This window comes from Pseudochaenichthys georgianus, chromosome 8 (genome assembly GCF_902827115.2).
Source record: "Pseudochaenichthys georgianus chromosome 8, fPseGeo1.2, whole genome shotgun sequence".
NCBI lineage: Eukaryota > Metazoa > Chordata > Actinopteri > Perciformes > Channichthyidae > Pseudochaenichthys > Pseudochaenichthys georgianus.
The window spans coordinates 29519977-29641305 of NC_047510.2; the positions used below are offsets into that span (position 1 = coordinate 29519977).

A 121329-nucleotide genomic window follows, 5' to 3' on the forward strand; every position below is an offset into this window, starting at 1 on the left:
GGCCAGCAGCGGCTCTGTCCAGCCACTTTCACACCAAGTACTTTGCCGTACTTAGTTACCAGTACTTAGTCCCGCCGAACTCTTTAGTCCCGGAACTGTCATAGTAAATCGCGTTCGCACACTACACACTTCGTTCACCGGAATAAGTCCCTGAGGGAGGATTACGCAAATGAAGCCACTGACGTCACTTCTTCTTCTGCTTTGGGTTTACTGGCAGGCCGCAGACAACTTCACGGCGTATACTGCCTCCCGAAGTCCCGGGTAGATCGCCAGAAGCGCCGACACCTCCTCATCACTCCACCGCTACCACGTTTTATGTTGTGTTGCCATAAGTTAGTCTCTCTCCGTTGGTGCGCTGGGCTAATGGTATTAATGCTAATGCGAGCAAATAAAATGGCGGCTTCACAAAACCTTTCTGAGTTTTACGGGGCGTGGTTTGCAATTCGCCCAGCCAATCATAAATTGGAACCTTTTCCTCCCCAGGAAAGTACCACCTCTCTAGCAGGGACTGAAAAGGGGGGAAAAGGTTCCCAAGAACTAAGTTCTAGTTCCAGATCTTTTTGGTGTGAACGCAAAATCCCAGGAACTATCGGAAATATTCCTGGGAAAAATACTCCGGTGTGAAAGCGCCTATTGTATCATGGTCCTGCAGAGACACCAAACTGTGCGTCACGGAGTCTGGCACACCGGCTACTCCTCACTTTTAAAATATCCATCCTCGATGAATAATATTATTTGCATGTCAAAATATATATGTTATACTTCTTTCATATAGGCCAAATTTGAGCTTTCCTTGTCTTTGAAAGATAAACTAGAAGTTAAACAGAACACCTACAATTCAAAATTAATGAAAGGGGGAAAATTACAGCGATTAACAAATTGGAAGAAAGCACCCAAGCGCTGAACGCTTCAAACACGACTTTGTTTTGAGTTTAGCAGCTACAATTATTAGTTTATATGAAAAGTAAACTCAGAAAAGTAGCAAAATTGAAAGGAAGACCTACATCAGCTGTTCTGTAGATCTTTATTGTCAATCACTTGATTATTACTTTTAAATATTTATTTGTATTTAAACAAGACTCAGAGTTAAGCCATGCTATAAGCTCTGTGATGCGTTGAGTACAATGCTTACAACAGCGAACGAGCTAACATTGACAAAGCTAATATCGTCATGCTAAAACGCTAACAATGACAAAGCTAATATCATCATGCTAACATGCTTACAATTAAAATGCTAATACCATGCTAACATCCTGGTAAGATTTAATTATGTGTTCCATATTAGGTTAGGTTAATCAGTGTGTGAACATACATTACATTTACTAACCAGCATTAAACATATATCTATCACTGACTGTCATTAGCTCTAATGTTATTTGATCATTGACCAAAATCCCAAATGTTGACCGTTTAACGTTTTAAGACTTCATCGCTCACATGAAAAGTAAAAATGTTAAGTAGTGCTGACTAAACATAGATGGAATTAATCATACATTTTACCATGGAGTTTCTTTGCTCATGATAAATCAGATGATAGCAGTACTGAACCTCTTCTGATATAGCTCCGCTGTGGTGTGACTTCACTTCAGAAAGAAACTACTTTCCTCCGGACTTCCTTGTTTACTCTGCAAGGCAGGAGTTTGGTCTCCAGCTTTCCGAGTGATACGCCAACTCTATGTGCAAAAGGCTTCATCTATTCTAAGATAAACGTGGCAGTTTTGAGGCACACCTTTTTGTTTCCAGAGAAAAGAGTGTGAATAATTGAGTCACTTTTTACAGCCAGCTATGAGCTGTAGAGCTGCCAAGAGCCAGGTCATATCTCCAAAGAAGCCAGATTATCAGTGAATTTAAAGAGAATGACAGCATTTTCAGTCTCTCCCTATTCATTTCTTTCCAAAGTAACAACAAACTCAATGTGATGTTGTGTGTTTCTCTGATTTCAATGATACTGTGGAGCCAGAGATGCTGAGAATGAATGCTTGTGATAAGAGCCCCATCTGCTTCTGCAGTTTCATCAAACTGCAGAAGCCCCCTTTTGCTTGATCATTTTCCGGGTCAGGTTGATCTGCTCTTGCAAGTAAAGCAAGACATCTGCGCCATGTTCGGAGGACTTTTAGATTAATTGACTAATACGGGCAGCAATGGTTTGCATTGCACACCAATTCCAATGGGATATCTTATTTGTAAAAGGTTCAAATGACTAAACAAAATAGGAAAAAGTCCCTTTGTATCAATAATGAGTTGAATCAAGTCAAGCAAAAGCATGTATTGGAAATTAAGTAAACTTGTAATAAGTAAGAAGGTAAAAAGTATCCCTGAAAGGGATCATATGGTCCACCGTTTGTAGGACTGTCCTTGATAATATAAAGCCAAAAGGACGTTTTTTTGTACCTCATCTCTCCCCCTATATCTACCTCCACGTCCTACATATACATGCACTTCATTGAATGAACAATAAAAGGGTGTCCGGCCTGTCTTTGCCACTTTCATGGACTGACTCTATGTATGTGATATGTGTTTTTGTGATTGAATATGTAACACTGTGTGTGTGTGTGTGTGTGTGTGTGTGTGTGTGTGTGTGTGTGTGTGTGTGTGTGTGTGTGTGTGTGTGTGTGTGTGTGTGTGTGTGTGTGTGTGTGTGTGTGTGTGTGTGTGTGTGTGTGTGTGTGTGTGTGTGTGTGTGTGTGTGTGTGTGTGTGTGTGTGTGTGTGTGTGTGTGTGGCCTAGCATTACACACCTCCCTTATGGTGACAAAATGGAGGGGGAATCATTAATTTTAGGGTGAAGACTTGGTTACAGTGGGGCAAAAAAGTATTTAGTCAGTCACCAATTGTGCAAGTTCTCCCACTTAAAAAGATGAGAGAGGCCTGTAATTTTCATCCTAGGTACACTTCAACTATGAGAGACAGAATGGGGGGAAAGACTCCAGGAAATCACATTGTAGGATTTTTAATGAATGAATTGGTAAATTCCTCTGTAAAATAAGTATTTGGTCACCTACAAACAAACACGATATCTGGCTCTCACAGACCTGTAACTTCTTCTTTAAGAGCCTCCTCTGTCCTCCACTTGTTACCTGTATTAATGGCACCTGTTTGAACTCGTTATCCGTATAAAGACACCTGGCCACAACCTCAAACAGTCACACTTCAAACTCCACGCAAGATCTCACCCTGTGGGGTCAAAATGATCACAAGAACGGTGAGCAAAAATCCCAGAACCACACGGGGGGACCTAGTCAATGACCTGCAGAGGGCTGGGACCAAAGTAACAAAGGCTACCATCAGTAACACACTACGCCGCCAGGGACTCAAATCCTGCAGTGCCAGACGCAGGGGCGGTTCTAGGGGGGGCCAGTGCCCCCCTAACACTGTCCTCTGACCCCCCTAACAATGAAAGGTTTTTTATTTTTTTTTAATGTATATTTTCTGGTACTCGGTTTGCCAAAAACCGCAGGATTTTGTTGCTGTAATGTGAGATTGTGCAGACACCCTTATGTAAAGTAGAGATGTAACTGTTCATTGCCTTTATTTTTATATAAATATGGTGTTAGTGCAAACATTGCACTATAACTTAAGCTGAAGCTAACAGTAATAACTATAAGATCTATCTGAAATAAATAAGTGTACTGAAACAAATACCAATAACTGTATTGCATTGTTTTCTTATGCGCAATTACTTCATACTGTCTAGTTCTCTTTTTCGTCCTGCATTTATTGTGCCCCCCTCAGAAAATAACTGGCCCCCCAGTGGCCCCCCCAGTCAAATTGGTCTAGAACCGCCACTGGCCAGACGTGTCCCCCTGCTTAAGCCAGTACATGTCCAGGCCCGTCTGAAGTTTGCTAGAGAGCATTTAGATGATCCAGAAGAGGATTGGGAGAATGTCATATGGTCAGATGAAACCAAAATAGAACTTTTTGGTAAAAACTCAACTAGACGTGTTTGGAGGATAAAGAATGCTGAGTTGCATCCAAAGAACACCATACCTACTGTGAAACATGGGGGTGGAAACATCATGCTTTGGGGCTGTTTTCTGCAAAGGGACCAGGACGACTGATCCGTGTAAAGGAAAGAATTAATGGGGCCATGTATTGTGAGATTTTGAGTGACAACCTCCTTCCATCAGCAAGGGCATTGAAGATGAAACGTGCCTGGGTCTTTCAGCATGACAATGATCCCAAACACACCGCCCGGGCAACGAAGGAGTGGCTTCGTAAGAAGCATTTCAAGGTCCTGGAGTGGCCTAGCCAGTCTCCAGATCTCAACCCCATAGAAAATCTTTGGAGGGATTTGAAAGTCTGTGTTGCCCAGCGACAGCCCCAAAACATCACTGCTCTAGAGGAGATCTGCATGGAGGAATGGGCCAAAATACCAGCAACAGTGTGTGAAAACCTTGTGAAGACTTACAGAAAACGTTTGACCTCTGTCATTGCCAACAAAGGGTATATAACAAAGTATTGAGATTAACTTTTGTTATTGACCAAATACTTATTTTCCACCATAATTTGCAAATAAATACCTAGGATGAGAATTACAGGGCTCTCTCCTTTTTAAGTGGGAGAACTTGCACAATTGGTGGCTGACTAAATACTTTTTTGCCCCACTATAGGTTTAGGGTAAGGGTTAGGATTAGGGTAAGGGTTAGGCATATGTTGGTTATGGTTAAGGTTAGGATAAGTCTCCAGGAAATGCATGTAAGTCAATGTAATGTCCCCTGAAGTGATGTATACATGGTATGTGTGTTTGTTTGTATCAATGCATGTATGTTTGTCTTTCAGCCCAAGTGTCACCTTTCTCTGTAAAATGTAAAATACGTCCCCCACAGATGAATGACGATATAACCGGCCAATCACTGCATCCTGTGACCGACCGATCTGCATGAGTTCCTGTGGTAATAGAAGAGCAAGGCCAGCATTGGATCAGTGATATGAATATAAATGAAGGTGGATTTAAATAAAGGGGTACATTTGAATATGTTATACGCTCACCCACTACACTTATCAGGACTATCTGCATATTTAAGACCTTGTGATGGATCACAGGGACAGAAATGGAAAGATCGTAGGGAAATTACATTATAGTACCTGTTTGTGTTTCAGAAAAACATGTGTTTGTTATGTGCTCGTTAGACAAAGTCTGCTAGGGTAAATGAAAGTCATCTATGTGTAAGAAAAAGGAATCCAAAGGAAAACAGTTGATGGATTAGGTTGATATTAGTCGTGTTGTGTATGAATGCACTGAAAGCTGAACGAAATGATGAACGTCCAGGTAATTGGTCGAGGCCAGCTATCAATTTAGACACAACAAATCAATTTTCAAGTTGTTACCTTATCAGAGAAAGAGGTAATGAGGAGAAGAAGAAAAAGAGACATGTAAAAGACAGAGCTGCATAGATTTTATGCGCAGTCAACTGAAGTGGCAAATACATAATTTTAACACTTAAAAGTTGTACTTTATGATATCTAAAACAAAATGGAATAATTATGTTTATTTCAGTCAACAAGCAATCACTGACCCATCCAAACTTGAAACTGTAGGTTCTTTACTGGGGTATTAGTGGTTTTAATAGATGATGACAATGTATTACTTTGAGCAAATGCAAATTAACGACGGATGAATTTCATTTGACAAGCTCAAAGGAAACACTGATGAAGAAAGAGAAATAAATAGAGAAGAATATTTAGAGACAGACAGCTCATGAGTTGATGTGTGTGTGTTCCCAGTGGCTGCTATTGTGTGATCGTGAGGAAGGAGGGGTGAGGCAGGCAGAATATAATGAGGTTGGAGAGGGAGAACATGAGAAATGAAGGGGATTTGGTTGATAAGTGTGGACTGGATGGGGGAGGCAGTTTGAAAGAGTTTGATGAATGATTTGGATCACACTCAAAAGAACAGTGAACAAAGGGAAAGGAACAGGCAAACAGTTTACAAGAATATAAATATACAAAAAAGAACAATAGGAATATTTCAAATTACAACATTAAAATGCGCACTGTTTCGGAATTTAAAGGGGCCCTATTATGCTCTTTCTCAGGTTTTGTAATCCTATTTTGTGCGTCTCCTGTGACATTTTAACATTGTTTAATATTCTAAAATATCTTTATTTTTCTCATACTGCTGCAGCACCTCTTTTCCCCCTCTTTGTGAAACCAGAGCCCAGTCTGCTCTGATTGGTTAGCTATAGCTATCTGTCGTAATTGGTCAACCTCTTAGAGATGTCCCGGCCCTTAGCCTATCACGTACAATGTGTTGGAGTGAAGCCAATAGGAGCACGTAGTGATGTCAATATGTTACCGAAGTACACATAGGAGTCGTTTCATAAAGGGGTTGAGTGTAGGAGAGAAACTCCCTCTGGAGGGAACTTTAGCTTTTACAGACCATTTACATGAACATAAAACGATATACCACACTACAGGAAAGGCAAACCCCCAAAAAGCATAATAGGGCCCCTTTAAAGTGGAAGAGCAGTTCAGTTTCATAATAGGAAGCATAAAACAGAAACATGCAAAAATATTCAGAGGAATGTGCATCGTTTACAGCATGGAGTGTGAGGAATTTCTCCCATGATGGGTGTTAATGTAACGCCTAGTGTCTATTGGAGTGGTTAAAGAGCCTGTTTCAGTGGGGGGTCCCAGACTCGTTACACAGTTTTCACACTGAAAAAATGTCCTTCTGATGGGTGCAGTGTCAGTCAGTTTAGGCTGGCAGCGTGCACACACACACACACACACACACACACACACACACACACACACACACACACACACACACACACACACACACACACACACACACACACACACACACACACACACACACACACACACACACACACACACACACACACACACACACACACACACACCGCAGCACCATGAACACTGCAGCTTAGTAGTGTGCGTGTGCAGTCCAAGCCTATTACTACTTGACATGCAAATCTCTTTTCTGACCTGTCTGTCAGTCTGTCTGTCCTCGTCTCGCTCTCGCAACCCCTCCAAATAATTTCTCTGCCTCTCTCCTCACTAACTAACTGTTCCCTTCTCCTGCCTGCTCACTTTCCCTTTTACTCTAGTACATTCACATTTCATTCAGATTTTCTATGCCCCTTTCTCTCTCTCCAGTACAATGATCTTCCCATTTTTACACGCTTCCTAGCTCCTGCAGCTGCAACTGTGTCGTGTGTGTGTGTTTTGCACGTTTGAGTGTGTAACTGTGGTTGAGCCAAACCCACTAAACAAGCAAAAAGAGGGACATTAAAACATAACATCCCAAAAAAAGTTGTGTGTGCCTTCATGAATGTATTGAGGCGGTTGTGGAAAGTGTTTACACAAATACGCAATTGTATAATTTTAGCACAGCCACTGCTCAGTCATTAAATAGGGACACATGTGTACCTGTATGCATTTGTTTTCCCAAGTAACCAGCGTCCATTTCCTTCATTTGAACTTTTGTGTCTGAATGGTCTAACCATGGCCTGTTTGTGTTTACACTGCTCTGACTAACAAGGTGACTGACTATAAGATTTTGACTTGCTCTTCTCCCAGTAAATCATGTTTACACTTAGCTTGGTTTCATAATTGTTGATTCATCATTCATTTGACAAGCAGCCAAACCGTTATCTGCCCTTTCGAAAACACAAACATCTCGGTTACTATCGGGTATGGGTTTCTAGGCCCATTTAAGAAAAAGGAGCAGAAGCTGAAAATATCGTTTTTGGACTCTTTATGTTACTTAAAGGTCATATATTATGCAAAATCCACTTCATGTCTCTTCTACATCAACATGTGTCCCCTCTGTGTAAAGACATTCTGAAAGTTTCAGGAAAAAAGATTCTCTCTCTTTTTGTCCTGATCCATTTATATAAAAACTTGTCTGAAAATGAGCTGATCAGATTTTGGCCACTTTGTGATGTCATAACGTTTTTTTGGCTTGTGTAACCATTAGCCAATCAGCAACCAAGGTAACCCCCCCCCCACCTTATCACCTCAATCTCCTCCTAGAGCACCATTGTGTTTATTTTTTTATCCAAATATCTCTCATACCACATTCACACCAACGCAACTCCGGTTCAAGCGCCGTGCTAGAGCTTTTCAGGTTCAGAACCGGTTCTTCGGTTTAGCTCCGGCTCTTTTCACACCGCCCAGAGTCCGACTGGTGCTGCGTCATTGCGTCATCATTTGCGTCATGACGTAACCGTTTGCGTGCCTGCTTCATAAAGCCAAACCGCGTGGAAACCCCTCACAGCTCACACCGACATGAACAACAATGGACGATTGTGTTGAAGCGCAACTCGTTTTGGTTTTGCTCTGTCGAAACGAAATGGAAGAAATGGGTCGACTTTACTACCAACCTTACAGTCGTTACATGCTACATTCAAAACTGCTTAACAATCGTAATCATCAACTTCAACGGCGATTCCGATTCCCCCTGCCCCCGCCTCGACGTAAGTGTGACGTATGCGGTGCTTTTGCTCTAGCCGGTCAATTTTTTGGTGCTTGAAACGAACCGGATTCCGGAGCTAAGAGGCGGCTCCGCTGCGGTGTGAACAGGAAAACCTGGTGCTTTTCAAGCTCCAGCTCCGAATCGGCCCTGAAACACCGTTGGTGTGAATGAGGTATCTGAGAGATGTGGGGAGGGGCTCCTTATTTTCATCTAAAGTAACAGACAGAGAATCAGCACTTTTGAAACAGGGCTGAAACAGAGGGGATTATGGGTAATGCTACAATACATGATCTGTTTGCTATTTCTAGCCAAACCCTTCAGAGACATGTTTTGTATCTGAGACCTATAATATATTGATGAAAACCAGTATAATAGGGGACCTTTAACATGTACAAACTCACATTGTTTTACTGGTGCTGGTGACCTCATTCTGTAGCAGAGCTGTTTTGCTCTATTCTGTTCCGTTCTATTCTTCTCGGTCTTGCTTTGTGCAGGTTTTTACGCTGGCTGTCTCTGGACTTTTCTGTTTTGTTACGCTCGACCAGCCTAATCTAACGCTAGTTTGCCTCCGTATTTTGTGATGCATGAGTGGACACTCACTGAGCGAGCCAGGCAAACTCCTGGGTCTTTTGTATACTGTAGTTGACCTAACCATTAACCTCAGCCAACTTTGAGTTGAAGCTCTTGCACAACTTGACCCACTGGCAAAGTGCATGATGCAGGGAGAGAATCCTGGACTTAAATAAATGTGTCTCAATACAACAGATGTCGTGTCCATGTTGGACACGACATGGACCCTGAAGTTTGTTTGTATTTGTATGTGTCAGAGTGCCCCAAACTATCGGCTTGCATGTCAGTGTGTCCTGTAGTGTTGCATGCTTTCCTTGCAATCTAGCTTTACAGTTGAATTATGGGATCTTCAGTGAGAGATACAGAATATTCTATATTGTTACAAGTGAACACTGACATGATAATTTGTATAAATTGTACATAAAATCAACGTACATGTGAGTGAGTTTAGATCCGGCAATTCAAATGTAAATTGGATAACATTTTTAAATGTTGGACGTACAAATCGAAGGTACAATCAATTCAATATTTATCCATTTTAACGTCAAGTATATCTTAAGAATGTAGTATTATATTGTGAAATCCACATTTGAGTAGCATTTGGATACAATCCCTCAGGACTGAGGTAACCGACTTGTTTTCATGCTTTAAAATCTAATCTCCTTGATACCGGCTAAAATCATTACTTGGCAGTAGATGAACTCTACCTCTCTTTCCCTCACAGTCAAATATACACAGATAAGAGAGGTAATTTCTGCACAAGGAAGGAGGTTGTTTTTTCCATTGGTGGGCCAATGGTCACTGCTTTGAATGCACGTATTGCCGGTCTCTTCTGTAAGCAGCAACCGCCTTTGTCTCGTTGGTGAAACGTTGCAGTTGGCAGATTCCCCACTGTATTTGTTTCTCTGCTGTTTGGGAATCTCTCCTCTCTTTTCTCTGTCTGTCGCTTTTATAAAAATGCTATTGAAAGTTGTTTTACCTAAAGTGTTATGGGAGATAGTACTTGTGTCAGTGGTTGTCCCCCTTCTGTTATGATATACATTACAAACCTTACATTTTAATGACAAAAACCATAAAAATGATTGTGATTTTGTAAGAAACAAAACATGCTAGCTATCAAAAATGTAGCACGTGATCCATTTAAAGTTAAAATAAAATGTGTGTGTGATAGTATATGATCAAGTTATGTGAGTTTTTATATGAAATGACATTTCTTAAGTAGACCATTTTATCCACTAACAATGATTGCAATTAACCATGAAGATACAAATTCAGAGAAACCGGCAAGTGCATTGGCTTCAAATAAGCCACACCATTGTAAAGGCAAAAGTGCATTCATCTCAATTGACCTGCATTTTTTAAGAAGTAAAACTTCTTTTTGTAAATTAGGGTTAACAGCCACGGTGCATGTTTTATTCATTTGCATCAATTTATCATTGTTGAATTGGTGAACATAATTGCAGTTTTTGTCATGTTTAGGAAAATTCCTAATGTCAAAGCAGAGCATTCCTACTAAAAGCATACATTTCCAGGTGTTTTCCCCCATGTGTTGGCAACGCTGCCCAATGAATGATTAAGTTAGAGCCCTCGTGCTTTTCACAACCGGCACACTACAATGAGATTCATTATAAAACTGCCTAGGACGTTTTTATTTTACTTGATTCCTCCTCAGGGAGATCAGAGGTCAGATATATCACAGACCAACACTAGTTATCCATTGTTGTGCTCAAGGACACTTCAGCAGCTAATGTATGTTGAAGTGGGGGTTGGACTTTGAACCCTCGGACAGAAAGCCTGTGTACCAGGACAAAAATAATGAAAGCTATGCTCTGGATTTACCCATGATAAATATAGTTCTTCTTCATATAGTTTATATTTGTTGAATATCTGACAGTCTTTTTTTTACACTCCTAGGAATGCTTAAATGTTTTGTTACAAGTTATTTATGTCTGTTAAGAGGAGAAAAACGTAATATTCATGGCGCTTTTTTTCTGGTAAACATATACAAAATAGGATAATAAATCATGTTAAACACTGCAAACCTAGAAACATGATTTAAAATATGTCCAATACGACCACATCATCACCATACTATTTTGTTTAGGCCATTGGCTATGACATCAGCTAAATGTTTCTCAAATGACTCACTGTGGGACTTTTTACTGTACAACTAAATGAACTGCCACATGACAATAATCACAGAGTAAAAATAAAATTGAGTCAGTCAACAACGTAGACATCCCAAGAAGACAGAACCAACAGCTGGTCATTTGTACAAAGCTTTTTTAAACTTAATGATAAGATATATGGCAACTTAACTGGCTTTATAATAGGCCAGTGTTAGAAACTTTAATATTGTAATATGAATTCTTGTTTTTTTAAATCATGCAACGTAACACACATTTTGATGTTTAAGTAACATTGCTATATCATTTTTGAGTTTATCCTAGAATAATTTTTGAAACAAAAGTACATTGCAATGGTTTCACTTCAGATCATTATTTTTAATATCGACTATACACTAGGTCTGTATCTAATTAAACAATTAACTGTGGGTAATCCAGTATTTCAGACTCAATATGTTTACATTTAACTACTTTAAAATGAATCAAATAATACATTTACCAGTCTCCTCATTGTATTCATGGCAGTTTAAAATCAGGTTATGAATTAATATGTACAACAAGTATAATAAACAATTGTTGGAATCATTTAGGACATTTTGTACTTTTTGATTAGTTTCTTGATATGAGGGTTTTAGGGCCCTACTTTTATAAAAAGCTCTGACTATGGCCTTGGAAGAGTATATCTAAAATGTGCCAGTCAGATACCTATCCTGTATAAGCCTAATGGAAGATGATTTATGGTTATCATATTTTGTTCACATAGCTTATCCCTTGTTTAAAAAAAAATCTGTTGGAATACTTCAATGTTAAATTGAAAATAATAACATAAATAAAATACGTTTAAGTGTTTATGGTTTTAGGTGTGATGCATATATGATAACATTTATAATTGGTTAATCAATTCGAAGGGACTTAACTGCTTACCTTAAACATTGCTGACATGCTTGGCTTTACACACTTTTACTCTTCTGTCGATACCATTTACCTACCTTCTGCTGTGTTTGGTTTTCTCAGTCAGAGGAAGTGGTGAGTGTGTTTCCTGCTCCCCCCTCCAGAATCAGTCAGAGAGAGAGAGAAGAGAGAGAGGAGGGGAAAGCAGAGCTCAATCGAAAGAAGGTTAGCCAGCAGCGAGTTAAGAAAATGGCGATCATGCAGGACGAATACCTACCCTCGTAGATGCTGCAAAAAGCGTTGAAATTCTTTTAGCCTTACAGCCGGCTTTCCTTTCCACTCGGTTGCACTTTATACTTCAATGAGGTAAGGTTCTTTTGACGGTGTTTTCTTGACCAGACGACCTCATTTTTCTTTGTGGCGAGCAAATGTACGCAGAGTGCCCTGAGCAGGGAGACCGGGGACTGGTGGTTGATCTGCCGCTGTTGTTTGGTTAGCCATGACTGGGCTAAGCTACGTAGCTAGCCTCCTGTGCAGTTAGCATAGCTGGCCTCCTGTTCGGGTTGCATTGCAGCTTGGAAACTTAAATGGTAGGCACATCCGCTGATACGCCAGGATAAGTGTTTGTTTGCCTGTCGTCTGGGACAAACAGACCGTTGTATTTGTGGGCAGGTTAGCTTCATGCTAACGCTAACTAGTACGAACGTTGGTTAACCTTAGCTCGCCGGTTGTGCGCACATATCTGTCAAAGAGAGAACATATGTATTTCGTTCGACACTAACGTGTCTACAAATGGGTTCATAAGTAACCTAATATTGTTTATGGATTTAATGTAACATTGCGTTTATTAGAATATCATAATTGCGCTACATTGGGGGGGAAAGGGTACGTTAACTAGCCGCTTCGTAACGTTAGCTCTTGTAGCTAGCATTAGCAGTCATGCTAATTTGACGACGCAGGTTGCCCGTTGGTGAAAGTGACGGATTTAACCGCTGTTTGGTGACTTGCATACGAGGCACCGTCACTCAAATATCACAATACATTTAACAGTTGGCGGTAAATGATAACATTAAATACAATTTATGATACAATTGTAAAGCTGCAGAGTTGTGTTTCGTGTTTAACACCCTCTATCGGCAGAAACACAGAGCAGCTGGTTAGTCAACACCAGACCTCCGCTCTGCTAGTTTTGCAGTCACCTAACTTTTTACACCAGCTTGACGACGTTGCAAAAACAACTAAAGCACTTAATAATTTAATTGCATCGACTGTAATTAGATGCCATGTTGATGCATTGTTGGTCTTGGCTGCGCTGGAAAAACACCAGCTCGAGAGAAGCCATGTTGGTTAAGCTGCAAATCAGGCAACAGCTGAGATAATGGCCGATCAGCACCCGAGCTGCTAACTCTGACCCACAAACACTCACTTTATCTGTAATTTTCATCAGAGGTCGAAGAAGTACTCAGATTATGAAGTAAAAGTAGCAATGCTGCAGTGTGAAAAGGCTCGGGTACAAGTAAAAGTCCTGCATTCAAAATTGTACTGAAGTAAAAGTATTAGCATAAAAATACTTTAAAGTAAAAGTATGCGTTATGCAAAATGGCCATTTCAAGCACCATATCATTTACATTATATTGTTCTATTTGAATTACTTTATACGCTACTGGGTAGCTTAACCTATAATAACAATAATGTATTGATTTTTTGTTTTTATCGATAACCTAGTAAATATGTAAAATAAATGTAGTGGCGTAACAGGTACAACATTTGCCTAGAAAATGTAGTGAAGTAAAAAGCAGCATAATGTAAAAACACTCAAAGTACAAGTGCATACATTTTTTTACTTAAGTACAGTATTTGCATAAATGTACGTTGTTACATTTCACCACTGAAATACCTACACACACAATATTCACCTTGTGGAGCCTGAGCTAAAGGGGACTTTGGTTGTGCATTACTCTGTTATGCAGTTCAGTCTGCATTTCCACATCAACAAGTTGATACTGACGGGTCTCTGTTTGTGTATACTTGTCCTTCCATATACTTTGTGTGTGAGGTGCATGCCTTTTGACTGGTGCCCCATCAATAATTAATCTGTGACATTTTAATAGTCCAGTTTACTATGCCAGGTTTAGCATCTGTTTGGGTAAACGCCTACAATGATATGTAGTAGTTTTTATTTTTTTACAACGTGTTGTTTAATCACAGTACACCAATACAAGTGTGAGGTGCCCACATGCAAACTATCTTTTATTTGTTAAAGTGTGTGTGTGTGTTCAGGTAAATCTTGATTCATAGCTGAAAGATTAACCTTCAAATCTTTGTCTTTCAGAGATTCGGAATTGAAAGCTGTTGCCACCAAAGAAGCTAAAGCATCGTTACAGGTGAGTGTCAATCTTCACATTGATGTTCATTTATTTATATCACCTTTTGGAGCAGCTTTGCATTATATGATAGCATGCTCTCTGTGTGTTGGGATACTAAAGGTGTGTGTGTGTGTGTGTGTGTGTGTGTGTGTGTGTGTGTGTGTGTGTGTGTGTGTGTGTGTGTGTGTGTGTGTGTGTGTGTGTGTGTGTGTGTGTGTGTGTGTGTGTGTGGGTGTTTGTGTTTGTGTGTGTGTGTGTGTGTGTGTGTGTGTGTGTGTGTGTGTGTGTGTGTGTGTGTGTGTGTGTGTGTGTGTGTGTGGTGTGGTGTGTGTGTGTGTGTGTGTGTGTGTGTGTGTGTGTGTGTGTGTGTGTGTGTGTGTGTGTGTGTGTGTGTGTGTGTGTGGGTGGGTGTGGGTGTGTGTGTGTGTGTGTGTGTGTGTGTGTGTGTGTGTGTGTGTGTGTGTGTGTGTGTGTGTGTGTGTGTGTGTGTGTGTGTGTGTGTGTGTGTGTGTGTGTGTGGGGGACAGGGGATGGGCAGCTTATGCAAGCACATGCAGTTCCGTTTGAATTGAATTGGAGGGTCTAGGTTGGTCTAGGCCGCATTGTGCTGAGTAAGCTTTGCTGTTTTAAAATTGCTAAATGAGAAGCCGGAGTCCTGATGTTTTGTGTGCGGAGAGGTGTTTGTGCAGCTCATTGTGTCCATACAGTTGCAGGCACACAATAGAGCCTGGACCACAACTAGTTCAGCAACCCGCTTCAGGGGCTGCGTCTAATCTGTTTTTAGATCCTGAATCTGTTTATATTCTATAGAGTTTTTACATTTGTGTACCTAAGAGCAAGTGCAACAACTCACCTTCTTTACCTCTCCAAAGTGTATGTTGTTGCCTGCATTCAGGATGTTGTCCAAAGGAGAAAGGTTCAATGTAAACGGTTTTGTTTTTAATGTTGGTTTAGTCCAGTTCCTGGTACGTCATCTGCAATGTATTTGTTGTGGTTCAAGGTGTTGGAATTGCATTGTAAGGTTTTTTAGTAGGCTCATTTTTTCGGATGTGGTTTTTGTTCACAATTCAAGTTTAATATGCAGTTCTATTGCATTTTCTGACAGACAGTGGTACATTATTTAACGTTTAATAAATCATTTATAAAACAAAATCACTTTCCACTCTAACATTTCTGAGTTTCCCGCAATCAAACACTTTTTACAATAGCGGTTTATTATACACCCCAAATCTCAACAGAAACTCAGTTTTGTTCCATAAATAACCGGCTGCAGTTTCAATTTGTAGCTTTTGGAAAGTGGTTTCACTTTCATGTTTGAAAGTCGTCCTGTTCCAAAGTTTACAAATATAATTAGCTGGATGCTTTATAAAAGCAAACCACAGTATCTTAAAGTAGCATTTGTTGCAGCAGTGGGGATTACATACCTCGTGGCAAAAACTGAATAACTGTTTGACGTATTCAGAAGCCCTAAAGGTATACATAAGCAAAGCTCATCTGTGAGTCAGTTTCGTGACACAGACTCACCATCTCGCTTGCTCACAGATACTCGCAGATCCAGTTTATTGCTTGAGGTCAATTAGTAATCATAACAATGACAAAGTTATGTAATTTGTTTGAGACCACTGTTATTTCCTTTCTAGTTTGAGAGCGATGTGCTGCGAGGCTTCACTTTTCACTTTGGCTCTCCAAATTACCGCCTGCTCACCATGTTTTCATTCTTGTCTATAAATATCACAACTGGTTTATGTCACGCTGAAAGCTACAGCAATGTATAAAATGACTTTCTGCTGAAATAGCCGACTTGAGATGGTCGTGTTTGGAATTTAATACTGCAGTGCTATAGATTCCTGAGGCGTTGCAACATTGCTACTTTGGTTGAAGATCAGGTAGTTGACCTTTGCCCCTCGGATCAGTAAAGCCACACCTGCAGAGGGTCATGAGACAGTAACAGGCGGAAGAACAGGAGTGCTTGTAACTGTTGACTTTTGCAGGCTCAGACAAGATTTTTTACTGATGATGATGGTAAATGGTGGGTTTGGCTTTGGGGATTGAATCTATCAGATTCAGGAACAGCCAACTTTATTTATTCAGGGGCAAATTGCGTTCAAGACGGTCACACCATTTAAGAATAAAATAAGAGAATACAAATTCTTTTTTTTAAGTAAGAAGTTTTAATAAGACTGTTAATATATTTATATAAACATAACTTGACTTAAATTAAAATTTTATAATTTTGTATTTAAAGGTGGGGTCGGTATTTTAGGAGAAACCAGCTAGAATTGGAAAATACACAACTGGAGAAAATCTGCCACTTCCTTACAGAGCCCCTCCTCCAACACACACGAACGCGCACATGACCAATGAGGGCACGAGATAAGTTTGTGCACAGATAGAAGGCTGACAGGCAGGTAGGCCATCCAGTTACTTTAGCCGGGCCGGCTCAGATGATTGGTCGTACTTTTTACAGTACTACGGCTTCCACAGATGACATTTTTTTTAATGGATTTTTTGTCAAAGCACTTAAGATATTCATTGCTATCGGGATGTTAAGAGCATTCCATGGAATATAACAAAAAGTGTATCTCGTGCCGGTTTCTCAAACTTACCTACCCCACCTTTAAGGTCTAAAATATTCTGAACAGTTTGTTATTATAGTATATACACTTTATGCAGTCACCTACTTTAAAATTAACTTTATATTTTCCTCCATTATAAACTGCCTGCTTACTAGAGATGTCCCGATCACGTGATCGGGGATCGGAGCCGATCACGTGATTTTCAAAAAATCGGGGATCGGGAGAAAGAAAAAAATCGGGGATCGGGATTTGTTTTTTTTTATTATAATTTTTTATTTTTTTATTTAATGTTACAAAACAAATATGACCATGTTCACATCTTAAAGGCATCCTGAGGACTTAGTTTTGGTTTAAAATTACACAACATCATGTATGTGTTGCTTCTTTTGGGCTTGTTTTCATAGACCTGGTTGCTTATTTCTCTGAATTCTGGCAACAGAGTGGGCGCAGTGTCTAATAGTAGCAGTAAGCTAACGAGAGGCTACGTTCAGCTGGTGACTCAGGAGTCGGGACAGAGAAAATGTCAGGAGTTTGGAAGTATTATAAAATTGAAAGCGTAGGCAGTGTAACAGTCAGATGCAATGTTTGCAAGGCAGAGGTTCCGCGTGGTGGAAAGAACAGAGCTACGTTCAACACGACCAATATAATACGCCACCTGAGAAACAAACACCAACAACAACACAGCGAGTACACAGCGGCCACTCAGGTAACGGCGCTGAAACAACCGACACTTTCAGAGACTTTTAAAAGGAAAGAGAAACTGCCCCAGAACAGTGAAAAGGCCAACACAATAACAGCCAAGATAGCTGAATTCATCGCGTTGGATGACCAGCCGTTATCTGTTACCTTTTTTTTCTCTTAATGCATTGCATAAAGATCGGATCGGGAAAAATCGGTATCGGCAGATTGTCAAAATCAAATGATCGGAAATCGGATCGGGAGCAAAAAAAAGTGATCGGGACATCCCTACTGCTTACATTTCTAAAATTCTTTTTATACAATTTTCAATTGAAGTTTTATTTTCTTATATGTATTCTTTTCACAACTTGCCTTGCCTAACCGTCCTTTGCTAGCAGCCAAGTTAAAAGCCAGTAATATCATTTTCCTTTCTGGAGTTACCATGATTTGTGAGTATGAATGCAGCCAGGCTGGACATGTCACATCTTGCAACGTGAGCCCTGCAAAGCCCTCGCTGTTGTGCTGTTTAAGATGTGAGAGACTTATTGTCATTCACTAATTGACTGATGGTTTTCCTGAACCGAGCCTCTGGAGTTCAGCCTCCGTGAGAACATTCTCATTCAAATGAATGCTAATGATGTGGTGATATAAATGTAAATTAGCCACGCGTCTACCCTCTGGCTTTTGTTTTGCCGGAACAGACGAACTCCAGTGAGTGTTTTTGTGGATGCACATGTCAATCTGTGTGTGTTTATGTCTGGGGTGTCTGAAAACGACTGCCTCCAAAAGGCTACGAATGCAATCAATACACCGTCTCTTGCATGACTCACTTCAGGGAGTTCAAAACACTCCCACAGGGTCTCAGCATGCAGGAGTATAAAGCCTCAGATTGTTGATCTCTACCTCTTCACAAACCCAAATATAGTTTTATTTATTTTTTTAGTCTTTCAGCTTTATCTGACGGCCCTTGGGAAAAAATGTTCACAGGAGAGGCAAGTGGGTGGCATCAAAATCTGTGCTACACTGAATCTCATAAGACATTGGAAAGAAGTAGCTTTTACTGAATGTAGCCGACACTCTAAAGCTAATCGACAAAGAGAGAAATGCTCTATTTAAACTATTTTCCCTGACCTTTCATCCGTCTGCTGCTTTTTATCCCTCTCAGTCTGCCTCTCTGCTTTAGATAGAAAACCCAAAAGTAGTTTCTTAATGGTGGAATCAGGTCTCCACGTTGTTGTTTTATCTACTGTAAATTAGGGCTGCTCAATTAATCCTATTTTTTAATCGCAATTACGATTTTGGCTTGCAACGATTATGAAAACATCGAAATAAAACGATTATCTTTTTATTGGTTTTTCAGTTGAATTATACTTAAAGTTCTGTGTAATCAACTGTTAACATACTGTTCACATTTTATTTTCAATAAATGAATGTTTTCAAAGTAAAGTATTTTTAATAATCGTGATATTGGCCAAAAATAATCGAGTTTATGATTTTTGCCGTAATCGAGCAGCCCTACTTTAAACACAACAAAGACCATATTTAGAGATATGATATTTTTGGAAAGCAACCTTATCATCAGTCTGGTGATTTTGTACGTAGTGTTAAAAATGGCTGCCGTATTCCATGTTAAATTAGGTCAACACAATAAAAGTTACCTTTTTAAAGATGGATTAATTTTGTCTATTGGTCAACAGTACAGTACCATTCAAGGCAGCTACTAACACATATTTTTGTTTTTATAAAATGCATCTTAATCAATTATAATGTTAAATAAAAAAGTTAAACATTGACATTTACATTTTCCCGCAGTTTTGATGCTGAAACTGACTGAATAATGTTTGTCTAACTATTTCAGAATCAGAAATCCTTTATTTGTCCAGCCACGAGGACAAATACGGCATTACAACAGCAAAAGTACAGTACAATGAGTAGACGTGCATATTTTATACAGTCTGGCTGCTGTAGGAAGGAAGGACCTGGCCATTCAGTTAAACAGGGAAGGAAGTTGCATTACAGGCGAGATTTACTGTCGTTTTTCATTAGCAAATATAAAAGTTTAACAACAGAAAACACATGGTTACCCCCAGTGTGAGAAAAAGTTTTTACAGAGTACTTGTCCATGGACAAGTGAGTTTGGCAATTTACTTGTCCGAATACATTTTTCACTTGTCCAGAATGGACAAAAATGTGGGGCCACTGGAATCTTCTTCTTCGCCATCGTATTTTACATTTTCCCACGGTTTTTACGACACCGCTAACGTAAGTGAGCGGTAAGCTTTTAATGCATCACACATAGGGTTGGGTATCGTTTGGATTTTAACGATTCCGGTTCTGCTTTTCGATTCCGGTTATTTTTGTTTCTCGATTCCGGTTCTTTGAGAGGGTAAAAATAAGTCCCATGACAAACTGGGAGAAAAATATATTTATGAAAACATTAAGTAAAATCTGTATTCCTATTTACAAATCACTTCATACTGTTTAATTTCTTTCGGTTATTGAATACAATTATATAAAAATAATCTCTGCATTGTTTAGTTAGTTCTAAGTGGTGCAGTTTGAGAATGTACAGTTGGCCCAGTCTCCTCTGATGTTACACTGCAACCTGCCTGTGAGACAGAGTCCAACCACACATGTCCAACACATAGGACATATAATAATAATAATAATAATGACACATTAGATGTATAGCCTAGAGGCCTAGCGCTTTTCTACAACTCAAAGACGCTTGCACGCTTACACATGTCCTGCAATCAGGGCCGCTATTATTAATAGAAGTTGTTTATTTGCATTAATTATATTTTAATCTTTTTGAGAATAGTATTTGGCAGGAAATGCAGACGTATTCACCTGTAAACGCATACTGAACGACATACATGCACAACCATTTACCTCACTGCATAAAAAAGTGTTGATAATAATAATAATAAACAGGAATTATATTTATATTATTATATTAGCCTACTTTGTTTCGAAGAAAAAAAAAAAGTTAACTCCTGTCGGTTGGGGGGGGGCCTCATCTCACAATGTCACTTGGGGCCCCAAGTTGGCCAGGGGCGGCCCTGCCTGCAATACACATGCTGCAGCTGCTCACTGTTTGTAAAAGTAAATAAATAGTATTTTCATTTCAATAATGTACTTTCTATACCCTGCTTCATAAACAATACTGACATCCCTGTGCTCCTCCGAGTCTGGGGGTCCGGGAATGTGAGGACAGGGCGAGGACACAGACAGGGAGGCTACTTCATAAAGGAAATGGCGGGCAATATTAACAACATAGGAGTTAAAACGCTTAATAACCTTCATTATGTGTTAGAGAAAGAACATAAGAAAGTTTGACAAAGATTAGGCTGTTAAACGGGCAGAAAGAGTGTAGAAAGAGAGAGAAAGACGCTGAGCTGCACCGCGCAGCGATCAGCTGATACGGAGCATAGAGAGAGAGAGCTGCGGTCCGCGGGGCTCGGCCTCGCCTCCTGTCCTCACAACTCTTATTAATCCCGGTACCGGACAATTGTTATTTGTTCCCACCCCGCTCCGCCCCGCCCCCGTCTAACTGTACAGAAAGCGGCGAGATGCATTTCCTTAGGAATCGACAAGCAGAACCGAAACTAACATTTCTAAACGAACAATGGCGGGCACGTACAATTTGCGAATGAGTTCTGCCTTTTGTAAACTGAATGTATCAATAATTTCAGTCAATTGAAGGATCTACTTGTCCGATATTGTAAATAACACGTCCCGGACGGTGGGACGTGTACTTTTTCGCACACTGACCCCCTTTATCATATCTCAGGTGACCGAGGTCAGGTTAAACAACTGAGTTTTATATTCCTCTTCCTTTTAGATGACCTAAAACGCTTACATAAAAAAGTATTTGGTTATATAATTCTGCTTTTATTGGCTAATATGCAATTACTGTTAGATGTTGGATAAGCCCTTGGGCATTCTTCTTTTTGTTTTTGTTTCTTGTACCACCTGTCAATAGAAGAAAAAAACAAACATCAAACACGCAATTACCTCTTCTCTCTCTTTCTTTCCCTCCCCCTGTTCTCACTGCCTTGATCTTCTTTATCCCTTCTTTTGCTTTTCGGTGACTCTTGGTGCCCCCCCCCCCACCTCAGTCAGCTGTAGCTGTCGGGGGATGGGCAATTGTCGGACCATTCATAAACAGATGCTTTCGTAGAGTGTGTATGTGTGCACTCCAGGAGGGCCCCCACCATGCTCTGCTGTTGTTGTTGAACCAGAACCATCTGCTGGAGCACTTGATGGTTAGAGAAAGGAGAGAGGGGGTGGGGGGTGGAAGTGTGGGAACTGAGGGGGGAGGGTGGTGGGAAAAGTAAGGATGCAACTGGATTTGCATCTATAGTTGGATCATAACGAATGAGGCAGACTGGTAAATTAACTTGTTGACCAGATCGAGTGGTCCAGAGATGCTGTAAGGCGGACTCTGAAGTTTGCACCGCAAGAGCCGCGTTCACACGAAGTACTTTGCAGTACTTAGTTCCCAGCACTTAGTTCCCCTATGGAACTAAGTGAAAAGTACTCATTGTGAATGCGGCTAAGGACTCCCAATGGGATTTTGGAATATAGCAAAAAATAAGATCTTTGACAAACACTTGTTTATGTTACTCTCAGGTTTTGTTCAGCAGGATAATCTCCACATATTGACACCATTTATATGATTTTTGAAGCATAACTGCAATCGCCAGGAGTAAAAAGCTGACACTAGGCTATAAACTAACTACATTACAGTCCAGTCACCACGCTAAGCTAAAGGGGGCAAATATTCTCAGGTGATGACATTTAGCTGTGTCATTTAGTCACTTGTCAACAACCTCCCTTTTTACAATTACAAATGATTTCTTATTTCAGGAATCCAAGCAAAAACGCGTACAAAATGTTCAGTATGAGACGATGGAAATGGAAAGGCTGGTCTCCTGGTTTTAGGACTCATTCTTCCGCTTATTAGCTTTGGGAATTGTAAGCCCCGATGTGTAGTTGTTTCTTTTTATTTGACTTATGCGCCTTTGACAGCAACCGCATACCCTTTTTCTTTTTCAGACACCTTAGTCCTCAGCTTATCAGTGTCCCCAACTGGTTCCCAAACACTAGGCAAACCTCCATCATGTAGTAAACACATTCACGTAGGGGTGGGCGATATTGAAAAATATATTAAGATATTTTTCAAGCAGTATCACGATAGACGATATATATTACGATATTTTTTCATGTCGGTTATTATGGTTATTTTTCAAGTTACTTAAAGGAATGGTATGCTCATGACACTCATTTTTAAATAATTATCATCCGATAAAACAGACCAGTCTCTGCCAGTCTTTTTTTTTTTTTTTTTATTTGATGACATTATCAGTGATTTTAAACTGATTATATACCGAAATAACATCAACACTGTGGGCGCCGCCATTTTCCGGACGTGACGTAAACCATGCGTTTGGTTTTCGAAGACACGTTGATCTCCATGTTATTTACTGTAGTTTCTCTCTTCAAATATGCCTCACAGTATCGCGAAATATTGCCACAATCCACGGAATGCTCGGTTCCATCTGTTGCCAAAAGGTAAGCGTAAGAAGTACATTCGGAGGCAGTGGCTAGCGAAATGTGGCCGGCCCGAACCGAAAGATTCACAGGCTCATGTATGCAGCGAACATTTCAAATTTCCGGACGACTACTCTGAGAGTATGATAAAACATAACATGGGATTTATGGAACAACCATTACTTAAGGGAGATGCAGTACCATCGGTCTTTCTGGTGTCATCACCGACCAGGACACCAGTTCGGCCAGTTGAGAAATCGCCCTCTGCAAGTGTGAAGCGACGGAGGAGCAGAAGTAGTGCTCGGAGTAAGAATAAGGTATGTTATAGCGCATTTCCATTGCAGCGGCTAGCCCCGTTTTAACGTCCTTTAGCGTCCAGGCCAGGACAGTTTTTGGTGGCCTTTCCATATAGCGTAGTACCGGCTAGTGTGTATTTTCCCCCAGTTTTTCCGGCCCCATAAAAATCGTGATTCTATGGCCAGGGACAACGAAGCTGAGTATGCTAAACTAGAGAGGGAATCACTAGCAAGGGTGGTACTACATGCATACATATAGTATCTTATATCATCTTCCTATTATACACACATGCATTTCCAAACATTTGGACTACCTATGTTGCAAATGTATTATCTTTTCAATTTACACACGGCATCTATTGCACGTCTGTCCGTCCTGGGAGAGGGATCCCTCCTCTGTTGCTCTCCCTGAGGTTTCTCCCATGTTCCCTTTAAACTGTGGGTTTTCTTCGGAAGTTTTTCCTTGTACGATGTGAGGGTCTAAGGACAGAGGGTGTCGTATTGTCATACTGATATGTATGGCTGAATTCCCCCATCCAATCTCTTCACATTGGTCAAAACTTCTTCCTCTGCTGACGAGTCCGAACTCAAATACTCCGCCATGTTTCCGTGTGTTGACAAAGTGAACGCATGGATGACGTCACGACCATCACGTGACTACTGAAAATGGCAAAAATGGCGGCGGCCAGACGGAATATACAGGTTTTGATAAAAAAGAGCTATAAAATCATTATTTACCGGGGAATATCGCTGATTTCTTCAGGGTATGGTTTAAACATAATGTTTCACTAAATACTGACATTTTGATTAATTATCTAATGAGTGGACCATTCCTTTAACAGTACAAGCACCTACAAGGTAACAGAAACTAAAACAAAAAGGAGTAACAGATCAAAATAGCATTTCAAGCTGGTTTCATTTCTGAAATGAATCCCTGAGTGAACAATTCAACATTTTGATATGGCTTCAGGCACAGTTTCTCAGTATAAAAATGAACTTTCTGAGGTAGCACTAGCAGTGAACATCAATAAACATGAAAAGGAGGGTAAAACATAAAACATCAATGAGGAAAAGTCAGTGCCAAACAATTAAAATGTAAACTTTAGACTTGAAGTGCAATAAAATACTTTAGCATAACTGAAGGGAAAGGTTTATTTTTTTAATAGTTTTCCCTCCAATTTTTTTTTTTTTTTTTTTTTTTTTTTTATCACGATAGATACGATATCTCTGAAAAAGCATATCGTGGAGACCTAATATCGTCACGACGATATATATCGTCATATCGCCCACCCCTACGTTCACGGTCTTTTGGTTACACATGGCTTTAGCATCAGCTCTGATCACGGCTGCGCTCAGCTGTGCTGTTTGTAAGATGTATGGATTTTTTCCTAGGATTATGCATTTAGATCCACATCACTGACTGTAAGTGTCCTGTTAAGTGATTTCCAATCGTTTTTCCCCTGGCTTTATGATACATTTGCCATTAGATTTAACTGATGGTAATGAGTTGATGCATTCTACAGGGGATGCCTGCCATTTTCACATTTCCCTTTTTAAAAGGATAGGAAACATCTTTGCTATTGAAGATAATACTTGGAACATTTAAACCTTTCATTTTTAAAGCAGAATCATATATCAAGATCTTGTTGTTGGCTGCTATAGCAACACTGTTTCAATATTGAATATGAGCCACTGTGCAATTATATAACTGAACTAGATGACTACATATTTAATGGTGCAGCCGTGGTGTCTGTGTGAGCCGGTTCAGCGTCTCCGTACATCTCTCTGTTTATAGTTTAGGTAAGTGTGGTGCTGTAATCCCATTATCGGATTAGCCTGCAGCTTTCTCCTGCAGGCTAAATGGCACACCCGCTGCGACTGGTGCAGATACACTTTACACCCGCCGAGGGAGAAGCCACAGTCTGATAGCAAACTAATACCACACTAAATGGAGGTAATTTTTTATGGGAGCCAAAAGTAAAGTACAATATTTTATATATTGAGGCTTGGTGTTTTGTCACCAGGCCTTATATCAGCAAAAAGTGATGCAACAAACATGCTCTTTTCTCTGCATGATACGGCTCACTATTCCTATTCCTTTTCCCCCTATTCTATTGGCTGTCGTGACGCTGCTTGAAATTGTGTCACATTGGCAACCAAACAGGAAGTGTATGGCCAAGTTTGTAGTAAAATGCAATGCTTTTGACGTTTCTTTTCTATTTAAAAGTGCAATCAATGTGTGCAAGTTACCATGCTCATCGACTCATCAGTGGTCAGCAGTGTTTTAACGTTTGCTCTTAGTGTTGGCTCAGCTCCCTTTGAACCTGAGTTCAAATGGTATTCCAAAATAAAGTACCAGGTAGTATTAAGAGAATAGGGAGTTAGGGAGAGCTTTGTCGAAACACCAGAGACTGGAAATATAAATAGATGATTTAAGGGATTTAACCAATGTTTGTTTTTATTAGATTAGTTGTTAAATATATTTTGTAGGGCTGTCAAACGATTACAATTTTTAATCAGATTAATCACAGCTTAAAAATTAATTAATCATGATTAATCACCATTCGAACTATGTCCAAAATATGCCATTTATTTATGTATATTGTTGTGGGAATGGAAAGATAAATGAAAGAAGGCGGATATATCAATTTAACATACAGTATCTATGTTTATTATAAAAAATGTCTGCATGTCAAAATGAAAGACAACCCACACACCTATCAATCATGAAACCGTGGGGTCTTAATTCATTACGTGTTGATTTCTATCAACGGGGGAGTACTTCAGGAAAGTCGACAGGGGGGGGGGGCTAGTGGAGTACTTCGTGACCACAGAGTGTGAACGTTGTGATCAGCTGTTTTAGCGCAGTTCTCCAGTGAAGGGGGGAGTCTCCCTCCGCAGCCGGTTGGCGTAGTTTTGGCACAGTTCCGTTGTACAGACCGACGTTAACAGCAGCCCTGTCTGTGCACACAGAGACCGACTCTGTCGTCCGGTGATCTAACCGCCTTCTGGAAAAGCTTCACAAGTACGTCGGTACGCAAATGCGCTTTGTGACACAAGTGACGGTACGCATTTCAGATTACGCACATAACCTGCGTACCAGTTATGTGCACCCCTGTACCAGAGCCATATTATTACTATTATATGGCTCTGCCCTGTAATACAGCAAGAGTATTCTCCGTCGGGACTTCCTGCAACAACACCACGCTGTTATCAAAGATGTTCTATTGAGGAGACGATCACTACGTGACAAAAGTTTTCAAAACCGTGGCTACTGAAATCAGTCTTACTAACTGCTGTCTGTGCAATTTACTCCGCGAGTTGGCAGACTTTATTTTGCTTACCTTAACATCATTTTTCATGGTGGGGCTAAGCCATTTCTTGGTATGGGTGTAGCCTACCCCAGCCATACCCTGGCGCTGCCACTGGTGGCACGTATGGGGCGGGCCATTCTGCACATGCGTTAAATGCGTTAAATATTTTAACGCAATTAATTCAAAAAATTAATTACCGCCGTTAACGCGATAATTTTGACAGCACTAATATTTTGGTTTAATCCGATATGATTTAATAATAAAAAAATCCGCTAATCCGGGAAATTCCAAGCTGAATTCAAGTTGAAGTGATCAATGTTTTTGTGCTTCATAAACGACAAATGCCTCTGTTTTTATAAATAAACAAATAAATACCTAGATCGGTCATTCATGGTATTTCTTACCTGTTCACAGGGAACATACCCATAGAGGGAAGAACAGTGGATGGAAGAGAGAGAGAGAGACGGAGATTGTGACGAGGACGGAGGATAAGAAGATCAAGGACTGGTCAAAAGGTGAGAGTTCAGGGCTTCTCCGGCGCTGTGGGACAGTTTTAATGCGTGAAAGTAGATCATGTAGTTATTGTCTGGGAGGATTCGTAGTCTTATAATCCGCTCTTTTCAGGGCGGCAACTTCCTTTCAACTTGGTATCTAAATTGAGCAATCTGCTTCTAAAACTCAAAAGTCTGGTACTCGGTTTTCATTGGGCCCTTTTCTCTAAACACCACATGCAAGTTTGCCCATGAAGTAAGGAGGGTATTAATATTGCACGTCTTCAGAACTTTCTCTTTGTGAAGATATTTTCACAACCGTCCGAGCTGCAGTTTTCTGTGGAGACACATTTCTGGCAACACATGATACAATTTGGCTCAGTATAAAATAGCTCAACTCCCAAAAGACTTCCAAAAACTGCTTGGCTCAAGACTTAAACTCGTATTTTATTTATTTTGACTGCTTATTCATTGCAGCCAAGAGACCTTGACATGTTTCAAAAATATTTAAATGTTTATTTTTCCAATACTTTTTCTTCCTTGCATGTTCCTCTTGTTGTTTCTCCCTGAAGTGCCGTGTGCTTTTCTCTTACGATGCTGCCGGTGTGCTTTGCCATGTGACCTAATGGTGTTTTCCATTCGATTTGTAGTTTCCATTGAGTCCGGTTTGTACAAGACTACTAATGTTACAGCTGCAAGTACTAGGGGAGTGTAGGTAGGTAGTCTGATGGCATCTATCTCTGACCTTGAACGTGTCTTTATGTTGCTCTCTCTCTCGCTTTTGTTTTTGTTTTCACTCCTCCGCCCTCGTCCTGCTGTGTCTATAGTCTCACCCTCGTACTGTATTGTTGGATTACAAACAGAGAAGTAGTTCAGAGTTTAAGTCGCGGTAGTACCAAACTGTGAACTGGCACAGACATTTATCATATATTGGTTGCACAAGTGTTATCATTGTAACTCTGAAAGACTCAGTGTCTGTACTCAACAGTGTCTTTACTATAGCTGCAGTCTATGCTGATTTGCTCCCAGTTGTCAGCAGCTCTTTAGCATACATACGTTTGATTGTCTTTCTATTGTAGCTTTTAGAATGTGAGGTTTTTCTTTGGCTAATTATATTTGACTGAATTTGAGACTGTGAAATGAGTTGCAATATTGGAGAGGATGATGACTTTATTAAACATTATTCACATTAACATATACCATAACAAAAACAATTATATTCGTTTTTTTGTTGTACAAAGTGTACCGTTTGTAGGCAAGGAGCCCAATAGTTTATTCAGATATTTTTCAATGACCAAATATTACTGCGATTTGGGAATGGCACTAGTCCATACATTACAATACATTTTCAAAGAAATTCATTGTGCAGCCCTATTATTAAACAAAGCATGCTCTACTCCTACAAAATGCCATCCACTCATTGCTACACCAGCAACTAGAAAGGCACCAACCTACACTCCTATTGATAATTGATTTCAAACCTTGCCTGCCTGGTGGCAACCTGGGTGTGGGCGGGCATGTGACTGTAAAGTCAAATGGATGACTGAATAATGGAGAAACCAGTGAATGAGTCACACGCAACACCCGAAGCTTGTGCCTTTTGCGTACATGGCTCTTGGTTTGTGTGTGGTTGCCCCTCTAAAACCCCTCCCAAAGAATCCTGGAAGAGGCTGTGTGACAAGTGCGCTTATCTGCAGCCACACACAAATTCAAATTTGATAAAAGTTTCTCACATGCTGGGATTGTAATCTCGTTGACTACATGTTTTGAAAATGATGCGATAATGTACGTTTAAATCCTTATTGATCGAAGTTGAAGCAGGAAACTGTTTGCTTCCAAGTTCCCTTTACGCTTCACTATTGATTCAAAAGAGGGTTTTGCATATTGCAGAGAGACACTTGGCATGTGCTTCTGTGGCTGATGTCATCCTGCTCGGACAAGCCCGGTGGAATTGGGAGTGTTTAGGAATGTTGTCATAACAACAGGGTATTCCCTTAAGAGAGCGCTTTCACTGGTTCAGTGCAGCTCACACTGTATATTCTGGATGGGTTACCACAACAACTCCAACAGACTGTTTATCTTTAATATTGCACTGTTTATTGATATGATGGTGTTTCCAGGACAAAGGCAGCAACCCTGAAACTTAAACATGTAGGAGGAATGTTTGACAATGTGCTTTTGTCAGAGCAAGAGCAGATATTTAAACACAGTGCTATGGAGGTGGAGGAAGACAAATCACTTTTATGCCAACACTCGCTGTAAAGCCAATCTGTATCATGACCTCTGTATGTGTGAGTTTTTTATACTCTGATACAGCCCACTCTTTCATTTCGTTTGTTGCTGAGAGCCGGATGTGTTTTAGCAGCATGCAAATGGTGTTAAAAATACGTCATCTTTTGGCAACAAAGCACCATGCTTCAAATAGATTTTGCAGTTGCATGGCAACAGAAGCACACGGGGAAAATGCCGTCAGCTTAAAGCAATGTTCAGTAGACGGGAGGGTGTTTTTTGGATGTCAGGTCAAACGGCTTTTTTTGGCATGCATTGTTTGTCCATTAGCTCGCCCTCACTGTGTATGTAGGTAAGTGTTTGGCGTCACTTTCTAAACGATACAGATCAGGCAAAACAAGCTACCTATGAACTCAAAACACATCTTGATTTGAATCCAACATAAAACAGTTTGTACCTTTTTGAATTTTCTTAGTCAACCTGCTTTTTAGTGTTTTTTTTTAGATCCACCTCTGTTATACTCCTACTCTCTCGGTCAGTTTATGTAACCGGTGAGGTGGAAAACAAGGCCAAAGACGTTTATCGGTTCATTCTATGGATCATTTCCGCTCTCCGGCTCATAGGCCACTTTGCATCTTCAGTTTCTGCCGGTTACACGGAGCACACATTCTACTGGGTGCATGTGCTGCTGACTGCAGGAAGTTGACCTCTTTCCTTTTTATACATGTTAGAAGCTGCAGCTGCATTCCTCACATCAACCTCAGCGACAGGCTCTTTCTTTCCTCGTCCCTCCTTTTTCCACATTCCTCTCTTCTCTCCTCACATTTACATTTGTTGCTTTTTTTGCCATTCGCTTATTCACATTTCCTCTTTCTCTCTCCCCCGTTAGACACACTCTCTGTTTGTGTCATGTCCCCGTATTCCCTCTCCTCCCCCCTCCCCTCTCTCAACCCGCTCTGTCTGTAAGATGATAGCAGCAGTCGGGCCGCTGCCAACTCCAGGGGCCCTCACGAAAGCTGTTCTCAGATGGGAACACGGGGGGGGGAGAGGAACAAACTGTACTCTGTACCGAGCAAAGAACACGCCTATACTCAGTCGGGTTAAGCCGCATTTGCACACATTAATAATGGTGTTGTAATCAAGGTTCATCGGTCATTTTGCACCACATATGCGTAAAAATGCAAGCTAGCTCTTGTAAACAATACTTTGTAGATGTAGGCTTGTATTTTGATTAATGGAAATGTTTGATTGCAGTCTGAAAAGTGACTATTTTTACCACCGTTAAGTGCATGATGAGTAATGCGTCTCGTGAAGTGTCTTTCTACTTTATTTTGTTTTACACTGCCTTGTAAGGACAGGCGGTACTTCTCTGTGTAGCCTCGTTGAATGTAATGCTTTGGGCTTGACAGAAGTCTTTCCATGTAGGAAGGTTGAGTCAAGATCTGTGTATGTAAACAGCTCCGTAAGCTGGAATGGGCTTGCCCTTTTCAGCGCTGCCGGAGGCTTCAGGTCAAATCTCCTTCTTCTCCTTCCTGGCGCTGGTTTGCGTTTTGGATGCGGCTTCTGCTGTGAAATACTTTTGAGACAGTTTCTTTGGGAAGCAAGTTTTGTAATGATGATCATATCATTGTCCCGTCTGTTTTTTGATTGGGTCCAGAGGGTAGCTCAGCAGCTTCTGGCAGGCCTCATGTTGAGATGCTGGCGCTGTGCCCGGGATAGCTAGGGAGCTGTGAGTTAACAAAGGTGGAGTTTGGCCTCTTCGTCGTGCGTCCGTAGGGTTTTATAGCTTTAGTTGCTGGTTTGTGCGTCTCAAAGTAACCTTTGCTTGAATTGCAATATTTGGCAGATTTTGTGTTGTTGCTATACGGTTACTACAATAAACAAACCATGCAGTGTTAGAATCAATAAAGTCTGACACACACGCTCAAACCTGTAACAGATGCAAGCTTCATTGCATCTGCAAACTTGTCTACTGGCCACACACTGGTTTGTTTGTTCTCTTATCATATTGGCTAGTGACCCGAGTGGTTGCTATTTGAACTGGAGGCTTATAAATAGACCTGTGTACTGCTGCAGCAGGCAGAGAGAGCCAGCACACTTGTTAACCTTCTCTAGGAAAAGGTCGGGAGACACGTACACACAAACGCACACTTCTCGCTGTCAAATGCACTGGTCCACTTTTACTGAAGGATGTTGAGGTGTGCCGTTTTCCTCTTCCTCCTCTTAATGTTTTAACCGCCCTCTTGTGCTTTCCAGTCCAATCCAACTTTATTTATATAGCACTTTAAAACCTCCAGACCAAAGTGCTGTACAGAGAGATATATAAAATCACACTACTCGGCTCACAAAACATACAAATAAGTATAAAATCACGTAAAAGATACGAACACAAAACAAACCAGAATAGACGGGATTTAAAAACAGACAGTGTGGGAGCCCGTCTGATTAGCAAGGGCAGTTCGTTCCAGGTCGTTTCCTCGCCTCTTTTCTTTCTCTGCATCAGGATAAGAGATGTTGCTTGCCAGTTTTAAGCCTGTTGTATAACTCTAATCTAGTTGAACCAATACACTTGCATCCCCTTTAAGAAGGTGTGCAGGGTGGTCTGTCTACTTCCCACTCGTTTTTCATGCTGCTTTTCTGACTCACTTGGGAGTACTTTTCTTAATCTCATGGCAACAGAGAGATTCATGTAATGACTCTTAACAAACAAACAAACACATAATGAAAGGATTAAGCTGTTTATACCCTGGGTCAAAACATTTCCTAATGTATCTCCCAAACATTATTGGCAAAATGGAAGAAGCTGCCAACACTTGTCGTGACAGTTGGAGTTCACCTGCATCTCGGTTTTAATGAAGCTGTGCATCAAGGCTAAGGAGATGCCAAGTGGAAATTAAAAGAAAAGTGATCAGCTTTGTTCGCTTTTTGAAAGGTGGGGGTTAGAGGTGTTGATAGTCGATACAATTAATAACTGTATTTTTGTATCACCTTTCATATAAGGATGCATTACAAAGTGCTTAACAGAACAACCAGAACCAAATACTGATAGAAATACAAATAAAACAAAGAGTTCGATAACGATACAATAAAACATGTACACTGATACCAGTAAAATGTCCTGAATTAAAAGCCAGTGAGGACGACATCAAGCAAGCCAACTGCCCTTTTCAGTAATGATAGACACAATTTCACTGCAAACGTCCTTGTGGCGATCCTTACACTGTCACAGTCAACAGAAGGCCAATTCTCCATAGCTAGACAAGTGAAACTTTCCCATTGTTGGTGACTGCATGATGGTTTGATTATGTTCTGTTCATGCTGTGAATTAGAATAAAAGTATGAGCCATGAGGTCATCCTGGTGTCTGAAATGATCTGGAAACCCTTGCTGTTGGTGATGAATGTCCTGATTTTAAAACGGTTGTTTTTGAAGTTATTAATAATTCATAGGTTCAAAATGTTAACCTTACCATCTCTCTCTTTTCTCTTTCTGTCTCTCTCCGCAGTGCCAGAGCATACCAAGTCAAGACAGAGTCCTAAATCTAAACAACTTCCCCCCCTTCCCCCTCCCCACAAATACACATACACACACAATCGTACACACATACAGTCCTCAGCAATGCCAAGGGGGCACGATCAGCCTGCTGCCCGCTCTGACAAGCCCTGCCTCTTCACCTCAGGCGCTTGAGGGCTGTGCCCTGTGAGCTTTGTCCTTTTGACCTCCCATTGGTCCACCTTAGAACCGGAGGTCACTCGTTCTCCACTCGACCCGGGGCCACGAGCCGCACTCACAGGTAAACTACAAAAAAAAGAACAAACCAAATGCAAGAAAACTGTTTCACACTCGATTAGATCCGACATTCTCAAACACGTACACAGACACAAGACTACAAAAACAATCTGTCTGCCAATAACACATTCTTGGATAGGCAGGAAGATAGTTGTTCATTTACATGACAATCAAGGTGGGTGTGTTCTGGCACATGTCTTCTGATGAGTTTCTACTTGTCCCTATATTCCCTATAGTTGTAAAAACAAAATAAACTTGTCAGAAAAGTAGCAGATTTCCAATTTGTGTAAGACTACAAAATAACATCCTAACGTGAAAACATAATAATGTTTAGCATTATTAACCTAAAGGTAAGGCAGCTATTAGTCTCCTGAGGTTTTTGAAAGTGATGCAAATGGTTTGGCTTTACCAATACCAAATTCAGCTCAGACGAGTCGGAGAAATACACAAACATGAAACAATTACTTGCTAAATTGAAATATTTGTTAATATTGTAATACAGATGATCAACTGTAAATACTGACCTAGTTTCAGCAGGGTCTGTACTAATACTCCTCTACTTTGCAAGTCCTTCTAATTTTCAACCCCTCTGACTTTAAACTTGTTTTTCTTACTGTTTGCTTGATTCCCATTGAATGTCCTGTTCTGTATTAACTTTCTAACATCTCCGCTGTGTGTTTTCTTATGGCTTTCTCTCGAACTCGCTTTAAGTCTGTTTGACAGTCTTTCCTCTCTCTCTGTTTCCAGGCATGGCTCCCATTCGGGATTCCGTCAGCCACTCCCCTAATCAAACAGGTGACTACACATAGCCTTCTTCTTTCCCGTTCTTTTGCGCTTCTTCATTCTTCTTCCTCCCAATGTCTTCCTTTGGCTCTCTCTGCTCTGTGATCGGCAGACTCGGTAAACCCAGACTCATTTTTCCAGGCTTATCAGAGAAACTGATAAGAGATGAAAGTGGGTGTGGAAAGGGTGCCAGAGGAGACTTGGCAAGCAAACAAGTTACGTGCAACAGAGATCGGAACAGAAACATACAGGGTGTCTGCGGGGTCTTAAAAAGTATTAAAAGATGATAAATCAATTTAGCGAAAATTAAGGCTATTAAAAAGTATTAAACGGCATTTTCCAAGGTGTTACATTTTGTAGCTTGTTTTCAATAAGTATATAAATTGTCCAAAGAGGTTGTATTCTACAGTCTGCCTGAATGTAATCATGGCGTAGGTGTGTAGTGTGATTCTGTGTAGTTTATTTATGGCATCCCGTTGGATTTGACGTCGTCTGAACAGGACATCGCACGCTCACTGCTTGATGGTGCGCAAGGTTGTTAAACATCGTTATGGAGAAATGCAAGTTTGCGTCCAAATGGTTGGAAGATAAGGAGGAAGGACAATCAATACTGTATATAGTACATTTGAGGTAAAGTGTGTAAATGTAACCGGTTAAAACTCCAAGTGGCGATGAGGTCTTAAAATGTACGGAAAGGGTCTTAAAAAAGGTCTTTAAAGGTATTGCATGTGACTTCAGGATTCCTGCAGATACCCTGAGTATTCAAATAAAATGGAGCTGAGCTGCTTTGAGCCTCGTCAGAGCCAATGCCCTGGCCTTGCTGTGGTAAGCTTGGCTCACAAACTAGCTGATTGCAAAGCTCATGTTTGTTTTCAAACCATAAAAAAAAAGACCAAAGGTCAGTTGTGTTTTTAAAACATCCTCCTTTACAAATATAGTCTCTTTATCTTAGTCTTGCACATTAATAATAATTCCTTCACATTAAACCAGTATTCTTGTAAAAATGTTCATTCATTAATTACCACAGCGAATGGGCTCCCACTGCACAAATGCAGTTTGAGTTACGAAAATGCGGCAAATAATGACGGCACAGCACAGAGGGCCCGCTGCAGCTCTGAAAATGCAGGCACTTGAGTCAGAACTGAGTGTGTTCATAATGGCCCTGAAAGCAAAATCACAAGTAGCAGATCATAAGTGTTCTCTGGAGTCTAATTTTAGAGACATGCCAAGTCTGAATGCAGATGCTCTCAGACAGTGGTTTTGTATCAGGAAAAATAGGATTAGAGTTAATTTCAGCTGGTGTCACTCCCTCCTGCTATTTCACACACAATTGCCATCTCCCCTCTCCCGCTGATGGTCGTCGGCTGCCCTCCCTGAATCCTAGTTTATAGCTTTGGCATGCTTCTGGGTCCCGCTGTGGTGACAAAATGGTGGCAGCTGTGTCCAGGCTCAGCCCTGGCACTGATCAAATCCAGAACAGTTGGGTAGCTGAAAGTTGGAGGAAATAGAAAAATGACAAAGCCACTGTGAATGAGGCGAATTTCGAACGGTTTCATTTAATAAAGTACATTTTACTATCCCAACATTTTCTTCACCGTGATGAATCTGCACCTTTGGTAATTGTTTGATTTTGATTTTAAATGTTTTTCTAACCCTATCCCCTGCCATGTCCACCCTTCCTCTCTGCAGGTCTGGAGCACCCTGGCTTGGACTCGCAGTATGAGCCTTCCCCCTGGTCCTCTGGCTCTCCCTGCAGCGGTGACGGCAACACCAACTGGGGAAAAGTCCTAGTGGACGGAAGCACCGACAAACCCAACAACCCTTCTTCAACCAACTCTTCCGTCTGGCCTCCGTCTTCTTCCTCGTTCTCTTGCTCCTCGTCTTCTTCCTCTTCTGGCTGTGGGTCAGGATCGGACCCAGAGTTGGCGTCAGAATGCATGGACGCAGATTCTAGCTCCTCGATCGGCTCGGAGAAAAACCTCGCCGCTGTGACGACAGTGATGATGATGTCAGCAAATGCTCCTTCCTCTGTGTCTTCTACAGCTTCTTCTCCCTCCTCTATGGTGACTTCCGACATGATGGTCGGCGTTTCGGTGAACGGAGACAGCAACGGCAACAGTCGTCAGATAATCGGCGGAGGGATGGGAGGCATCGGCGGTGCAAATAACGGAAATAATAACCTCACCGGGTCCTCCCACTACTCCGCGGCTGGGTCCAGCAGTATTGGCAGCAATAACATGGGCAACCACAACAAGCCCGTCAATAACAGTGGTGTCTGGGGCAGCAACATGATCTCTGGAGGAAGCACCCCCTGCATCAATGGAGGGTTGAACCCAAACACTTTAAACCCAAATGCCAACCATGGTGCCTGGCCACAGAATCCAAGCTCAGTGTCCCAGGGCCAAAGGCCTCCTCAGGCTCAGGGGATGAAACTGGGTATAGCTCCCCAGCAGGGCCCCACGCTTGGCTGGGGCGGCATGGTAGCTCCCAACAACAGCAGTACGATGGAAGACACCGAGGTGAATAATGGTACAGCAAGCAGCAAGGTGTTAGAAAGCAGCAACAGTGCAAATGGTGGCCTACAGCTGACCAATCTTAACACTGAATCCAATGGACCAAATAACACTATGATGAATACTACTACTACTACTACTAACGCCACAATGACCTCTAGTCCACCAAACTCTACAGCCTCACCCCAACTCAGCGGGGATTGTTCCTGGGGCTCTATTGGAGGAGGGAACGTGAGTCCGCTGGCAAATGGAAACTCCATATCAGCCACCCAGCACCCCAAAGGAGAGCTGGGAGGACCTGGGACCTTCGGTACGCCTTGGGGCGCAACTACCTACCCTGGTGAAAAGGGCCCCCTAAATGCAGACACTGTGAACCCACAAAACCCTGCCTTACTGCAGGCCGGGAACCCCCAAATATCCTCTACTGCTGCTTACAAGAGTAATAATAACCACAATAACACTGGGGCCCCACACTGGGACCAGGGGCCTGCCAATAACCCAAACCAGCCTCAGAGCAACTCCTGGGGTAATCAAGTCCAAGGCTCTGCAGGCCAAACGCCAGGAAATGGGAACCAAACTACGATGGGCCCTCCAGCAGGGATACCCCGGCCCTGGGGGAGCAGCGCGTCTTCTTCCTCTTCCTCATCGTCCTCTACCACATCCAACAACAAGATGCCGAATGGAGAATGGGGAACGACAGCTCCTGGTATCAACCAATCAGATGCTGGAAGCCATAAAGGAAGCTCTGCCAACAATGGCTGGAAGAGCTTGGAGGATGACGCCATGGGAGTAGGAGGAGGAGGGGGAGTAGTAGGAGGGGCAGGGGGAGTAGGAGGGGCAGGGGGAGTAGGAGGGGCAGGGGGAGTAGGAGGGGGTGTAGGAGGAAGTCACGCCTCAGGGAGCGTCACTGGAGGCTGGGGCCGCTCTGGAGGAAGTGAGGGAAGCGGAGAGAGCTCCGGAGGCCGATCCAGCGCCGACAGAGACCAGTCAAAAGGGGGAATCCACAGAACGGTTATCCCTCCTGGGCCAGTAGTATCGGTTGTGCCCCCGGTCGACGTGGACCCGAGAGTCCTTTCCAACACTGGATGGGGACAGACACCCGTTCGACAGAACACCTCCTGGGATGTCAACTCTCCCGTTAATAGACAAGTTCCTAGAGGTGACGAAAGAAAGCAAAGCAGCGGAGGCCCCGGATGGGGCACAGCAACACCGGCAGCTCCCTCCCAGACCTCCGGAGGTAGGAAAATCATGATAATTAAACTTTTTTGTGGATATATTTTAGAGATCTTAACACACATTAAAGTAAGACCACAATTACACACAAAAAAGTCGGCAAAAGATTGACTTCCCTTTTGGTTTGCTTGCAGGTTGGGGTGGTGGGCCGGGCAACTCGGGTCCAGGTCCAGGAGGCTCTGGCTGGGGCGAGCGACAAAACTCTAGTTGGGACAATAAAGCCCCAGCAAACGGAGGAGGTGGGCAGAGCAGCTGGAACGATGGATCCGGCTACAAGGGTGGCAACAACAACAGTAACACTTGGAGCAATAACACCAACAAAGACGACAGGTAATTAATGATTGGACATTTCAGAAATACTGATTTGAACAACACAGAAATATAGTTTGAAGCAAGTTTAATGTGACGCCTAATTGAGTAACTGATCTTTTTTATTTATTTGTTAGATCCAATACCTGGACTAATGCGCCCAAACCGCAGCAGCAAGGCTGGGGTTCGCAGAGTGGACATGGAAGGGAGGGCTGGGGTCACGGTGGAGATGGACCCAGAGCAGGGGGCAACAACCACTGGGAGGGGCGGGAGAGGGATAGCGACAGCAACCGCTCAGGCTCCGGATGTTGGAGCGAGCAGAGCCGAACCAACACCAGCGGCGGCGGCGGCAGCACCTGGGCGGGCGGCGGAGGATCAAATACTCCAGAACGGAGCACCCAGAACCCAGGCTCCAACTGGGGCGACTCAAACCCTCAGAAACCCAACCCTCAGGGTCACAGCCAGGGCTGGGTCGAGCCCGCAAAGAACAACCAGAACTGGGGTGAGCACAATCCAAAGCCCGCCAGCGAGTGGGGGAAAGCTCCTGAAGCCAACATGTCCCGAACCAATCCACCCCCCACCAAGCCCGCAGGTACTTATCTGGAGTATTCATCCAATCAGAATCTCTTTTTTAAATCAAGAATCCTATATTTTTGTTTATAAGCAAGTCTAAATATGCCTGTGTTTAGTTTATGTATAGTTTACGGACCTTTCAATTGATACAATGTAAGTTAATACTAAATGGACAACAACATTTTAAAAAAGACTGAAATGTTGAGATGTACATTTGAGAAATGCATACTATGTTAAAACAAATCTTTAGAAAAGGCCATAGGGCACCAAAACAGAATTCGTAAGTGGGAGGACACGCACTTGATGGCTCACTTTTTGTGTTTTCTTCCACCAGGCTGGCAAGGAGGCCCAATTCCCGCAGCAGTTCAGAAGGAGGAAACTTCATCTGGGTGGGAAGAGCCTTCTCCTGAGTCTGTTCGCAGAAGGAATGAGATCGATGATGGGACAGCAGCTTGGGGAGAACCAGGTAAACACTGAGCACACTAGGAATCCCTTCAAAAACTGCTTTGCAGAGTCTAAATCATTCAAAACTCGAACCTCTTATTGACTTGATGACTCGAACTTGATTTAACTCTCTTCCCAGCCGCTAAACACGGCGTTGGAGCTGGCAACATGTGGAGCAAGACCAGACAATCAGAGCATGAGGCTACGAGTCAGCCCCCTCAGCACCAGCCCCCTCAGCACCAGCCCCCTCAGCACCAGCCCCCTCAGCACCAGCCCCACCCGCCTCGCAGCGTCATGCATCCTCCTCCGCCCGTGCAGCCTATGGCCCAGGACAAAAGCTGTAACAGTAAGTTTAAATATGTATGCGCAGGTTTTGAAGGCACGTACAGTTCACACCTGTATGTTTGACACGGCGCAGGTAGAAGCCAGATGAAGCCAAATTAATCAGCTGTTATTTGTATCCATATGCATTATTAATCTATGCGTTACATTTAATAAAAGGTATTGAATAACCAAAACTTCAACTCCCTAGCTTCACTCGTTAACACAACTATGAAATGACAAAAAGGTGTGGTGTTACGCACAACATTTTTACACCCATTGTGTACTATTCTAAAATGGCTGAGCCAGACCTTCTCGTGTTTTTCCCCGACTAGATGTTGCAGCCAAATTATCAAATGTTTTGTCATTACACGTTTCAGTGGTTGTTAGCCTGCAGGGATACTTTCATCGCTGCACACTTGAATGACAGCCTTTCAATTGCTTCCTTAGTTTTGCACACTCTCAAATGCACACTTCAGATAACATGCACTGACTGTGGGTGGATTAGCATGCAGATTACAAATGTTTTACTTTGAGCAATATTGAGATTCATGTATAAATGCTAGGACATCAGCAAGTATCTGAAATGGTACGAGTGTCTAAATGGTGCAGCCTTGAATAGAATAAAAATCCCCAATTTCCACCCACTCTCTTTTTGGGACGGCTGGTTTTAAAAGGATTTGGACAGTACAAACAATTAAAACGTGTGGATTCAGATATGTATTCAATAGCATATACAATCTGCACAGGACATGGAAACAATCTCGTCCAGACACTCTCCCCCATCTCCCTACGGTGTTGTCTATGTTGAAGGCTCTTTGTAAAGCTGGTTGAGTCACCCCTTTGGAATGCTAAGAGCATCGATTTTTCTCTTCTCGTTTTTTCCACCTCCCTTTTTTTCTCTTTCACCCGCCAATTCGGGCTTACTGTAGGAACTGGCTTTTAGTCTTGGCTTGGTAATAGGAGTAGTTCCAGTGTACGACGGGGAATAGTAAAAAGAGTAAGACAGCCATTCTGTAGAAGTGGGTTGAGAAAGGGGGGTTGGGGTTATTTGGGGTTGCTGTCGAGTGAGCTAACTGGAGCAGCAAACTGGGAAGGGTGGGGCAGAGCAGCTAGCGACTGTAACGAGAGAAAGGACCAGGATGTAGATTTACAATTTTAAAAATTAAATGTAAAAAAATGAAGAAAAACACACTATCCTTTTAATAGAAAAATATGTAAGGGAAATTAGGATGATAACATTTTATATGTATTTACAGATGTGTTACTAGAGAAAAGAATTTAAACAAATGTAAAATTGTACTTGAACATCGATTCTTTTAGAAATAATATTTTTTAAAGTCTTTACAACTTCAGTTTAAGGTTACTGTTTATCTATTGATGTGTGTTTGCATCTGTACAAACGTGTACGTACTCCTGTTTAAAGTGTATAGCAAGTGTGCTACTGCATGTATGTTTAGCTCAGTGTGCATGTTTCTTTTTGTTGTCATGTGCGAGTACTTGTGTTGGAGCATGCCCAGTCACATGAGGGACACTGGAGCCTGAGGCAGCCCCATGATATGTCCTATTTTTAAGGGGAGGTATCCCTGGCATCTCCCGAAATGCCTTCTGGAGCACGTCTGAGTTGTCAGCTGAAATGGGAGACTTTCTAACGTGCACATTTTTAGGGTGCACAGGGGTCCGTGCACACAAAATAGTTGGTAAACAACACTTATATAAACAAGTTAACGCTGTGTTCCCCAGAGACAGGAGAAGGGCTCTGTTCTCTGATTCCAGCAGGAAACAAACAATGTCAACTTGCAGCAGCATTGTTAATGAGATGTGTGGAGTGGTCTGCAAAATAAATCCAAATGCTATGTAAGTCGCAATATGGACTAGTCCAATGTTCAAATCGCAGGAAGCACAATATTTGGCTAAACATGATTTTAAAAAAGACAATTTAATAAATTATAATGGAGCTGCAATGATATCCCAGCCTGCAGGTTCAACAAAACAAATTGGTTTTACAGATAATGTTAAGAAATAGCACCATAATCGTATATATATATTATCAGGGTTTCCGTTAGCCGGTAATTAGACCAGCCGGAGCATCCCTAATTATTACCGGACATTTTGACCGGCAGGTTTTGAATTTACCGGTTTTTAATAAATGTTACCAGCTAAAAACCGGTAAATTCAAAACCTGCCGGTCAAAATGTCTGGTAATAATTAGGGATGCTCCGATCGATTGGCCGCCGGTCATTATCGGCCGATATTCACTCTTAATAGTTTGATCGGTGCTCTCTATAAAGGCCCGATCAGGAGAGCTGCATCTGATCGATATGGACATAAACGCGAGTGAAGTATAACCAGATGCGAGAGAGAGAGATCAGCTGCTCAGTCTGACAGAGACACCCAGCTCTGCATGATCACCTGAAGCCCCGCCCACTGTTTAGGGCGTGGTGCAGTGGGTTAATGCGCTGATCTTCGAATCAGAGGATAGCAAGTTCGAGTCCCACTGCAGTCAGCATGTCTCGTGTAACATGTAATGTAGCGAGCTGCATGAGAAACTGACGGGCTGTCAGGAGAGAGGGAGAGGGAAAGGAGAAAAGAGAGGCTCCGTTTCTCCCGTGTTATTATTAAAAGTTTATGTAAACTTTTGAATAATGTACTTTATCTACTATAAGTAGTTTGTTTGAATGTAATAATTATGTTGTTGAAGCACATCATTTATTGAAAAATTAATCAGAACTTTTCGATCAGTTACGATTATAAACTGAAGCAATATAAAAATAAGCCCCATTAACTGAGTTTTAAACATCAGCTGGTCATAGTCCATTAATTACCTGCTAACGGAAACTCTGCTACACAGTTCTTGTTATTCTTGAGCGGTACGTTTCAAATTTGTCCGGTAAAATAAATTATTTCCGGACATTTGACCGGCAAGAAAAAATCCTAGCGGAAACCCTGATATGTGGCATTTTTTCAATAATGACAAGTTTTATAAAAAAATATTATCAAAACGTTTTTTGCTTTTATTTTGGTTGTTATTTTTGCTTTGCTACCTTCTGGTTTAAGTCTTCAACAATGATAAAACATTTAAATGAAAACCACACAGAGTGTATCGTCCTTCTAACGGGTACTGCCCTCTTCTCCACCAGGTTGGGGTGAGCCGTACGCCAAGAAGAAGGAGTCCTCGACGTGGGAGCCACCCACTCCTCCACCTGTAAAAGTGGACAACGGGACGTCTGCCTGGGGGAAACCCATGGAGACCAACTCCACCTGGGAGGAGCCCGGCCGAGATAAGAGAGACTCCGCTGCGCCTGGATGGAGCGGACAGCACAAGCCTGGTAGGAGCACACATCATTTATTTGGAGTCATGAAGTATTTCCATTACAGTCGCCAGTTATCCATCTTTTTAGTTTTCCAACAGCAACGTTTACAATCTCTCGTTGGTGTTCACTTTCTTCCTCTGTCCTTTCCTTCTTAGTAGCTCCAGGTCCCAAGCCCATGGAGACGTGGGGAGGGGGGGAGGGCAACAGCTGGGACCAGGAAGAGGAGGTGGAGATCGGCATGTGGAGCAACAGCCAACAGGACAACAGATCCCACGACCAAAACACCTGGAGCTACAAGCATAAAGTGTCCAGCAAGGTACGTGGACAACGAATTAGCGCGTTTGTAGCATGAAAACATAGATCCTTACTCTCACAGAACACCGGATATTAAATAGCAAAGCACATCATTTGTAAAGTAATTGTAGCCGTCGTCTTTATTTTGCAGAATGGATTTTATTTTGTTTCTGAAATTATCATATATTTTTCCCCTTGGGAAACACTTGAAGACACTGGAAGCATTAGCAGCCAGTTTAACCATTGGTCTTTTGTCGTACTACGTTTCAGATGAACAAACCAGTCAGCAAACAGGATGAGCCCTGGATGAGGCCGTTCGTCAACCAGTTCAACAGCATGAACTTCTCTGTAAGTCCTGTTTCTAATGATTCTTCTGTTGTCTCTCATTTACTTTTACATTCACAATATATTAATACAAATGGCTGGTAAAATATTTTTTAGGCAACGGTTGCAACCAACCTTGTTAATATGCAGCAATTTTATTCATCTTTGGTCTTTTCGAATCCATTGTCCCGTCATGCAGAGAGACTCTCCTGACGACTCCATGAAGACGGGAACAGGCATGGTGCAGGACAAGCGTATGGACATGGGCGGCATGGGAGACTACAACGGAGGGATGGGGAAGAACCCCGGGTCTCGCCACCAGCTCCACAAGGACTCTCCCATGGACCGCAGCTCTTACTATGACAAGGTATGCAGAAACATCAAAGTTACCGTGGTGTACGAATGGGGCTGGGGGTAAACATCTCAGGAACACATCAGCTGTGATTCACCAAGCTCAAATACAAAAAGGGAGGTGAATGAGTTGTAAATATGCTCTACATTAGATACATTTAGCTAACAATTGTATTCAAAGCAACTTACAATAAGTGCATTCAACCCTGAAGATACAAACTCCTTTGTATGTATTTAAACAAGGAAACAAACCTTAGTTTTAAATTAAAATGATAAACAGACACATTTATTTTAACTGCAGTCAAGAACCAAAATGTGCACACTTTTTTGCAAAATCTGGCTATTTTGAACTACTACGTTAAAGTAACTTTACCAGTTAAAGGTTAAATAATACTCTCTGCCATTGTGGTGATCTTAAGGTAGCCGAGTCTCTGCCGTCTCTCAGCCCTGTGCTGCCCCCCAGTGGGGGTTCTCACGTACCGCATTGTGGACTACAGAAAGGGATGTTAGCATGTTGTATCTCATCATTAGGATTTATTATTGAGAATATATCATTTCTAATCAATAACAGCAAATTAAATATGCTTGATTGTTATAAAAAAAGGAACTTTTACAAGTGATTTGTAATTATACAACGGAGTCATCCCCTTAAATAGCTGCCCTAGGTTTGTTTGGCTTGCTTCGCTTCTTCCTCTGATGGCGCTTTTCCACAGCAGGGCCTCGCACGGCTTAGTACGGTATGGTTAGGCCTTGGTTGGCCCGGCTCACTTTATGCTGCGTTTCCATTACAGTTTAGGAACTGGGGTAGTAACTATAGTAACGCACTGTAGGCGTGCGATTGGCTGTTCGGCTGGTGGAGCGACGCTGCGTAAAACTGCCGGGACGTCATCTTCAATGCGAACCACAAAACATCAGCAGTTAGCACTCACAGCTCCTCATATCTGTTCAGAAACTGGACAAAAGTTAAGCAAGTACAAACCACAGACTGTCTGTGTCATGGCGAATACAGTCGCTGGTCTGTAGGCCGTTGTTGTGAGTGTGGACGGAACATATACAACGTTAGCTTAGCCTGATCGATCCGATCTCCATTCAGAAAAACACGTATTTTAAAAGGTTTTTCACCTGCCGTCTGCAGACCAGTATCAGTATGTTGTTACTTCGGCATCATTTTGAAACATATGGTAAAATATGTTCATTTTGTTGTAGTTGTAGCCCCCTTGCCAGCGATTCTCTCTAACCATTCAGCAGTGGAGAGTGTTTACGTCACTAGTTTAGCATATTCAGCCCGGTTGTTGGCCTGGTAAGAACCTCGATTCTGGAAGGCCAGAAAAAAGGTGAGAAAGTAGCCCTGAGCCGGAACTACCCCTAGTGGAAAATCAAAATAAAGCTTAAACCGTGCTGCGTGCTGGAAAAGCGCCATTAGAGCTGCTTGTCTCTTATCTGTCTTTTTGGTGCCACCTCCTCATTATTCTTTTCCCACTGTCATCCCTTCCTCCTTCCTTCTCTCTCTTTTTCTTCTGCAAAATTAATTCTCTTCCTCCTTTTCTCCTTCCCTCTCTGCACTTCTCTGGCTGCTGACCTGCTTCCTGTCCCTCTGTGCTTGCTGTCCATCTGCTGTGCGCCTGGGCTTGCTTCTGCAGCTGTCCGTTTCCCCCTCTGCTTACAATAACGCGGCTCCTGACGAGCTCTCCTCCAATCAAAGCATGAGCTTTTCCTCTTCCAATTCTGCTCAGCCTTTCACCTGCCTCGAATCTGGGCCATCTCCCGCCCACTTGAGTCCTGGTGGCGCTCGGCAGGTGAGTGTGGCAGGAGGAACAGGGTGTTGGTTTTATGGGTCAACCTCAGACTCCACAATGATATTCTAGCGGGTTCACACATTTATCTGACAATTCATATTTAATTTCTTGGAAACTAGGGGTGCAACAACTAATCGACTTAATCGATTAAAATCGATTACCAAATTAGTTGCCAACTAATTCAGTCGTCGATTCGTTGGTGACGTCATCACGTGCGTTTTACGCGCCGTTAAGCTACAACGTTATCGGTACTGGGGACATTTAAAAAATATATGTCGTGTATTATTGATACAAAAACATTATATCACAGTCTTAGTGTGGCCAGCTCGTTTCTAATATGCAAAAAGACAAACAAATGCGTCTATGATGTATTTTCGATCAGACGAGATCTCTCTCCCTGGTCTGTGTGGGAGGGGGCGGGGCCGTTTACACACACGCGGCTGCTACATGCAGCAACACACACACGGAGGAGATGGCGGAGAGAACGCCGCTCCGAGGTGTTGTTAAACTTTACCCGTCTCGATGCTCGTTGCCAAAAGTGCAATAAGAGTTTAGCATGTAAGGGCGGTAACACGAGCAATTTATCAGACGGAGAAATGCACCGGGTTCGACTGTCTTTCTAGCAGCTCTGTAGCCCCGTCCACGAGTAACGTTTTCACATCAGGTGTTATGTATGCTAGCAGCAACACACGGAGTTAACTCCATTATACAAACATGGGTTAATGATTAGAGGTAACCGAGTTATTTAGTTTGTTAAAGTTTCAGCTATTCTGTTTACAATTCTGTTATCACATTATTTATTATTTGCTAAAACACTGTTGTTTCTTTTGATGTGAAATATTATTTATTTAATTTAAATGAAAAGCAATGTTCATTTTGTAAACAATTTGTTTAGTTAATTTAATAATATGTATTTTTTAATCAAGTATTCATCTTTATTGTCTTCATTGTTAGTTTCCACATGCCTAAAACAACCTCAAGCTAAATCTAAAAGTTGATGGCTAAATAAGAGCGCTTGAGAAATTGTGCAAGGCGTAACGGCCCGTCTACACTACAGCGTCGACAGCGTCGAAAGCTCCAAGCTGCTCCAAGCTGCCCATTCACTTTCAATGGGGTGACGTCACGTAGCCGCGCTTTTTCGCCGAACTGAATTGTGGGTAGCAGAGCGAGGCGTCTCGGGCGTCCCAGGTGACCAGAAGTTGAACATTGTTCAACTTCTGGTCGCCTGGACGCCGGAGTAGCCAGCGCCAGCCAATCAAATCCCGTTTCCCCAAATCTGACAGCTGAAGCGCTAGCCAATCAAACCGCGTCTAAGCTGGGAGAGATATCCCGCCGTTCATTTCTATATTTCAAAAAAAGTCAGAGGAGAAACTAACTATCGCCGTAGCGAATCACCCGGTTTTGTATGACCAGACCCTCTTCACCTCCCGGGATACAAACCGGAGGAACCAGGCATGGAGGGAGGTGGCAGAGACAGTGGGGGAAACTGGTAGGTTTTCGCCTGTTTGGGGAGTTTATATATATATTGCTCGCATAAAATCCCCGGGGGTTTTTGCTTTGTATGTCGGGGGCGGGAGATTCATGTGATTGGTTGTTGGCCGTGTTGCTTGAATAAAATCCCCAAGCTCCAGACACGCCCAGCTCCAAGCTATTTTTGGAGCTGTAGTGTGGACGCTCCGTAATAGTCCAAATAGTCAATCAATCAATCAATCAATCAATCAATGTTTATTTATATAGCCCAATATCACAAATGTTACATTTGTCTCAGTGGTCTTCACAGTGTGTACAGAATATCAGTATGACAATACGACACCCTCTGTCCTTAGACCCTCTGTCCTTAGACCCTCACATCGTACAAGGAAAAACTTCCAAAGAAAACCCAGTTTAAAGGGAACATGGGAGAAACCTCAGGGAGAGCAACAGAGGAGGGATCCCTCTCCCAGGACGGACAGACGTGCAATAGATGCCGTGTGTAAATTGAAAAGATAATACATTTGCAACATAGGTAGTCCAAATGTTTGGAAATGCATGTGTGTATAATAGGAAGATGAATCCACGAGGATGTCCATCCAGGACCTATGATCCAGGACCACAGCCACGTCTCAAGATCCAGGACACAGGACCGCAGGATCATCCATGACTGCGGATCCCAGCGTATATAGACACCAAAAAGAAAGACATTTGGGGAAGCTGGGTTAATCGGAACATGAGTGTACACGGGTATAGACAGAGAGAAGGAAGAAGTAAGATGTCCCCCGACAAACTAAGCCTATATCAGCAAAACTAGGGGCTGAATCTAATCAGCCCTAACTATAAGCTTTATCAAAAAGGAAGGTCTTAAGCGCACTCTTAAAAACGGATAGGGTGTCTGCCGCCCGAACACAAACTGGAAGCTGATTCCACAAATGTGGAGCTTGATAAGAAAAGGCTCTGGCTCCCATTGTACTTTTAGAGATTCTAGGAACAACCAACAACCCTGCATTCTTGGAACGCAATGCCCTAGTAGGACAGTAGGGTATAATGAGTTCTTTAAGGTAAGATGGCGTCTGCCCATTAAGGGCTTTGTAGGCGAGAAGAAGAATTTTAAATTCTATCCTGTGTTCTATAGGGAGCCAGTGTAAGGCAGCCAGATTAATCGTTTCATTAATCGATAGATTAATCGACTATCAAATTAGTCGTTTGTTGCAGCCCTATTGGAAACCTTTGTTCACAAAGACACAAAACAACAAAGTATTCTGATTCTGGTTTTTCAGTGTTTGCAAGTTGTTTGACCTTCTGCTTGTGTGTGTTGTCTCCCTTCTCAGAATGTAAACCCTATGATGGGTGGCAGCAGCGTAGCACAGGGCCGAGGCGGCCCCCAGTCGCAGATCCCCCCCCAACCCAACCTCCGCAACCAAGTGCCTCCACCCATCCTGCCCCCTCAGGTAAAACACCATACCTGCTTTCTCTAAGATAGCATTGCATCTACTGCTCATTAGTTCAAATGTTGTCCATGGTTTGATTTGTGTTTTATCCAAAAATGTGTATATATATATATATATATATATATATAAATGTATATATATACATTTAAATGGTCATTAAAAACCTGGAAAAGTCATGAAAATTCTAAATGCTAATTCCAGGTCCTGGAAAAGTTATGGAAAACAATATTTTTCCGAAGTTTGGGAAAATTCATGGAAATGTAACTAAAGTTGCATCAACTATAATTTATATTTTATCTAATCGCTGAAATAGTAATACTATAATGATAATAAATATCGTATAGTAATGAAAAGTAAAATGGCGTTTAACTGACGAGGTATTTTGCTGGTGAGAGATTTGAGTTGCTTCAGCCTGTAGAAGCTAGTAAGCCTACTATTTGATTTGTTGTAGAGAGGCACGACATGTTTCATATGCAGACCTTATTTTCCTGTTCCATGTTCAAATAAACCATTTTCAGTGGTACCGCTGAGAAAGAGTTATTTTTTTGGTCATGGAAGATGAGGTAAAGGTCCTGGAGAAGACATTGAAAAGTCATTGGTGAAAAAGTGTATGAACAAATATGTTGTTTTGTGCTCAGGTGCCTCCATCCCTGTTGAAGTACCCGGGAGGTAATGGCGGTCTGAACCCTCTGTTCGGCCCTCAGCAGGTCGCTGTGCTCAACCAACTATCCCAGCTCAACCAGCTGTCACAGCTCAGCCAGATCAACCAGTTACAGGTAGAGCCACACAAACATGTTGTATCTGCACTCAAATACACACAGCAGTGAGCCTTGTGAAATGTTGCCTCGCAGTATAGAGTGACTCAGAAAGGAGTCCAAAAACACCGAAATGTGTTAAAACTTCAACAATTAAAATTGGTGTTGATATAGATATGGATATTATCTTGCTGAACAAAACATACTTAAACCAAACCAGAGCAACATCAGCAAACTGCTTGTATTAACATGTTCCTTTTTCGTTGGTCTGCAGCGTCTTCTCCTCCAGCAGCAGCAGCAGCAGCAGCAGCAGCAGCAGCAGCAACAACAGCAGCAGCAGCAGAAAGCTCAGAGCCATAGACCCATGCCTGTGGGACGACCCAGTGAACAGGTGTGTGTTTGTTTAGAAATGCTGCTTCATTAAAACCAACATTTAATCATTTGTATTTCATGAACCAGAAGTGTCTCAATGTTTTCTTTTGTATTGGTTTTGTCTGACTTCCTTACTTCCTGTCCTTAGACTCGTCCTATTGGTTCGTCTCCGTCGATGATGCAGCCGCCTCGCCACCTGGACCCCTCCATGATGAAACCGCCTCCACCACACAAACCCTACATGGATAACTACATGTCCCACAATGCCCCTGACATGCAGAAGGATGCTTCTTCTCTTGGATCCTTCAGCAACTTCCCTTTAAGTACGTTAGCTGATAATAAGTGCAACATTTTAAATCGGTATATATCCCCTGATTGAGCAGTCGATATTTGTCTTGATTTACCTTTATTTTGTACTCTTTATGTTTTAAATATGGAGAGACTGAATTTCTTGTCTCCTTTCTGTTTTCAGGCTTGAACTCTAACATGAATGTACCCCTGGACATGGGTGTTGGTGGAGGTAGTGGCGGCGGAGCTGTGTGCTACAAAGAGCCGCCCCAGTCCAGAATGAAGAAACTTTGGTCTACTGACCCTCTGGAGCAGGACAGCAAATCTGGTACAGAAAAAACTTTGTGTTTTGTTATTGAAAGTGCAATTAGAGTTCTTTTTATGGGGGGCTGGTCTATCTATGAGAGGGGATCTTAAACTTCTGGGGTAGAACTGCCCGACAAACTCGAGGTGCAATTTGGCAAAAAGGTGTTTGGATTCAAAGCATTAAACACTAAAATACATTTCAGTCAAATATTAGTTATGCTTAATGTAAACTGTCATAAAAACATTTTCCCCCTGGGATATAAAGATTTCTGATATGAATAACCAAACCAATGAGTTTTAGTGTCTGTCTGTCTGTATCCTGATCTATGTCTTTGTTTCTGCCCTCAGGTGCTATGTCGTCTGGGCTGCGTCTGGAGGACTCTCCCTTCTACAACTTCCTGTCTCCTGGCCCGTCTCCCCTGAGTCCTCCCGGCCAATCAATGGGCTCGGTGGGAGATGGCTGGCCACCCCGTGCCAACTCCCCCCTGCCCCCTGGAAACACTGTCACCTGGCCCCCAGGTACAACACACAGACTTTTCTAGGACCAAACAAATAAAACAAAGTGTTCCCGTTGACATGTTCTAATCCCCGTCTGTGTTTTTGTTGTTGCAGAGTTCCGACCCGGGGAGCCCTGGAAAGGTTACCCCAACATTGACCCTGAGACCGACCCCTATGTGACCCCCGGCAGTGTCATCAACAACCTCTCCATCAACACCGTCCGCGACACAGACCACCTCAGGGACAGGAACAACGGTAGGTCACACGCAACAGAAAGACGGATATGAACACAAAGTAGGGTTAAGTTTCAATTAGGACTGCACGATATGTCGTGTCGTGACGATAATCGCGTTATGCGCATACGCAATATTCACATCGCAGGACATGCGATTTAAAGTAGGCAAATTAACTCAAACACGTCATACAATTATTTTGCTACTTGCTACAAAAGGAAAACTCGCGCGCCTCTCATGTCAGGGGTACTTGAGTGAGTGACATGCAGCTTTTATCCAAAGCGACTTCCATTAAGTGCATTCGACCAAGAAGATACAAACTTGAAGAAAACAGAATCATATAAGTACATCAGGTTTCATTGAGACAAAACATTTGAAGTGCTACTCAACTAGCTTTAGATAAGCCAGCCCTTTGTTAGTATCTAAGTCCTTTGTTAGTATCTAAGTCCTTTGTTGGTATCTAAGTCCTTTGTTGGTATCTAAGTCCTTTGTTGGTATCTAAGTCCTTTGTTAGTATCTAAGTCCTTTGTTAGTATCTAAGTGCTTTTTATTTTGTTTTTCATTTTATTGCATTTCACCAATCACAACCATTCTTGATCAGATCACAGCAGGATAACCTAGCGAGCTCAGCTTGTTGCTCTGATAACTTAAGATCCAGAAGTCCGTGACTAAAATCCTTCATCCGGTTAAATATCGTTAAAAAAATACCAATTGTATAGCACTAAAGTTCAAGAAAGGATGGTTTGTGGACAATTCCTGTATTTTTTCATATCGCAATATATATTGCGGGGGGGGAAATATCGCAATGTCAGTTTTTTCCAATATCGTGCAGCCCTAGTTTCAATACAGAATACCAATTTAATATCTCTTATTTCATCTTTTATCTACTTGCTCTCTCCTTTCATTAGCATTAAACAATGTCCGAAACGTTAAGAAAGCTTCTTTCACGCTAACAGTCTGTTTTGCTGTTTGAGATAACAGCGTTCACCTGCAGATTGTATTTAAGCCAGATCCAAGATTGTGTCCACTCTGTACCATTTCCGAGGGCCTTATTTGCCTGACTTGAAAAAAATGTGATTTTAAAAAGATAATGAAATTGTAAAGAGTTTATAAAACATACATGTTGTTGTTGTTGTTGTTATGTCTTCAGAGGTGCTAACTTTCCCCTCTCTGTCTCGCAGGGCCATCCTCATCACTGAACACCACGATGCCTTCTAACAGTGCCTGGTCATCCATTCGTGCCTCCAGCCACAGCGGTTCCCTCACCAGTACAGCACAAAGCACTTCAGGTATGCTTCACCTCTTGTCATACAGCTTTTTCCATTGTCTCCACCCGCCCCCAAGCAAAATAATCATTAGGAAGGGGGAAAGATCCCGTCAAATCAAAAATGGCAGGGATCGTTTGAAATTTGGAGATTCAATGGTTTTATTGTCATATGCACAAAGCTACAGTGTAGAAATGGCAATGCAATTCTTCTGACCTGAGCTCCTCCAATAATCCAACATATATTAAAATACAAAATAAAAAGTAGTGCAAAAAGTCTATATACATGTAAATATGATATGTAGAGATTCAACTGTATTTCACTTTTTATGAGTGCGTCTATCTGACCTTTGGCAGTCCTTCACAACGTTTCTCTATCGTTTGAAGGCAAAAATGTAACATTAAAAAAAAAACTGCTGCAAACCTATGAAAATGGCTCAATATGTTGGAAAATATTTATGGACTTAAAATTGGAACTGAGGTAAATATTAAAAAAAGAACTAACAGAGCTCAAATGTATGCCATTTGCATTAACACAGGAAAAGTGATTGGAAAACACTAAAATATCCCAAGTGAGTCACAAAGGATACGAGTCCCTTCACCTTGACACTGTAGCCATGTTAGACTCATTTAAAGGTCACCTATTATACAAAATCCACTTTTCCATGTCTCTTCTACATCAACACGTGTCCCCTCTTCTTCTTGTCTCTTCTACATCAACATGTGTCCCCTCTTCTTCATGTCTCTTCTACATCAACAAGTGTCCCCTCTTCTTCATGTCTCTTCTACATCAACACGTGTCCCCTCTTCTTCATGTCTCTTCTACATCAACATGTGTCCCCTCTTCTTCATGTCTCTTCTACATCAACATGTGTCCCCTCTTCTTCATGTCTCTTCTACATCAACAAGTGTCCCCTCTTCTTCATGTCTCTTCTACATCAACACGTGTCCCCTCTTCTTCATGTCTCTTCTACATCAACATGTGTCCCCTCTTCTTCATGTCTCTTCTACATCAACAAGTGTCCCCTCTCTTCATGTCTATTCTACATCAACATGTGTCCCCTCTTCTTCATGTCTCTTCTACATCAACATGTGTCCCCTCTTCTTCATGTCTCTTCTACATCAGTGTTTCTCAAACTTTTTCATACCAAGGACCACTTAACCAATAAAAAAAAAAAACTCGCGGACCACCTAACTCCACAAATATCCAAAAACACATCGTTTTTTACAAATCGCCTGAAAATGGTACAAACAAGTGGCCACATGTGTGGTGAAGGTGTTGCACTGGGCTATATCATGCAATTGAAAGTGAAACTTAAGCTCGCTCCATTGCGGAGATATTCCCGCGAGAGTGCGGAAAACTTAAATTGATTTATTTATTTCAAATGGGACATTTTACCAATATACTCACGGACCACTAGGGGGCGCTCACGGACCACCAGTGGTCCGCGGACCACACTTTGAGAAGCACTGTTCTACATCAACATGTGTCCCCTCTGTGCAAAGAGACTCTGAACGTTTCAGGAAAAAGTTTTTTTTTGTCCTGATATGGATCAGCACTTTTGAAACAGGGCTGAAACAGAGGGGATTATGGGTAATGCTGCAATGATCTGTTTGGTGTTTGGAGCCAAACACTTCAGAGACATGTTTTGTATCTATCTGAGACCTGTAACATAATGAGGAAAAACAGAATAATAGGGGACCTTTTTAAAAAGAAAGATGTTTTGTGAAACTGATCCCCTTTGGCCCTCTCTCCCTACAGCCAGACCCAGTGAGTCGAAGTGGTCTCCCGGCGGCGGTTCTGTGTCCAACTCCTCCCTGGCCCACGAGCTGTGGAAGGTCCCCCTGCCCCCCAAGGCGCTGGCTGTGGCGGCTCCTTCCAGACCTCCACCCGGCCTCACCAGCCAGAAGCCCAGCTCCGCCTCCTCCGGCTGGGACAGCTCTTCCCTGAGGCTCGGGGGGTGGGGCTCCACAGAGTCCAGATACACACCTGGTGAGAGCTCATGCACACTTCCAGGGGTCAATAACTAAGTACATTTAATCAGGTAGAAACCATCAATGGCAGAACATTTAAAAAGAAATGCGTCAACGTTTTTGCATTGCTTTTGTGAATCAGAATACCTTTACTAGTTTCACAGAGGGGACATTTACAGTGTTACAGCAGAAAATAGCCAAAGACAGCTTAATGTCTAACAAGTTAGATTGCACATAGTTGGTTGGTATTTACCAACAAGGGGTGTTATAGTCGAATAGCTATAACTGCTATAGAAGTAGTTGAGTAGCACTTGAAATGTTTTAGCTCTATGAAACCTGATGTACTTATATGATTCTGTTTTCTTCAAGTTCGTGTTTTGTTGGTCAAACGCACTTATTGTAAGTCGCTTTGGATACAAGCGTCAGCTAAATAGGCCTGCAACAAACGACTAATTTGATAATCGATGAATCTATCGATTTATGAAACTATTAATCGACTATTCGGACTATTATGCCTTGCATAATTTCTCTTATTTAGCCATCAACTTTAGATTTAGCTTGAGGTTGTTTTAGGCATGTGGAAACTAACAATGAAGACAATAAAGATTAATACTTGATTCAAAAATACATATATTATTAAATTAACTAAACACATTTTGAACAAAATTTAACATTGCTTTTTATTTAAATTAAATAAATAATATTTCACATCAAAAGAAACATCAATGTTTTAACAAATTGTAAACAGAATAGCTGAAACTTTAACAAAATAAATAACTCTAACTCTAATCATTAACCCATGCTTGTATCATTGTGTTAACTCCGTGTGTTGCTGACGTGGAAAAGTTACTCGTGGATGGGGGGGCTACAGAGCTGCTAGAAAGACAGTCGAACCCGGTGCATTCCTCCGAGCACCTTTGCTAAATGTTTAGACAAATTGCTCGTGTTACCGCCCTTAGCTAAACACTCTAGGCAACGAGCGTTGTCCACATCGAGACGGGTAACATTTAACCACACCTTGGAGCGCTTCTCTCCGCCATCTCCTCCGTGTGTGTGTTGCTGCATGTAGCAGCCGCGTGTGTGTAAACTGCCCCGCCCCCTCACACACAGACGGGAGAGAGAGATCTCGCCTGGATTGGAAAGATCGAAAATACCCCGATCATAGACGCATTTTGTTGTCTTTTTGCCTGTTAGAAAGGAGTTGGCGACACTAAGACTGCGAGATAATGTTTATGTAGCAATAATACATATGACATATTTTTTAAACGTTTCCAGTACCGATAAAAAGACCGATAACGTTGGAGCTTAACGGCGCGTAAAACACACGTGATGACGTCACCAACGAATCGACAGCTGAATTAGTTGGCAACTAATTTGGTCCTCGATTTTAATCGATTAAGTCGATTAGTTGTTGCACCCCTACAGCTAAATGCAATGTAATAGTCTGTGTTGTTGTGCGTAAGCCAAACTCTTCTGTTCAATACCTCTCTAACCATACATAAGAACACTTTACATCTGCTAGGTGATGCAGGGTGTACCGCCCCTCTTAGTATGGCACATGGTCATTTCCTCCATGTTTTACGTCTACACCTTTAACACGTCCCTTTCTTCTCCTATCTGCAGGTTCCAGTTGGGGCGATAGCAGCAGCAGCTCAGGGAGATCCCAATGGCTCGTTCTGAAAAATCTCACACCTCAGGTACACACAAGTACATAAATGCATCAGCTAATCTGTGTTACTTTTTAATTAAATTCTACCTCATAGTTTGTATGTACACGGGCAAACATGTGTGGCACAGTTCTGTTAGTATTTTTCACTGATGATAGGACTAGGGCGACTCGTAAAAGATTGGCAACTGTGAGCCATGGTACATTGTCTAAAAGAAAAACAAATGGTCCTTTCACATCCAGAGGCGCCCAAAATGGCTGTGTTCCGATCATTCAACAAACCGACCTAATGGAGGAAATGTTTGTGAATTATATTTGTCAGCAGTTCATGAACATCTGTCCCCTTCTGTTTGTTTGTGTTTCGTTCAGATTGACGGCTCTACCCTGAGGACTTTGTGCATGCAGCACGGCCCTCTGATCACATTCCACCTCAACCTGCCACACGGTAACGCTGTGGTCTGCTACAGCTCCAAGGATGAGGCCGCTAAGGCCCAGAAGAGCCTGCACATGTAAGGACTCACACACACTCCACTTTTCCATTTCTGTGCCTGTATTAGACCCAGGACTAGTGAGAACTAAGTCAACCTAAACAGGAAAGTAGAGAATACAAACCTTCTGTTTGAGATGATCAGCTGATTATCAGGATTTGAACAATAATTACAATTTGAAAACTAACAAGACCTTTTTTTTTTTCAATCTCTTCAAAGCCAATCACTAACAGTTGTTTGAGAGACTGAATAGATAACTAATAAAAATAAGTATGGATACGCATTGACAGTAGACGTCTTAGTTTTTAAGCCTGCGATCTTGTGTGCATGGGACGTTGAACGACACACTAAACAAAAACTTCTATAACCTAATTTTCTACGCTCTCCATTGTTTAAAAAAAACTGCATTAACGCACTGATTTAGTCAGGAAAATAGTTTGAATATGGAGTCCAGCCACAGGACGTTTTGGATCAGCAGACCCTCTCACTGACCCTCTCTGTCTCTGCAGGTGTGTTTTGGGGAACACTACCATTCTGGCCGAGTTTGCCAGCGAGGAGGAAATCAACCGTTTCTTTGCACAAGGGCAGTCACTGGCCACTCCCTCCTCCAGCTGGCAGGCCATCGGCTCCTCTCAGAGCAGAATGGATCAGTCTCACCCGTTCCCCAGCCGCGCTCCTGAGCCCACCCAGTGGAACAGCAGCGACCTCCACAGCTCCTCCCTCTGGGGCGGGCCCAACTATTCCAGTAGCCTGTGGGGGAATCCCAGCGGCACCGAGGGGGGGAGGATCAGCAGCCCTTCTCCAATCAGCTCCTTCCTCCCAGTGGATCACCTGTCAGGGGGAGGGGACTCCATGTGAACCGCCTGCCAATCAAAACAGGCTGTGGGAAGGGTCAGTAGAGAATAATCAATAATCAGCAGAAGAAAAAAAAAAAAAAAGTAGTTTAAAAAAAAAGCAATGGCACTAGTCGGACTCTTTTTCACTTACAAGAAATACAACAAAGCGGGGTCTCCCCTGTGGAAAACAAGTTACGTTTCTCTCTCTGCACATATGTCCACTTTGTTTTAGCCCAAAAACATATCAGTCGGAATACTTGAATCATGCAGGCCAATTCTATAATGTGAACGGATGGATATTTGCTTCCAGGTAGTGCTCTTTCAGACCGAAAAAAGCTTCAATCGAGCTCATTATTATATATTTTTTTTTTTGTTTCATTCGTCATGTTTATTTGAATTCCAATTATTTTCATTTTTAACGTTTTCTTTTTTTTGTTTGCTGACAATGTTGGAGTATGAGCTTTTTAACTTTGCACTGAATGTGGTTTTTTCTCAGTATATATAATCTGCAATATAGAGGGAGCAGCCCGTTTTTCCAGTGTAGCTGTTTACTCATTGAGGTCCTTACCGTATGCACGTGCACATATGTGCGCGGAAGTACTTTGTGTGTGTGTGTGTGCGAATGAGTATGTGTGCGCTCCTCTCTGCCTTGGCACGCCTACCTTACTGCGTTGTCGTGGAGTTCAAGATCAACAGATAGTTAAAGAAGAATAAAAGCTGATTTAGGAGGATTATCTGGTGATAGTAAAAGTGACATTAAAAAGTATTGCACCAATTTTGTTTTAAAACTAAAGAACGTTGAGCTCTGCAGTGCAAAGGACTGTAGCCGCAGCTGGGACTAGCAAGCCCCGCCCACCCAGTGTAAGGGGGCGGGGCCTATCTAGCAAGCCCTCCCACTAGCCCCCTAGTGGGCAGGGGGGAAAACAGCACTTTCAGAATAGGCTTTCAATGTTTTGGAGGTGCCACACTGCAACCTCTTGTTTACAAGACTTAGGAGGCGGAACGTGTGTTCATTCTTCATTTTAAAGAGAAGATGGAAAAATAGAAAATAGTGAGAGAAAAAAATAAGAAAAGAAAAAAGCTACAAAAAAAAGTAAAAACTCTTGTTGAGGATGAAGACGATGCTTTGTAACTCTGGGAATTCGGATCAGTGTTTTTGGCCATGGCGTTGGTTATTTGAACTATTCCTCTTTGTCTGCTAAATAACCAGCAATGGTTCTCAGGAAATCAAGCCAGTTTTCCCCCCCTTGTAGGTGAATTTAAAAAAAAAAAAAGAAACTACTACTCCTTGTAGGAAAGGAAAATCCAACTTCTAGCACTGAAACTGTATAGGTCTGTACGTTTTATTTTCTCTGCCAAATAACTGCTTTAAGCTGGAGAAGCTCAACACACTGCTTTCAATATGCTGTCTTGAGGGACGGGGGGTCCTGATGTGGGGGGGGGTGGAGGACGGGCTGTAGACATCCCAATGCTCCCTCTCTCCTCCACTCGTCCACTGATGTTAAAAATCAAAAGTGGGGCGTGTTTATTGTGTGAGTGTGTGACTGTCAGTGGAAAATGCTCGGTCTTGTCAGACTTCTAAACCAAGAGAAAGGCGAATCTGTATCTATGCATACTGTAGCCTCTCACACGGCCTACTGAGAGGCGTTTTTTGTTGTTTTTTTCTCACAAAATGTTTTAAATGTTTCATTAAGTACAACAAAAATGCAAACTATATCTTGCTTTTTTGTTTTTTTAATCGCTCTCATTGCCACAAATGGTGTTTTTGAAAAAAGGAAAGAAGAAAAAGCTTAAAAAAAATCATTTTGTTTGGTTGAAGATAATATTTTAACAGTGCAAAAGTCGTCCACATTTCATTGCCTTGATCCTAATTGTGTCCGAAGATGCAACAACAAGTCAAGTGGCTTCTACCTGTTTACAAATAGAATATGATTGTATTGTTGTACTGTTTTGTTTTTTTCTTCCTTTGGGGTTGGGGAGGGGGGGGGGGGGGGGTACTCATCTGAAGTTCCTGAATTGTGTGTGTGTGTGAATGTGTGTGTGTTACAAGGCTCTGAACCGGCAGATGTAAGTCCTATCGGAGGGTCGTGTTGCGAGAGCGGCGTGAATGTAAATCCACCAGTGGTGTTTGTCGACTAAATACACGTGTGAATAATAGATTTACCTATCTACCAGTGATTGTTTAGTAACTATGATGCACAATTATCGGGGGAAATCAAAAAGCTTCAGAGTGCGCGAAAGAAGTCAGCATTAGCGAAGCCATGGACCTTAATTTCTTCATCGTGTAATTGCTCTGTGTTAAAGCCTGTGTGCGCGTGTCCCCTCTAAAGGTTTTTATTTCAGAAGTACTAGTAAACGTTGGCTTAAGTTGTGTTTTTTTAAGTTAAGTCGTGAATCTTTAACAACTTCAAAGCTTGCGTAGTGAGACAGAACCTCGAGTATTAGCCAGATGTGACCGTGGTGTGTGCCAGTATTGAACTGCTCTCTACCAAATAATTCAATCATACAAAAGATTAGTTTACTTATTCCAGAATCTCTTTGCTTAAACTATACATATATATCTTTGTGTTTGTCTGTCAAGTGGAACATCTGAACCATATTTGTTATTCTTTGAGTTAACTTAATTTGACAAATTGAACTGAGGAGCCTTGGATTTTGCACTTGGGTGGATTAGAGGAAAAGGCCGAGCGAGCGGAGAGCAAAGCCGAGATGGGGGCGTATTTGTTGATTATCAGGTCTGTCTGAGGGCGAAGATGCATCTGAGTATTGTGACAGGGGTGTGTGTGTGTGTGTGTGTGTGTGTGTGTGTGTGTGTGTGTGTGTGTGTGTGTGTGTGTGTGTGTGACTAGAGAAGATGGTGCTTTGTTGGCCCCCAGTGAGGGAGCAAGAGAGGGTCTTGGTCGTCCTCTCCAGGTTTACCTCTCACTGTTCGCCGGGCTGGCTCGCCACGCCGCCTGAACCGAGCCTGAATGTAGCTGAAAACGGTTTTGAAAAAAATAAAATGTACTTTGCCGAGACTCGATCTGCCTTCCCCGGTACCTGATCAGCCTCAAACATGAAAAAATAAGTAAATCAAGCTTTGCTTTTTGTTTATGTATCTAAATCAGTATTTGGCAACTGTTCTTGACCACGCCCCATGTTGTTACGACAACCGTTGCCGTGGAGACACTCTTTTCTCGAGCTTGACTGAATCGAGGGTTCTTATTGGCCCGTAGCAACTTGGGAACAGGAATGAGACTTCTGAATGGCTGGTTCATCCTGGCTTTGTTGTTTTTATCAGGGACACGGGGTTATACTTGCCTTTTCACTGGCTGACCCAGGATCAGCTCTTCCTCTCCGACTCCTAAGCTTAACTACAGGAGAGGAAATGCAAAACGAGAACTGACAGGAAGTCCGGGGGCAAGTGAACTCCAAGCAGTCTATTTATTTACTTTCCGCATATATTTTACACTTCGTTCATTCTGATTTTTGGCAATGCTATTTCTCCTAGCGCTGATACCGGGAGTAGTTCTGTCCCTCGTCAGTATCCTTACCTTAACCAATAATGGGACTTAAACTGACCTCGGATCAGGAGCAGGAGGCCGCATCGCTCTGCTGTTAGAGAAGGGACAAGCAACGTCTGTAAAACGCCTCATTAATGTTACTGTTTTGGTCTCCGGCTTAATCTCGCTCTGTTTCCGTCTCGTCGAATCTACTGTTAGTGTGAGTGTGTGGGGAGATGCAAAAACCCAGTCAAGTACAGAAACTGTGTATGTTCGAACACATTATCATGCCAAATCGAGGAGGGAGGGTGAGGGGGAAGGAAAGGGATTGATTTGATTTATTCTCTCTTTTTTTTGCGTGTTGTATAAGAAGTGTGTGTTTGTGTATTTAAAAAAAAAAAAAAAGCTGGACAATGTTAAATGCTTGAAGAAATCATTTGCAAAAGGATGATGTGAGGAAAACCACCACGAGCAATGTACAATCCCCAGGGCTGCCAAGCAGCTTTCAGACCAGACGAAGGGAGGGAAGAAGGAAAGGAAGGAGGGAGGGTGTAGGAAAGGAGGGAAGCTGGCTGGTGATACTATACTACTTTTTAATGTTTAAGAAAAAATAATGTGACTCTGTTTTTCTCTTGACTTAACTATCCTGTGAGCAAATGCTATATTATATATTATAACACACCCAACGGCTCCTACTGTCGATCAAAAGGCTATTTTTGTTGACGCAAAAAAAAAACAGGAAAAAAAAACAAACTGTGAGAATCTGCTGTTCGTCATTTTACATTTAGACACAAACAAAAACCCTGAAAAGCTTTAGTCTAACCAGCACAAAGATGTGGGGTGGGAGGGTTGGGGGGGGGAGTTATCGGGGGGGGGGGAGGGTCACCATACAGAGGAGGGGGGCGCTCAGAGAGACTATGCAGTGGAGTGTTGAACCCAGGCTTCCATGTCCACCTTGGGTTTTTTGCTTTCTTTAAAAATAAAAAAACGTACAAAAAAAATCCCACAACTTTTTTAAAAACACAGTTCAGAAGGGATTCCCAATAATATTCCTCAAACATGTCGTGCCATCGTTGAATCGTACTACTACTAATAATAATAAAACTGAAAAAACCTTTATTACCTAGCAAACCGTCGGGCCAGTTGTAGCAGGAGAGGAGGACCGGTTTAAGATTTGCAAAAGTCCATTTCTTTATTTTCACAGCTTGTCTCCTCGATAAGCCGAGGGGGCAGAGGCCGGTGAAAAACTGCAAATTTTACACAACTACAATGTTTTTTATAGAGATTCTATCAATTCACAGTGTGTAGATGGATCACCTGTAAAACCTATTATGCACATTGCTTTGGGAGACTGTTGAAACTATATATAATATATATATATATATGAGAATATAAACGTACAGTGTCTATAATCAACGAGGGGACGTCTTCCTCTCTTTACAAACAAAAACAGGAAGTACCTTTTTATTTTCAAATGTCTTCCTCGGGTCATCAAAAAGATTTTATCTTAAACTTCGGGGGAAACTGCACTTTTTGAAGGACAATCTTTATTTGTATGGGTATAAAATTGACAAAACGAAGTCGCCTGATATTACAAGGTATAGAAAACCAACTCCAGTGTGCTCTAATAATGAATGTCTCCTCTGATGCTGTCTTTGTTTGGTTTCATTTAATCTTTTTATTCTCCTTCCTTTGTTGCTTGGTTTGTTCTGTATTATTTTCTCATTTTTTTTCTGGATTTTAGTGCTCTTAAGAGAATCTGTACTAAGGTGTAGAGTAGTGAGTAGTAGGTCTTCTGTTGGCTGTACTCATATACTGATTACTGTTTGTAACCCTCTGGCTCCTGCAGCCGTCATACAAAGCTGTAAAACTTGGGTACAACCCTCAATAAAAGACTAACAATGACTCAGCACTTTTCTCCTGGACTCGTCATTTCTCCTCGTCTGCATCCATTCAAATGTTTTATCACTTAATGCTTCTGAGATATTCCTCACATGGTTTTTTGCGTAGCTGTCAATTATGGGATGTCTTTACTTAATTTAGAGAACCCAAGTTTGCAGTTTTTATTCACTGACAAGTGTTTTTTTACAATTAATATAAAAAAAAATGAAAACTCTCAATTAGACAAATGTAATGGGTAAACATGTTTCAGTTGCAATATTTATTATAAGTCATATACTATTTACGAATGACATTTTATTGGGTAATATGCTGACGGATGTTTAAAACTGAGTATTTATTCTAATTTTATGGCTGGAAGTTTGTGTAAAAACAGCATTTTGAACTAATATTGCATCATAGATCATTTTTTTTTCTGAAACTTAAAATGTATTTTTCCAATTATACCTAATTGGCACCTTAAAATCGTAACCACCGTATGACATGGTTCAATTTACCTAATCGGTCATTTTTATCCAATGGTTCCCAAAAACTACGGCTTGAATAATAAACACTGATTAATACTTGACGAGTTGTCTTATGGTACCTCATTTTATTAACAAATCAAAATACTGATGTCTCAAGCATTTTAAAATGTAAACGTCTAAGGTGGCAAATGTTGAAAGGAATAAATTATACGTTGAGATATTGTGACCTTCAAACTCAGTTTATCTTAAAGTGGCCATTTCTACTGATCATAATTCCATTGTTGAGGTCTACTAGAATAGATTTAAATTGTGCAATTTTCTGAACTCGCATTGGTTTCTCAAACAGCATCTCTGTATGGTGTTAGCAACCTGAGAATGCTGCATGGGGTCTGCGAGACATGGCGAATGGACGCGGGAAGGGGGTGCTGAGGGGGCTTCAGCACCCCAATCTGCGAGGCTCTTTGCAGACCGTTTACATTCATAGAAACCTTCATAATAGTAATAACCGGAAAAGCATGGCATGGGACCTGTAAAGTATACCACACGGCATTTCACCATTTTGATATTAACTCATGCTTCTGAAATATGTGAATGAATATGACAGCAGAGACGTGCAGATCTATACATCAGGTGTATTTATTGAACTATTCAAGAGAAATTATACACCACATTATGGAGCTGGAAGAGGAAGAAAAAAATCAAAACTGATATAACCCTTTTGTAATTTTGTTTATCTCCAAGCTTCGAAAGTACATGTTTATTTAAATACAGTAAAACACGAGACACGGCAGCTGACGTCGACGCTGCCGCAACGGACAGAAGAGCGAGAGGAAATGGACTTCCTGTGGGGGGAGGGGGGGTCTTGCTAGGGTCAACCTGTGTGGAAGAAAACAGCAAAGAGTGAGTACACAATGACGCCAGAATGAATATATGGTGAAGAGACAGGAAACGTACCTCTGCAGTGAACTAGAGAACAGATTATTCGTAAATGTCCTTCTTGTCTGCGATGTACTGTACAATCTCGTCAGGAGTCATCAGCTTCTCTGCTTCTCCGTCAGGGATCTCAAAGCCTGCAGGAAAACAACGGAAACAAATTAAAATGTGTTTTTCTGTTCAAAGATGAGGCTAAATACATCAGCCAGCTAGCTGTTGACACGCAGTATGAAGACGGCTAAGCTAAAGGCGGCTAATGTTCCGCGTGATGCCGTTTATTAATCGAGTATTTAGTAGAAGCTTCGGACATTAAATGAGTGGGGTATTTACTGTCGTAGAACAAAATGTAATCTCTTCAATATACTAATTTATATAAATAGTTAACACCGCAATAAACCGCATTTAATTTACTTAATTTCATATTCTGTTCTTGTACATATTCCATTGACATGTAAATAGACTTTTTGCACTATTTTTCTTTTTGTATTGCCATTTCTACACTGTAGCTTTGTACATATGACAATAAAACCTTTGAATCTGGAATTGAATTTGAATCTTCAGCTTGTGTTAACGAGGGTTAGTTGTAGTTTTGTGTGATTTCACGGCACGCTGACTCACCGAACTCGTCCTCCATGGCCATGATGATCTCCACCTGGTCCAAACTGTCTAGCCCCAGGTCTTTCATGAAGTGGGAGGTGGCCTGCAGCTGAGGAGCCGACGGACATTAAAGTCTCACAATCGCTTTGTTTCTCAACAAAATCTCAAGCCATGTTCAGTTTACGGTCTGGATATGAATCATGGATATTTAAAATAAAATAGCTGGATTATCACTACGCCATTTTTGACAATGTTTTCAGACTTGATGTTTTGTCCCTTACCTTCTCGGGGCTTGATCTTGTCGTAGAGCTTCAGGACGTACAGGACGCGTTCTTCAATGCTTTCTAGGGTGAGGGGGGGCAGTTGACCATACTGTCGACACAACACGTCCAATGAGGGGAACTGAGGAGGAAGAAGAGGCGTCAGGAGCAGAGACGATAGGTTGGATGAAGGTCATGGAAATGGACAGAGGACAAAGAAACAAGCTACTGAATTAGTTTACAGCTGTTTATGCTCACTTACAATCTGTGTCTAAATGTTACTGGCACAAAATGATAGCAGGCTCTAGCCAAAAAGCGCTTGTTAAATAGACACAGCACTATTAAGGTAACAGGTGGGTGGTTATTTTTTATTTGTATCCCTTTTCTTTATGTACAACACTCAATAGTGCACACGTGCCAAACTATAATTAAGAGACTCAAATTAGCATATCATTTAATATGCTTAGAGAATAATTACTGAAGAGATGCTGTAGGAGGGATGTGAAATGTATGTGTTAGCATCACATTTTTATAAGAAATCGAATGCTTTGTTACAGGCTAAATGATTTGAGGGGATATGCTTTAGTGCCAACTACTAATCAAAGCTGAGACATGAGCATAACTGTCTCAATATGACTAATGTATATTCTCTGTAGGCCATTAACTCATATCATGCATTTACATTTCAAATGAATCCTATATTATGTGTAGTATTTGATATGTTATCCCCGACTGTTATAAAGGTTGATAGACTGAATGAATGACATGTGCTAGACGAACACAACTGTCTTAGTTGTGGACAACGCACATTAAAGTATCATAAAATAAGTCATCATGCGTCCCACACTTCAGAAAACAGTAATTGATCAAGCTAACATCACACACAGCACAAACATACAAATCTAAGCACTTAGTTTATCTGACACGCCCGAGTATCTATTAACCATATAACTACAACTAGCTGTGTAGCGTTAAAAGGCGATTATGTTTAACTGTAAGTCTCCTCATGTCTGTAAATTGAAGGTGAAACCGGGACAACAACACAAATGTGTGTCCATTAGCTAACAAGCTAGCTGCGCAACAGCAGAATATGGCTGTTGTGCAACCAAAAATAAAACGTGTTCATATTCAGTGGACTTCAGGAAGGATGTCCCACAGACATATGTTATAAGTGGTATATTAAACTACTTGCATTGCATTAAGAACTTTTAGCGCGCCGGGCTAGCCTGACATATTTGAAAGGCGTCGGTAGGTCACCGCTGTTTAGGCCCCGACGGCTCAATGTTACAGGAGACTCACCCGGTTCACACACCGCGTCCTCCGGTCGGCCGAGTAGAAGGAGAGTGCTCGGTGGAGAGGAGCTGCCGGGACCACCGCAGCTCTGAGGGCCAGGGGGCCGGAGGAGAGCCTCAGCGTGCGGACACAGTGCTGCAGGACACGGGCCGCCATGACAGAGAAACAGTGACTGAAGGATCCCAGCGTGCAACGCGATGAAGAGACGGGATCATGAGCTACCCTGTACGCATGCGCACAACTCAAACTGTGTTTAATTCTTATTTTATTATTTAGGTTATTTGATTGTGTTTGTGCGATTTATAATGCAATTAACTTAACATATCCTATAAATAGATATCTTTTAACATTGGATTTCATTAAAAAAAAGCATTGCAAAGGATTGATTTTAGGAAGGAATAATCAATAACAGAAAAACACAACAGATTAGTTGTTTCATAATTACCTTACCCCGTGACACAAATAACTATAGAGTATTTCTACATACTCAAAATTCAATAATTTATCAATCAGCACGATACAGCTAAAATATATCAAACAACAGACGAAATGCATCGATTATTTGACAATCAGCTAGTTTTTCCTCACAGCAGAGCAGCAACACAAACTGTGTCTTTATTTGGAATATTTTATTTTATTTTTGAGAGATTGTTATGTTATTTTAATAAATGTTTCCTTAAATGTAGTTAACTAAAACACCACGTTTTATTAAAATTAAATATACTAATTTGCACACGAGTTATGATTAATCTCAGGGAGGACTAATCAATAACAGAGCAACATAACGGAAAAGTAGTTTGATCATTACCTTGCCACATGACGCAAACGAGAAGAATATACACATCATACACATTCAAAATGCAATATACAGTTACAAGATACAACTCAAATAAAGCAAACACCGGTGGATAGTTTCACTTGTTTGGTTAAACGAAATGTATCGATGATTTGTCACTTGACTCGTTTCGTCTGAGAATCACAGAGTCGGCAGAAGAAGAGAGTTGACAGCAGAGCAGCAACACAAACAGAGGACTATTATCACTAAATTGTTCCCATTTTACTTAATATTTAATTACATATATACAATATTCTATTTATTCCCAGCCATGGAGTTGTCAGAAATACTGTACAACAAAGCGGAGTACATTGAGACGGTAATATGTGTGATTTTAATCCGTTGTTAGCTAGCTTGTTGCTAACCGTAGCTGATCTGGGCGTTGGGCGTTGGATAGCTGAAATCATTGTTAGACAATAAAGACAGAAACTCACTTTAATGCAGTTATTAATAATGTCTGTCGTTGTATTTCAGGCTTCTGGTAACAAAGTGAGCAGACAGTCAGTGCTGTGTGGGAGTCAAAACATCGTACTCAATGGCAAAGTAAGGAAAACAGACTGCTCGATAGTGTTATTCATGTACTTTATTAGGCTGTGACAAGTGTTTTATTGTGTGTGTTTGTATGTCCAGACTATAGTAATGAATGACTGCATCATCCGAGGGGACCTGGCTAATGTCAGGGTGGGCAGACACTGTGTGGTGAAGAGCCGCAGTGTAATCCGACCACCTTTCAAAAAGTTCAGCAAAGGGTAAAGCATATGTTTCTCTATTACATTCTAACAGATAACAGACATAATACATATGTGTGTTTTGTACCTGAATGAACACTTCTTCCTGACATCAAAGATACATATTTTTCCTCTGTTCAACTCCAAGTGAGTTGCAGTGTCAGAGATATGATAAATACCAAACTTATTTATAAGGAGAGAGAGCTAGGCTGGCACTGAGCTTGTGGAGCTAAAAGCCTCAAAAACGCACATTTCTTTTTAGAAATCTTTACGGATTCAAGATAATCCACAGGCTTGTTGTGAAAAGTTTTACGAAAAACACACTTTCTGCCAAACTACCCTAATAGATGGCCGAACGTAACGTTTACATCTTGCTTTGTCTGTCTCTGATCAGTAGATCTAGTTTTTGACCACCAAAGGCCAACTGCCATCTTCCATTGTATTTAAGGGAAAGCACTTTAATTCCACATTAAAACAGTCAACAGACAAATAACACTTCAGATATGTATTTATGCTTTGGAGGCAAACTGTCCCTATCATTTCTGTTTGCTATGACTATTCAACAAACACCTGACTGTATTGTCTTTCTGCTCCCACCCTCCATCTCTCCCTCCAGAGTGGCTTTCTTCCCGCTGCACATCGGAGACCACGTCTTCATCGAGGAGGACTGTGTGGTCAACGCAGCACAGATCGGTTCCTACGTCCACATTGGGAAGAACTGTGTCATAGTAAGTGGGATGAAAGCACACATACACACACATCTAAGCAGAACAAATGATAAGGGAGAGGGGATATAAACGAAGCAGTGTCTCCTCTAGCTTGTGGTGAAACAGTCACATGATAGTCATGTTCAGATGAACTGAGCGCAGGCAGGCACAGATCTGGGATGAAAAATAAAAGGAACACATTTAATTACATAAAAATATATTTTATTGCCAGCGAGCAGTTTTGCCGGAGCTCATTACATTTGATCACCATTGCGTTACTACATGCCATAATTGAAAAAAGAAAATTACAATTATTTTATAAACAGAGAATTATGTTAATTAAATCGAAGAAAACCGCAGAATTTTCATAAGAATATTCATGTAAATAGAAAAAGCACTACAATCCAATAAACATTTAAATAAAATAGTTGACTTCCTACTTGTCCAGTGCATTAATACAATAGAGAGGCGAAGTCCCTCCCCTTCCGGGGGAGCTCCATGGGACCTTATTTCGGAAAAATGATGTCAATGGAGAGATAAGATTATCTTTCGATTCCATTTGAATTGTGCCACAAGTTACACATATGATGTTTGTCAATTCAAAAGATAATTTTGCAAAGAAAAAAAGAAAAAAATGTGTCGTAAAAATGTGAAGTAACACTTTGTTTTGTGTGAAACCGCTCAATGAACTACAACTCCCATCTCGCACCACACACCAAGACGGCCGTCACGTTGGCACATTTCACTTCTTTCTCTCAGAACGAGGTGGAAAGTATTAAACGAGGTGAAAATCACTGCAAGTCTGGGCACGTTGAGAGCTGTGCATACACACAAGGGTAGTTAGTCAGTTCCGTAATAGCCAGCATGCGGGACCGGGATTCTGGGATTTGTAGTCTTTCTAGTTGCGTATTTTTCATAGTCTTATATTTCAACAGTTTTACGACAAACTGTGACTTTTTTGACATGGAAATTATTTGTTAAGATTGACAAACATCATATGTGTAATTCATGGCACAATTCAAACGGGATCGAAAGATAATCTTTCTCTCCTCATGGACTTCAATGCATACCTTTTCCGAAATAAGGTCCCATGGGGCGGAAGCAGATGGGCGGGACTTCGCCTCTCTATGCAGCTCTTATTTGGAGTAATGAGGTCACATGACATGGAAGCTGTTAGAAAGACTTGAGAAATGAGACCCTGGAAAAGTGCATTCTGGGATGAATTTCCCCAATATTAAAATGTGTTTATGATTCTTCTTGTCTTCATCTTTTTATAATACAAGTATGTAGCTTTTAGGTATTTTGTACACATGGATGTTATTCAATACATACATTCCAAACCCAACACATGAAAAATGGTTGAGACCAAAAACAAAACAGCAACTAAATTCCAATTCAGCCCAGTTTCCTTTTGACTATAAAGATGCTTTCCTGCATTTTTCTGAAGTGTCTCAATCCATCGTGTTAACTGGTTGTTAACTGGTTTTATGTGCAGGGTCGGCGCTGTGTGCTGAAGGACTGCTGCAAGATCTTAGACAACACCGTGCTCCCTCCTGAGACCGTGGTGCCGCCTTTCACCGTCTTCTCTGGATGTCCAGGTCAGCTCCAACACACACACATACACATACACACACACAAATACACACACACACACACACACACACATACATACATACATACATACATACCAGGGTTTCCGCTAGGATTTTTTCTTGGCAGTAATAATTTATTTTACCGGACAAATTTGAAACTTACCGCTCATGTTTCAATAAGAATAATAAGAATTGTGTAGCAGAGTTTCCGTTAGCAGGTAATTACCGGACTATGACCGGATATGCTGATGTTTAAAACTCAGTTAATGGGGCTTATTTTTATATTGCTTCAGTTTATAATCGTAACAGATCGAAAAATTCAGATACATTTCTCAATAAATGATAATGATGCCCTTCCACAAACAACAAACAACATCATTATTACATTCAAACAAACTACTTATAGTAGATAAAGTCCATTATTCAAAAGTTTACATAAACTTTGAATAATAACACGGGAGAAACGGAGCCTCTCTTTTTCATCTCTCTCTCTCTCTCCCTCTCTCTCCTGACAGCCCGTCAGTTTCTCATGCAGCTCCTGCAGCTCGCTAAACAGTGGGCGGGGCTTCAGGTGATCATGCAGAGCTGGGTGTCTCTGTCAGACTGAGCAGCTGATCTCTCTCTCTCGCGTCCGGTTATACTTCACTCGCGTTTATGTCCATATCGATCAGATGCAGCTCTCCTGATCGGCCTTTATAGAGAGCACCGATCAAACTATAAAGAGTGAATATCGGCCGATAGTGACTGGCGGCCAATCGATCGGAGCATCCCTAATTATTACCGGAGATTTTGACCGGCAGGTTTTTAATTTACCGGGTTTTAGCTGGTAACATTGATTAAAAACCGGTCAATTCAAAACGTGCCGGTCTAACAGAAACCCTGATAACGGTGATTATGGTGCTATTTCTTAGCAATATCTGTAAAACCAATTTGTTTTGTTGAACCTGCAGGCTGGGATATCATTGCAGCTCCACTATACTTTATTAAAAATTGTCTTTTTTAAATCATGTTTAGCCAAATATTGTTGTGCTTCCTGCGATTTCAACATTGTACTAGTCCATATTGCGACTTACATAGCATTTGGATTTATTTTGCAGACCCACTCCACACATCTCATTAACAATGCCGCTGCAAGTTGACATTGTTTGTTTCCTGCTGGAATCAGAGAACAGAGCCCTGCTCCTGTTTTTTTTACCGGTTTTTAATACATTTAACCAGCTAAAAAAAACGTAATTACTGGCTAACGGAAACCCTGATACACACACACACACACCAGATCCTTTCACCTTGTATCTACCATATCTACCATATCTTTACCTGTGTCCATCTTTCTCTCTCAGGTCTGTTTTCAGCAGAGCTCCCAGAGTGCACACAGGACCTGATGATTGATGTAACCAAGAGCTACTACCAGAAGTTCCTGCCTCTCAGTCAGATCTGAGTCCCGCCCCAAAAACCGTCAGCAGGATCCAGACCCTTTCCAGATGCCAGTGTCAGGTCAGGGTGGGGGTCTCTCATCACAAATGGACTCTGAGAGCTCACCTTCTATTCCTCCACCTCCCAAAAGACCCTACGTTTATCTGCTATTCACAAACACTTGGTCCTGTATAAAAACCCTTATAAGATTGTCGTGTTTGAGAATGAGAATAACATCTGATATAGCTGCAAGAGGCAGTATGCAGCTCCAACATTGAAAAGTATTTAAAAATACAGAAATTGTACAAGGCGTTGTCATTTAACTACCCACAGCAAAGCAGTATAAGATGCTTTCAAAGGGCACAAATAAAGACCCTACAGGCACTAGTCATTTCTCCGGATGAATAATGTTCATGTTTTCTGCTTAATGTGATGTGGAGAAACTCAAGGATCTCTGTGTAGCTGCAGATAATCACATTCTTCACTCCATGACAGCAGCTGTGGGTGAAGATGAGGAGGTGGAGGAGCTATGAAAGGAAGGAGGTGCCTGTATGACACCCATGGACCAAAACACTAGCAACAACAGTGATGTTTAAGGATGTTGGCTGTTCATGTGCTTTATTCATTTAAATACACACTGATATCAGCGCTTTTCGAGACTATTCGTTGTTTTACTAATTGTAGTTCTAATTTGAAGAACTTCTTTGCATTTCCTCCACTGGCCTATGTTTTGTTTTTATTTAATAATGTGTTTTATGTCTTTACTTTTGAAATGATCAACTGCAGTGTGTTCATTTTAATTTGTTGATTTGTGCAGGACAGCCCGCTGTGCTTTGCCTTTGTTGAACTCTGTGACTATACAGTAACCAACATCTAAAATAGTGCAGCAATCAAATAAATACAAATGCTTGAACGTCTGCCTCACATGGACTCAGCTCTGCCTGCTTTAAAAACTATTAACCACTTGTTTTCCTCCAGAAAATTGTTTTAATCTGTGATTCCTAATATATGCCACAGGGCTTTATATCTTGTATTCTATTGGATGTTATGACATCTTTGTAAGGTACTTGGTGGTGCAATGTTTTATTTGTAGTATGCACGCGCTTGGACACAATTGGGTTACATCGTCAATTTGGTTGTAATTCGCAACCAAGCATAACCGCATGCCAACGAAGGATAGGAAGAATTGACTAAAGTAATTACATATTTAAACTATTCAATAATGGGCTTTATGTTTCATGTTGAATGAAATGCATTCAACACGTTTTTTTAAAACCTCAAGGATACGGGGTTTAGGAAAGAAAACATGTAAACATGTTTTGTTTATATGAAAAATGCTCATTGCAACTTTAAGCTAATTAAGCTTTAAAGCAGCCTGTGGTGTTGTGTTTTAAACATTTGTCTTTACGTTCATGTTTTTTTCCCCTCACAAAAGCTGTATGATTATATGAGGTAAAACAAACGTGTGGGATATATTTCCTTCCCTTAAAATGTTTGCAAAGTTGTTAGCATCCATGTTTTATGACTAGCTTCTTCTTCCTCTTCTTCTTACGGTATTTGTTTGCACACTGCTGTGGGTTTTGGCGCGTTACTGCCACCTGTTGGGCGAGAGGCACACTGTAAAACCCAGATTCAGTTTATACAGGCTGTGGTTAAACCAAGTAGCCTACTATTTATTTCTTTAAGCATTGGCTGGACAGTTTAATGCCATAGTCACCTGTTTTTACGTTTCGCAGGAGACAAACACTCCATGGACCCCCTTGGTTTAAACATATCATATCTACTCGAGTATGAAAACTCCATAAATCAAATCAAGAGACTAAATAGTAGAAAAGATTAGGATTAGAATTCGACTCAGCAGTTTTCATTTGAATGTAAGTAATAAGTGTCACTGTTAAAGATAGTTGCTACACTATCAGAACAGGGTCACGCACACTTTGCAGGCCTGTCTGTCCCCATCACAGACCCATGGCCATGACATGTGGAAAAGTGACTTTTTCCCCAATGCTGTTCTTTGGCATCATCTTGTGGATTAAAGCAGTGCTAAAATACGTGTAATGTATGTGACCCTTCAATAACCCAGTTCAGAGAAGAAGGCACAACTAACTAAGGAACAACCACTCCCAAAAAATACATTTCTCTTGTGAAATGCAATCTATTCTATAAGTGCTTACTGCTGCTCATTTGCATGTCAGGTCTAAATGCAACCAGATCTATCCGCTCTATAGGGGGAACCTCTGGTGAAAGTTTTTGAGTTCTCAAAATATACCTGCTAAGTGTGTTAAAATGAAGAGTAAAAATAAGCTTCATTACTTGGCCTAAAACGGTTTGCTTTATGCATTTACAATACACTTTGATGACATGCCACTTAAGTTGCCCTTTATTGTCCATATGCTCAAGAGGTGCAATTGAACAAATAAAACATTTCTGTACGAACCCTTAATTAACATTATATTACAATAAATTTAGCTGACGCTTTTATCCAAAGCGACTTACAATAAGTGCAATTAAATATTAAGCAAATTAAATAAACAAAACAAAATAAAACTCCATTTACTTTTCTTTAATGAAACAGACGAACCATTTGCAACTCAATGGTTTTATTTATTTTACAATGTGAACCACATATATCATACCAACAATTAAATGTTAAGTATATAGATTAGCCATTTATTACTTTTTAAACAAATAAGTATCAAGAAACAGCTGATAATAGTGTTGGCTCCAGAGACACTGGCATGACTCAGTCTTTTGGAGAACAATGTGGATGAAGGCCGGTGATTGGCTCGGGGGAAGAAAAGAAAAACACAAAGTGCACCCCCCCCCATTATAACCCAGCTAATCAATGCAGGTTCAACAGGGGGATTAGAAAGATGGCAGCGTCCTGCCAACTCTCCTTAGTCAAGCCTTTTGAGGGGGGGGGGGGGGGGAAGAAACTGTCTGCAGCCACTTCACGTCTTCCCTTTGTTGTCATGCAACAGAAACACTGGGGATGATAACCACTCATTTGTAACATCATGCACCATTTGGTTTCAGTCGATGTGGAGTGCTAGACGCAAAAACAGTGCCCGGAGAAAGATAGCGCAACTCAAATATTCAAAATGCATTCCTCTGATTTAATTAAGAGCGTGTTGACAGGACATAGGATTTACATAATCTCCGTACACTGCCATCGGCTGTCTTTAAGGGCCGAAGTTCCTATTCAATAAACATTGATCCTTCCTATGTTACATTATTAACTAGCCTCGTGCTAGCTGAAGCTAACAAGGACATACATTTCTTGCTTTTTAGAAAGATGTAAAGCATGAATTCTCACCTTTTCTGTATCCAACTCAAAACTCCATTTGGATCTATTCGTTTTAAATCTGTCCAACTCAGTGGTTTCCTTTGTATGTAAGAATAAAGTCTTTGACAGAAGCAACACATCTCAGCCTTTTCTTTTCCACCAACAAGCCAGATATGAATGAATATAAAAGCCAACCTATAACGCAAAATAAAAATCTGTGACCAAACTGTAACAGAAGTTAAAAACTGGCATGCTTTATACAACTAAAGAAAACCCACTTTTCCAGGTGTGAAGGGGAGTGACCGAAAAGGAGGATGAGGAGAAGGAAACGGTGACGTCTCATTGGTTCAGCTACAGCGGGTATTACAGGTCAAGTTTAAGCCAACATTCACTCCATCACTAATATGGCAGGGCATCACTGGGGATATTAATGATTTAAACTTTGTTAGCATCCTATGCTAAAGGAGACCAATAGAAAAAAACAACTTGGATATACTCCAAGTATCTTTCAATATAAATCATAAAAAATGTAATTCAGTTCTTCTTACTTGAACTGTGAAAATACTCAAATTTCAGACTCATGCGGTATCAGCGTCTCCGACTCTTCACCGTTACAAAATTATGGAAGGCAACAACAATTTGAATTAAACCATCGAGGAAATTCATCATCCTACAAAAAAAGCCTCCACGTCGTATTAATGCACACGGCCCTTGTACAAAAAAGCAGACCAACACCCAAACTCCAGCCAGATAATGCAATGTGTGTTCTGATTGGCGTGTTTCGTGAGTCTATTTAGAAACGCCACCTTTGTAAACGGTTCTGTGATTTACGCTTTCTTAACAGCACCGACTACCTTCCGATAAATCATTTGTCAGGCAGGGAAAGACTCTTAATACAAGTGGAGCCCATGTGCGGAAATGTTTGAAGGGTTGTTGGACCAAAGATGTGTGTTTTTAGTCATACCGAGTTAGGGCTGCTCGATTATGGCAAAAATCATAATCTCGATTATATGGGTCAATAATTGATATCACGATTATTAAAAACGATTATCCATTTACTTTGAAAACATCAATTTATTGAAAAAAAGAATTTGAACAGTATGTTACAGTTGATTACCCTGAACTTTAAGTGCAATTGAACTGAAAAAACAATTAAAATATATATATTTTTTTAAATAGAAAAAAAAGGTTTTATCTCGATTATGTTGTTTTCATAATCGTTGCAAGCCAAAATCGTAATTGCGATTAATTGAGCAGCCCTATAGCGAGTGTTTACTTCCTCTAAGCAGTGAGTGTTGTGCTAATCTTGGCTACATCTGGGATATAATGGAAGAGCCGATTTGTTTGCATGAGTTAGGGGGAAATTAAGTGCAGTCCTTATTGCAACTCAGAATAATCACAAGATCACATAAAAGAGCAGTTGCTTTTTGTATAAGACTAGGGTAAAGGGGTGCGCTTTATGACGAGCTGTATTCACACAAAAAAAAGTTTTTTCTTTTTAATCAACAACAGAAAAAATGTGGAGAAAGAATTAACTTGGCTATCAATGCTGCCAACAACAGTGGCAACAAACCTAGAATTTTAACACTGGTGGTTTGACGAACTAATGAAAATGGCGACTGGCTTTAGTAAATAGAGCCATAGTTGAAGCAGTTAGCGGAGAGTAAAGTGACGTGCCATCGACCTGGAGAAATGTAACTGAAGCCGGATGACCCCACACCTGTCCTACTGCGATTCAGCTCCCCCACCGACGACGGAGCAACAGAAAGATCACATGTTGGTCGCAGAGGGTTGAGTCTCCAACGTTTGGCGAGCAACTCGGTTCACTGAGCGAGACGATCATGGCCCTCACTTCCTTATTAAGGTGGCGGGTGAGGATGAGTGGGGTTCAGGGAGGGAAGGGCACAAATGTGTCGAGGATCAAAGTGGCTTTTACTCATCGAAGCAGCACAGTGCGTGTTTGAGAACTGTCCGTATCCCATGATGAGTCTTCCTTCGTTGTCTCCTTTCCGGGGCGGGGGCGATGGCGTCCGGACCTCCTCGTCACACACACACACTCATTAAGTGTTCTGATTGCAGTGATTTGTAGCAAAAGTGCAGGGAAAGGAGACAAGGAATAGAGTTCATTCAACATCAGAAAAGAGCAAACGGGGACCTTCTGTCTGCGTTTTCAGACGTTCTTCTGCACAGCCAGGCAGCTGAATGTCTGTCCTTCCGTCTGTGCATCTGTCCCAGGTTCGCCCCTCAACCCCCTCCCTCCCTCTCCTAGCCTTGGCTCTGAAGGCTTCCCCCCCCTCACACACACAGGCAGGCAGCACATCAGATCATCCTGTTGCGTTTGTGCGTAGGAGAGTCTGTGATGACATCGCTGCACTGGGTGGAGTTTCTTTTCCTGGCTCCTCCCCCTCCGGCGGAGGCTGTAGAGTCCAGATGCAGCGCCATCTCTTCCGAGATGAAAGTGTTCAGGTCGACATCCTGGAGCCCGTTGCGCCGGCTGCGGCACACCGGCCCCGATCCGGAGGAAGCACCTACGCCGGCCCCGCCTCCGTTACTGCTGCTCCCGCTCACATGTGTGGGAGACCCTGGAGCACCGGAGCGGACGCTGATGCTCGCCATGGCTCCACTCAGACCTGTGGAGGAAGGAGGAAAAGACAGGATCATCAATCAAATCTGATGTATATTGTTCAATATCACTAATTACACATTTGCCTCAGGGGGATTTACAGTTGTACCTCTGTACTGTGTGAAGTAGAGATGTCCCGATCCGATCACGTGATTTTTAAAAGATCGGAATTGGGAGAAAAATATCGGGGATCTTTTATTTATTTAAAAAAAACAAAACATTTTATTTAATGTTACAAAACTAAAATGACCATGTTCACGTCTTAAAGTCATCCTGAGGCCTTAGTTTTGGTTTAAAATCACACAACATCATGTATGTGTTGCTTCTTTTGGGCTTGTTTTCAGACCTGGTTGCTTATTTCTCTCAAATCTGGCAACAGAGTGGGCGCAGTGTCTAACAGTAGCAGTAAGCTAACGAGAGGCTACGTTCAGCTGGTGACTCGGGAGTCGGGACAGAGCAAATGTCAGGCGAGTACACTAGGGCTTGTACCCGAATATTCGTTCATTGGAGTACTATTCGGGTTTCAATTTCGTTATTCGGAAATTCGTTTTGTTTGTTTCTTCATTTCCCCCCCGTTTTTTTTCCAAAATTGAATTTATTGAAATCTCCAATATCAACGTAAGAGCTTGTGCCTCTTCGGGGGGTGCCAACACTTAACCATAAACGTTATCGTTTACTTTCTCCGTCTTTATATGTAGATATTACTTTTCTCCGTTAATCTCCGTCACGTTGTTTCCATAGCAACAACAACTTCCTGTCAACAGCGCTACCTCCTTCAAAATAAAAGCATGTCCACAAATAGGAAGCCAAGCCAAATTACACTTAAGACGTATACAACTGCAACGAAAGTAACACACACAATGCAATATCCTTTTCAATTTCAAAGAACACAAATTGGGTTACATTAACAAATAACTATAAAACAACAATACTGTAGAATAACTAAATTAATGCTGTGAATAAACCGAAATACACGTGTTGAAGTGGTTCGCTGCTGATTACTATTGAATTGTGTTACTCCAGTAAGATGGAAATATAATACTTTGTGTATTCATGTTATGTTAAGCTGCTGCTGTTCATTGCATTATTACTAGACTAGTTAGTCTTAAGGCTAGAATTCTGCACTAAGCCACATTTTTATTTTATTTTATTTTATTATTTGTGACTGAATGTGAACTTGTCAAGCTACCTCTTTCCAGTAGACTTATTTTTGTTACTGCACTCTCTGCACTCAATTTGTTTACATGGTTATTTTGTGGTGGACCACTGATGAGCTTTATTTTGTTTTGATCCAATGCTGCACAACTGAACTGATCCAATGCTGCTGTGAAAAAAAGAAGCTATATCCATGTTGGATAGAATGGATAGTTGGGTACTGTCATTTAAATAAAAATAACCTTAAGGGACAACTTGAATGCTTTTTTTCTCTTAATGCATTGCATAAAGATCGGGAAAAATCGGTATCGGCAGATTGTCAAAATCAGATGATCTGGAGCAAAAAAAGGTGATCGGGACATCCCTAGTGTGAAGTAGGGATCGACCGATATGGCTTTTTCAAGGCCGATACTGATTATTAATAATCAAGGAGACCGATAACCGATATTTGGAACCGATATACATTTGCAGTAAAATCAGAAAATCTTGGTATCAAAATGTAGAATAACACAAACTCCAACACAACTTCTTTGAAATGCATTTAAGCATACATTATGTTTAATTAACTTTTAAACATCTTACAACTGGTTTCCTCTCTGTGCCCTTTTCTTTAGTGCAGTCATCTGCAATGAGTTAGAGAGAGACAAGAAGTGGGGCTGCAGGCTGACATGCTTAACTAACAATAATGCTTAATTTATTAAATCTGTCTATCTAGCATAAAATCCCAATAAGCTGCTAGCAACTACAAAACACTAGTGCCAGCTAATGTTTTGCAAACTATTAAAAGTGAGGCTATTACAGTAGACCTAACGTTAGTCTAGTAGCCTCACTTCTAATATGTTGCTAAACATTTGCTAGATACATGTTGGCTAGCTAATGAGCTTCACATATCAACCTGAAAAACTGCGAGGCTCCACTCGCAGCCCCCCCCCCCCCCCACCACAGTTACTCCGCTGCACGCACCCCCAACTCTGACTGACTTCCCGCGTCCCTATGTAACTGGGAAACTGATAGAATTGGATCATAAGATCGTGGTGTTTTTGCAACTTCAGCATAGGGGATAGGGATATTTATTGAACTTCGGTTTAACACATATATGGCTCTGCCGCTCAGCGCTGCTGCTTGCTTCAGTCTGTGTCTGGCGTTCTTTCGCACCTGCCTGTAATCTGAGAAGGTCCCGCCTCTCTGGCTGGCTCCCGCCCGGAAAATCTTCAGTAATAGCCTATCAGATAGCGCTGTGGGCGGGACATTGCTCGTGTACACAGAGTGGTGACTACAGCCAGAGAAACAGCCGCATCAGAGCCAAAGTTTTATCGGGAATTTGATAAAAAAAAGGCTGGTACCGATAATCGGTCAAATGCGGAATATCGGCAACTAGTGTGAAGACAAGGAAAAACAATAGCAACAGATGGGGAACCCTCTCTCAGGACTGACAAACGGGCAATAGATGTGTGTGTATATAGAATAAAATTAGAACATAGAAAATCTAAATGACCAAAATAATGAAAGAACACGAAAGAAAAATGCATTCTTTGGAAAATAGGACGGATGAGCAATCTTGATGGCATTAGTCTTAAAAAATATTATCTGAACATTTTAGTTGCAGCTGCAATCTGTCCCCATCTTATCTATCGACTATGCTATAATCAAGGCAAGCTACCAGTTATGATTTGAAGAAGAAAAAAAATCCATCCCGTTATGCCAGGTTTAATAATTTATTGCAATACCTTCATCGATGTGGTTTTTTGGATAGTCCAACATTTACTGACAACCAAGCAAACACATCATAGGTGAATTAACTTAGCATTTGTCTGGGGAAGTACGCTGGACACACATGACCACAAAGATGGTATCTGCAATTGTCTGAGAAAATATATTTGGGGGGAAAAAGTGTTGTATCGGCAATGCTTTACCATAACAAGCATTCATCTCAAGGGCATTACCCTTTTTCCTGAGATATAAACAGGCATATTGAAGGTTTAGAGTTAGCCTTGTGATGGGGAAGGACACAGAAAGTAAACAGCTCTGTGACGGGACTTTATTTGTCAAAGTCACTCGCTCAGGCTGTTATTTGAGTGTGCGTTTCAGTCTCCCCTTTGGATTTCATTAGAGAACGAGTCAGGTTGAAGCTTCTTCAGAATGACATTGTTAGGATGTCTGACACATTACGGCATTTAAAGCAGCTACCTCGAAACTAGAGCCAAAGAACAAAACAATTCCACAGAAGGTTCATCTCAACAGATGAGTTCTGTAGAAATAAATATGATGCATAAAGTGTCAAGTACAGTTTGTAATGTATTCATGACCCAGCATTTTAATGTAATTGATAAAAGCCTTCAACCAAGTAGTGATGTCATAAAATAGGCAAATGATTTTGTGCTTCACATTTGTTCAAAATACTAAGTTGTGTCTGTAACAACAAATTAGTGAATCCTATTGTCGCGCAATTTGTTTATACAAAACAGAAAGTATGTCTCTCCAACACACACAGAGGTGGAGAAAGCAAAAGCCATCTGATAACTGAGGAAGGAGACACATAGAAACTTCCCGACACAGAGAGACCCGTTTCTGTAACCTAAACCACTGAATGCCTAATGTCATACACCCTGACCCCAGCTACCCTTTCAAGGTGAGGACCTTCAGATAAAGTTCTGAGTACTTATCTGTACTAACAGCACACCAGAAATGCATACAAATGGTTTCATCTGCAAATTTAAACAAACAGTCATCACAAAAGTACTTCGCTTTTGTTTTAGCAAAGTGTTCCCTGTCACACAAACAGGGTCAAGAAGTCCAACACAAAATGCCACACACACACACAAAATGCCACACACACACACAAAATGCCACACAAAATGCCACACACACACACACACACACACACACACACACACACACACACACACACACACACACACACACACACACACACACATTACCTTAGAAGGGTCAATAATGAAAGGAAATTCACCTTATATAATGTCTGCATGTTCATATATTATAAAAATAAGGAGAATGTTATACCTTATACTTCTCAGTACAGTATTTAATTGTACATTCTGTTATCTTTTTTTTGTTTAAGCCTTTGAACCTAGTGCATTGTAAAACCTTATATTTATCAAGTTTGTGGAATCAGTAGGTCTCACGAACACATAGAAGAACCTAAATTAGTGAGCATGCCCTCATAGAAAGGCTGGTATTTAACATATACTGGTCTTAAAGACCAGCAGTTTTCTATGCATCAATGCATCTACCTCCTGGGTTGTAAATCACATATCTGATTAGATGGACAGAATGGCGGGCTCTTCACTCACCGTGCAGTGCTATGGCCTCCCTGAAGGGCTGCAGGTCTGCCTCCACAGATGAGCCGGTCTCTGCCGGAGAGTTAGCCCGACTCGGGGCCACCATGGCCAGCCGGGTGTTGGTCCTGCTACTCCTGTGCGGTGGTGCTTTGCCGCACAGAAAGCTGATAAGATCCTCCCTGCGGATGGTTCTCCGTCGCTTCTTCACCCAGGCCAGCATGTCCTGCAATCCAATACAAGCGCAATCCGTCCTTAGGCAAGGTTTCATTTTATGATGCAATTTATATCCCTCTTGAACACGCCTGCTGTGTACTCCTAAAATAATCTAAAAGCACTGGTTCTTACATTTCAAACAAATGTGACAGGAAGGGGTAGCATCACAATTTGCCCGGATGCAGGAGAAACAAGACCCACCTTATTACGGCGCTGGTGGCCTGTCTGGATGCCCCGATCAAAGGTTCTCTGATGGGCCTCCACACTCTCTGAGATGGTAAAAAAAACACAATATAAAAATAATTAGAATTTTTCATTATCATGTGTTGGAACGCCAAGCAGATATTGACACCTTAAATAACATACAGCTTGAAAATATGTTTGGCATAGGAACATGGAGACATCTAAGTATCACGGGTTATGGTGTACACACTTTTATTTCTATACATTTTTGGGGAAAAACATAAGAGGAGAATCACATGACAGACAGCTTTTGACAGAAACAGCAAATTACTTCTGGAAGTTGCTCACTCCCTAAAGCTAATTCTACCCTCTTCCAGGTTTTGGAAGGTAAACTGCCAAATTGGGAGTCAAGTCCAGTACAATCTCATTCTTACTACAACAAACCGCCTCCCTTTTACTGGTAATTTCTTTACATTGTTATACCATTTTTTATACCCTTTAAATAAGGTCTATTTTTCATCTATCCCTACAGTGAACATGACACACAGACATTCCAAAGACCTGCAAGCCCCATGAGAGACAGATCAATAGAGCGGATAAGAGTGTTTACCACTTGTTGGATGAGCCTGTCAATAAAACATGTCTGCATTTACAAGTACAATGATAGTCAGCAACAATCTGTATTGATCAAATTAAAGCACACAAACAACTGTAGGTGTAGTAGTTAGCAGACCGATATACCTTGCCCAATAGCACGAGTATGGAGAGATGTGGTTATATAGTTACCTTTGTAGAGGTTGGTGACTGCTGTGGCAGAGTTCTGAAATGGCACCCACAATGACAGGCCCTGCTGATGGCATACTCTGTCTGTGTCGGAAAGGGGAAATATGTTTAGTTTCTATACATAACACACATGTGAACGAAAGCAGTCTGGATAAATGTGACCTAAAAAAGGACAACAAAACATTTGAGAGGCTTGGTGATTACAGGGTTGAAGTGGAGATCATTTTCATTCGCCATTTTGTCCTGCTTCTAAAATTGCAGGGACATGGTTTGGCATAAAAATAACTGTCAGCCAGCGCTAGATGGCCAGCAGCTTATTTAGCAAGAAAGCAGACACACCAACTTAACTGCATCATCAGCAGTAAAGTTGCTATGTCAAACATTCATATCTAACACGGATTCACTTAACAAGCTCTGACATAATAGACAGGAATGTAGTATGTTTGATGGTAACTTAACGATAGCATATTGCTCACAAACCAATATTTCCACAGAATACAATCCTCGCCATTTTGTGATTATTACGCGTTGCTAAACAAACTGCTCGATCAGCAGCAAACCGAGCGTTTAAGAACAAGAGTGCATGTAAGTGCCGTTAACTCTATATACTATAATAGCATATTTCAACAGTCAGTCATGTCCGGTGGAACAGATGGTAACACTGACAGTAAACCAGAGACTGTCATCTGGGAATGTCGCGTAGCTACGATTGTTGTTACCATCGCCATTTTGTATCTAGCCCGGCTAACGTTAGCTTTCTTCTGGTGACTAAACTTCAACAAGCCGCCGAATTGTGAAATATATTCATGTTGAGATACTTTAATTATGCCAGTAAACATGATAGTTGTTTGACAATATAACCAGGTTTCGTAACTATTTGATGTCACTGGCTAACAGCTAGCTACATTTAGCCTTTGCCAAATCAGCTGTAAACGTTACCCAGTTTTGACCAGAGTTTTCTAGCAGACTAGTTAGCATTCTACGTTAGTTCACAGCAACGCGTAATTAGCTAGGATGCTAACAAACAAGCTAAATGCTAACTAGCAATGTTAGCCTAGTTGGACCAACTACAGGCAAAAAGAAAGCGCTTGTGTGCACCTTTGTATAACTGTGCCACGGCGGTGGCGGAGTTCTGGAAGAGATGCCACAGTTTATCCTGGTCGTTGTCGGCCTCCTCCTCGCTCGGTTCCCTCTGCTCCGCTTCGGCCAAACACTGCCGCTCCCATTTTGAGAACCAGTGCTCGGGTCCGTGTTCCTGTATCTCCGAGTCTCCGTCTTCCTTCTTCTCCTCCATTTAATGCACCAAAACAGGAGTTAGATGCTCCTTTTTATATATTAAACTATTAATATCGGGCCCTATATGAATAATTATTTGAGTACATTCATGAATGCTGTTTGATTTGTAATAGTTTGCCCCTACAATACAGCGTTGCTCTCTGGCCCCACTACCATCTGTGAAGATAAGCTCAGCTAACTATTTTTCCTGGTAGCCGACGTTGTGATATATACAACGCAGACTATCTTGTTGTGTGCTTTAGCCCGCCCATTATATCATATCTCGACTATGATTGGTCATATGAACACTGCAGGGCTGGCTTGAAAGCTTTATTTCGAATCTTATTGGCTCACGGACACGTCGCTCAAAGCATTGACACAAAAGAACCACAGTGAAAATTCCTCACAAGCTTGCGAGAGAGAGCAAGTTGTGTCGTGAAAAATCTGCACTGTTTGAATAAAAACAATATATATGATAATTTGTTTTGAACAGTGCTTTATAAATACTGTTTTTTATCAACTGTATTATTTTATCCTTCTCTTAGAGTATTTTCTTTCACTTTATAACTAATTCTGAACACACAAGCTGGGAAAGGACATACATTATATTAACCATATAAACTTTTTCCGACAACAGCTAATTGAAGGCCTCTAATATTAGGGGTGCCACCTTATTTATACAGTTATATATATATACACTATAAATTATAGTGTATATATATAACTGTATAAATAAGGTGTCACCCTCTACAAGTCCATATATGACTCATGATAATTTACCTACAAAAACATTTTTGACCTGCTCAAATGGAGAAAAAAATTATAAGGAAAATAATTAAAATGTTATACACACCAATTTAACAAATAAAAAGGAAATTACATAAACGAGAGGAAGTCAGTGATCATAAAAAGCCTAACTGCGACGGGTATTATGACCTGGTGTAATATTATTTTTAACCACTGTATGGTGCAATTTACTCAAATATGAGAATGCATGTCTATTACAGCAAAGCACCTTCTGGTTACAGCAATGAAGATGAACACTGCCTTGCTTATGTGATATTTCATGATAGGCAGGTTTTCCTCCAAAATGGTCACACCCAATGATATACACGTTTGCACGGTTACAAGTTAGAAAAGTGACATTATTGTAAGCCTTTTTTAAATATGTTTTTTCATCTTTGATTAAACATGTTTTTTTATCTTTGATTTCACTTAATTGGCTTAATTGTTTAACCGTTGTAATAACTTATATTGCGGTATACTTTTGTTGTGTGTGTGTGTGTGTGTGTGTGTGTGTGTGTGTGTGTGTGTGTGTGTGTGTGTGCGTGTGTGCGTGTGCGTGTGCTATTCAGCTGAAATCCAACTTGGCCCTATGAAAATAAGTGGAAATGGTTATTTATGAGTGTGTGTGTGTGTGTGTGTGTGTGTGTGTGTGTGTGTGTGTGTGTGTGTGTGTGTGTGTGTGTGTGTGTGTGTGTGTGTGTGTGTGTGTGTGTGTGTGTGTGTGTGTGTGTGTGTGTGTGTGTGTGTGTGTGTGTGTGTGCTATTCAGCTCAAATCAAACTTGGCCCTATGAAAATAAGTGAAAATGGTTATTTATGAGATTTATTTCAGGGTATTTCTTGTTGATTTCATACATCCCTGATCTAAATTAAAAACTTACAATGATAATGTAACCTTGCTTTAATGCAACCTTGAGAATCACGAATCAGGTTTAGGAGGAAATAAAAATGTAAATGAAATAAATGTACAATAAAAGTACATCAAAAATAAACGAGGTTACAAAATGTATAGACGCCACAAAGCAGCAATGGGCTACCATACACTGAATGCAGTGGAGTGGAAAGTTGCTAATTGAAATGCTATACCATTAACCATAGCCATTAACATACAAATAATGCATTGAAGTAAAAACAATAATTTTCTTCGATAAGTCTCCTGTTAATTGATAAAGTGTGGTTTTTATTAGTTAGTTTAATAGGCAATACATGCTCCAGTTCGGTAGGAATGTTGTTCTTCATTACACAAATGTCAATATAAAATGTGCAGGAATAACTATTTATTCAACACCGTTTCATAACAAATGTTTTAAAGTTAAAACAAATCTTAATGTTATTTTTGTTTAACTATGTTAAAGTATTTTTGTGGAAGAATTAGTACGATAGGAAATTAATTGAGTAGCCTACACTTAATTACTTATATTATTGAAATATTGCTTTCTGTTCAAGCCATTGTAAATCACTGATTTGGGCTCCAGTGCAAGTCATAAATATGCTAGGCCCTGAATTGTCATTCTTATTACTTCATTTAATTTTAAATGGTTGTTGTTGCACTAATATGTTATTCCCCTGTACCAGATCCCGTCCATTTATAACATGGATGTGAACCTGGCCGGGGATGGGCCATGGTGTTTGGATCTGGATATCCATGCGGATGTGACATTACAGAGAAGAGCGCGACCGCCATTTTGAGATTTACCTCAGACTCAACACATCACAAACCACGGGAGGAGCGGTTTAGAAGAGAGCCACTCAGGTTAACGTTGTATGACCGGGCACATTCCTCACAAGAAACAAGAGGGTTAGCATAGAAATGCAACCAGGTGCCGTGTTTTTGTGTGCATTGTGTTAGGTTAAGGGGCGGTTTGCGTGGATTTGGTTTATGTCGGGCCGTGCGGGTAACTCTCGTCTTCGCGAACTTCCAAATCAACACTAGTATTGGAAACTGGTTTGAATGGATAGCTCTTTCCTCCGCTCTTCCCCAGACGAGGGACAATCTGAGGAGCACAGGGATTGGGGATATCGCAGATAAAGTTGTTGAATGTGTGTTAATAGCAAATGAACCGTTGTTTTCATTGTTGTTGTACCTATATCACCAGTTGGCTGCCTAGTGTCAGGTAGCTTAGCAATAAACAGGGCATTTGTTCCTCACGGTGCAGGTCGTGCTGTGCGTTGTCCCCACATTTCCCGGGGTAAAGCCGGATTGATTTAGATAATTTAACGGGCCTCCCCTCCTCGGAGCCCCGGCCCATCAATCCCCGTCAACCCACAGCGACTAGCACCCACCAAAGGCGCCGAGATTGGGCGAATAGCGAGCAAATACGTCCGCGTTTCTCTACCCGCTCCCCCGCCGACCTCCCCTCCTCACTCCCCGGCGCTGACAGCGGACAAGGCCGAGGTCGCGACAGAGCAGGCCCGGCCGCCAAGGCTCGACCTGTCCACCCCACCTCCGCATCCTACCACCCCTCACCAGCAGTCCAGAACCCGGTTCCCCCCAGAGCCGACCCTAGACAAGGTCGAGGGTAACAGAGATAGCAGGGAGCCCCGCATCACCACAACAACAACAGCTGCCAACATGAACCACCACCATCACCACACGCAGCAACAGAAAGCAGGCGAGCAGCAGCTCAGCGAACCGGAGGACATGGAGATGGAAGGTGAGTTATGGTCCATAGAAGGGTGAACGAACACTTTAAACCATTAATGTAACTGTTGCACGAGAAATGCATGAAGTTGAAATTGTGAACGCAGAGTTAAACTTTACAGTAAACACGAAGGCCCGATGCTAGCTAGCCAGCTGCATTTTTTGCTGATTGTGCGTCCGTTGCAGCATACTTGTGTGGAGTTGACCTCATTTTGCGTTATAAGCTAAGGGGGCTTGTTTTTCCTCTCCGTATTCTTGCAATATTCACATGCTGGTCAATAACCCACCATTAGCTGTTAAAAAACACTGTTAAACATAACGTACAGTAACAAATCAATTTGCATCTGTGCGAATTGTTTTGTTCACGATCGGTCGCTGTGACAAGTTCTCTCCGATGCCGTTTGCCAAATCATCGCAGTTTAAGAATCAACATGCAGTCACAGAACTCCAGGCCCGTTGATTGTTGATAACTTAACGTTTAATATTTGTAAACACCGCAATTAAACCGGAACCATCGCTAGGTAAATTCAATCTTGCTACTTTTACGTATTGTGGTTGATTTGGACAGATATCGGTACCTGCGTTTTTCATCTACGTTGTTTACTACGTGAACAGAATGTTATTTTCTATGCTAACATATTACTTAAAACATAGCCCGTTAATAACCGTTATGCGTGAAACGTTAATGCATCTTTTCTAAATGACAGTGTGTTAGCATCGTGTCTGATGGCGTTAAATGCGGGCCTGCAAACAAACGAAAGCGCATACTGTGTACATTATTATTTCAGTGTGATTCTTAAAATGCTATTTCAGTACATTTGTCTGGCTTATATGTTTTGACCATATGCGAAATACGGACATCGACGCGTATTTGTTTTATTGCTCAATGTTTTCATTAAACTGGCAAGAGGGAATGTACATTGCTAGCGAGACAGCTAATTTTAAGATAGCCAATTAGCTCCAACCCCCATTTATTTACTGTCATTTGCTGGCTAGCATGCTAGTTAGCTGATCGGCTAACACTCACGGAGGGGGTGTGTGGCGATCCAAAATGGTGGCTTGTATTTTGCAATGTTCGATTTGGTTGTTAGGCCTTGCATATTTGCCTCACGTAATCTAGATGTTCCTGTTGTCTCTATTGGCTGTTGAATGATATAGAAAACGCACTCTGTGTCATACATTTTCGCTAGTATTAATTATATCTCGCTGCGGGTATTGTGAATCCAGCTAATGTCGGCTAATAATGGCCTGCAGATTAATATGAGGCTAGTGTTTGCTAGGTAGCTAAGTGGCTAACGCTAACGCAGATACGTCGATCGTGATTTGCTAAATTGACTGCGTGGTATAACAAGTTTAGCCTTGCCAGTAGGGCATATGACAATCTGTAAGACTTACTTTAAATTATGTGGTGGTTTTGGAGTTTGTTAAATGATATGTTGACGTTTGACAGTGCATTATGTGAAGCGGGTGGCAGTGCTGGCAAGTAACGGTAGTCGCCGCTGCGGTAAGCCAGGCCCGCGCGGGGATTTGCTGCTTCATTGTATGGACGACCAAACGGCATGGAGCTCGCCATCTTTAATGATCTGTGTTTTTGTTATACAGCTTTGTAGCCAGGGCCACCGATGTTAGCGTTTTGTAGGCACTTTAGACACACAGAACACCCGCACCATCACATTTTACAAAGTATTCTTTTTTATTAATGTCAACTTTGGACTGAGTAGAGGCTTGAGGGAGACTTCAGCATCACTGCGTCATTTGGTCCTAGTGATTTTGTGATCGGTTTGTAAACCACATTGTTGCTTGTTATTAGGTTACTCTGTAAATATCTTATCTTATTTATTTACAGAATTTATCAAGTACACACTGTCCTGTGCTTTTTACATTTTGAATTAGTCATTTTTATACGTTTCTTACTAGTAGCAGGTGCACTCACCCCTTAGTTGCTGGTTCACCCCTGTTGGATTAATTCCAAGTGCACTGCAGCCTTACAAGGACAGTGAAAATAAGTTGACAAAATAAACTCCTCACTTTTTTCCCGGCTGCCTATAGATAAACATACCACTATTTCTGTTTATACAGTTGCACTGGGGTTAATCCATCATATTCTCTGCATATCTCAGTCATTTTATCCGTTTTGCCACTGCAATCTTACTCATGCTAGGCTGTTGCTGCCACAAACAATCTCTGGTGATATGTTATTTAAAAAAGTGTTGTGGCTCTTCAATCCTGTGTTCAGTTATTGGAAAACAAAAATAACAATTGATCTAATAGCACATGATTAAGATTCTAATAAATAACCTTAAAAGTCCAATTTTAATTTAGCGATATAATGGTACTTCATGATATTGTTTTAGGGGTGTTATGTAATGCATTGGCAGACATTAAGACAACAGAGAAAAACCACTTGGTGTGGTCCGATGCATCAAGTGCCAAGAAAGAGTCTTAGGATCTGCTGTGCTGTTATAACCTTGTTGTTGTAGGTTAAACAAACATCTGGGGATAGTTTTCTATTTCCCCAGCAGTTTGTCTTGGTGACGACTTTTATTTGCAGAATTATAATATTTAGTTGGCCCTCCCCACGTGAAATTAAAATATGTGTTTGTGCTTTTTTTATTAGCCTTTACTGTTGTTGTGCTACCGCGGCATACACTGTTCAATTACTGTTATGCTTCTTGGAGATATACATTTATAAATATTAAATCACTGGGTTGAGATGCTTCTGATTTCCCCCTTGCACGTTGGTTTGAATGACTGTAGGCCTTAGGGGTGTTTTCATCCAATATGAAATTATTGGTCTAGCTTGTGCAGATTTTAGTGACTGGTCCATTAGGATGTACTCCTCTGAAGGCGGGACAAGAAATTGTCGTAGAGTTGACTGACAAGCCACATTAGCTGGGTGTAATCCACTTGTGCAAATGAGGTCAGTTTCCCTGGAGGACTTGGTCAGTAACGTTACCCGAAGACGCACACGACTGACACCATTGCGTCTCTCAGCTGGGAGGAAGACGAGGATCACATTAAATCCGGTGTAAGAGACGGACTGATACATCAACACATTTGGAGACATATGCCTGAGTGCTCATATCAATGCTGACTCCTGTTGCATCACTGCCATCATAACAGGATACAGGCAGATTTCACTCCCTCCTTACTCTCTCCCTTTCATCAGTGTGTTTTGATGGAAGAGGCTCCTTATTCAGCTGGGATAACTGTTGTCCTCTGTGTGCGCGTGTGTTTTTGTTTGAGCGATGACTTGCAGCCTACTCCTGCAATGTGTCCATAATTACCCAGCCTACTGTAATGTCGCATGGTCTGTCACACACGTTCTCTCTCTCTGATTCACAGACTGGGAATGAAGACTTGTCATGTTGGCTCAGTGGAGTTTTCCCAGTGAAATGTATAAAAGAGGAAAGAAGGATCACTTTCAGTGGGGATAAAGATGGGGATAGTAGTTGTAATTCAAAAGCCATTCAAAGTTGGTACAAGCTGTTTTTATCCCTTTAGATTGCAGCGCAAATTATCAGATTTCCCATTTTAAAAGGGTGCACAGACACCTTGCAAAATCCCTCCTAAATGGTTCCCATAATTTCCACAACCTGATAACACTCCATTAGCTAAAATATTTAAACATTTTAAAAAGTATGCTTACTCTGATTTTTTTTTCACCACATTTTCTAGAATTAAAATGGTACAGCAGGTGTTCTATTTTAATCACAGCATATTCTGTGGTTTGAAATGGCTATCGCTGTTTCTTGATTTCAATGTGTAACTTGGATGAATACGAATCTGACAAAGCCACATCTGACTTCTTTAGGTCTTGTTGCCCAATTGCCCAAAGAATCTTTGTCGGATGATCTTACCATTTTGACCCCTCGTTTCTGAACTGCTGAAGTTACATAGTTAGGTTCCATCTTATCTAGGCTACAACCATACAGTCTTATCATACTGTCCCTCTCTTTCACAGCTGGAGACACAGACGACCCTCCAAGAATCCCGGCCAACCCGGTGATCAATGGTAACGTTGCCATGGCAGATGGACACACAGAGGAAGACATGGAAGATGGTGAGGATGATTTGCATTTACACTAACAAACACAATAACAAATACTTTTTAATGGGCGGCTGTGTATCAGGAGGTAGATGGTAGCAAAATACTTAACCCAAATGACTCCTTGTATGGAATCCTCTGCCTCTGTGAATGGGTGAATGCTGATTTGTATATGTTAACGCCCTTTAAGGATTTGCATAGACTGAAAAAGTGCTCTATATATATATATATATATATGCAGTCCGTTTACCATTTTGCTTGTTTTAAAGCCAGTGCGGTAAGTTTAATCGTTTTAAGTAATGATCCAGGTTAAATAGGTTAAATACTATCCTTTGACTTACCCATATTCTCACATTACGTTGCATCCTTAACTAGGGATATCCCGATCACCTTTTTTTGCTCCCGATCCGATTCCGATCATTTGATTTTGACAATCTGCCGATACCGATTTTTCCCGATCCGATCTTTATGCAATGCATTAAGAGAAGAAAAAGGTAACAGATAACGGCTGGTCATCCAACGCGATGAATTCAGCTATCTTGGCTGTTATTCTTTGGCCTTTTCACTGTTCTGGGGCAGTTTCTCTTTCCTTTTTAAAAGTCTCTGAAAGTGTTGGTTGTTTCAGTGCCGTTACCTGAGTGGCCGCTGTGTACTCGCCGTGTTGTTGTTGGTGTTTGTTTCTCAGGTAGCGTATTAGATTGGTCGTGTTGAACGTAGCTCTGTTCTTTCCACCACGCGGAACCTCTGCCTTGCAAACATTGCATCTGGCTGTTACACTGCCTTCGCTTTCAATTTTCTAATACTTCCAAACTCCTGACATTTTCTCTGTCCCGACTCCCGAGTCACCAGCTGAACGTAGCCTCTCGTTAGCTTACTGCTACTATTATACACTGCGCCCTGCCCACTCTGTTGCCAGATTTCAGAGAAATAAGCAACCAGGTCTATGAAAACAAGCCCAAAGAAAGCAACACATACATGATGTTGTGTAATTTTAAACCAAAACTAAGTCCTCAGGATGACTTTAAGACGTGAACATGGTCATTTTTGTTTTGTAACATTAAATAATAATAAAAAAATGTATAAAAAAAAAAAAATCCCGTTCACCACCTAACCTACGCCGCCCCTTCCCCCCCCCCGTCTCCCTCCATCTTCCCACAGACACCAGTTGGCGGTCAGAGGCGACTTTCCGCTTCGTGGTGGAGCGCTTCAGCCGCCTGAGTGAGTCTGTGCTCAGCCCGTCCTGCTTCGTCCGGAACCTGCCGTGGAAGATCATGGTGATGCCGCGCTTCTACCCCGACCGGCCACACCAGAAGAGCGTGGGCTTCTTCCTGCAGTGCAACGCAGAGTCAGATTCCACGTAAGTGTCTTGGTCGCACCAGGGATTGTGGGGAACATGGCAAAGGCCCGCATGCACACACACCTAAAACCTTTTCAGGTTCTTACATAGACACTAAATGGCACTTGTTTGAATAGCACAGACATCCTTAAAATGTTCCTGCGTTTTTACAGGTCATGGTCGTGCCACGCTCAGGCCATGCTGAAAATCATCAACTACAAAGACGACGAGAAGTCTTTCAGTCGCAGGATCAGTCACCTGTTCTTCCACAAGGAGAATGACTGGGGCTTCTCCAACTTCATGTCCTGGAGTGTAAGTAGAAGAAAGATGAATGCATCAAAGACTAATATTAATAAACACATGTGTTTTTCACAACCTCAATCAGAACTTATAGAAGTATTCATCTTAGCTGTGTATTAAACATATATACTTTTTTTGGATTGAGTGTATAGAAGAAACTTTGTTATTAGGACTTCTTAATTATAAATAAAGCTAAACATGCAAGTCAGTGCTTCTACTTCCACCCACTCCTATTGATCTTAACTGTTTTGTTGGTGTTGTTTCAGGATGTGACTGATCCAGAGAGGGGCTTCGTTGATGAGGACAAAGTCACATTTGAAGTCTATGTCCAGGCAGATGCCCCACACGGAGTGGCGTACGTAGCACTCAATTCTCGCTGTGTTGACTGTCCTACAATACTCCCAGATACCTATGTGTAGGATTATACTAATAACATCCATTCCTCTCTGTTACAGATGGGACTCAAAGAAACACACAGGCTATGTTGGACTGAAGAACCAGGGAGCGACCTGCTACATGAACAGCCTGCTACAGACGCTCTTCTTCACCAACCAGCTACGACGGGTATGGGTTTATTATTTTCATCTGTGTGTCTCTTTTTATATGAGCTACATATTGTATTTCATATGTTGGTTTGGTTAGCAGATAAAGATTTTTCTTGTGTAAATATGCCAACCAATGCCTTCGCTCAGTGTTTGTCTACCTTTTATCCACATTGTGACAAATATTGATGGCAGTTACCTAAATATTGTTATGTTTATTTAAATTCACAGCTTGCATATGTATTGTATGCTTCTTTTATGTGTTGCTGCCTTTCCTGTTACTATGAGTAATTGGTTATTAATGCTCCTTTACAACTGTTTAGGTTCGCACGATTTGGGGAAATAATCTAATTGCGATCTTTCTGACAGATATTGCGATTCGATTTGCGATATTTGACTTTAATCGACCCAACGAAAGTTTATATAAAATGCGGCCATATCTCCGGCTAGGAAGGTCGTATCAACGCGCTCCCATCTCTAGCAGCCCGAGCTACGAGTGAAAGAACTAAACTTGCATGATATCAAAGCATTAATTCATGGTTTTTACTAACCGGTATCAATATGTTGTTACTTCGGCATCATTTTGAAACGTATATTATAATTAAATCGCAGTCAAATATGTTCATCTTGTTGTAGTTGTAGCCCCCTTGCCAGCGATTCTCTCTCTAGTTTAGCATACTCAGCCCGACTCAGCCTGGTTGTTCCTGGCCCTAGAACCACGATTTAGTCGGGCCAGAAAAAAGGTGAAAAAGTAGCCCCGGGCCAAAACTAGGCCAAGTGGAAACGCAACCAAAAACGGGCTCGGCACGCTTAAAGCGAGCTACCCGCTGCAGTGGAAACGCGCCATAATAGAACATGTGATGGAGCATTACTAACCTGACTCGGGTGGTTTGTTTCACCAAACCATTGGAAGCCATTTGGGAAAGTGTTTCAAAAATACTTGGCAGGTGATTTAACCTTTAATTCAACAGTCTTTTTCCAGCTAGAGCTTTTTTTCTTAATTGAACGATTCAGTTACAAACCTAAGGCTCGACGTGGATACATTATTACAAATAAGTTAGACGGCTTACATCAAACGGAAATAATACTTCAAACAATAAATGATTGCCTTAACAAAGAATGTTCAAGCAACATAAACAAAATATTGAAAAATGTTTCTGGGTGTTTTGTACATATGTACTGAAGTGATTTTCCAAATGTTTTATGGATAAAGTGATAACTAAACAAAATCAGGTTGTTTATCAGAAATTCCTCAAAATTCCTGCTGCTGTTGGAGGACGAGTTCACGCAACATTTTAAATTACACTCTACATTACATTTAGCTGACGCTTTTATCCAAAGCGACTTACAATAAGTGCGTTCGACCAAGAAGATACGACCTTGAAGAAAACGGAATCATAAAAGTACATCAGGTTTCATAGAGCCAAAACATTTCAAGTGCTACTCAACGGGCTTTAGATAAGCCAGTCCTTTATTAGTATATAAGTGCTCTGTTAGCAGTTCTTTGTTAGTAATTATATCGCTCGAGGTGGAGTCGAAAGAGATGAGTTTTCAGTCTGCGCCGGAAGGTGTGTAAGCTATCTGCTGTCCTGATGTCAATGGGGAGCTCATTCCACCATTTTGGAGCCAGGATAGCAAACCCACGTGTTTTTGCTGATGGGAACTTGGGTCCCCCTCGCAGTGCGGGTGCAGCGAGCTGTTTGGCTGATGCAGAGCGAAGTGCACGTGCTGGGGTGTACAGTTTAACCATGTCACTATCGGCTTCAGGCAGGATTTGATAGGCCATGATTATTTATTTTTTTCAACCTCCATCTTAGAGTATTGATGTATGAAATGGCCCTGACTCTCTCCCCCAGGCGGTGTACATGATGCCTACAGAGGGAGATGACTCGTCCAAGAGCGTTCCCCTGGCTCTGCAGAGGGTTTTCTACGAGCTGCAACACAGTGACAAACCCGTCGGCACCAAGAAACTCACCAAGTCCTTCGGGTAGTGTAACCTTTCTTTACAGAAGTCTGGCTGTTCTTTGCATGGTGCTGACATTTTGTATTTCCGTAGGCCAAACCGGATGTTGGCATCACAAGGACTCCCTCACCCAAAGCCAATGGGATTTTTTCATTTAATGTTGAAATATTGCAGACGATAAGATCTGTGGAAAACACATGTTTATGATACTTAAAGGCAGGATAATCTCCAGATGAAAACAACACAATGTTTGAAGTGTAAATGCAATCGCCTGGAAGTAAAAGGCAAATATTAGGCTATAAACAAACAACGTCATGGTTGCAGACTTCACTTCTCCACCGCTAAGCTAAAGGTGGCTAATGTTGCACGTGATGGAGTTTTGTAGTCTCATTTAATTGATGGTTAGCAACTGTCATTGACTGAGGTGAGGGAACCCGTAAGTGCTAAAATACTAACTAATTAGCTTGTTGAGGACTCATTCCGGCACTACAGAGGCTTGAGTGCCTAATCCTCCGTATTTTATCTAACGGACCTTTTCTTTTTCCTCTCTGAAGATGGGAGACACTAGATAGCTTCATGCAGCATGATGTTCAGGAGCTGTGCAGAGTGGTGAGTTCTTACATACTCTCTTGAAGAATGTGGTTCGGTACATGTCGGCATTAGTGCTGCGTACCTGGACTCAGGTTCAGGTCCGGACTCAAGTCCAGAGGTTCAGGTTCAGGTCCGGACTTATAAGTCCGGACCTGAACCCATGGCTTGTGTCAAGTTGTGTGAGTAACTAAAGTGAACTTATTGTGAGCTAATTATCAATTGAAAATTAACTCATAATCAACTCAAATTCAAACTCATCAGGTTTATTGTGCTCCCTTCCAACTTGTGTCTACATTTCTCTACAAAGTACAAATGTGCCACTTAGTCTACAAATGACTTATGACAGCAACTAGTGAACTACTACAAAGTTCAAACATTTATTTCATTTACCAAACTAAAGTAACCAAACAGTCCCTGAGCTGACTGAGCCTAAATTCCTAAAACGTTGCTGAAAGGTAGAGTGTAGAGTAGACTATACGCATCACACTGTTACACACCTAATATACAGTATAGGCTACACTCTAGTGACTGTACAGTCGGAGTGTACTGTACTGTCTGTGCACCATGTATTTTCTACAACTCTACAATACATACTGTTAGAAATTAAAATCAATGTTGATATGGCGTAATTTTGAATTAAAAACACTAATTTAAATCACTTTTATTCTGTAAAAACCGAAAGTTCACACTATTAACTTAAAACTTTTATTCTGAAAATTCTTCACTTCCGGTTAGCATTAGCATGTGGCGAAATTCTACGTTTTCAAACCGTAAATCGAAGGTGAAATGACATGTGATGTTGTACACTGAGCACACTGGGATTAGCACTCATTTATAGACGCTGAATAACGTTTATCAGGGAATGTTTAAATAACCACAGACACCAGAATATACGTAAGTGCTAGTTTTTTTGCGAGTCCAAGTACCGGTTCCTGACGTTCCGGTTTTAACCGGACTTGAACCGAAACTTTTTACAAGTCCAGTACCGGTTCGGCGTACCGGTACGCAGCACTAGTCGGCATGCTGATTTATTCCTGACTCACTGTGTTTCAGCTCCTGGACAATGTGGAGAACAAAATGAAAGGCACTTGTGTTGAGGGAACAATCCCTAAGCTCTTCAGAGGAAAGATGGTGGTATGTTCTCTGTCTTTTTCTCTTATCAGACGATACAATTTTAAAAAGACAAATATCTTTTTAGTGAGCGTTATGTGGTTTGTATTGTTGAATTAAGAGAACACAGTAATGCACGACGATGCCATTGTAGGTCAGACTCAAACCTGTAAATTCAATACTTTAAACTTGGAAATTCTTACCATTCTCTACTTTAAGTGGTGCTAAGATGCCATAGTAGAAATGTAGCTCAACATGTATGATGTATACACTTATTTAGATTTATTTTTGAAGAAAAGTAGTTTAGCTTTGCATAGGATGTGTCCTGTAACAAGGCCAGTTTACGAGTAGAATTAGGTAAAGGGTTTTGCTGTGTATCATACAATCTGACTCGGTGTGTGTTCCCCTCTAGTCATATATCCAGTGTAAGCATGTGGACTACCGGTCAGAGCGGATAGAGGACTACTATGACATCCAGCTCAGCATTAAAGGAAAGAAGAACAGTAAGTATCAACACAACTTCATGGCTTTTCTAAAACATAGGAAAAGACGTGCCGCACCTGATCCACCTGACTTGTGGTTTTCTAATATGTTTATTTTCTTGATCTCATCTTTGTGTTGTTCTTATTTCCAGTCTTCGAGTCATTCAAAGATTATGTTGCAACTGAACAGTTAGATGGAGACAACAAATACGACGCAGGAGAGCATGGCCTGCAGGTGAGTCTTCACTTTGACGGGATCAGAACAATTTATGTAGGGATGGGTATCGTTAAGGTTATCGATCCGGTCTTTTATCGGTTCTTTTGGAGAAAGGTAAACTTAACTAAATAAATTGTGAACAAAACTAACATTGCTTTTTATTTAAATTAAATACATAATATTTCACATCAAAAGAAACAACAATGTTTTAACAAATCGTATAAAATAATCTGATGACAGAATTGTAAACAGAATAGCTGAAACTTTAACAAAATAAATAACTCCGTTACCTCTAATCATTATCCCATGTTTATATAATGGAGTTAACTCCGTGTGTTGCTGCTAGCATACATAACACCTGACGTGGAAACGTTACTCGTGGATGGGGCTACAGAGCTCCTAGAAAGACAGTCGAACGGTGCATTTCTCCGCTAAATTTGACAAATTGCTCGTGTTACCGCCCTTACATGCTAAACTCTTATGGACTACCGCACTTTTGGTAACAAGCATTGTCCACATCGAGACAGGTAAAGTTAAACACACCTCGGAGCGCGTTCTCTCTGCCATCTCCTCTGTGTGTGTGTTGCTGCAGGTAGCAGCTGCGTGTGTGTAACTGCTCCGCCCCCCCGCACACAGTCTGGGGAGAGAGATCTCTCGTCTGGATTGGAAAGATCGAAAATACTAAAAATAATCATAGACGCTTTTTGCGTATTAGAAACGGAGTTGGCGACACTAAATAATGCAATACAATGTTTGTGTAGCATAAGATATGACATATATTTTTTAGATGTCTCCAGTACCGATAAAAAGACCGATAACGTCGGAGCGTAACGATACCACGGTCTTTAATAATTCAGCCCCGGGGCTCGGTACCCACCCCTACATTTATGTGTCAAGTTTATGATATTCATTTGATTTATTCTTACCATATCGGAATTCAAGCTAATTTAAAACCCAAATCTTTGTCAAAGTTTTCATTATTTGATAAAGCAGGATCCTGAGGATTTTTACAAGGCCAATATAAATGTAACGTCTTGGTTCAAATAAGTGACTTCAAACGTAAAGGGTTAGAGAATGTCAATGTAAGGTTCTGACCTGTTTTTCTCTTTTTGGTACTCCAGGAAGCAGAGAAGGGAGTGAAGTTCCTCACCTTCCCTCCGATCCTCCACCTGCAGCTGATGAGGTTCATGTATGACCCACAGACGGACCAAAACATCAAGATTAACGACAGGTAGGAGAAACACAACGCCGTTATTACACATTCTCTTATGCTTGTTTATATATGACCTTACAGCCGCATACACTGCCTCGATCAGGCATAATGCGTCGGCGGCGGATCGTTAGACATAAGTTTAGAGACACTTTATAATAACACGGGTTAAAGGGGCACTCTATTTCCAGAAATGGCACTTGAGCCCCCACTCTCTTAACAACATTCTCTGACCTCCTGCCCTAAAACAAGTGAGAATCAGTCATTGAGAGGTTTTGCTGCAGGCGTATCATTTTGTGTAAAGCTTTGTGGGAGCTAATGGTGTTTTAATAATCCACCGCGACAATGTGACACTTTCAGCACACACTCGCACACACACACACACACACACACACACACACACACACACACACACACACGCATGCAGCCATCCAGAATAGCTAATTTTCCTCTCAAGCGTCTCGACGAGCTCTGAGTCATCCTTGTGAAGCCGCCACCAGCACCTGGGCCCGAGGGCTATGTATATGTACAGACGCGCACACGCATTCATTCTTTTCTTGTCTATATTCTCCTGCCTATCCCTTCCTTTCTTCTTCAATATCTCCCTCCCTGCCTGTTTCATCTTCTCACATTTCCCCTCTCCTCTTTGCTTCTCCTTTCTCATCTAAACTCTTAGATTTGAGTTTCCTGAGCAGTTACCGCTGGATGAGTTCCTCCAGAAGACCGACTCAAAGGACCCGGCCAACTACATCCTGCACGCCGTGCTGGTGCACAGCGGCGACAACCACGGCGGTCACTACGTCGTCTACCTTAACCCGAAAGGAGACAGCAAAGTCAGTGTCAAGGAACCAATAGTAAGTACATGGGTTTTTTTTTTTATACACCAAAAATGGTGTGGGCAGGGTGCGGCTTCCTGCACTTAAAATACCATTGTTATCACAACTACATGCTTTACTCTGGGGCTGACTTTCAACCACAAATAATTAGCCTAAATATATATTTGTTGTACTTCCGAGTTAGTATGTAAACCTTTCTGAAGGTAAAAGTTAAAATAAGGATAAGAAATAAACCGCAAACGTTAAATAGAAATGTAACATTTGTCAACATTTGACCAAACCTTTTTTCTCTCTCAGTGGTGTAAGTTTGATGACGACGTGGTGTCGCGGTGCACCAAGGAGGAGGCCATAGAGCACAACTACGGTGGACACGATGACGACCTCTCAGTGCGCCACTGCACCAACGCTTACATGTTGGTGTACATCCGCGAGTCCAAGCTCAGTAAGTCACATACTCCTTCTGCACGTCATGCTAATGTATAACAAAGACTGCTGTGAAATGACTCGCTCATAATCATTCTCCTCATCTGCAGACACTAGGGCTGCCCAATTCGCCCCAATTCTATCTTTATATAAAGTTTTGCTATGGGCACATGTGTCAAAATTAGTGCTGTCAAAATTATCGCGTTAACGGCGGTAATTAATTTTTTGAATTAATTGCGTTAAAATATTTAACGCATGTGCAGAATGGCCCGCCCCATACGTGCCACCAGTGGCAGCGCCAGGGTATGGCTGGGGTAGGCTACACCCATACCAAGAAATGGCTTAGCCCCACCATGAAAAATTGTTAAAGTAAGCAAAATAAAGTCTGCCAACTCGCGCGGAGTAAATTGCACAGACAGCAGTTAGTCAGATTGATTTCAGTAGCCACGGTTTTGAAAACTTTTGTCACGTAGTGATCGTCTCCTCAATAGAACATCTTTGATAACGGCGTGGTGTTGTTGCAGGAAGTCCCGACGGAGAATACTCTTGCTGTAGTACAGGGCAGAGCCATATAATAGTAATAATATGGCTCTGGTACAGGGGTGCACATAACTGGTACGCAGGTTATGTGCGTAATCTGAAATGCGTACCGTCACTTGTGTCACAAAGCGCATTTGCGTACCGACGTACTTGTGAAGCTTTTCCAGAAGGCGGTTAGATCACCGGACGACAGAGTCGGTCTCTGTGTGCACAGACGTCGGTCTGTACAACGGAACTGTGCCAAAACTACGCCAACCGGCTGCGGAGGGAGACCCCCCCCTTCACTGGAGAACTGCGCTAAAACAGCTGATCACAACGTTCACACTCTGTGGTCCCCGAGGTACTCCACTAGCCGCGGCCCCCCCCCCCCCTCCCCCCTCTGTCGACTTTCCTGAAGTACTCTCCCGTGTGGGTTGTCTTTCATTTTGACATGCAGAAAAATGTTATAATAAACATAGATACTGTATGTTAAATGGATATATCCGCCTTCTTTCATTTATCTTTCCATTCCCACAACAATATACATAAATAGCATATTTTGAACATAGTTCGAATGGTGATTAATCATGATTAATTAATTTTTAAGCTGTGATTAATCTGATTAAAAAAAAATTTAATCGTTTGACAGCCCTACTCAAAATACATTCTGAGTTATACGGGCCCTATTATGCTGATGTTCAGCATTCCTAACTTTATTTAGTGTCTCTCCTGGGACATGTCTCCATGCTTTAATGTTCAAAAAGCTCTTTATTCGTCTCATACTGCCTGTGCTGCAGAACCTCTTTTCACTCTCTGTCTGAAACCAGAGCCCAGGCTGCTCTGATTGGTTAGCTGGCCGGCTCTGTTGAGATCAATGGTGCTGCCCTAGCCCGCACTATGTATATTTAACGGAAGATATAATTCCTGTTTCCGCTTTGTCATTTGATAACCGAGTTCTTCACAGTAGCAGCCTTAGGTTTCTCTCTCAATGACTATCGTTAACACACATGTTACAGTACTGCAGTCTGTCTGCTCTATGATTCTTACCTGCGTCTCTCCTCTTATCCCAGGCGAGGTTCTCCTCCCGATGACCGACGTGGACATCCCCCAGCAGCTGGTGGAGCGTCTGCAGGAGGAGAAGAGGGTGGAGGCGCAGAAGAGGAAGGAGCGCCAAGAGGCTCACCTCTACATGCAGGTCCAGGTAGGAAACCAGAGCCGCTGTCATTTGCAGACTTGTCGTGCAGGCAGCTAAGTGTAAGTGTTTAGAGAATATCCCTGCGGCTTTTAAGAGTTTCAGACTGAACGGAGCTTGGAAGCTTTCCTCACATCGTTGTTACTGCAGTGCTGTAAATCTGCCGGTGCCAGACCAGCAGATTGGGCCCTTGCAGGCGCTGCTCTAACACACTGTGATGTGCTGCGCATTACATTACGTCTGCAAGAGTGCACATCTGCTGCAAGGGTCTTAAAAAGTATTAAAAGTTGATCAATCAATTTAGCAAAAATGAAGGCTATTAAAAAGTATTAAACGGCATTTTCCAAGGTGTTACATTTTGTAGCTTGTTTTCAATAAGTATATAAATTGTCCAAAGAGGTTGTATTCTACAGTCTGCCTGAATGTAATCATTGCGTAGGTGTGTAGTGTGATTCTGTGTTAAAAAAGGTATTCGACTTCAGGCTTCCTGCATATACCCTGTGCTAACAAACCTTATGCAGTTTATAAAGAACACATTTTAAAGACATCTATACTTTAAATCAATTGCATCACACTGTTCTGTCTTTCTGTACTGATGTAACCTGTCGCTATCTTGTTGCTATTAGGGGTGTAACGGTTCACAAACATTTCGGTTCGGTACGTACCTCGGTTTTTAGGTCACGGTTCGGTTCGGTTCGGTACGTTTTCGGTACAGCAGAAAAAATTATCACAAAACATAACATATTTTTTTTTAATTATTTTTAAACTGTGAATAATGTATTCACTCAAATAAATACAAAATATAATAAAATAAATATTACGGTGCAGCATTTCGATGAACTGAAATAATCTGTATTTGAACTGTACTGTACTAGTACTCACAAAACATAAACTATTAGTTTTGGGTTTTTCATTATTATTAAACTATCAATATTCACTCAAATAAATATAAAATATAATAAAATAAACATTAAGGTGCAGTTTTTCGATGAACTGAAATAATCTGTATTTGAACTGTACTGTACTAGTACCTAAGCAGCCAGTTTGACATTATGTCTTGCTTGTCATTGTATTTTCATGTTGTTTAAAGAAAGATGAACTTGTCCACATTGCTTGCCGAAAGGGCAGATCAGCTGGCACTAGCAATGTCTCCTGCTGTGGAGAACACCCTCTCGCTAGGGACAGAGGTAGCAGATACAGCCAGGTAGCGCTTTGCTAACATGGTAACATAAGGATATTTGCCGTTTGTAATAGCTTTGGCTCGGTCTGATGTTTTTGCGAGTGGTGGAGGCTTAAATGCTAGCGGGAGTTGGGTTTGCACTTCAGTCTTTTGGTACCGGTGATATTCACGTTCGGGTGATGCCTTTTCAAATGAGTGTGCAAGTTTGATGTCGTGCCAGCCGCGTAACCAATTTAGTTGAACAATGCCGACAAACAGCTTTGGTTCGGTCCACCTGTCTTTGTCCGTCATCCTTGTACGTAACTGCGAAACCAAAATGTTCCCAAACCGGAGACTTCAATGATGCTGATGCCGTGCACGTGTACCAAACCGAAGGGCCCGTACCGAATAATTTCGGTACGTGTACCGCTACACCCCTAGTTGCTATGTAATATACATATACGTTTTTATTGGCATATCCTCTTCTATTGTGAGCCTCTTGTTTTTAATTATATAATACTTTTTTTAACAGTATTTTTAGGGTGGCTTTGCGTATTGACAGCTTCCCTGTTAGATAAACATATATATTTTAATTTTAAAATATATCCTAATGCGTCCAAGATCTTTATGTATTGTCAGATATTTTTCTGAAAAGATTCCTCAAGGCTGAATCTGATGAGTGCGCTGCTTTAACTGTCAGACTTGGTCTATTGTGATTGTGCATTAGGACTCCATCACTCCAGCTTCACGATCTGTAAAGAAACAACAACAACAAGGACCGCTTTTTTATATTTTATGATGCATTAAAAAATCTCCTAAAAACGGCCCCTTTCTGTACTGCAGAGTGGACGGTGGTTTTCTCCGACTCAGAGAAGCAAGATGTGGAAGTCACATTGTAGTCTAGATATTAAAAAGCAGTGATTGAAGGAAACTGCTTGTTAAAGATAAGAGAGCTTCATCCTGTTCAAAGATGTCAGCTACTGTGCCTTTCCTTCTTTGTCCAAGTTTTATGTCAGGACAAAAAACTTTATTTTTCTTTATCAGTTTCTGCTGGAGGCAATAGGAAGAGACTCGGTCCCTCATTTTTTTGTAACAGATCTCAGCTGATTTTCAAACTTGTCACAGGATAAATTAGCTGCCTATTCGATACATTTTCCCAACGAGATTTTGGTTCTGTCCGTCAATCACTAATGTTGTTTTTTCTTCCTGTGCACAGATAGTAACAGAGGACCAGTTCTGCGGTCATCAGGGCAACGACATGTACGACGAGGAGAAGGTGAAGTACACGGTCTTCAAAGTCCTGAAGAGCTCCACACTGCAGGAGTTTGTCCAGACCCTCTCCCAGACCATGGTGAGAGACTCAAAACTATACTGGTGTTGTGCGTCTTTGTCATCTTGATGTTGCCACTTTCCACGTGCGAGTAATATTAAACTCAACGACACGTTTGCCTCAGGGTTTCCCACAGGACCAGATGAGGCTGTGGCCCATGCAGGCGCGTAGCAACGGGACCAAGCGACCCGCCATGCTCGACTACGAGGCCGACTGCAGCAAGTCGGTAAGTGTTGGGAAGACCGGTTTGTGGGTGTAACCTGTACAGGTATTTGTTATACTCGTTGGACATTTTGGAATTGTTTTCTCCTGCTGTTTAATCTACCACTTACGACTATCATTTATTTGCATCCAGTACAAAGATAGTTTGAAGTAGATATGCGGCTGGAGATGTGTGGCGCAGTGGGTTGTGCGTTGGTGTTCGGATCACAGGTTCAAACCCCACTGCAGTCAGCTTGTCGTTGTGTCCCTGAGACACTTCACCCCAAATTGCTCCTGTGGGGATTGCCCACATTATTGAGCATGTAAGTCGCTTTGGATAAAAGCGTCGAACATGTAATGTAATGTAAAATGCACCTTTGCGTTTTTATTGTATCAATGTTATCATTATTTATTTTTAATAATCAAACATGAAATATTAAACGAGTTAAATATTCTCCAAAACGGCACCATGTTGCAGGATGTTTCTGATGTCACTGTGTATACGTCATTAAATCATCCTTGGTCAATTAAACTGGCAAAATGAATACATACAGCCGCCGTTTACCAGTGACCTTTGATTGGTGCATCTTTAGTTTCACAATGTTTAGCTTAACTCAATGGAAGCAGGATCCATGTAAATGTGAGGGGGCGACATCTCAATTATGCTACTCAAAGGACCAGGCTTACGAAACTTCAGTGTATTGTGAAATGAGCATGTGTGCATACAAGACTGTACGAAAACATACAATACTGTGTTCCACTCTTTAATGTCTTTTTTCAATGTTTCGCTTCAGATGATCGACTTGAGCGACAACGAGAATCCCTGGACAATATTCCTGGAGACGGTGGATCCAGAGATGGCAGCCAGTGGGGCCACATTACCCAAGTTCGACAAAGACCGTGAGTCCCACACGTCCCTGACACATTGACGCTCCGTAGAATTGAGTTGCAACTGTTTCTAACCGACTTGAGTAGACGTCTGAACGTCTGAAGTTCTTTTTGCGTGCATAGTTTTCAATTTGAAAAACTCATTAAAGTAACTCTTTGACATGTTTCCCACCTTTTGTTGTAACAATGTCCTTGCCTCTTTTCCTTTTAGATGATGTCATGTTGTTCTTGAAGATGTACGACCCCAAAACCAGAAGCTTAAATTATTGTGGACATATCTACACACCTATATCCTGCAAAATAAGTAAGTGGTCCAAGTCTATTTGAAGCTTAACTCACTGTAGTAATTTAGCTAAAAATGGCTTCAACTTATTTATTAAATCATATTTGTGTGTCTCTTTTCTTCCAGGAGACCTTCTACCAGTCATGTGTGAGAGAGCCGGGTTTCAGCAGGAAACTAGCCTTATCCTCTATGAGGTGATATATTTATTTAGTGGCACATTTCTCCATCTTTCTCTCACTTGGTCGCTCTTGTATTGTAACACCAACTGCCTCACACACTCTGCTGTTCACACTGTCAAATACAGCATCTCTTTTTCTCACTAGACTGTTTTTTGTTTGCGTTTACACATCCAAACCCAAACACCCTTAGGCCGTAGATTTTAACTAAGTTTCCCATGATGCCTTGTGTCTCGCAGGAAGTAAAGCCCAACCTAACAGAGCGGATACAGGACTACGATGTCTCTCTGGACAAGGCCCTGGATGAGCTCATGGACGGGGACATCATCGTCTTCCAGAAGTAAGACTTTATTTGATGTGTGTTTTACATTTGTGGTGTAAAGTGTGAGCTAATTCGATCACAATATATTTTGACAGCTTCACAACTGAGTTATTTTGCTATTTTTAAAACGTTGCAACAGGGTGAACGTGTAGACTTTAAACGTATGGAGTTGTTAACTGCTAGAAGTGCTAACTGACAGCTGCTAGCGTCGGAATGCATGAGGAAGGGTTTGCCGTCATCATGCTTTCTGAGACAAGTAACAATGACTGTAAAAAGAGCTCGCGTTTCATCCCTTTACCCTGAACTTCTATGATTTCATTATAGTACTGTTTGTTATGCTACCAGTGAGATGGAGGAACTATTTCTCTCTGGTATTTGTAATAAAATGCATAGAAAAAACGGAGACGTAGCGGAATCAGAAATCCTTTATTTGTCCCACAGCGGCGACATTTCCAGTGTTCAGCAAAGGGAAAGTGCAGACACAAAGGCAGACATAAAGTAAGTAGACTAACATATTAAATGACGAGGCAATCACATGATAATAAAAAATTACACATCCATGGTTTAAAAAAAAAAAGTAAAATATTTTTCAATAGAAAAGTGTTTATGTTGCTCACGTGTTTTAAATGGAGGAAGTACTTGTTTAGAAATGTTGTCAGGACTGTCGACTCTAGTCTGTTTGTCTTGGTCCTGCTATTGTTTTATACCTTTTTAATTTTCTCTCAGCCTGTCACATTTTTTGACTTTGGTCCAACCCTCTCCTGTAAACCTGGCATGTTCTACATCTCCAATCAATCAATGCTCCTACTTTCATCTTGCAGGGACGACCCAGAGAGCGACAGCAGCGAGCTGCCGACGGCCAAGGACTACTTCCGGGATCTCTACCACCGGGTGGACGTCATCTTCTGTGACAAGACCATCCACAACGACCCGGGCTTTGTCGTCACGCTGTCCAACCGCATGAACTACTTTCAGGTAAGAGCTTTATGAGTTAATGTTTGACGTGACGGGGTGAAAAGGTAGTGATTTCACCGTTTGTATCAGCTTAACGTGCTTAATGTTGATTTAAAAAAGACCGAAACAAACACGTGTCATAAGAGTTGATAAATGTTTTTGTTGTTAAAGAATTAAATCCATCGTCGTTCCTCGTTCACTGAAGTAATGGAGTAATACAACCCAATATTTATCTGACAAGTCAAAAGCCCTGTTATTTATTTTTAGTAATTTGCTGCCGTATGAATATGTACAAAGGCTATAGAGGCGAAGTCCCGCTCATCTACTTCCAACCCATGGGACCTTATTTCGGAAAGATTATGTATTGAAGTCAATGGGGAGAGATCCCATTTGAATTGTGCCACGAATTACACATATGTTTGTCAATCTTAAAAAATCTTTCCCACGTCAAAAAAGTCAGTTTGTCGTAAAACTGTTGAAATATAAGACTATGAAAAATACGCAACTAGAAAGACTACAAATCCCGGTCCCGCATCATATGTCAGGGTTCCCACGGTACATGGAAAACATGGAATTCATTTTTTCATTTTCCAGGTATGGAGAAGTCATGGAAACTGAGCAAAAGTGAACACTTACATGGAAATAGAAACAGTTGTCCTGGAAATTGTTATTGGATGAGGTGTAAAATAGTAATAAAATGAAACTATTGAGCACAGAATTAAGATGAGTTTATAAAAACACTTTACATGTGAACAGCTTTTACTGTAGATAGAAATGGATGATCCCATGTTGTAGAGCATGCTCTTGGCATCCTATATGGTATATTGGATGTTGGAATTTGATGCAGGCAACTTGGTGATATGGACTTTAAAAGTATAGTTTCGGATTGGTGGACTTCAGGAATAATAACGTTACTCGCGATCTCAATAGAAGGGTCAAATACATGCATTTCCCAGCCAACACGGGAGCCTTGACATCTACAGTGAAACTTCTTATGCAAGTTTATCCTCAAATGTAAGTAGCTGTGTTTAACTGTGGTAAACTTGGGTTTATCAACGTTAGTTAGTAAGCAGTGCAATCTTGCTAACTAGCTAGCAACTTGAGTTTGTTTTGAATTTGGATTTGTTAATGATGGTTAGCAAGCACATGGAGTGCAATCTTGCTAGCCAACATTCAGTTTGCTAACTAACTAGCTAGTGTTGGCTAGCTTGCATTGCTAGCTAACTACCAATACATTTTCACATTAGGCTGTGACATTACTTCTATACTAGTTGACATGAATAGTCTAGTCTTGATACATTTTGTAACATTCATTCTTATATCTACTTTTAGCTATTTTGTGATTTTTCGTTTTTTTCTTAAAAAAATTATACTAGTAAATAGGAACATTTGGGGTGAGACATTTTTGAAAAATCATTGATCATGCCTAGACTGATTCTATACATCTATACTGTTAAGCTAAGCTTACTAGTGGGGTTGCTGTACTGAGGAACCACAGGGGAACCAGCCTTATGTTTTCCCTTTTAGGTTCATTAGTAAGACTCATAATCTCAAATGTGTGATGCATTACGGGAGTGAGTGACAATGACACGCGGCAGATTCAAGTCACATTGGAAAGATGACTCTCAATACAAGGACTGGATTGGAGAGGTACCAGGAGGAAAACTTTTTTTTCAAGCCAAGCTGTATTTGAAGCAGAGATTCGCTGGGTCATGAAGATGGTCAGGTCACACTTCACAAGCTTCAGGGGCCTATAGATCATCACTTAATATGGTACCTGGAAAATCAGGAGGTAGCATGGAAAAAAATTCACGGCAAGCGTGGGAACCCTGAGACACACACACACACACACACACACACACACACACACACACACACACACACACACACACACACACACACACACACACACACACACACACACACACTCACACACACGTAGCCAGACAGTCTGTGTGTGTGTGTTAAGCCCCCTCAGCATCACAGGGCTGATCTGCTGGTCCAGTATCGGCTTGTTACGGTTAGATCGTTAACACGGGAACCCTAAGAGGATTAAAGGGCGAGCGGCTCAGGCAGCGGCGCCGGATCAGGCTATTGACTCCACAGCCCCCCGTAATGACTCTACCCCTCCATCGGGATCACAAGGACTCCAGCGCCGAGTGTGAACAATTAATAAATGTGATTTCATCAACCGTCACTTTGTAAATCAAGCGTCTTAAGCCTCTCCTGCTTTAAAAGCCGCTATAAATGAAAGTAGTTGTTAGTTTCCGCACATTGACGGTTATCCAGTCGTAGAATCTGATCCATTACGCTGGGTTGTTGCTCGTTAGCCGTATTATTACGCTTCAAAAAGCCATATTTAAATACAAATGATGGGTTCAAATTGATATCCATCCATCATGTAAATTATCATTTTAGCTAACTAGCTATTTTTACACTGACGTCCACTAACGCATCCTTTCTCTCTCCAAAAACAGTTACATATACATTTCTGGCAATGGCCAACAATATATAGTGTTTCAGTCAATTAGCAAAATATTTGGAGCCTGAGGTTCCAGGTCTCCTTTTCTTTCTCTAAACATGCGTTTTATATTCATATTTTATGACTTTATGACTTTATTAGACAAAGGACGTGCATAAAAATACATAAATCTTAAAAAGAAAATTGATTATATGCCAGATCTGTGCAGCGACATAAAGCATAATCGACAAACCCTGAACACATTGTCTATTTCACTTCAAACGCATCAAAGTACAGACGTATATAAAATATGGATTTATCACGGCAACTTTAATATTACAATAGATTTAAACTGACAAGTCACAGTCATGTTAATGTTGCGCGACATCCAATTTCTACATGAAACTCAATTACTCAAACATTCCCAAATGTATTGATCCAAGCTAAAAGACTATTCGGATATTTCTGCTGCGAACTACGGAGCATTTCTTTCCTTTAGTCTGTATCCACTCTGCAGTTTAAAGCACATGGACAGTGTATGAAAACACACACACACACATTTGGTCAAAGCGGGTCACGAGGGCACGAGGCCACACACACAAGGTGGTCGAGCTAAGTGTTCTGCAACACTTCTAAGAGGCTTTTCCTACACCCCCGGACATGACCCCGTCACACACACTTTGACACACACACACTCGCCGTGGGGCCTCCTAAGTAGATCAGATGCTATGGATCTAAAAGCTGGGTGGCATGACCCTCTGGAACAAGAGGTGATCATATCAAGGGTTGCACAGGAAAGCTTTTGATGCTATTGAGCGTGTAGACAGAAGAAGAAGAAAAACAATCAAATATTTAACTACGTTTTGATATCTGTTTTTGTCTAGTTTCCCCCAACTCGAGCGAGTGTTGATTTTCCGAGATGAAAGGAACTCATTTTCCCAATTATTCCGACACCACCTGAATGCAGCACGAACAGCCTTTCTCGCATTGTTAACCGAAGTGAAAAGTAATGCTCCCATATTTGGATCTGCTTCAAACTGTAATGGGTTCCTCCGTAGCCTAAGATACAGCTGTCCACCACATTTCATGAAAATAGCTCCGGTAGTTTTCCCGTAATCTAGAAAATACGACTTTCTTGGAGAAGGGGACAAAAACATAAATTACTAAAATTGTAAAATCTCCACAAATACAGTATACATCAAAGCAACATGTACATTCAATATGTGAAGTTCAATGGTAGAAAGTAACACAGTGAGATTACTCAAGTACTGTACTTTCTATGCTACCTTGTACTACATTTATTTTACAGCAACGAAACCTATAATGAATTAAAGAAATATGTTTTTTTTAGTCTCAATTATTCCTCACTACATGTAAGTACACCTAAAGAGTGGGTTGACAGGATACTAGGGGTGTAACGGTTAGGGATGCCAGCGATTATTCGATTATTCGAATATTCGCTACAGTCTCCATAATCGAATATTATTTTTAAAAATCGATTTTATTTATATATATATATTTTTTTTTTCTGGCTTAGTTTCAACCAAAATATATATAAATATATATATGCTAATAATAGTAATAGTATTACTACACGCTACACACCGACCCCACCCCCCCTCTCCCTCACACGTGCGACTAAAATGTTACAGTAAAGAAAACAACGGAAGTCCTTTTTTTTTTTTTTTCTTCTCTCCAGCGGAGGGGGGGGTGGGGGGTCGAATAATCGATTATTATTCGCCAGGGGTGCCGAATAATCGATTTTGATCATGGTCAGTTTCTGGCAACCCTAGTAACGGTACACGTACCCGAATAGTTTCGGTACGGGCCCTTCGGTTCGATACACGTGTGTACCGAAGTGTACCGATCGAATATAACGTTAAACGTAAAAAATTGGGAACGTGAACAACTTTCTGGAAGTAATCTCAGGTATATATCACAGAGCGACCGAGTCATTTCATTGGACGAGAGGCATACTACGAGAGCTGGTCACAGGGATGCGTTCAAATGTAGTCAGTAATTTGAGGAAATGGCGACCGCAGATAAAGTTGAGCTGAAAATCCTCCAGCATCATTGAAGTCTCCGGTTTGGGAACATTTTGGTTTCGCAGTTACGTACAAGGATGACGGACAAAGACAGGTGGACCGAACCAAAGCTGTTTGTCGGCATTGTTCGACTAACATTGGTTACGCGGCTGGCAATACATCGAACTTGCAAACCGGTACCAAAAGAAAAAATACTGAAGTGCAAACCCAGCTCCCGCTAGCATGTAAGCCTCCACCACTCGCAGAACGTTCAGACCGAGCCAAAGCTATTACAAACGGCAAATATCCTTATGTTGCCATGGTAGCAAAGCGCTACCTGGCTGTGTCTGCTACCTCCGTCCCAAGAGAGGGTGTTCTCCACAGCAGGAGACGTTGGTAGTGCCAGCAGATCTGCCCTTTCGGCAAGCAATGTGGACAAGTTCATCTTTCTTTAGAACAACATGAAAATACAATGACAAGCAAGTCCTAATGTCAAACTGACTGCTTAGGAACGGTAAAGTTCAAATACAGATTATTTCAGTTCGTCGAAAAGCTGCACTTTAATGTTTATTTTATTATATGTTGTATTTATTTGAGTGAATATTCACAGTTTAATAATAATTAAAAAAAAAAAAATCTGCTGTACCGAACCGTGACCTAAAGACCGAGGTGCGTACCGAACCGTGACCTAAAGACCGAGGTGCGTACCGAACCGTGACCTAAAGACCGAGGTGCGTACCGAACCGTGACCTAAAGACCGAGGTGCGTACCGAACCGTGACCTAAAGACCGAGGTGCGTACCGAACCGTGACCTAAAGACCGAGGTGCGTACCGAGCCGTGACCTAAAGACCGAGGTGCGTACCGAACCGTGACCTAAAGACCGAGGTGCGTACCGAACCGTGACCTAAAGACCGAGGTGCGTACCGAACCGTGACCTAAAGACCGAGGTGCGTACCGAACCGTGACCTAAAGACCGAGGTGCGTACCGAACCGTGACCTAAAGACCGAGGTGCGTACCGAACCGTGACCTAAAGACCGAGGTGCGTACCGAACCGTGACCTAAAGACCGAGGTGCGTACCGAACCGTGACCTAAAGACCGAGGTGCGTACCGAACCGTGACCTTAAGACCGAGGTGCGTACCGAACCGTGACCTAAAGACCGAGGTGCGTACCGAACCGTGACCTAAAGACCGAGGTGCGTACCGAGCCGTGACCTAAAGACCGAGGTGCGTACCGAACCGTGACCTAAAGACCGAGGTGCGTACCGAACCGTGACCTAAAGACCGAGGTGCGTACCGAACCGTGACCTAAAGACCGAGGTGCGTACCGAACCGTGACCTAAAGACCGAGGTGCGTACCGAACCGTGACCTAAAGACCGAGGTGCGTACCGAACCGTGACCTAAAGACCGAGGTGCGTACCGAACCGTGACCTAAAGACCGAGGTGCGTACCGAACCGTGACCTAAAGACCGAGGTGCGTACCAAACCGTGACCTAAAGACCGAGGTGCGTACCGAACCGTGACCTAAAGACCGAGGTGCGTACCGAACCGTGACCTAAAGACCGAGGTGCGTACCGAACCGTGACCTAAAGACCGAGGTGCGTACCGAACCGTGACCTAAAGACCGAGGTGCGTACCGAGCCGTGACCTAAAGACCGAGGTGCGTACCGAACCGTGACCTAAAGACCGAGGTGCGTACCGAACCGTGACCTAAAGACCGAGGTGCGTACCGAACCGTGACCTAAAGACCGAGGTGCGTACCGAACCGTGACCTAAAGACCGAGGTGCGTACCGAACCCCTACAGGATACTAATTGGCTCTATTCTTTAAGTATTTTTTGCGTACACAAATTCCACAGTTCGATCTTTTGGAATGTGAAGATTTGGTGCTTTCCCTTTTTATATATTTTCGTTTATTTGTACTGTATTCTTTTGCAATGACACTTTCCGTATTATAATTATTTCCTTTGTCTTAATACCATTCTTCCTCTATGCAGTGGTTTTGCTTGAAATTGAGTGTTTTTACGGTGTGGTAAATTATCTAAATACCCCTTCCACCACTGGTGCAATAGCCAAAATAAGTCACACTTCAACAATAGAGTATGTTTCAGTACATCTCCATTTAAAAAAAAAGAAAAGTAGAAAAGCCACATTCTCAGAGAGGGGGGGGGGTCAGAGAGAGGGGGGGGGGTGTCAGAGAAGATTTGAGGTGTTGGGATACCGGAGAGCGACCAAGAATCCAGGAATTGTTATATGTTTTTGAGAGCTAGCAGTCAGCACTCTGAAACCCAACACACACACACACCGCTGGTTTGTTAAACGAAGGCTCAGCATGACACAGCAACATTCCTGCAACAACGTGTGTGTGTGTGTGTGTGTGTGTGTGTGTGTGTGTGTGTGTGTGTGTGTGTGTGTGTGTGTGTGTGTGTGTGTCGTTTTAACAGCCCTGGATGTAAGCAGTCGGAGGTTGGAAGGGAGCTCCACGGGGTCGCATTTCTTCAACATCTCACTTTAACAATCACACGTTGCCCCGTCCAACAGCTAATACCCCACTTTGTTTCGTTTAGCGCTGGCTCAGATTTAAAGATGGAGACGGCGGACGAGTGAAGAAAGGGAAAGGGGCCTCGGGGGGGAAATGTGAAAATTAGAAAGGAAATGTTGGACTATATCGTTCTCGATGTCATGGCTTTTAGAGTCCTCGGTTTTCAGCTGGCAGGCGAGTCTAGGATCGACCGAGTTCTCCACGGTGCTTGAACGCACCTTCGCAGAAAGCCAGGTGAAGCCAGATCACCATGGAGACATGACAGGTCCCTTATCTAGTTTATCTTCTTCATGTCTCTTCTACATCAACATGTGTCCCCTCTTCTTCATGTCTCTTCTACATCAACATGTGTCCCCTCTTCTTCATGTCTCTTCTACATCAACATGTGTCCCCTCTTCTTCATGTCTCTTCTACATCAACATGTGTCCCCTCTTCTCCATGTCTCTTCTACATCAACATGTGTCCCCTCTTCTTCATGTCTCTTCTACATCAACATGTGTCCCCTCTTCTTCATGTCTCTTCTACATCAACATGTGTCCCCTCTGTGGAAAGAGACTCTGAAAGTTTCAGGAACAAAGATTCTCTCTCTTTTTGATCCATTTCTATAAAAACCTGTCTGAAAATGAGCTGATCAGATTTTGCCCCCTTTGTGATGTCATAACGTTGTGTCGGCTCGTGTACCCATTAGCCAATCAGCAACCAAGGTTAGAAAAAAAATGCGGCTCCAAAAACAAGTTGGACACATTTTGAAAGCGAGGTGTTTTCACTTAACAATTGAACTCGATTTGACCAGAATCAGGAAATGCTGTGTTACAATATAAGCCAATAAATATGTGTTTCATCTGAGATACAACTCAAAATAAGATTTGTTGACGTAACAAGATCCGATATCTCACTGCGGTGTCTTATAGCGAGTTTAAAGACATATTCTGACTAGATATTAGACGCATATACTTGGCAAGATTTCAAGTTGTTGTAGTGTAGGTTGGATTTTGGAGCTTTGTTTCCGTTCAGACGCCACACTGCCCCAACTTTTCCTTTCTCCTATTAACGGTCCCATGTCACGGCCATTTCCACTGATCATAATTCCATTGTTGAGGTCGACTAGAATAGATTTAAACCGTGCAATGTTCCTAACTCACATTGGTTTCGCATACAGCATCTCTGTAAAGTCTGTGTATTCACTCTCTCCACTAAACGGCTCGCTGCAGCTCTTGCCCCCCCCCCCCTCCCTGTGAGCCCAGTGTGCTCTGATTGGTCAGGACCAGTCGGGACGTTGTGAATCGCGCTGAGCTCCGTGGAGGTGTTGTTTCCTTGTTTAGCGATACACAGCGAAACACAGCCAAACTCACCCTGAGCACACACAAAGTCACAGCCGAAGTAACAACAATAAGTGTGGCTTGATACTGAGTAAGAAACAGGTTGATGAACGCTGTGAGAATGGGTCTGCAGAGAGAATGTCGCCGCGATCCCAACTGTCTGTTATCAGCCTGCAGCAGGGAGGAGAGATCAGCAGAGCTGCCTGCACTGAGTGTGTGAGGAAGTCCGTGGATTGGTCAATTTGGACCAATCAGCGGGGGCTTAACGTAACGGCTCCACGGATTGGTCCGTTTCGTTCCGGGGACGACATGACATCATGATGTACCCGGAAGAATCAAATGGACAGTGACGTATCTCCAACGAGGCGTTTTGGGGAGGTATTTTCTGTTTTAGAGTTTTACTCCCTACTTTGAGGGTTTTGACTCTGCAGACCGTTTACATGCAGAAAAACCTTCATAACAACACGGGGACGGGTGATAACCGGAAAAGCATGACATGTCACCTTTTAATAAAACACTTTCTTATTGTTCTGACATGCGCTAAATGTCCCCGGTTTATGTTTCTCACCGTAGGGAACGCCCGTAGAACACGCTACGTTACCGGTGAGTATCTGGGCTGTTTGAGTAACAGAGTGATGTTGACCGACCCCTGACTCACCCTGTTAACTTAACACCCCTACTTTGACCCTTAAAAACCAGCATGGTAGACGATAAGGTTGTGATGCATGCTTGCCTATATTATATATTAAGCGTCCTTGGGTTTCGTGAAAGACGCTATATAAATTGATATTATTATTGTCATTCGTGTTTGTTGATTTGTGAAGCCCTGTGAGACAAATGTGATTCGTGATATTGGGCTATAAATAAATTTGAATTGAAATTTGAATTGCCTTTGTTCGTGTGCAAAAATCTGTCTCAACCAGGGAGGGAAACCGTAAGAATTTACCTGACAGCGATAAACCAACATGTCTAGTTTAGGATAATGTACCGCACACTTTGGGAGGTCATTCTCTAATCTAAAACATGTTATTTATACGTCAACATTGTTGAATTTGACCGGTTTTAGATACAAGGGATCCTCCTTTAATTGCGGAGTTTCTACCCAGATATATTTCCCTCTAGTTCCTAAGTCTAAATGTTGCTTTTTATTCACCTTATGCTTCACTAGCTATTGTCTTATTTAGAGTTAAGGGCATACTACTTTGCTTTATCGAACTTTACTTGCCACAGGAACAGTCTCTGAGCTTTTGAATGAACTCTCATTAAGTTATTACTCTTTCTAAGGCGTCAAACCAACCATTTAGAAGACCCATATGTGATTAGTTTATCCAAATAACGCACATTTGGGAATTTATGGTGATGATAGGAGCTCTGAGAAGCTGCTAGATATCAACTTTTGCTTTAGTATGGAGTCCAAACGGCTTCGGTACTTTCATAGTTCGTCTTCGCAGAGACAAAAGGCGCTTTCACACCAGAGTACTTTTCCCTTTTAGTTCCGATAGTTCCTGGGATTTTGCGTTCACACCAAAAAGAGAACTTGGTTGATGTGAACTTTCCCCCCCTTTTCAGTCCCTGCTAGAGAGGTGCTACTCTCCTGGGGAGAAACAAGTTTGAATTTCTGATTGGCTGGGCGAATTGCAAACCACAGCCCGTAAAACTCAGAAAAGTTTATTGAAGCCACCATTTTATTTGCTGGCATTAGCATTATTAGCATTATTAGCATTAGCCCCGCGCACCAACGGAGAGAGACTAACTTATGGCAACACAAAAGAAAACATGGGAGCGGTGGAGATGAGGAGGTGTCGGCGTTCTGGCGATTTACTCGGAAGGCTTCAGTAGAAGCTGCTGGGACTTCGGGCGGCAGTATACGCCGTGAAGTGGTGTGCGGCCTGCCAGTAAACCCAAAGCAGAAGAAGAAGAAATGACGTCAGCGGCTTCATTTGCGTTACCTTCCCTCGGGGAACTTATTCCGGTGTGAACGCGATCGGCTTTTTAGTTCCATGGGGGAACTAAGTGCTTGTAACTAAGTGCTGGTAACTAAGTGCTGGGAACTAAGTGCTTGTAACTAAGTGCTGGTAACTAAGTGCTGGGAACTAAGTGCTGGGAACTAAGTGCTGGGAACTAAGTGCTGGGAACTAAGTGCTGGGAACTAAGTGCGGCAAAGTACTTGGTGCGAAAGCGCCTAAATACACCAAGAGACGCTAAATAGATATAAATCAGATTTTGGGTCCTTCCTTTTATGTCATCCTGGCTGCCATTGTCAGAGGGTGGATGTATTTCTGTAAAACCACTCCATCGCTGAAGTGTAGCTGGAAATGATCTCACTTAAAATAGTTTAAAAAGCCGGAGGAAAGTACTTAAGGTGAATAAAGAAGCCTTTTCATTCAAAGACCCCCTTTTTTGGTAGAAATAATTGTTCAATGTTGGTTGAAAGCATGGGTGTGAAACCACTTTTTAACACTGAACAAAAAACGGAATTTCTTGGTATCCGTCAGATCAGATGTGGTTTTCTAGTCAGTGAATGTGCTTGCTCTGGCCTCTTTATATGTGTGTGTGTGTGTGTCAAGGTTACATTCACAGAGGAAACACACTCACAAAAATGCGCCCAAAAGTCCAGACTTCATTTTTGTGGTGTTCCTTGAGTGACATGAACAAAAACCTGCCATAACGCTGCAATAAAGTGAGACTGCGCTCTCTTTTTCAGTGATTTGGAGGCGGACTATGTGAATTAAAAACTCTAACACATATGTAAAATCACATTTCAGTCGTTTTTAAGCCATGAATCAGCAGAAAGACCTTTGTTTTGACTCTGAAGACTCATATCTTCTGTCACAGATGAAGTCAAAGCAGGATAAATCTCATGGGTGTCGCACGTCTGTATTATATTTTTGTTGTTGTGGCCGTGATCCAACCTCTTGCCTTTTGGCAGAGGTGGGAAGTAGTGGAGTACAAATACTTCGTTACTGTACTTAAAGGTGGGGTAGGAGTCTGAGAAACCGGCTCGAGATACACTTTTAGTTATATTCCATGGAATGCTCTTAACATCCCGATGGCAATGAATATCTGAAGTGCTTTGACAATAAAATCTGGGGAAGCTGTGGCACTGTAAAAAGCACGACCAATCATCTGAGCCGGCCCGGCTAATGTAACTGGATGGCCTACCTGCCTGTCAGCCTTCCATCTGGGCACAAACTTATCTCGTGCCCTCATTGGTCAAGTGCGCGTTCGTGTGTGTTGGAGGAGGGGCTCTGTGAGGAAGAGGCAGATTTGTTCCGGTTGTGTATTTTCAAATTCTTGCGCACTCGAGCTGGTTTCTCCAAAATTACGTACCCCACCTTTAAGCACACGACTTTTACTTACATGTTGAACCCACATACCTGTACTTTCTACTTCTTACATGTTGAACCCACATACCTGTACTTTCTACTTCTTACATGTTGAACTCAAATACCTGTACTTTCTACTTCTTACATGTTGAACACAAATACCTGTACTTTCTACTTCTTACATTTTGAACTCAAATACCTGTACTTTCTACTTCTTACATGTTGAACTCAAATACCTGTACTTTCAACTTCTTACATGTTGAACACAAATACCTGTACTTTCTACTTCTCTCATGTTCAACTCAAATACCTGTACTTTCTACTTCTCACATGTTGAACTCAAATACCTGTACTTTCTACTTCTTACATTTTGAACACAAATACCTGTACTTTCTACTTCTTACATGTTGAACACAAATACCTGTACTTTCTACTTCTTACATGTTGAACCCAAATACCTGTACTTTCTACTGCTCACATGTTGAACTCAAAATACCTGTACTTTCTACTTCTTACATGTTGAACCCAAATACCTGTACTTTCTACTTCTCTCATGTTGAACTCAAATACCTGTACTTTCTACTTCTCTCATGTTGAACTCAAATACCTGTACTTTCTACTTCTCACATGTTGAACTCAAATACCTGTACTTTCTACTTCTCTCATGTTGAACACAAATACCTGTACTTTCTACTTCTTACATGTTGAACTCAAATACCTGTACTTTCTACTTCTTACATTTTGAACACAAATACCTGTACTTTCTACTTCTCACATGTTGATCCCAAATATCTGTACTTTCTACTTCTTACAAGTTGAACACAAATACCTGTACTTTCTACTTCTTACATTTGAACACAAATACCTGTACGTTCTACTTCTTACATGTTGAACTCAAATACCTGTACTTTCTACTTCTCACATGTTGAACACAAATACCTGTACTTTCTACTTCTCTCATGTTGAACTCAAATACCTGTACTTTCTACTTCTTACATGTTGAACACAAATACCTGTACTTTCTACTTCTCTCATGTTGAACTCAAATACCTGTACTTTTTACATTTGAACACAAATACCTGTACTTTCTACTTCTCTCATGTTGAACTCAAATACCTGTACTTTCTACTTCTCACATGTTGAACACAAATACCTGTACTTTCTACTTCTTACATTTGAACACGAATACCTGTACTTTCTACTTCTCTCATGTTGAACTCAAATACCTGTACTTTCTACTTCTCACATGTTGAACACAAATACCTGTACTTTCTACTTCTCTCATGTTGAACTCAAATACCTGTACTTTTTACATTTGAACACAAATACCTGTACTTTCTACTTCTCTCATGTTGAACTCAAATACCTGTACTTTCTACTTCTCACATGTTGAACACAAATACCTGTACTTTCTACTTCTTACATTTGAACACAAATACCTGTACTTTCTACTTCTTACATGTTGAACTCAAATACCTGTACTTTCTACTTCTTACATGTTGAACTCAAATACCTGTACTTTCTACTTCTTACATGTTGAACACAAATACCTGTACTTTCTACTTCTTACATTTGAACACGAATACCTGTACTTTCTACTTCTCTCATGTTGAACTCAAATACCTGTACTTTCTACTTCTCACATGTTGAACACAAATACCTGTACTTTCTACTTCTCTCATGTTGAACTCAAATACCTGTACTTTCTACTTCTTACATGTTGAACACAAATACCTGTGCTTTCTACTTCTCACATGTTGAACTCAAATACCTGTACTTTCTACTTCTTTCATGTTGAACACAAATACCTGTACTTTCTACTTCTCTCATGTTGAACTCAAATACCTGTACTTTCTACTTCTCTCATGTTGAACACAAATACCTGTACTTTCTACTTCTTACATGTTGAACTCAAATACCTGTACTTTCTACTTCTCTCATG

General features: G+C 41.5%; 5 protein-coding genes across 8 annotated transcripts; 3 read left to right on the top strand and 2 right to left on the bottom strand.

Annotated features, from left to right (window-relative positions):
- The first annotated feature begins 12159 nt into the window (after nt 1-12159).
- LOC117451203 (trinucleotide repeat-containing gene 6A protein-like) lies at nt 12160-61417 on the top strand. 4 transcript variants are annotated; one of them, XM_034089374.2, is made up of 27 exons: nt 12160-12395; nt 14362-14413; nt 27230-27330; nt 33040-33327; nt 34071-34118; nt 35796-37856; nt 37987-38182; nt 38299-38753; nt 39069-39200; nt 39318-39524; nt 42640-42828; nt 42969-43129; nt 43378-43455; nt 43631-43798; nt 45423-45578; nt 48383-48502; nt 49141-49278; nt 49532-49648; nt 49778-49952; nt 50102-50245; nt 50572-50742; nt 50836-50976; nt 52136-52243; nt 53981-54211; nt 55816-55889; nt 56228-56367; nt 56856-61417. In XM_034089374.2, the coding sequence occupies exons 5-27, from the start codon at nt 34073-34075 to the stop codon at nt 57202-57204; spliced, it is 5757 nt and encodes a 1918-aa protein (XP_033945265.2). In that variant the 5' UTR covers nt 12160-12395; nt 14362-14413; nt 27230-27330; nt 33040-33327; nt 34071-34072; the 3' UTR covers nt 57205-61417. The 4 variants fall into 4 exon arrangements, with proteins under 4 accessions (XP_033945265.2, XP_033945269.2, XP_033945266.2 ...); XM_034089378.2 differs by lacking the exon at nt 45423-45578; XM_034089375.2 differs by lacking the exon at nt 27230-27330.
- A 2229-nt stretch (nt 61418-63646) lies between these two features.
- On the bottom strand, nt 63647-66305 carry ndufab1b (NADH:ubiquinone oxidoreductase subunit AB1b). Its single transcript, XM_071204204.1, has 5 exons — nt 66120-66305; nt 64847-64962; nt 64582-64673; nt 63985-64100; nt 63647-63906 (listed from the first exon to the last, which is right to left on the bottom strand). The coding sequence occupies exons 1-4, from the start codon at nt 66267-66269 to the stop codon at nt 64009-64011; spliced, it is 450 nt and encodes a 149-aa protein (XP_071060305.1). The 5' UTR covers nt 66270-66305; the 3' UTR covers nt 63647-63906; nt 63985-64008.
- Nucleotides 66306-67075: 770 nt separating this feature from the next.
- Nucleotides 67076-72301, top strand: dctn5 (dynactin 5). Its single transcript, XM_034089249.2, has 6 exons — nt 67076-67267; nt 67423-67491; nt 67579-67697; nt 68293-68404; nt 69879-69981; nt 71316-72301. The coding sequence occupies exons 1-6, from the start codon at nt 67220-67222 to the stop codon at nt 71411-71413; spliced, it is 549 nt and encodes a 182-aa protein (XP_033945140.1). The 5' UTR covers nt 67076-67219; the 3' UTR covers nt 71414-72301.
- A 1635-nt stretch (nt 72302-73936) lies between these two features.
- hapstr1a (HUWE1 associated protein modifying stress responses a) lies at nt 73937-84439 on the bottom strand. The gene is made up of 5 exons (XM_034089728.2): nt 84032-84439; nt 82937-83017; nt 82169-82236; nt 81767-81977; nt 73937-77304 (listed from the first exon to the last, which is right to left on the bottom strand). Exons 1-5 carry the CDS (start codon nt 84225-84227, stop codon nt 76994-76996), a joined length of 867 nt encoding a protein of 288 aa, XP_033945619.1. The 5' UTR covers nt 84228-84439; the 3' UTR covers nt 73937-76993.
- Nucleotides 84440-86634: 2195 nt separating this feature from the next.
- Nucleotides 86635-107892, top strand: usp7 (ubiquitin specific peptidase 7 (herpes virus-associated)). Its single transcript, XM_034090116.2, has 24 exons — nt 86635-87646; nt 91598-91696; nt 92840-93038; nt 93191-93329; nt 93584-93672; nt 93773-93881; nt 95716-95846; nt 96377-96431; nt 97467-97547; nt 97936-98026; nt 98158-98240; nt 99344-99453; nt 100109-100286; nt 100566-100710; nt 102281-102411; nt 104778-104912; nt 105016-105117; nt 105887-105992; nt 106192-106284; nt 106390-106457; nt 106679-106779; nt 107203-107259; nt 107583-107736; nt 107887-107892. The coding sequence occupies exons 1-24, from the start codon at nt 87565-87567 to the stop codon at nt 107890-107892; spliced, it is 2544 nt and encodes an 847-aa protein (XP_033946007.2). The 5' UTR covers nt 86635-87564.
- The last annotated feature ends 13437 nt before the right edge of the window (nt 107893-121329 follow it).

What these genes read in the sequence shown, in the direction of transcription:
- LOC117451203 (XM_034089374.2), top strand. Translation starts at nt 34,073, where the DNA reads ATGGCTCCCATTCGGGATTCCGTCAGCCACTCCCCTAATCAAACAG. An exon ending in TCCCTCCCAGACCTCCGGAG is followed by an intron (nt 37,857 to 37,986) that starts GTAGGAAAATCA and finishes GTTTGCTTGCAG; the next exon opens with GTTGGGGTGGTGGGCCGGGC. An exon ending in AGCAGCTTGGGGAGAACCAG is followed by an intron (nt 39,201 to 39,317) that starts GTAAACACTGAG and finishes CTCTCTTCCCAG; the next exon opens with CCGCTAAACACGGCGTTGGA.
- ndufab1b (XM_071204204.1), bottom strand. Translation starts at nt 66,269, where the DNA reads ATGGCGGCCCGTGTCCTGCAGCACTGTGTCCGCACGCTGAGGCTCTCC. An exon ending in GGACGCGGTGTGTGAACCGG is followed by an intron (nt 64,963 to 66,119) that starts GTGAGTCTCCTG and finishes CTTCCTCCTCAG; the next exon opens with TTCCCCTCATTGGACGTGTT. An exon ending in TACGACAAGATCAAGCCCCG is followed by an intron (nt 64,674 to 64,846) that starts AGAAGGTAAGGG and finishes TCCGTCGGCTCC; the next exon opens with TCAGCTGCAGGCCACCTCCC.
- dctn5 (XM_034089249.2), top strand. Translation starts at nt 67,220, where the DNA reads ATGGAGTTGTCAGAAATACTGTACAACAAAGCGGAGTACATTGAGACG. An exon ending in TTCAAAAAGTTCAGCAAAGG is followed by an intron (nt 67,698 to 68,292) that starts GTAAAGCATATG and finishes CTCTCCCTCCAG; the next exon opens with AGTGGCTTTCTTCCCGCTGC. An exon ending in CGTCTTCTCTGGATGTCCAG is followed by an intron (nt 69,982 to 71,315) that starts GTCAGCTCCAAC and finishes TTTCTCTCTCAG; the next exon opens with GTCTGTTTTCAGCAGAGCTC.
- hapstr1a (XM_034089728.2), bottom strand. Translation starts at nt 84,227, where the DNA reads ATGGAGGAGAAGAAGGAAGACGGAGACTCGGAGATACAGGAACACGGA. An exon ending in CGTGGCACAGTTATACAAAG is followed by an intron (nt 83,018 to 84,031) that starts GTGCACACAAGC and finishes TTTCCGACACAG; the next exon opens with ACAGAGTATGCCATCAGCAG. An exon ending in GCCACCAGCGCCGTAATAAG is followed by an intron (nt 81,978 to 82,168) that starts GTGGGTCTTGTT and finishes ATTGGATTGCAG; the next exon opens with GACATGCTGGCCTGGGTGAA.
- usp7 (XM_034090116.2), top strand. Translation starts at nt 87,565, where the DNA reads ATGAACCACCACCATCACCACACGCAGCAACAGAAAGCAGGCGAGCAG. An exon ending in GATGCCCCACACGGAGTGGC is followed by an intron (nt 93,673 to 93,772) that starts GTACGTAGCACT and finishes TCTCTGTTACAG; the next exon opens with ATGGGACTCAAAGAAACACA. An exon ending in CATCCGCGAGTCCAAGCTCA is followed by an intron (nt 100,711 to 102,280) that starts GTAAGTCACATA and finishes CTCTTATCCCAG; the next exon opens with GCGAGGTTCTCCTCCCGATG.